Source organism: Echeneis naucrates, chromosome 8, assembly GCF_900963305.1.
Source record: "Echeneis naucrates chromosome 8, fEcheNa1.1, whole genome shotgun sequence".
Lineage (NCBI taxonomy): Eukaryota > Metazoa > Chordata > Actinopteri > Carangiformes > Echeneidae > Echeneis > Echeneis naucrates.
Window position 1 is genome coordinate 15,200,271 of NC_042518.1, and position 119,742 is coordinate 15,320,012.

General features: G+C 40.7%; 6 protein-coding genes across 11 annotated transcripts; 1 reads left to right on the forward strand and 5 right to left on the reverse strand.

Moving 5' to 3' along the window:
• Positions 1–1,568: 1,568 nt before the first annotated feature.
• Positions 1,569–17,138, reverse strand: LOC115047391 (ral guanine nucleotide dissociation stimulator-like 1). The gene is made up of 17 exons (XM_029508291.1): positions 16,773–17,138; positions 14,232–14,521; positions 13,477–13,521; positions 13,143–13,342; positions 12,867–12,988; positions 12,515–12,763; positions 12,249–12,352; positions 11,783–11,867; positions 9,951–10,022; positions 9,232–9,318; positions 8,394–8,426; positions 7,861–7,982; positions 5,081–5,170; positions 4,707–4,836; positions 3,887–4,174; positions 3,422–3,536; positions 1,569–3,336 (listed from the first exon to the last, which is right to left on the reverse strand). Exons 1-17 carry the CDS (start codon positions 16,794–16,796, stop codon positions 3,197–3,199), a joined length of 2,196 nt encoding a protein of 731 aa, XP_029364151.1. The 5' UTR covers positions 16,797–17,138; the 3' UTR covers positions 1,569–3,196.
• Positions 17,139–23,706: 6,568 nt separating this feature from the next.
• Positions 23,707–43,973, reverse strand: LOC115047392 (choline transporter-like protein 2). Of its 5 annotated transcripts, none has more exons than XM_029508296.1 (22): positions 43,812–43,973; positions 34,669–34,717; positions 34,506–34,579; positions 34,335–34,419; positions 33,671–33,755; positions 33,125–33,223; positions 32,936–32,996; positions 32,661–32,784; positions 32,459–32,542; positions 32,243–32,355; positions 30,683–30,814; positions 30,483–30,582; positions 30,205–30,297; positions 29,168–29,252; positions 28,806–29,068; positions 28,588–28,682; positions 28,168–28,271; positions 27,969–28,042; positions 27,789–27,859; positions 27,428–27,516; positions 27,212–27,296; positions 23,707–24,384 (listed from the first exon to the last, which is right to left on the reverse strand). In XM_029508296.1, the coding sequence occupies exons 1-22, from the start codon at positions 43,837–43,839 to the stop codon at positions 24,278–24,280; spliced, it is 2,100 nt and encodes a 699-aa protein (XP_029364156.1). In that variant the 5' UTR covers positions 43,840–43,973; the 3' UTR covers positions 23,707–24,277. The 5 variants fall into 5 exon arrangements, with proteins under 5 accessions (XP_029364156.1, XP_029364155.1, XP_029364154.1 ...); XM_029508295.1 differs by having other exon boundaries at positions 33,110–33,223; positions 43,812–43,972; XM_029508294.1 differs by lacking the exon at positions 43,812–43,973 and adding an exon at positions 36,253–36,643 and having other exon boundaries at positions 33,110–33,223.
• Positions 43,974–46,023: 2,050 nt separating this feature from the next.
• gcdhb (glutaryl-CoA dehydrogenase b) lies at positions 46,024–51,139 on the forward strand. The gene is made up of 12 exons (XM_029508317.1): positions 46,024–46,168; positions 46,721–46,836; positions 47,000–47,032; positions 47,160–47,300; positions 47,519–47,581; positions 47,814–47,984; positions 48,089–48,218; positions 49,031–49,247; positions 49,478–49,581; positions 49,715–49,840; positions 50,106–50,266; positions 50,462–51,139. The coding sequence occupies exons 2-12, from the start codon at positions 46,734–46,736 to the stop codon at positions 50,533–50,535; spliced, it is 1,323 nt and encodes a 440-aa protein (XP_029364177.1). The 5' UTR covers positions 46,024–46,168; positions 46,721–46,733; the 3' UTR covers positions 50,536–51,139.
• Positions 51,140–56,658: 5,519 nt separating this feature from the next.
• Positions 56,659–64,312, reverse strand: farsa (phenylalanyl-tRNA synthetase subunit alpha). The gene is made up of 13 exons (XM_029508315.1): positions 64,124–64,312; positions 63,813–63,950; positions 62,515–62,613; positions 62,309–62,427; positions 60,188–60,280; positions 59,253–59,381; positions 59,051–59,166; positions 58,891–58,975; positions 58,432–58,531; positions 58,003–58,171; positions 57,805–57,882; positions 57,562–57,676; positions 56,659–57,063 (listed from the first exon to the last, which is right to left on the reverse strand). Exons 1-13 carry the CDS (start codon positions 64,268–64,270, stop codon positions 56,958–56,960), a joined length of 1,494 nt encoding a protein of 497 aa, XP_029364175.1. The 5' UTR covers positions 64,271–64,312; the 3' UTR covers positions 56,659–56,957.
• A 406-nt stretch (positions 64,313–64,718) lies between these two features.
• ilf3b (interleukin enhancer binding factor 3b) lies at positions 64,719–78,901 on the reverse strand. The gene is made up of 16 exons (XM_029508085.1): positions 78,687–78,901; positions 78,394–78,568; positions 76,246–76,343; positions 74,733–74,823; positions 73,387–73,482; positions 71,372–71,483; positions 71,162–71,259; positions 70,958–71,069; positions 70,751–70,864; positions 70,160–70,365; positions 69,850–70,026; positions 69,492–69,773; positions 68,407–68,539; positions 68,282–68,329; positions 66,252–66,671; positions 64,719–65,531 (listed from the first exon to the last, which is right to left on the reverse strand). The coding sequence occupies exons 1-16, from the start codon at positions 78,899–78,901 to the stop codon at positions 65,398–65,400; spliced, it is 2,511 nt and encodes an 836-aa protein (XP_029363945.1). The 3' UTR covers positions 64,719–65,397.
• Positions 78,902–92,001: 13,100 nt separating this feature from the next.
• LOC115048146 (prostaglandin E2 receptor EP1 subtype-like) lies at positions 92,002–96,424 on the reverse strand. 2 transcript variants are annotated; one of them, XM_029509457.1, is made up of 4 exons: positions 96,245–96,424; positions 95,164–95,236; positions 94,204–95,087; positions 92,002–93,609 (listed from the first exon to the last, which is right to left on the reverse strand). In XM_029509457.1, exons 3-4 carry the CDS (start codon positions 95,056–95,058, stop codon positions 93,334–93,336), a joined length of 1,131 nt encoding a protein of 376 aa, XP_029365317.1. In that variant the 5' UTR covers positions 95,059–95,087; positions 95,164–95,236; positions 96,245–96,424; the 3' UTR covers positions 92,002–93,333. The 2 variants fall into 2 exon arrangements, with proteins under 2 accessions (XP_029365317.1, XP_029365318.1); XM_029509458.1 differs by lacking the exons at positions 95,164–95,236; positions 96,245–96,424 and having other exon boundaries at positions 94,204–95,136.
• Positions 96,425–119,742: the final 23,318 nt, after the last annotated feature.

Genomic DNA, 119,742 nt, shown 5'->3' on the forward strand with positions numbered 1-119,742 from the left:
CATAATACATGAGAAAGCATAAGATGAGAGGCAGTGTCCTGTTTCTCCTCCAAAACTGCTGACCTACGCATCTCCTCCAGCACACGTACACACACATCGTCAGGCAAGTCCGCATCTAATGAATCCAAACCCTGTGCTGAGTGTGCGTCTACTGCAGCCAAGTGCATTGAGTGGGCCAGCAGCACTCAATAGAGGACTGACTCTTGTTTTTTTGGTCTGTCCTGACAGAAATCCTCTACTGCTCCGATCCTCTGATCCGGTGAATCACTGAGACAATATAGTATTTCCTATTTTGAAGTGATGGGGCTCTAAGGTCACCTCCATTACATGCAGGTTCAATGGGATAAAGAGGTGGGGGGGGCGGGGGGGGGGGGGGATCTGAGGATTCCAAGTCATGGTATATTTTGGGTTGTTCACTATTGCAACAACAAACAAAAAATACAATGTTCTGCCACAGTTAGTGCAGTGCCCTTCTGTCTCAAACACATGTGCTCACTCAGGCCCAGTTTGCTGACACCGGAGTGCAGCCCAGTGGTGCCTGGATGTCTGTACAGTCTGTGGAGAGGAGCCCACGGCTCTCTGCCGCCATCTTGAGACGGCATTCCGCGGGCTTTCATTGTGCCGGCTTTTGTCAACGTAAGGTGAACTGTTTCTGCCGGTTCCTGTCACCTCCTACTGACTTGGGTCAGCTAACTGAGCTGTGGTCTTCTGCTTGGTGTCTGGCTGCAGGACGATGTCTCATCCAAGAGGCAAATTCAGCCAATCAGAATAAAACTGACTTCAGTTTGTTGTTGCTGTTGTTTTGTTTGTTTGGAGCAGGTAAACAAACAGACCCACTCAGGTGTGCCGGTAGGTGTCAGTGACATCACGTAAGGCGGGAAACTAAGACAACATCTTTAAAAAAAATTTTGATTTTTTTTTTTAACCAAGAAACAAATAATGTGATGACATTAATGTATCGATATCATATTATATACAACAGCAGTCAAAGGTTTGGACACACTTTCCTATTCATTTGAATGAGAAAGTGTGTCCAAACCTTTGACTGGTAGTGTAAGAGCTATTAAAAAATGACATAAAAGTGGAAATGTTGATTCTCTAAAAGACTCATCCCTTGGTGGACTATCCAAAAAAACAGGCCATCTTTTCTTTGTCACTTCTTATGTGGCTTGTGGAAAGGTGAAGTTGATACTGAAACAAGTTTTTTTTTAATTATTTTTTGTATCAGCTGATATTTGTGTGCTCATTTTCAAAGAAATTCATTAATTTTTACATTTTTCAATTACATTATAGAATATATTTTTTTCTTTTAAAGTATTTTCAGGGCAATTTACATGATGTTGGCTTTAATTTGGAATAAACTTAAACTTTTATGAGAAAAAAAGAAAGAAGGTAACACTGGCAACGCTTACACTGTTTTACACTGTGAACCATAAACAGCTTCATAAGATAAACAGGAACTTGGAAAATGTGTTTATTAGAAAGTCATCAATACAGGGTAGAAATGCATGTTAAAAAAAATTTGATTTTCTTTTTTAAGCAGTTTAAACATTCCTGTTTCAGAACTGTGACTTTATTGTCATTAAAAAGACTCAACAGTACAATATATATATATTTTTTCTTCTTTTTTTTTTTTCATAAGGCCAAAAATATTATCCACTCAAGTTTCAGTTGCCAAGAGGGAAGATATTGCACAGTATCAGGAAACGGAAACTGTTGTTTAAGTGTTTGCAATTTACAGAAAGACTGTGGTTGTAAGAGTTCAACAAGGCACCTTTTCTTGACAGCGTCATATGCCCCTGGGCAAGGCTCTTGGCTCACAGATGTTTCGTGGAATTTTCTGTGTGAAAACTTTGTGTCTCGTCTTTGTAGAAGTATTCCTCTTGCAAATACACCCTCAAGCTTTAACTGTCAGAAAATGTGATCATTATCAACAATATAATTACAGCTTAGCTTTCAAATAATCTCAGTGAAATGATCAGATCTCGACTCCCCATGACGCCTTAGGTTACCAGATTCATCTAGGCCTATTCGTCTGAGGCAACTTGTCATATTTAGTAAAAAACAATAAAAAATTAAAAAATTAACATCTCAGATGATCTTAGTATTTATCAGAAGATAAGACATCTCTAAAATTAGTACCACATTCATTAAATATGTTGCACAATAAAAGTATCTCAAAGGCATTTCACCCCCACCCCCCCAAGTCAGAAAACAAGTTAAAGCCTCCAAGTGAGTTATCACAATGTTCGATCAAGTAAAGGTGCACAGTGGAACAAAAGTGAAAATACAAAACACAAAATCTGACTTCGAAGTCAAACTAACATATTCATTACACAAAGACAAAGCCAAAACAACAGGTCACCCTTATCGCTGTCTAATCTTGTCACAGGAGCCATTTGCCATTTACACGTCTAGCCATCAAAATACTGGCTGCCATGGTTACGGTTTAGGAATGCCATCTTTCCAGTTGAGGCTGCAAGCCACAGACAATCAGTACCACAGGAGTCCAACTCAAACTCTCAGGGAGCACAGCAAATCCTGGCGAGAGTGCCCCCACCCACTTCTCGCATGGCACAGGCAGAGTGACACATTCAGACACCGGGGTGCTTCGTCTCAAATGGCTGACAACCTGCAGGAAGGCCACAGGCGTTCATTACCAGCACCCTTAATACAGCATCTGACCCACATTCCCCCTCCGAAGTGCGGGTTATTAATGGCAGCCAGCCGTGATGGGAAACGGCCGGTCATTCCTCAATGTACGTGTATAAATAGGTCACTGATGTTGACACATGTTGCTCCCTGAAGGAGCATGATTGTGTGTGGCTCCTCATACTGGAAGTGACATCTAGCAGCAGACTCGGAGATAAAGTCTACTAACAACACACCTCAGGGAAAAAGTTTCAAAAGTTTTCCTTTTTCTTGGGTTCAAGGATAATATCCAGTTTCTTCCAATAGGAAATAAGGGCATGTTGAGTCCAAGTGATTTTTTTTAAGCTTCTTCTTCTTCCACTTTCGTCTTCAAAAAGTGCTTCTGCATCATTTCGTCAGTTACATAGAAAATTTCACCTCTGAGCAATAAATCAAAGCCCAATTCCGAGAAGGTACCTTTCTTAAAAAAGAATTATTAATAAAAACAAAGCCAACTCTCAAGCTCGTAAGCTCTTCCAGCTGTAGAATCTGTAGAATGGAGTCGCTACTTTGTGTATCGTCCAAGGCTGGATGTGGCTCTCAGTGGTTTCTTCTGGCCTTTGGGGAATTGCCGCAAAAGAAAGTCAAAGTTTGCTGTTGTGGACATGGCGTAGAAGACGTTTGCTTTGTCTGGTATTATCAACTCTGAAAAGAAAAAAAAAAACAAGAATGTCATGAGAGGCCTTTTCTTTTTTTCTGCACAAATTCTCATTCTCATTCAGTTTCTGACCTCTTTCCTGGGAGATGACCTGTGAAAGGGTGAACTCCTGCCAGTCCATGTGCTCAAGGTGATGCTTTTCCAGTGCCCTTTGAATCACCTGAGCAGTTTTGTCCTGGCTGGTTAACTATAAAATACAGAGCAAAGTTTGCACTTGAATAAAAAACAAACTGTTAATATTGTGGTCCACTGATGTGGACTGACTGGCTGATTCTTTTAAATGTTGAAAAAGTAGCATAGTAGTAGAGAAATTTTTATATTCTTATGTTAAAGTCTGCTCTATATTAACTCTGAGTCTGCAGTCAAAGATGGATTTTTCTTATTAATGATTCTGAAGTTTATTGGTGTAAATGTCTTAACAGATAAAAACAGAAATATAAACTTGTAATTAAGCAGTGCACCGATGTACTACATTTTCTGATTTACACAGTGGTTGGTACGAAACGTTTTGGAATTGTGACTTAAGAATAAACTCACCATGATGCTTTTGTACATGTTGCCGTTGTCCTGAGGCAGGTCCACACTCACTCTGACTATGCAGGAGTCAGCCCCCTGACGGTTGTACACAGGCAGGGAGGTCATGGACACGGAGCGTTTGTGGTGAGAGGCCTGAGCCGACCTCGGCAGAGCACTGCTGCACGACGAGGCAGGGGATCTGCAAGGAGTGGGAGAGTCTGGAGAGGAAGCCGTGGAGGAGCAGGGAGAGGGTGAGGAGGAGGAGGAAGAGAAGGCCTCAGACACATTATTGCATGAGCTGTGAAAGGACTGCAGAGAAGAAGAGAGGGAGAAAGAGACAAGAAATAGAATATTAATGAGGCAACATGCTTTTTTAGCGTTTTAGAAAACTGGTTGTTGTTGAAGCAACTTATTGTGAGTCACTGTGCAGTTGTGAGAATTGAACACTAAAACAAACCCGATTCTGGTTCAGCCAAGGAGCAACTAAATTTAAATTCCACTTATTCAGGGCTCATGCTAGTTTCAACAACTCTTGAAAGGTTTTTTTTTCTGAAGAGAGCTTGTGTAAGTTTACCACGTTTAAAAACCATTCTCCTCCCATTAGAAATGCCTATGGGTTCTTTTTTTTTTTTTTCAACATTTGAAACAGGGTGCTTGTTTGTGTAGTGCAAATGGTGGATGCTGTGCTGAATACAGAGTCCCATTAGATGAAGGTCAGAGTATGACAAAGCTATAAACAAAGACGCCACTGTTTGTGCCATAAAGGACAAAGGATGGACAGAAAAAAAAAAAAAAACGTTGAGAGACAATGAGGCAGATACAAACAGACACAGCTGTTTACCTGCAGTCTGATGGAACAGGCCGAGTTTGGAGAGGAGAGATCTTCCATCTCAGATCCACTCGATCCAGAAGATGAAACACTGATCTGGTCAGCAGGCACTTTCTTGGATCCATCAGTTACCGCCAGGAGACTGAACAAAGAGATTTAACTTGAGTCGATTTTCCCTTTCTTCCTCGACCAGAATGTAATAGAGCACAATAGACTCACATATAATAACCCTCACATATAGATGCACTAAAAGTGGTGTGCTGTTCATTGTACTGTACAATTGTGAGTTCAGCGTTTAAGTGTTAAAACGCAGGTCTTTTTGCTTAGTAAAATGTGCATACTTTGTGTGTTTGAATATTCAAATCGGACCAGAGTGTGATACTAACCTGGAGAGTTTCTTTGTGAGAGTGCGGTGGCTCCAGAGGATTGGTGAACAGAGATCCACTGGGGGCTCCAGCTGCCTCGACAGTTCATAGCTGTAATATATTGAACATCAGCACTGACAATCAAAAACTGGTGCTCTAGATATATTTAAAGTGACAATGCACACAAGTCTTTTTGCAGCCGCTGCCATCTCAGCTGGTCAAATATGTTGATGCCAACTATAGATTTTTTCTGTTAGTTCCCATTTCTTGTATACATTTTTTGGTATTTTACCCAACAGACACCTCCCCTAATGTGTTTAATATTCAATAGATTCGATTCAAGGCTGGCAAGCACTAATGTTGAGAGTGAACCTGTCGTTGTCATAAAAGGTGACTTTTTAAAGTAAAAAGTAACATGAATATCATTCTAAAATCACAAGGGGATATTTGTTTGTCCGATGTTGTTTCTTGCTTGAGGAAGGAGCTGGTGATACTCTCTCTGAGCAAAGGTTCATCTTCAGAGCATGACTAAATAAAAATGTGCCATAAATAATGCTGGCTGGATAAATAAGGAATGCCGACTTCATTAGCAACATTTTCTTTTACTTCCACAGAAGTAAGTTACTTCCTCAACATGTCTTACAGACTAATATCTAAACAGCCATTAATGCTCAATACAGTTGTGGTCAGAAGTTTACATACACTCATCATAGGCATAACTGTCATAAGTACATATTGAATTATTTTTAAAAATGAGAAATGGGGCTCACAAGTTCAAATTTGTTTTGGATTTTCCTAAATTCACACATGGTCAAAATTATACATACGGGCTCAAATATTTACATACACACCCAATAAACTTGGTTAAATGCAAGTTTCACTGTGATCAGATGCTTTTTGCAGCTATCAATACGCTTCTGGCATAATACTGGCTGGATGTTTGACCACTCTTCTTGGTTAAAAAAAAAATAAAAAAATAAAATAAAATAATTCATTCATCTCCTACCACTTATCCGTTTCCAGGTGGTGGGGGTGCTGGAGCCAATCCCAGCTCACTCTGGGTGAGGGTGGGGTCACCAGTCCATCACACAGAGACCAACAACCACTCCCACTCACACAATTTAGAGTCACCAGTTAACCACCACTAAACATGATGTCTTAACGGTGGGGGGAAACCTGCACAGGCATGGGGAGAACATGCAAAAGGCCCCAGGCTGGGAACCGAACCTGCAACCTTCTTTTTCTGGTGCAACAATGCTAACCATTACCTTCTTGCTAGAATTGGTTGAGTTCATTTAAATTGTTTGATTTCCTAACACATACCCGACTTTAAAGCATAGTCCAAAAATGTTCAATAGGGTTGAGGTCAGGGATTTGCTAAGGCCATTCCAGGAATTCAATGGTAGCCTGCTTTGTCCATTCCAAAACCAGTGTTAATGTGTGTTTGGGATCATTGTCCTATTGGAACACCCAATTGTGTATACGTTTTAGCCATCCAGCTGTTGATTTGTGAATTATTATAACTACTTTGTGTAGTTGGAATAAATAGCTCAATCTTTCTCACATCGGAGCATAAAACCTTTCTCCAGAAGGCATTTGCTTTGTCCATGTGGGCAGGTACAAATTTCAGTCGAGCTTTAACCTGTTGATTTGGGAGCAGGGGCTTCTTTCTTGGTCGGCACCCTCTCAGTCCATGGAAATGTACTGTATATCGCTCTCTTTACTGTGGACACTGACACTGTTTCCAGTTCATGGCAGGCTTGAGCCTTGTTGGTTCCTGGGGTGTTCCTGAACATCATAACCAATTTCCTTTCATCTAGGGGTGACCGTTTGGGTCTTCTTCCAGAACAAAGTGGTAATGCATCCAAATAACTTGTACTTACATGCAATTGTTTGAACTGAGCAATTGTTTAAAAAAATGGCTCCAAAAGAGTTTCCAACTACAATCTACAATTCTCCTTCTTAGCTCTTAACTGAGCTGCATAGACTTTCCCATTGTTCTGCGTAGTGGTCAATCCAATGAGTGCTGTCAAACAAATCCTTTTTATGCTGCCGAAGATAGACTATCAGCTATCATGATCACCAATAAGAAGTCAAAAGGGCTTGGCCTTGTCAAGTTAAAAAAAAAACAAAAAACAACATTCTACAACCTTCAGCACCAGTTATTTAACGATTTAGGTGAATATATGTGTATATTTGAGCCTGTATGCATAATTTTGACCCAGTGTTAGACCCTGGAAAAAGAGCAGTTCAAAGAAATCATTAAAAAGCCATTCTGGCATTCATGCCCATCTTGAGTACATATAAACTTCTGACCACAACTGTATATGCCTAAAACATCAAACAATTTTGTTATCACAAAAATAGGACAGGTCAAATTGTGCTGACAAATTGTGTTGACATTGATACACATTTATTGTTCTTTTTTAATTATTTCAGAAATGTAAAAAAAAAAAAAAAGCCACAAAGTTATCATTGGACCCTGAGTCCATAATACCCAGAATCTGGTGTTCAAAATGTACAACAAAGCTATCATGAGCTTCTTGGATCAAAAGCTGCATCTCTACCAGAGTCTAGTCATGCGGATGGATGTATTCTAAATGTCAAACCAGAGCTTTTTTTTTTTATGACAGCACTCCAACTGTGTCACCATTAGAGCCATGCCTCAACTGATAACAGCTTATTAGATGCCATATAACATTTAAGCATGACACACTTACAGTGTAACCACCACATTATATGACTACCCTATTTTTATTCTTCTCTTATCAGGCTTTCCTGAAGCGCATTTTCTATCCTACCTTTCCTGGTCAGTGAGCAGCTCGGAACCCTGCAGCCAGGCAGCAATTCTGGGATGATGGGGCAGATTGTACTGGGAACAGGACGCCTGCAGCAAACGGATCTGTGAGAGAACCTCAAACTCCTGTTGGGGGAGAAAAAGTCTGTTGATAAACAGATCGACTGAGGCTTCTAGGTGTCCTGCTTCGTGTCATTTGTGCGGTTGCACATCCTGCTTGGAGCAACAAGGCAACGCAGCACTATGCTTTGAAAAGACACAAAGTTGTGGTGAAGCCTTTGATTAATATATATTTAAATGTTTAAAAAGCATAACCAAAGATCTCCAGCTTCCAATCAGTAAAAGACAAGTGACAGTAAACAGTCACCTGCTCTGTTTACTCTTAAATACACTGCACACACCCAAGACCACAAGATTGTAGCTCTGACATAATGCTGTGCCATAATACACATTTGCTACTTTGTTTTTGATTACTGTGAAAAAAATAAAATAACAAGGAAAAATGCATAAAAGATGAGACAAAAATGAACAACCTACCCTCCTCCTCTTCTCAAGGTTTATGAGCCCACCCTGTCAAAATAGTAGATTACACAGTATTTATTGATTGCATGTATACAATATTAATTGAATCAAACATTGAATTTTAATGAAATTTGACAGTTTAGCAAAAGCAAGGCTTCATATTTTTATTCTTGGGACAAAGTTGTTATTTTTTGTATTTAATTTTTTGTTATGCATAAGTGTTATTTCAAAGCTTTGAAAAAAAAACTTCATGTGAAATTAAACACAAAAAAAGTGACAGGACGACCATACAGCTTCTCAAAACTAGCAAACTTCACCCTTCAACAAAGCTGAACCTGAAATTATAATTACGGATTGTTCCTCATACATCTGAAAATAAAAATGATCAAATTTGGTAATTGTTAAATTGCTAAATGAGCTGACAGCAAAACAATGATGGAGAAAAGAATGACCATTCTGTGAATTACCCAAAAAATTGATCACAGGTATTTCTAGCTGTTTTTATGTTTATCAATGTGCCGGGCTGCCAAGCTTTCAACTTGTTGCTTCTTTAAATTCTGCTACTGGCTTCGTGTGTGTTTATATACTGATTGTGAAACCTGAATAGGGGAATGAATCTTGGGCTAATGAAGTTACTTTTACCAGCCATGATAGCTCCGCCCTAATTAAGATTAGGCGACAGTTAAATTAGTTTATTTATTTTCAGTAGAATCATAATTTTGTCATTTAAATGTAATACAGCATAAATTGTGATAGTATTACTGTATTGCAAGAGATCAACAGCAGCGAGGGCAAGTTTTGGGGGAGTGGAGGGAAGAATCATGACATTCCTATCCACTAATGCCTCATTTACCTCCAAAGTGTCTGGCAGGGCTGTGTCGAGCATGGTGAGGACTGTCAGATAGGTGCCCAGGTAAGGAACCACTCCACTAGAGGAACTCTGCGAAGAACAGACATGTCAGGACACTGCCCATTAGGCTTCCAGCAGCAGTTTCAAATGTCGTTTGTATCTGCTCGGTTGTGTCTTTCAAATACAGTCATTTTCTTTTTCCATTTTTAATGTATTGAATGGGTTGAGTTTGGACAACATTCACCCAGAGGATGTCCTAGTTTGTAGCACTATGGCTTCGTGTTACAGCCCTGGAGAATGTGCATATGACTTATAAAAGACCCCAGTTAAGTCTATTATTACTATCCTATAATCCTTGTGATCTGAGGCCATTTGAAACTTGCTCAGCACCAAGCATGGCTAAAGATAGGCTTGGGCCTCAGCCATGCCAGAGATACTCCACCCACACTGTGGGAAAGAGGCTCTTGTGTCTTTTAGAGTTTTATAATATGAGGGATTCTGCATGTGTCTTTTTAAAAAGCTCAAATTAACCCTGCTTCAGGTAAAATAACCACAAGACAAAAGCACACGATAAAAGGATCATATTTTGAAACATTATAACTATAAAGTAGCGCATTTACTGTGGCACGAAAGGAAAGTCTGCTGCTGGAACAGTTTCAGCTGAAGTAGACCTCAGTGATATGTGGCACTCAGCTTCATATCCTCTCTTCAAAAGCGCTTACCATCTGTCTGGAGACCGGGCACTGCTTGGTTATCTTTGGAGAAATGTTATCCACCGTCGCTTGGCCTCCGTCCTGTGAGACAGGGTCAGACACAGCTATATTCAGTTGAAGGTTATTGGCACATACAGAGACTCACTGCAAGTGATTAAAATAATAAAAAAGTTATTTTCCTTCCATCTGCGTGAATGTTTATGTAGAGATATTATATGACAGCACATAATCGCTTACAGGAGGAATTGAAATGAATCGCATAAGCAAAATGTAAATTGGCTTACGACGCATATTCTTCAATGCATGAAAAGGTTTTATTACACATTAACTTGAACATCCTGTTCAACAGTTTTGCTGTGAAGGGGAGGGAGGCCACTTGCAAGTCTTTGCATGTACTTGTCTGCCTTTCAAAACAGCAAATACACTGAAGTGTATGTATAACTGATTGTGTTTACATAGATAAAAGTTTCCTTCATAAAAGGCAGTGCCTGAAAACAGCTACAATGGAAAGTGAAAAAAGGAAACACCAGGATTAGAATTATTTCTTTCTTTCTTTTTTTTTTTTAATGAAGCAAGTCTTGTGTACATTGCTTAGTTGTCGTACACAAAGAAAACTGATAATCATTTCACTTTAGTGTCCTTTCACTGCAACTAGACACAGGATACTTCTGACGCAATTGCCTGAGGGAGAGTACTTTAAAAGAATTAAAAAAAAAAATTAAAAAAAAAAAAAAGGAACACAGTGTGCCTGGCACATCCAGTTTTCCCATTAACACACTGTAAATATTAACAGAAAATGTAATCTTTTTAATAAGTAAAAGAAAAAACAAACCCATGTACAGGACATTCTTTTTGCTAGCTTGTACATACCATAGTCTCTTTACAGTCAACTGAATTTTGGATATTAATAATAAAGACCTATTACACATTTTTAACTTCAGCTGAAATAGACTAGTGCCATAACCCAGATACTGATTGTGTGAATAATTTAATATGCTGAGACTGCAGCTGATGCAGCAGATGGAATTGTGGCCACTGGTAAACATTAACTCTTCCATACACAGATGGGTCAAACATAAACCAAATGCCTTTCCAATGGAAATTTATAGGAATATTTTCTCCTGTCACTTTGTATACTGTGCATAAAAGTGACAGAATTTAAATATTTAAATGTTGAAGTATTTAAATATTTATCTTGTCTTTATCAACATTTAACATTCATTTATACCATTTACAAAGAATGACATGAGCTGACTTGTTAGTTGATTTTGTACGAACTGTTCCCATAACCAAGCACAATTTACAGAGAGACTCTACAATTATATTTTATTCTGAAAATCGGATTACTTCCTATGCAACAAACATTATCTTACTTACTAACTAACAGTGTTGCAGTTGTGGATGGATTATTTGCATCAGTGCAACTTAGCAGAGCAACTTCACTTTTAAACTCTTACTAAGACTAGTATTTACAGGTTTTCTAATATGCAGAGGAAAACTCTAAATAAATATCACCAGTGTTTAATTATATTTCAAGATATATTTTGAAGATATTATAAATTTACTAGCTCAAAAACAGAGTCCAATGAAGATAATGTTGCAGTCTCTTATATAAGAGTATTATAATATAAATAATATAAAAATCTACTAGTAAATCAATCACATTTATTTACGTAGCACCAAATAATAAAGTTACATCAATGCACTTTACACATAGAGGAGGTCAAGACCAAACTTTTTAGGGAAGAGTAAAGGTTCAAGACTTGTGCAACTCAGGTTTTAACACTAAACGATAAAGTAAATATAGGATGTTTTTTCTCAACTAGCAGTTTTCATCTCACCTCCCCCAGGAGCTCTCTGCTGGTTAGAACACAGTTCTCATCAGGGAAGGTTTCACACAGGTTGTTAAACATGGCCATGCTATCTCTAAAAAAAAAACAACAACAACAACAACAACAAAACAGAAACCAGAGTTAGTTAGTTCAATTACATATCACACACTTTAATCCATAAATAACTGGTATTTTACATTCCACTTCTTGGTCAATGGCCAGTGGTTTAAACCATAACTGAGGGCAAGCATGTCAACTGTTCTTGAAATTATAGTATATAAACATTGTTCACGGCCTCACACAGAATATGGGTCATCCAAAAGCAAGACATTTGCTGAATTGCTCTGTTGAAGACATTGAATTGCACTGGTGAACTGGTTCAATCTCTCCCCCAAAAAGCAATTATGTAAAACACAATATAAATGCAATGACAGACAAACCCTTGACCTCAGATATGGGAGTAAGCCAACTTTACCTGCTAACTGCAGCCCAGGTCTTTCTCAGCCTGTAAACAGCATTAGACTGAAGGGCTGACAGAATCGCCTTGAGAGAGGAGAAGTTCTTCAACTGACGACAGTCCTGTGCAGAAAAAAATGCTTTCAGTGTTTCACTTGATTTGACCTTAATTGGCCCAATGATTTTGTTTGTGTGGTAAATGTAGTTCTTGAATAAAAGCTGAGTTAATGAGGTGCTTATGAAATCATGGACTTGTAACATGAGGTCAGATTCTGTATGACTGACCTGTGCTACTCTGATCCACTTCTCTATGATGCGGGCCCTTTGAACTGGAGAAGAGGGAGGCTGGCAGGAGGAAGTGGGACTAGAGGTGGGCTTTGTAGGTTGACACAGCAAGGATGTAATGACCTGGTTGGTGACAGTATTAAACTGTGCAATGGTGGCCCTGATGGTGGGGGACATGTTTTCCTTCTTGTCTCTTTGAGACCACACACAGCCCAGACACTGGTAAGGCACCACTTTGACAAATAGGGCCTGAAATGCCATGACAAAAACAATTATCAGGCTTTAATCTTCTATAAAACAACTTAAATATGGAAATATGGAAGATGTGGAAGGAACACATTTTCTCACGCACAGAATCCATTTGGGTGAGCTGTTCAGCAACAGCTGAAGTCAAAAAATCCACGATACCAACTTGATCCACAGAGTTTTCACACCCTGAATCCTCATCACCAGATCCCTCCCCTTGTTCCAGACCTGCCACATAAGAACCGACATTTTGAATCAGATTCTGAATAAATATAGAGAGCAGGAATTAAGAAAAAGGAAGAGTTGGATTATCACACTGTTGAACGCTATTATAGCATGTGAACAAAAGCCTTATCAGGTATATTGTGTGAGGGAGGATCACCTTCTCTCTGGAACCTCTTGAGCAATGCCTCAGCTTGCCCAGCCAACGAGCAGAAATTGGGTTGGCTGCGCATACTATCATGCACAGCAGAGCTGATCCTCAGGTGATCCAACAACTGCCTGAGTGCCGGGTGCACAGGAGGATCCCTGAAGTCCTCGCTGTACTCATCCAACCATGTCTGGACAAAGGCCAACAGAGGGCTGGGGAGGCAGCGTGAGTCATTACATTTTAACTATTCCACAACCATTTTTAATCAGAGAGTCACCGCAGAAATGAATTGAATGGAATTTTTAGGTCTATTAGATGATCTAAATAAAGGTGAACATCCACTTACCTCCTATGGCATTCACTGTTGTCCAGGTCTGAGACAGCATTCTCTCTAAAAGAATGAAAGCAGGGTCAAAAACATGCAAGGAAAGGATAACAGAACTCACAGTGACCGTTTTTAATGATTTGCACCTGCACTGCAGCTATCTTTACCCTGACCTTAAGTCAGGCCAACCACAGTCTAAAACCACTCTGCGCACAATAGTTGTTGTTGGCCTCTAGATAATAAGCACCTGCCAGGTACTCATTATATTGAACCTGAGAGAAGAGGTTGCTTTGTCAGGGACCAGTCTGACACACCATGGTGACTTTGCATGCACGGCACGCTCAGATTCAAGCACATTTACATGACAGACTATTTCTTGGCCAAGCAGTAATAACGTTACAGAACTGAGAGTAAAACCATATGACATGGCTACATCCAGAGGACTTGTTACCTCAACTTGGCGTAAACACTGGAGATGTGGAAATGTGGCTGCTAGCCGTTTACACATTTCCACAGATAAATAAATGTCATCTAAGGCATTTGTAAAGAGAGCCTTCGAGGTGTAAGAAGGCAGATTTGTTACCTTTGGATAGAGCTGCTGAAACAGGACGAGCTGTTTAGCTCAGTCCACCTCAGCAGACTTATACTATTGCACTGTATTCACTGTACAGACATAAAGATGTGTCAATCTTCCCACATAACTCAAAAAGCAAGTGAATGTTGTTTTTTTTTTGTTGTTTTTTAAGTAAGTGTTACTTTAAAAAACAAAGTGGTACCTCTGGAAGAGCAGCTCTATAAGCTTTGAGCTACTGGTAAAGGTTCTGTATGTGGAGAGGAAGATCCTGCTGTAGTCCTGCTCCTGGCAGCCGGGATCCAGGAGATGATTCACAAGCAGCTGCAAGGTCGCGGCCTTCAGGCGCCGCACTTTGAAGGTCCGGTACTGGACAAAAGCGCAACATGGATTTGTGTCACTGGGGTTTGGGGCCGAAGGGACAGGTTCCCGACGCAGAGTGACCCCATAAACGGCGCCGTCCTCAAACTCCTCACCCCACTCCTGGACTGGTTTCTGGTGAGGGTAGGAGTGGATAAACATAATTTAGTTATACATCGGCACTGGAAGCAAGACACTAGCTGCCATTCAAATCCCCTGCAGATGTCTTAAAATATACAGATGGGGGTCAGATACAAAAATACATATCTGCTAGTGTTACTGCTCACAACACTAGGGTCAGAGGATGAGCCACAAGGAGGTAAAGATAGCTCCAAACCTCCTTTAGTAAACTGCTGGATGACCACACAAACGATGACACAATACTACTGAGAAACACACTCAACCCACATATTTGTTAACACACATAGCCATCATTCCATACGCTGACAGTACAAGCATGTTAGCGTGCAGTGACAGTAATTATCAGATGTTCATTCTCTTTGCATGCTGGTGTATAGCCAGTGCTGAGTTTTAATTTTCATAAGTTTCCTGCAAGCCTAAGCTGAAATTTCCAAGAATTCTAGACATACAAAATATTGTTTATGGACAAATAGCGCATTATCAAAAGGTTGGTGCATCAAAGAATGAACACAAAATGTCAGATGTTCCCTTCACCATAACTGATCCTCTAATAACCAATGAGAAGGGCCCTGTCCAGCACAAAGAGTCATGATTTAAAACATTCGAGTTCCATTACATACGCAGACAAGTCCTTGTTTGAGCTAAGTGTTTGAGCTGCAGCTGCTCCAGAGTACTCCACAGCACTTGATGCAATGCACCCAGAGGAACAGGGTTTATCCACTGTGAATACTGAGCTCCTTGTTCAGGATTTTCCATATGAGAAGAAGATAGTTATGCTAGCATAATGAGGCAGTAGCTGCACAAAAACAAAAATTTAAAACAACCGATCAAAGGGAACCACTGGACAACATGTGGTCTGTGATTTTAACAATATGCAGTGATCCTAAGGAGCCTGTGCCCACTGAAACTTATTCCACTATCAGTATCACTGACTGCAAAGAGCAGTCAGTGATATGGATATTGGAATGTTTTGAGTACGCATGACCCCAGTTCGTAATACAGGCTGTTAATTTGCTTTATTGTCAGCAGCCCAGCTGCGATAACCCTGATAACGTCACAATGGCATTACTCTTAGACTTCACAAAAGGTCCTTAAGAGTTACACAAGACATTACACTTTTTTTCCTACACACCGAGTACAATCAAAGACAAGCAAACCAAACCCAATGCTGAAAATCAGACATTAATACGTTACATAACTCTGCAGTCTGTAACAGCTTTTGCATGACTAACGTCTAATCCATTTGGTTGATATACAAATGCTTTTCCAAATCTAAATAGCTTTCATGTCACTGGAGCAAGTAGATGATCAATATCTGCCTCCAAGCTCCGTTCAGCACAGACAATAATGCATGCCAACGAACTTTTAGATTTGAGTCATTCTGAACAAGTACATGTTCTTGCATCTGAAAAATTAAAAGGTGAGTCTTAATCAACCAGAGAGCAGCTACTGTGCACACTGCAGAAGACGATGAAAGAAACTGTGTGAGCTCAACACAATTGTTGAAAATCAATTAGAATACTTGCATCCTCTTATGCAAATGTCGCTGTCTAAAGACTCCAGTGTTAACCAGTATCACACAGGCCCTACTGTCCCACACAGAAACTAGAACCGTCTGGTGGCTCCACATATTGGAAACTCCTCCTTGTGTCAGAGATGTGTTCATTGTTCTGAACACACCTGAATATAAAATAAATAAAAAAATAAAAATGAATTTGCCTGGCGGGTACTGCGCTAACATGCCTTTACAGGATCAACTATGACTCAAGAAGCAGGTGATGAGAACTCATCAACAAAGGGAAGCAAACAAGTGTCTTAGTGTTGACCTTTTAAAGAACCAGTTCGGGACTCTCATGTATTAAAAGTACAGATCGGTCGAAAACTAAGCACTATATTTTCTGAAAAAAAGAAGAAGAAGAAGAAGAAGAAGAAGAAGAAGAAGAAGAAAAATACTTGTGAGCAGGCTTGGAAGTGGCTCCTCTTCCAAGACAAAACAGCTGGAAATGATATGGACACAACTGGGACCAAATTAAACTCATTTAAAATCAATACAAGTGACTGATGTTCCTTCCTTTTTGTTTTCTTTTTTCATATAAAGCAGCATATCAGAAATGAAAGCTAAGGCATGATGTAGTATTCCAGAGGGTGAGTTATTTTGCTCAGCTGTGTGACCTGACTGAGGGCTGTCAGAGCTGACTTCAGACCGGCTCAGGGGGTGAATGTGTGTTTCTGGATGTCAACTTACCATTGCTAGCTCCCATTTTCCCATCTCGTCCTCTCGGCTAAGGAGCGCTGCTCTCCATCTGCGCTGCCGGGCTGAAAGTCAACTTCCACCGCTTAAGGCTGCATGTTCGTTTAGGAAAACGCCGCTTTGGTGATCCTCTGAGCAACTACATCAACGCGCTGTGTTACGATTAGAAAGAGGCTTTTTAAAGCCGGGGACTCGCTACATTTTAAGCCCGTATAGGAAAGCGTTGTGTGACGGTGAGGAGCGGAGCTGTGGCAGCCGGTTTCTGGTCTCTGTGAGCGGGGACGCGGATCCACCGACTGCCGCTGCTGGTCCGCCCTCCGGAGCTTTATGGTGGGAGGAGTTCACCGAGGGAGGGGTTCTCTGCCTGCCGTCCACCGTGGTGCTTGTCTTACTCTTTAAAGGATTTATTCGTCCTTTTGGGAAATATAAGTATTTAGGAGTGTATTTTCTCACGGCCGGAGACAAAAGAGACGAAATGTAGTGATTAGCTTAGCATAGCTTAGCGTAAAAGACTGGAAACTGCTAGCCTTGCACTATCTCAAGGAACTTAAATCTGCCCGCCAGCAGCCGAAATGCCCAACAACTTTTACCAAATTGTTTGTGCTGTGAATATAAAAACTAAAATGTACAAGCAACTGACCCGCTGGAGATTAGCCTCATGCTAAACTAAGCTAACCAGCCGCTACCTGTTCCAACAAGTACTCCTGAAGCTTGACAGTGACATTGAAAGCCTGGAAGTGCGTTTCTCTGGAGTGATAAGTTGAACCTTTGGCCCGTCAGAATCATTTTAAGACTGGATCAGCTTGTTGTGTGATACCTGCTCTGTAGGCTTTCAGACAGCCAAGCGTACACCCCAGTCCCCAGATGTGGACCACGGAAAGCATGATTTCAAGATGCTACCTCCGCATCTGGACAGGAAATCTGGCAGCCATCAATGAATACCTGAGGATAACAGCTGGACTCATCCCAGATGCGGAAATATATGGAGCAGACTGGGGCCGAAGATCCAGGCAGGAATCTGGGGCCACAACTTCACTTTTGCTTTCTTGGGCTGTTCACAAAATATCACGCACTGTTACAGTTCAAACTACCCCAAAATATCTGTAGATGTTAAAATGGCTCCATCTAAGTAAAATACAACATCACAACTTTGGAGTTGGTGTAACAGTCCACAATAATGATCCACGAGTTTTCCTTTTCCTGGTGTAAGTAGCTGTTGCCTATGTCGAAGTAAACATCTATGAAATGAATGATTTACTGAATGGAGCATTTTACTCTGTTGACCATTATCCTCAAATAAAGATGTTTTCTATTTCACTTAAAATAAAATTTCAAAAAAAGTCACAAAATAATGATGCAAACTCGTCTTTACAGGCTGTAAATTCAGATTTGAGATGAGCTCAGAGAAATGTTCACCCTTTCTGAGGAACACTCACAGTCTGATAATGTTAAGTTGTTTTTAAATTCAGGTTAACCCTCAGTCTTCCCTCACCTGTTCAGCCTTGGTTGGTTGTTCGGCTCCTTGAAACAGATAGGAAGAGTTATTCGTCATGAGCTGCACCATCACACGGTGTACTGATCTGTGACTGATAAAATATGACAAGTTTGTGGGTGAGGTCATGGCAAATGCAGATTTCAATCCATCAGAAGCTGAGTTGCATAAATAAATATTGCTGATGCAGTATTTGTATTTTGGTAAATGTTATTGTGTATTAAGTATGTGAAACATTCAAAGAAAAGTGTCAGTGTTTAAATGTTCTCAGCAAGTGTACCAAAGTGTTTTAGCTTTGTGGATTTGTCCATGATGCACAATGCATTAATAATAAATTTAAAGTGTGCTCAATGATATTTTAATATGAGGAGGAAGATCGGTTCCTTCTGTTTCACTGAGAATGGAAACTGATTATTATGGTTATGGTCATTAATGTTATTACACATCTCTTCGTTTTGGTGCCTATCTATTCTTCTGTCGTTTGAATGTGTAGCTTTTTGAGGACCTAAAGATTCTAAGAGCCTGTGTGTGACTGTGCATGTTTATATGTCAGGTCAGGACTGTCCCAATCTGCCCTTCATGCTGCTGGCTTTTCCCAGAATGCTAAAACGTGCTTAGCTTTTCTATGGAAGATTACAGTTCATTCCTGTGTGTGACATTCTGCTCGGCATCATTCACAGTGTAGTCCTCCTCTTCCCTTCAACATGTAACAGACAACCAAAACAAACATTACTCTTATTGTGCCCTGGTTTACAAGTAATGTATTAAATATCCATGCATCATCCATCATGGGGTCATATTTCCATATTTTTTACACACAATGGCACCTAAACAACCGGCACACCCACCTTTTTCTCTTCATCTAAAACCTCGGCACAGGTACATTTACAGTTTTCCATCCAGGACGGTTCCCCCTGTGCTGGGTGTGGTTTTTCCCCTGAGTGCTTTTTCATTGTTGGAAGTGAAGGCCTCAAATTTTACCATATCAAACATAAATCTGATCCCCACCTACGCCTGCTATCGACATGTCATCTGTTTTTATTTATTGTACAAGTTAAAATGGAGAAGGTTTGAGCAGATATTGCCATTCAATCATTCTCATTTAAATTCTTAAGATATTTTTCTGTTGTCTAGCTCTAAACAAAATGGTAAAAGAATGACTCACACAGAACTTGCAATCATACATTTTACCTGTATGTATTTAAAGCAGAGAATATATGCTAAAACATAAATACAAATTCTAAATGCTTTGATGGGAATAACTTATTGATTTGAACGTTTCTCTTTATATCTTGGGAAAATGGCCTCAGTCCAGTGAACTCTTCTATTTATAATACCAACGAATATTGGCAGACTTTGGGATGTACATTCAGTAATATATCTACAATGTATTTGTTCAAACATAAATGTACATGTTTGCATAACTCACATATATGATAGAGTTGAAGTCACTCCAATTGCAATGGTTTGATACATAGTCTGTACTTGTTTACAGTTCAATACATTCTTATATTCACTATAGTCCAGATACATAATGCATTTTATGTACAAATTATATTTGTTGTCATGCAGGTATAATGTTTGACATGTTTACCATCTTAGATTAGCATGCTATCATGCTAACATTTCCCAATTAGCATGAAGCTCAAGGAACAACTGAGACTGATTGGAATGTTTTTAGATTTGGGGGGTCATAAATTGGATATATTTTGATTTTGACGTTTTGGCAGCTCTAGAGTTAAAGTGAAGTGCGCATATTTCAAATTTCTTTGGGGCTCACAAGTCACACACACCTGATTCAAATGATCAGCTCGTCATCAAGCTCTGCTGAAGTCTGATCGGGAGTCACTCATTTGAATCAGGCGTGTTGGAGCAGGAAAGATCTAAAACATGCAGGACAGTGGCCCTCCAGGACCGGATTTGGACACCTCTGCTGTAGGCCAAAGTATTGGACTGCACTCATAACATTAACTTGATGACAAAGCAGGCTTCGCTCAAAGTAGGTATGAACGCACTCAGCTTTCTTTCGAGGGCTCTTTGAGTCGTGCAAGACTCTTGAGCAGCAAACCAGTGAACACTGAAATGTCTGCTTTCAGCCTGTCAGGGAATACAATCTCCTCCTTTGATGTTTGCAGTGATTTGGCCACTGAGAATCCTGTATTACCTAGGAAGCCCAGATTTGACCCACAATAAAGACTAACAAACTCCTGATGTCTAATGTGGACAGAAGTGCTGGCCAACGTGTCCCTGAAAGCATTTTAAAGAACTACACACTACAAATCTCTCACCGTACATCAGATGTTTGGCGTTTGGATTCAGGAATTCAAAGACTCTAAAGAAGTGCTGACGCACAATAGCAGTAATGAGGAATGCAGACGGACGTTTCTTTATCATGAGAGACACATGAGACAAATACCTTTCAAAAGTCTCACATTCTTCTGTGAGACAGTCAATGATAAAGACACGGTCATTATCATTGACTGGATGTCGATCACCTCAGCACTTTTGAGTTTGCTCTAAACAGCAATGTATGATGAGTCTCAAGAGACCAAACGCAGAGCTAAAAGGAGATTTGAATGCTGGATGAATATTCAGAAACTCTCCTGGAAAAAAAAAAAAAAAAGAAAAAAGCCCCGCTTTAAATGGCTGCTCATGTTGTTCCATTCCTGCTGGATGATATGATCAACTTCTCAATCAATCAAAAACTACAAAGGCCCTCCGAAATAGCAGATACAGCTGAAATCATCACCTATAGCATCTTCATAACAGTCTGAATCCTTTCAGGCAACTGTCATACTGGATAAAACAAAGGTCAACAGAAATTTTAGGTTGTCATCATCCATGAAAGAGAAAGTTGGCAAAACTATTCATGTTTGACTTTAACTTTCTTTTTATCGAACACAAAAATTCTGAAAATGGAAACATACTGAGGTGATACTGGGAAGACTGGGATTTTTGGAGGGTTTGCAAAGGCCACTGTGACACATATCAAGTGCATACCAGTCACTCTCAAGGACTCCAACACTCAGCCTATTCAGGTGTTGTCCATGGAGACTGGAATAAATGAAAACACTCTTTGGACAAGCCCTGTTAAGCACCCAGGACCTCTGACGCAAACCTGCGAAAGAAAACGGCATCTTTTGTACTCCACTCCTCACTCACTGTGAGACTGCAAACAAAACGAAATGAAATCATATTCCCTGGGCACTGTGATGAGGCTAATGTGCTGTGCAGTGAGACTGAGAGAAACTGCTGTGATAACTGAGTTAAATGAGAATCGCAGACCAGTTAATCCAGGCAAAAATGTTCCATATGTTAAACAGAAATAATCTCAGAAAGACAGAAAGACAACAAAATGCCCACTTCAAGGAAACATTGAGTCAGCTCATAACACGTCTAGCACGTCAGTGATGGTAGACATAGCGCTTCTGCTCTGCTGCCGGGAGAGGACTCACGTGATATGCTGTTTTTGACACTTGTAAGACTTTTCCACTTCTCATGCCTTTGTGTTCTTGTAAAGTTTTTAAGTTATTAAACGGTATCACCAAAGGCTCCACACACAATAAGCACAACCTCAGATAATTATATGCAGCTCCATTAAGATTAAAGCTGATAGTTCATACAAGAAAGAAAAAAAATGAATTTTTCCTTATTTTCTGGATAAAAACACTGCAACCAAAAACAAACACACATATATATATATATATATATATAAAAACTTCAATACAGCTGTTTTCCAACTTGAACTCAATCTGTAGTGTATGTTTATCTGATCTGGTCTTCTCATTCTTTTGAGCAGTAATGATGAAAAAATCAGCTCCAAAGCCTCTAATGCTCTAAATATCTCATTGTACACACCTGTCTGTCTTCAATCTGTCAACACAGTAAAGTCAGACCACTCTGACAGTAGAAAAATACAGGATTGACCCTGTTGACTTACATATAAGCAGCTGACAGCGAGGCCTCTGAATGACAAAGTGGTTGGCTGTGACATCACCCACTGGAGCCAGTAGGAGCATCTGTGGATTAACACAAATGAAGCAGCAAAACAGTCAAAGGCTCAGACTGATCCACATCTTACTTGGCTCCATGTATCAGTAAATGAATTTTAATGCCATAATGTAAACCACATCATACAGGGATCCACACAGCTACTATTTAACACAACTTTGTTAATCTCTCAAGTGAGATTTTGCTGAATATTCGCAGCAAGAACAGAAAAGCCAGCATTGACGAATTTGGTGTCTCCAGTCGGCCTGGCTGATTTGCTGGCACACAGTCACAGTGAGCGGAGGCTTCATGAACCGGTGGCCTCTGTGCTCCTGGACATGACGCTGACATGCTCCTTGGAAACATGATTGTAATCTGAGCGTGACAAAACGTCCCTGTCAGGAGTTTAGAGCCACAGCTGAGATAAGAGTTTCTCCTGCTGAGCTGACTCCACCTCATGGTCAAAAGCAGAACAGTTCACAGAACGTTCTGGTTGAACGGTGGATGGAGGGGCAACAGGTTAAATGCGTGTCTGTGCGTTGTAACTAAAACATAATTTAGGTTTTTACTGTTTCACTCAATCATAAAACAGAGTTGGAACATCTATTCCAGGATGTTTGTAAACAGAAAACTCAAAGCAAAAAAAGAATCAAGAAAGAAAAGTTCAATGTAAAAGTTAGAGCCTCTTTGAATTTGAAGAGTTCTAATCTTTTCCTCTGAAATTAGACAATAAAAGTTGACTAGTAGAAGTTCTGTCAGTCACTACTGCAAGCTCTTCGATCCTGCACCCATCACAGGCTGAAAGCTTACTTATTTGGAGTAATGCTTAATTACAAAAGACTCACTCATCAATTTGATTTTCAGAGCAGACTCAAACTAGGCACACTGACATCTGTGGGGCACCTTAAAAAAAAAAAAAAAAAAAAAAAGTTGTATATGAACTCACATCTTGTGGCCTACCTTGCTATGTATCCAAAATGGATATTTAAATTCACTTCAATTTAATTTTATCTCCATTTGCTCAGGTCTCTCTTGCAAACGGGAGCTCAAGCTCACCAGAGCTTCCTTGTTAAAAGCTTACAGTCAACAGGAAAGAGTTGGCTTGTGTGCTTTTAATACAGACTGTCTGATGACATTTAGTGTCATCTCTCAAGCAGTCAGGGATGTGGATGACTGCGTTTTTGGGCGACAGTGCAGGGTAACATCAACACTAGGCATTAAACGAGGAAAAGCCCAAAGACCTTCGCAAATATGTACAAAACTATGATTTATTTCAGAGACAATCTCAACTCCACACATGATATAACCACTGAAGGATAATCAAGTACTGTACACAAATAACAATATAAACTTTGTATATGTATCTCTCCATATCATTGTTGATATGGAGCTGCACCACAGGATATTTATGGAGTTTAGCAGGTAAAAAAGGCCTTGACCAGAATATGCCTTACCAGCAGTTTAATATCTTTGGTAACATAAGATTAATTATAAATTCAAACATTACATAAGAGCACACATTGAAAAAAAAAAATAAAAATAATAAAAATAAAAATCTGTGATTAAAGGACATTTAAAACTTTGACAGATTCACCTTACTGTACTTGTGTCCACCTTCATGTAAAACTCAAAGAATAAAACCATGCGGATTAAATGACTTTAAATAATTTACAACATTCTTCAAAATATTTTGACTAAAAAAAAAAAAAAAAAAAAAAAACTCAAAAATAGTAAAATTAATGAAGAACTGGAACTGAAGCGGAGAATTGTGAACATGAAAAACCAGAGTTTCTCAATCCGAAGAAACAGATGTGAGGGAATGTGAACCTTTTCTTAGTCCTTGAGGGAAAGACACATGTTGGACTGAAGTCACTGACACACTTGGCAGAAATAAAAGTCGTTGGCTGAACCTTCTGATTGTCACCTGTAGTCCAGACCAGTTTCTCCTGCTGGTCCAACCAGAGTCAGTCTGAGTCCACAGTCTGGCATCACAAAGGCCCCCCTTAGAAAATGTGCTTCACTGAGCCGGCTCGGACTTGTTCTTCTTATTTAGGACTTTGCGGAGGTTCTCAGGCATCAAGTAGGGCCTCTCTGGACTGCCATCATTTCTCTCAAGATCCTCCACTGGAAGAAGATTAAATAAAAATAGCATTAAGGGCAACTTCATTTTTTGAAACCAACTACTCTTAAATAAGGCTCAAACTCAACAAGCAGTATTCAATATACACCAGTGACAAATTCAACTTCTGTAGAAAATGGCAAATACCTTTAATTTTTCAATTAACAACATGCATCTATTTAAAGAGTTCCAATTCTGTTTTACAGTGAAAACTTGTCACTTCAAATACTGTTTATTGTAGCAACCGCTCTACCAGGAACATATCGCTTTGAAAAAAATTTATCGAACGCAAAGAGAATAGCAAAACACAACGGTTTTACAGTAAAAACTTCAACTTAAGAAACTACAAAAACAACTATCTAAATGAAAACCACCAGTATTCATTCATACAAATACAAATCTGCTATGGCTTTGTGCTGACAGAAATTAAAGTGCATCAATAGTACAGCATAGTAAAGAAGCAGTATTGATGATCATGTGGTTCTGATCATTAACTGTAAACAGTTTGGGAACCCTTAACATTTTAAGTCATAGGTGCAAACAGACCAACATCAACACTAAATTAGGCACATAAATGGCTTCAAGTTTCAACTGGCCAGTGGCAGTGAGAGGAACAGCTAAAATGAAATGTCAGTTTACCTCAGAGTAATCCATCAGAGTAAGGTCAAGATATTAGGTGAAGCAGATTTTCCATGACATTGAAGATTACCATAAACCAACTACAGTCATCGCAAGCACCGTGTAATTCAAAGATGAACTAACACCTGGCTGTCAACAGGAGAAAGATATTCATATTCATCATGCAGCAAATTACATGTAGTATTTCTGTGCACATTTTAAAGTGCTCAGTCCTGGGAACAATCTTGTTCAACTGACCACTCACTAGGCCCCGATACAGGCTTTCCATCCAAGCACAGCACCATTGGCAGCTCATTACTATAGCTGGGATTGTATTTATCTCTAAAACCTCCTGTGCAGTTTTCAAACTGGAAGCCCACTTCACTTTGGACACAGGTAGACAAAAGCAACTTAGGTCAAACAACAAAAACAGTTGAAAGGCAATTTTCTCAACTATACCTCACTATTGAGGCTAATATTAGCACATTGAGTCTGTTAAAAATCTCCCTCCTGGTTAGTTTAATATTTCCATCTGTCCTGTTTTCAAACTGAAAACCCAATAAAACAATGTTAAATATGCACACTATGGTTTTCCTGAAATATTTGTTCGGCTGCTTTGCTCACCTACCTTCTATGTGTTACAATTATACAATGTTATATGCGAGTCATGACTGGTGATTTTTGTTCAGAGAAAAATGTTTTACATGTAGTGCAACATGGGAAGGCAGAGGACAAGAACGAGGCTACACTATAAACCTTCCTAAATCTAATAAAGAGCAGGGCAGAGCTGCTAACCTTAGTCCTAAACTCTGACAGCATCCAGTCAGCTTCCTTATGGGGAGGAGAATACGTCAAGCAATGTGCTTATCACTAACACAAGTTCACAAAATGAAGTGTCAATATAGCTTGGCTTTGGAAGTAATGCTGGGTTACTACTCTAGGTATTAAGCTAGTTAGTGGGACTTGCTAATCATCTTGTAGAGAAAACTCATAGCTAAGCCCATCACTGCAACTTCTGTTCATATGTTTTGTAAATTTTGGCAGCTTCCACAAAGTAAATCACAGTCCAAATTCTCAGGAGACCCAGTTTGGATACTGTTACAGTGTCAAGATATGATTGGTAAGCTATTAATGGATAATAGCTGTATGAAAGTGGGATTTAGTGAATGGTCAGTTAACAAAATAAATCCCTAACAATTTACTTCCCACATTTCCCTCAGCAGTGAACAAAGGGGGAGGTCTGTAGCCCAGAGCTTTTAAGTGAAGCTGAACACTAAATCCCGGCCACTTTAAGGCATTGTGTCCTACAGTGGCACCACAATCTGCCTCAGTGAGACGGGTGGATTAAGTGCAAAAGAGAATTTTCCAATGGGCAACAACAAAGTACCAGCTCCTTACTATTATGTTTCAAGACAGTCTTGAACTACAGCAGTTAAGTGCTCATAACTCGTTGATAAATCTTGAGTGTCTTTCCTACGGAACACTTCCTCTCTAGCATGCGTCTTCCTCTTTAGTCTCGTGTTGATTCATTTGGGGGTCTTCATCGTCTTGTTGTAGAGTAGCAGAAGCCGGATCCTCAGCCTTGTTTTTCCACAGAATCTCATGAAGACTCGAAGACATGTAATAAGGCCTTGAGGCGGAACCATCATTGCGCTCCAGGTCTTCACCTTTTTGTATTTGTGTGTGTGTGTGTGTGTGTGTGTGTGTGTGTGTGTGCGTGCGGGTATTTGTTAATGTATGGAACAGAAAATTAGTAAAGAAAGAGCCAGGAGGTAGGGGAGATAGTGAATTGTGGTAAATGAGAAAAGGAAGATAGAGAAAAAAAAAAAAGAAAGAAAGAAAAAAAAAAAGTCAAATAGCAAGCAAGCATAGGCACCCACAAGCATTTCAGATTGTAAAAATTAAAGTTTAACACCAAGAAGCAGGAATTTTTGTTAACATACTGTTATTTTGAAATGGTGAAGTAATTTTAGCACGCAATTTTCATGCAATTTAGAATTAGTAAGAGCCCAACACCAGAAAAAAAACAAAAAACAAATCATGAGGTGAGGAAAGCTTTGATTCAGCTGATTAAACTTAACACTTTGCCACATCCTTTTTCTTGAAGCAATATTAGCAATGCTTGTTTCTTATGTGTGAAGCCCATCTGTTTCTCAAATAGACAGTATTTAAGTCTTAGATTGATGTCAAAACAGCAAAGAAGGTGCTACTCACAGAAACAGAGGAACAATGTGTCCACACACATCGCATACACACTGAAGAATCCATGGGCAATGAGGTACGAGCCAATCACCACGGTCTGGAGAAGTTACCAGAAACATATTAAAACATATATATGCTGAATATTTCACTGAATGACAAAAGAGACAAGGAAAGCAGAATTAAACTCCAGTTTTGGCATGCTCTGAACAAAAAGGCTGTCAGACTCACCAGGATGGGTACCCAGTAGTAGTGGAGATGGGGAGCTGTATTCTCAAAGGCCTTCACTCTCCCAGAGAAGAAGAAGAAGGCAAAGACCCCTGATGAAGTGAGACCAGAGAAAACTCAAACAATGCATACATTTAGTGGTAAATAGCTGCCAGGACCTTTATCACTTGTAACTCCTGTGTAATTGCCTATAATAGTTATTTTGAGTTGAGCACTACTGAGTTGCTATAAGAAAGTGAGGAAATGGACCGGGGTTAGCTACTTGGCATGTTATCTTCGGTGGAAGAAAAAGACACAATAGAGGTTTGTAGAATGAGGTTTTGAAGTAGTGGAGATAAGGCTAGGTTATAATAAACAGACTCACCCACTAAACCAACTATGAGCAGCTTTCCCAAAAACAAGAGGAAATCTGTCACTTTATCCAAAACAGCCACCCTGGGGGATGAAAAACATCAATTATCCAACCATAAACGACCATTTTAAATATTCCAATAAATAAATCTTCAAAGCAGTTTTGTGCAAAAATCACAGCATTAACCCTCACCTGATCATGTTCCTCATGAGGAGGAAGAAGGCATCTCTGGCTGAGGTGCAAAAGTTTTTGCCATAAATTGCCACCTAGAGGCCAAATTCATTCATTACAACCAGACATTCAAACGCAGTCTGCCTGAAATGATGCCAGGACTGTGTTCACAGAAAACAAACAAAAAAAAATAAAAAAACAACAACAACCATGCACGCACCATGATGTAGGCATTCCTGTTGAGGAACTTGATGAACTTCTCCAGACACCAGAAGCAGCACTTCAGACAGCACAGCAGGAACTTTGCAAACTTATTCTTAGCTCCTGTTGATGAGTCCATGACGGACAGATCAGTGAGCATTCAACAAAAACCAAAGTGAGGTGTTCCAGGTTCTCCAAAACACGCAATAGAAACAGTAAAATAGAGATGAAAACTGAGCAATCATACTAGTATTCTTTCCACCGCTGACATCTTTATCTGCATTATTTGTAATGTCCACATAAGCATAAACCATACACACATGCAGAGCTGCCTTGACCAAAGGTTATTGTATGATTCTGGTCTGTGAACTTTACAAACTAAGGATAGTGCTTTTGTGTAGACATCTGTGGAATAGTGTAATCAACTAAAGTAACAAACCTTTCAGCTTGTGGTCCAGATACTCGAGCAGAACCCTGATGATCTGAATTATGGAGAGAATGAGGGACCCAAATGCCAGACTTCCTGTATGATACCTGAACCAAGGGTCAGAGGGAGTTGAAACATTATCTCCCTCTCTCACACATGAAAATAAATCACAATGAGACGACTTCTCAAAATCAAATGGTCAAATTTAACAAAATGTCATCCAGACACACCTGAGAGATCTCCCTAGAGAAGAAAACACTGGGAAGGCAGGCATGTCATCTGGCTTGACAAAGGCCCAGTAGTATGAGGCGAAGGCTCCAGCCAGAGTCATCTGTCCCAGACCAATGACAAAGTTGGCACACCAGAAGAAGAGGAAGACATTGTAGAACTGCAGCCCGATCAGGTATTTGTGATAAACTGTCTCTCCTCCGTAGAAGGCAAAAAGGCACTCGGAGTCCGGGCACTGCGCTTTCATTAGACTGGTCGTATAGTTCTGAGCATGGATACAGGTGATACAGAGAGAACTTTGATGGCAGAAACACACATTTGAGGATGAGTGATTAAGATGTAAAATGTTTAAATATCAACTCACAGCTGGGTCACAAAGCTTCCTTGAGTGTTCACACAATGTCTCATTAAAAACCTTGTAGACAGGCTCATTCGAGGTAGACAAGAAACTAATTGGTTCCGTCAAGGATTGTAATCTTTAGGAGTCCATTCAATATAATCTACACACTCACATTACCTTTGTGATGCTTTTCAAACAAGCTTACATGTGCTATGTAGTATGCACTATTGATGGGTGACCTGTTCTGTAATCAGAGCTTCAGCCGATGTTTATGACTGCTTTTAAAGCAAATTCTCACCATAAAAACTTAAACATCTGGAATTCACTGTACTTGCAAACCCAAAAAGCCTGTTCAGTACAGGCCATATGTATTTAGGCCTGTCCAAATCAAAACTCATCAAGTCCACACAGTCCATTTGGACTGTCTACATGGGTTTCAGAATTCAGCTATTGATTGGAGGATTACAGAACAGTTAAACACAGCCTCACAATGCTCTTGCACATTAACTATTAATAAGTATTTGTACCATTAAGACAGAAAGTCAGGTCTGAGTCATCAATAGGATTTAACCCTTTTCTCCACAGTTCATTTTATCAACCTATCTGACTGCAATTTAAAATGAACTGGATGATTTCTTCATTTTTAAATTCAGAGAGAGCTGTCAGTTGTTTTTAATAATTCTGTTACAAAATAAAATAATATAATTATGTTACAAAATGTATTTGCAAATTCTGTCAAACTATGGAAAATTTGCAGAAACCCTCAGATTCAAAGTAGGGGAAAAAAATTAAATGTATATATTCTCTATAGGTCTGAGTGTGAGTGGTTGTTGGTCTCTGTGTGTTGGCCCTATGATGGACTGGTGACCTGTCCAGGTTGTACCCCGTCTTTGCCCAATGTGAGCTGGGATTGGCGCCAGCAACCCCCACAACCCAGAAACAGATAAGCGGTAGATGATGAATGAACGAACGCATGAATGATGATTTATCTGTAACTGCTGGGTTTTTGACTACAGTTCACATGAAGTCATGATATTGACAGAGTAAAGTTGAAAGGATACACAGCAGTCACTGCCCAGTAGGCAATAACTATAGCCAGGAGGACAAACGTGAACAGTGGGAAGAAAAGGGAACACATCACATGCCCAATGGCTCTGTAAAACACAACAGCATCACTGGCCATTAAACAAGGTCAAAAAGAGATAAACCGTCTTCACTTTGGGTTATATTTCCATTACTTCACCTGTGTCTGTATCATTAACCCAACACTTCAGTCGGAACAAGTTAGCATCTCAACTACATTGATCTGTTTTCACATCTCTTTAATGTGACGTCTGACCTGCTGGCTTCTTTGATGAGAGCAACAGCAATGAGAATCCTTTTCCTGAGGAAGATGAGCAGTAGGATGATGACAACATCCACAATGGCTAGGATGATCACTAAAGGAGAAAGGCAGTTGAGGGAGAGGTCACAAGGGTTGTTGTCCTACAGCGACATGTTGCCGTATATAATCATATGGACAATGTGCTGTTTACTGACTGAAGGCCAGCCAGGTCTGTCTGATCTGCAGGTAGACAGAGAGGTCTGTCTGGAAGCCCAGCTGCTGTATGGTCACATTAGCACCTGGCTCTCCCTTTAGGGCAGCATACTCCATGTAGCAGTGGAAAATACCTGACATCACATGAGAAGGAATTGTCCTTTTAATTTTGGTTTTTGTTAGAGAGAAAACTCAATCAGTGAACAACAAAGCAGAAACAAAGAAGGGAATGCAAAACATACATTTAAATTTGATGACAAAAAAAACAAAAACAAACACACACACATTCACATCCCTAAACTTGTCAAGAATGTAAATTGGCAAGAAATTTCAGGAATATAGCATCAAGATAGGAAAAGAAACGAGGCATCTGTCCCAGGAAACAGCGTCTGTGCAGTTTAACCTGCTCACTGGCTGCTTTTTCAAGATTAATTTCTTTGTTGATAACTATCATCAGATGGTGGATTTCAGTAAACAGAAGTTCTCATCATAAGACTGCGCTCACAGATAAACCGGCTCTCAACTTGTATTGTTGTCCTGCACCAAGCATTTGTTTCACATGTCTTGATGTCTGCTGACTCGATGAATACTCTAAGACCTGAGCAGACACTGATGAAACATTGTTATTATAGAGGTTGGAGATTAGATGTGGTTAGATATTACTGGGTAAGTGAGATAAGTACATCTGCAGATGTAAAACCAGACTAAACGCAGCAAAAACTGTTTTCATGATAATGTATAAGAATAGTTACAACTTTCACTGTTAAACTAAGACAATGTTAAAGCAGATGTCCAAAAAAAAAAAAAATTACAGTTCTAATCAAACATCTATTCAAAATGAGTAAAGTTCATTACTACTGGCTCTGTGTATGATAACATGGGTTATCATGCACTTGGAGTACTTTATCGACTGCAAAGAATATTGTCTAAATACACTGGCTCTTTAGCAGCTTGTTGATATATAAATGACAGATGCAAATAGTCCACATATCTCCACTAGATTACAATGGAGTCCCTGTCCTTTGTTTATCATTTACCATGGTGAATCATAGGATCTTCGCTTTCACAACACATTGAAGGTGCCTCCTGAATTCAAAGCTAAAAACAAAGCTGAGAAGGCTTTAACGATGCTGTGTGTTCTCTCTTTTACTAAATACTTCCAAAAACCCTGTGCCACCATCTTTGTAGTTCAAGTACAAGTATTGTATCAGCATGTTCATTTCACTTAACTATACTTTAGGCAGTTGATATAGTCAAGGGAATTCAGCAGCGACTTCTGTTTTTGATATGCATCCTAAATGCTGCGCCACAGGGAAGCCCCTATAAAACATCTGTATTCTGTTTTCTACACAATTGTTATTTTATGGCAATACTGCATACTAACTCTGAAAGAACAGGCACAGATTTTATTGAAATAATAGTTATCACTTTTTCTAAAACGGACAACCCATCTCATATATCGTCACTTCAGAGTTCATGTTGTGTTAAACCTGTTTTCAGGTAGAGGCACGTCAAGTATTCAACTAATTTGAAGTGAGAATGACAAAGACAATGACGCTTACCATATCCTATAACCAGTATCACCAAGACGATCATGACCCAGACCATGATCCCTGCTAGGTAGCGCAGGAGAATGATAAACAGCAGGCTGGTGACCATGGCAATAACCAATCCTCTGCAGGGAGAGCAAAGAGTGAGAGTGAGCAGTGAAAACAATTGATGCCCATACTATGACACACACAAGATCAAAGTGAAAAAGGAACAGATTAGTGTCTCACATGAGAATCCAGTACCAGGACTGGGTGTAATCCTCAAAGATTTTCATGACCACTTGCCGAGCCTCAATAACCACAGTGGCATTCCTGTGGGGAGATGTCTATGTGTTTATCCAAATATGTGTACAATTTAATGTGGCAGGCCGGGACAGGACAAGCTATGACAAATATTAAATATTGACAATATTTTCAGCAGTGTACTAACTTGACTCCATCCACGAGATCCTTGGCATCCCTCATGTTTCCGTACCCATCATCAAAGCTAGAGATGTTTCCCACAGTTATCACCTTCCCTTTTTGGCCCAAAGCTGGGAAACACCTGCGAGTGACTGCACAAGAACACAAGAAATTAAGAGTAAAGTCTTTTTATGTGCCAGAATGTTCTCTCTGCACAGGTGCTCTGGATGCAGGCAAAATGAGATACACTATCCTGTATTAGTAAGGTATTTTAAGTGATTCATACTGCAAAATTCAACATACAGGGTTTGCTGGGTGTCAGCATGGCAGGACAGAGACCTAACCGAAGGATCTCTGGTGCACCCTGAAATACAGTATGTTCAAAACAGGTATGAAAAGCTTTGGACAATCAGAATAACTGGTGAAATGCAGACTGACATTAGAAAAAAGCACCAAAGCATGCGTCTTAAAACTCACCATTGTATTAGTCACGCCTTCCTTGCAAAATTTCTTGTAGTACTCAAAGTCATTTTTGTTGGTATATGCTTTGAGTAATGTCATGAACTTTTCAGGGCACTTCTCCACACACATCTAAAAGGAAAGCAACATTTACAGGAAGATACAGTTACAAACGCAGGAGAAGGAGAACTCAGTGGTGCTAATTTTAGATACAAAAAGCAGCAGAGAAAATGGCCAACAATATGGTCATGGTGAAAGAGGAAGCAAACAAAAGCAATTGCAGTGACCTAATTTCATACTGCAGAATGAGCATGTTGTGTATGCAAATAAGGATACTCAAAACAGCCCGCATGTGACTGTTGATGGACACCATTTTCCCCACAGTGCAATGTACACATAAAATGGAGCTGTTCACTGCTGCCAAAAATTACAACTAGCTGTAAATGTGTCCCACTTTTATACTGGTATGCAGACTGGAGTTAGTTGATGAGTTACATAAATGCACAGACTGTGGACAGTTGCTCCATGGCATCAAGGTGGGCCACAGTGTACATGATGGCAGATGGGTGGAATTCACACCTGTGTGGTCGGACACTGAAACTCCAGCAGCACCATGGGGCTGGCACACTTCATGATGTTGAAGTAGAACAACAGTGGCTTCTTCCTGTTCAAAGTGTATAAGTTTGGGGGAAAAAAGAAAAATTACAGAAAAAGTTAATTTGTTATTACTTTTTGACCACCCTAAAAGGAGATGGGGGGAGAGAGATAGATATATATTTATATTTATAATGTAATGTTGTAATGTATAATGTAATATAATGTCAGGATGAAGTTTAGCTATTGTTAATGGATATGCTGAGGATATCCACAGGCTGATGATGACATTTGGTTATAATTGAATATACAGACATGGAAGATTGTCTTAACCTTAACATGGGCTGATATCAGAGATTGTATTTGATAGCAAATTTTTAGAAAAGATAGTTGGTAAATTGTATTCTATCTTAAGATAACTGCTATTTTAAACAGTTTCTTGAGTAGGATGATGATGTCTTACACTTTCCATCTGCTCTGACAGGGTCAGGATGGCTGAAATACTGGGTGACTGTAAGATGGTGAAGAACATATTAATGTTTGGATGCACTTACACTGAAGCTCAAACTATGTGTGTGCTTTCAATGTATAAAATAAAATCCAGCTGGCTGACTGGAATAATTACATTTATACTTGGAAAACAACTCACTCAAGTTCAGTGCCCGCCTGCCCACAGAACTGGCCTCGGCTGTCTGTGGGATAGATCACCTTTCTGGGGTCACCCTGAGACCAGGCTGGTAGCAGAGAAAGTAAATGTTACAAAGTTGTTCTTAGGCAGGTTTAAGCTTGTGTTGTACAAAGCACAGTGCTGCTTTCTTACCAAGTATTCCCACTGCAATATAACCCAGTAAGGCAAGAACGAAGAGGATGCAGCACACAATGTCTGTACAGCCCCTAAAAATGGCAGCATAAAGGGGCTGAAATTAACTCTGTAGTCATTTGCACACTATAAAAGCCAGGGCTTAAAAAAAAGCCTATCTCACCTGTTCTGGATTGGGCCCTTGAAGGTTGGGTCATACTTCCTTGGCTCTCCTATTTTAAATAAAGAAGTACATTTATCACTCAGTGAGCAGTGTGACTACTGAAAATTGGCTTGGTGAGAGGTCCTATGAACTGCAAACAAAACATTATGCTATGAAAGCAGAGATGCACCTTGAAAACAGACAGTTCTTAAAACTTAAGAGTGGATTTGAGGTTAATAAGCGATACGACCCCACACCAGACCCCACCCAATCCCTTTTCCTCTCATTCTTCTGTCAGATTACTTTCCCCTCCAGAAAGACACGCCTGGTGACTAATTCCTCCCTGGTGACTAAGAAGGGAAAATGCATTTGAAATGATGAACTAACTGTACTTACACAGCCGCTAGAGGGGGTGTAAAGCTCTGAAGTTAACAGTACATTTACTTTTAACAAACCAATAATGCTATATTGAAAATTCAGGAAATATTCAAATGTTTCAAGAGATTAAAAGTTGAAATTTAAGCAAAAAACATAATAGTTTCTGTTGGTTAAATTGTATTCATTGCTCTAGGTTGGTACTATCACTCCTGAGCATTAATTACTTTTTTGATAAATTAGAGTCAATGTCTGGTCCTGTTACCACATGTTCTGCCAGTCCAGATCAGTAATGCAGACTCAGGTGTACAGTTAAGTTTGCTGCAGGTCATCTGAGGTCAGTATGTCAGAAGCATAAAACTGACTGACTGTTATCCAAGCAAATTCATCTTGCAAATTTGAAAGGCATATTAAAGTAGAAGGGCAAACAGAAACCCCCAAATCAGAAGTCAAAGATTAGCAGGCTGCCCATCTACAACTTCAACACAAAGGGAATGTTTTGATATTCAAAAGAACAAACATTTTGACTACAGGGCTGATTCTTAACATCAGTAACCTCAGCATGTACATGTGCATGTATACCATGTAGCACTGACACTTATACAGGAGCATGATATTCTCTGTGGCATCTCTGCATATTAATTATGTATGTGGTCATGGAGGATAATGCTGCAGCAGGCATTTACCAGAGGAGCTCTGGGGTCACAGCTTTCTGTTTTACAGTAAAGAGCATTGGCATTGTGTTTCAAACATATAATGTGATGCCACTATTGTCAATAAGAAGTGCTACTTTTGACAAGTAAGTAACATCAGTGTGGCTGTAGCTTAGCACAGAGAGGCTTAATTGAGGACATGTTCAGTTTTGAAAGAAATAATGTGCTTGCAAAGTGATTTTCTACACACAGCGCAGTAATATTTGGACAAGGAAAATACTGATAAATAACCTCGGCATGCTAACACACCTGTACAATCAGAACAAATGCTACCGGCAGCAGCAGGTTCCACACAAACACACACACCCTTTCCCTCCCTGCAGTGCTGACATGCTGATACCACTGCTCCAGTTTCACTCACTATTTACACACTCAATCACACAGAAACACTTTTAAGCACTAAAAATCACAATTAAGATTAACCAAGAACTGTTGAAGCATTTAAAAAGCCCTCGGGTGTACACAGAATGAAATAAGAGGCAAATGAATGATGAATTAAAACAAAAAGAGCAGTTACCATGCTTTCCATAATACTCTCCATCCTCAGCCATCTTCAAATTCCGCCAAGTCAAATTCTGAAACGTACAGAGAACCCTTTTCCAGTTCCCACAGTCCTTGTTTCTATTCACGTCTTCCTCCCTCTCACTGCTGGTTTAAATGAGCAAGAGTGGCAGAGACAAAGGTATTGTGGAGGAGAAACCAGTCCAACCTGTCCCTGAATAGCTGTGAGCGCCAGGAAGCCACCACTGCTCCACCTCACCTCAGACTTCTCCTTTTCTGGCTTTATCTGGAAAGAACTACCTGTTTTGCCAATCTGCGCTCCACCTGTGTATCTCCCTCTATTCCCTCCCACTTTCAAAACACCTCTTTCTGCCAGAATTTCCACTTTGTTTCTGTCTCAGATCAGACATCAGACCAAAACAGCCAAGAACTCATCTGGAGGAGTTAAAGAGAAGTGGTCTGGGAAAGAGAGGGCGGGGCCTGTTATTGGGGATGAGGAGGAAAAGCTGTTTAAATGTTATTGAAAACATGTGTTTGTAGAAAACAAGCAGGAATTCTGCCTCCAGTGGTGTTTCATGTCACTGCTGTGGAGGTATGATTACATTCAGCTGTGCAGGATATTTTTGGCTACAAATACAAACATCTAGATTAAATTAAAGTACGGTTCAAGATAAAAAACAAAACAAAACAAAACCAGAATTTCATGATGGTGGATAAGATAAAACTTCATAGAGCCGCTCATTCGGGATCCAGTCAAATCTCTTCCTCTCAGTGTTTTCTCCCACCTTGTGGGTACAAGGCAGAATTGCACTGACACAGTAAACGAATAAAAAAATCTTTCCAGTCTCTGTTTTCCACTCACTCACTATTCTGTCCTGAACAGCCAAAGGCAATCAGAGTATGTTCACAGTCCCAACAAAGAGTCCACAGATTGAGGAAATGCCAAAAATTGGGTTCCACAGATGCTGACAGAAACACAAAATTCATCTGGAATGAGTCAATGTTTCCATTCCTCTTATTCTTGTCTCCAGACCAATGTTCCTGCATACTGGGAATCCCATTAAGAGCGCTGGTGTTATTGCGAATTTTATATACAAGAGGCTTTTTCACTGAGAGTGACACTGACTCAGAGGCTGGAATTTCAGTTTTAATTGTTGACAGTAACATGACACACAACCGATAAAGAATCACCACAATAATTCTTACTTCCTTGTCCTTTCACAGACACTACTAGTTAAAAACAATCCAGTGGAATTAAACTGTAATTAGATTTTCCTCATACTGGCAGATAGCTAATTAAACAAGGTGAAACTTTTAAACTAAAGGTCAAATGATTTATTAAACAATTATTTTTCTTTGGTGGCAGTCAGCAACACTTGTATGCTGTTAAACCCTTTCCATGTGATCTTATCTAATTTAATGAACCGCCATTGTGCAACCACACAGCCATTGAGCTTTCACTAAAATCATTGCAAATACAAATGACATTTGCTAGATGTGTAAGTGCTTTGATTTAATTATGAAATGCCATTCTATCTCTCTAACAGGGGGTTTACATCGGGACTCATTTCAGACATCTGCATTTGTTTTGTGCATTTCTATAATGGTAAGTAGACCATTAATGCATCTACAGTTAGGCCCAGAAATATTTGGACAGTGACACAAGTTTTTTTTTGTTTTTTTTTTTACCTGCTTCCCAAAACATATTCAAGATGCAGTTATATAATCAATATGGGCCTAAAGTGCAGACTCCCACCTTTAATTTGAGGGCATTCACATCAAAATTGGAGCTCTCAATGGAACTGAAACACACCATTCTTAGGCTTTGAAAAGAAGAAATCCATAAGAGAGATAGCGGAAATGTTAGGAGTGGCCAAATCAACAGTTTGGTACATTCTGAGGAAAAACAAAGAGTGTACTGGTAAGCTTGGGAACTCAAAGGCCTGGATGTTCACGGGAGACAACAGTGGTGGATGATCGCAGGATCCTTTCCATGGTGAAGAAAAACCCCTTCACAACATCCAGCCAAGTGAAGAATGCTCTCCAGGAAGTAGGTGCATCAGAGAAGAGAAGGTGCAAAGAGAAGACTTTGTGAGACCAAATACAGAGGGCCCACCACAAGGTGCAAACCATTAATCCGCCTCAAAATTAGAAAGGTTAGATTAGACTTGGCCAAAAAACATCTGAAGAAATCCAATGGAACTAAGATCAACCTGTACCAGAATGATGGAAAGAAGAAAACATGGAGAAGGCTTGGAACGGCTCATGATCCAAAGCACACCACATGTTCTGTAAAACATGGTGGAGGCAGTGTGTCGGCATGGGCGTGCATGGCTTCCAGTGGCACTGGGTCACTAGTGTTTATTGAGGATGTGACAGAAGACAGGAGCTTTTTTTAAACAAAGAAGTGGAATATTCTACAATGGCCGAGTCAATCACCAGAATTCAAACTGGTTGAGCGTGCATTTCACTTGCTTAAGACAAAACTTGAGGCAAAAAGACCCACAAGCAACAAGTGAAGACAGCTGCAGTAAAGGCCTGGCAAAGCATCACAAAGGAGGAAACCCAGCGCTTGGTGGGTCCCAGATTTCAGGCAGTCATTGCCTGCAAAGGATTCTCAACAAAGAATTAAAAATACATTTTATTCTAGTCATGTTAGTGTGTCCAATTACTTTTGAGCCCCTGAAAAGAGGAGCCTTTGTATAAAAATGGTTGCAATTCCTAAATGTTTCATAGGATATCTTTGTTCAAACCCTTGACTTAAACCTGAAGGTCTGCACTTCAATCACATTTCAGTAGTTTCATTTCAAATCTAATGTCGTGGCATGCAGAGCCCAATCATGAAAATTGTGCCACTGTCCAAATATTTCTGGGCCTAACTGTATTTATTGTCATTTAAAAACTGCTGGAAAAGGGAATGATGGTAAATGAAAACACAAAAACATCACACTATCACCACTCTCTACTTCTAGAGTAACAAAATCTGATCCATCCATTTTGTTTTGTATTCGTGGGGATTGCTACTTTGGTAGCAGGCAAACCGAGGAGATTAAAGACATCCCTCATGGACAGCAGCGCTTTCTAGTTCTTCCTGAAGGACCCCAAAACGTTTCCACGCTAGAATGGATATATGGTTCCTCGAGCAAGGTCTGGATCTCTTCCCAGTTGGATCTGTCCGGAAAGCCTCCAAAGGAAGGCGCCCAGAAGGCGGAGCAGACTCCGTACTCTGTCTGCACTTCCACGGGAAGCTTTGTCAGACATTTGTTTTGAGAACCTATAAGAATTGTAAGTTTTGCTCACTCGCCCGCTGACTGTTCATGTGGTCATTTGTGTGTGAGTCCATTCATGAAAGCATATTAAATCTCAAGAAAGACAGCTGACATCTGAAGACTTTCTTTTTAAGACCACTTTAAGACCACAACTCTAAGTCCCACTTCCCAGAGCTCATGACCATAGAGGATCTAAGGGGACACATTTGTATGCGCTCTCCAAGTCTACAAAGCACATGCAGGCTGGTCAAACTTCAGTGATACCACCATTTCTCTTGCAGAAAGTCCCCGCCTTTTTCTGCTACCCAGTCTACATTGTGCCTGACCCCTATGACATTCCAACACATTAACGTGTCTGCAAATTAGCAGCTCAAGTCAACTCTTTTGGGCTACAAGGAAGAAAACTATTCACTTTTGTACGTCATCTTCTGTGTCTAGACTTTTCTGAGTCTTCTATTTTCTCACGCTACTGCCCTTTCTATTGTTTATCAAAAAAAAACAAACAAACTATGTTATATGTATTCAGTGACATGTACTTTTTTTTCAAACTTTAATTCTATCTTTTACACAAGTTGTAGTTGTGCACTCTGATTACCTTGTGCTGTATGTTTAACCTTCACATTGACAATTACATTACATTAAAAAAGTAAAAAATACAGGCACCAGGTTGACCTTTTTCACAGAATGCATATTATGGCAAATATAAGCACAGGTGTGAATAATAAAGTGCAGGATCACTAAATTTCAATTAATGGCTTCTTTTTCAGGATGTTGGTATTGTTGATACTAGCTCACTGTCACACTGCCATGGCTTATTGAGACTTCTCAATAGAGGAGAGCCCTTGTTAATATTATTAGTAACATCAGTGCTTAGAGGGAAAGCAGTGCTTAGAAATTTAAAAAGGAAATCTCAGGAAGCCCAGTGCCTCCCAAACTTCTTACTTTCTCTGTCATATCATCCTTGATAAGCTGAAATATTTATACACATGTCCCTAAATGCATACTAGCAACAGCACTAGACAGCTAAAGTGAATTACACTGAAATAATGTTTTATTTTAAGCTTTTTCAGAGGGCACAAATATTAGATGTGGGAAACAGTCACTTCAAGTTTCACACGATATTTCTGCTTTTCACAAACTGGTACTGTGAAGCACTTTGTCCTGCTTGGCTACTTCAGCAAACCAGCTGTTACTGTCATGTAGTCTAAAGACAACAGTTTTTTTTTCTGTGGGTGTGTGTGTTTGTGGTTAATTATTTGGGCTTTTGAAATCCTGTAATGCATTATGGGTATGAAATTGAATGACTACAAGGGCCAGTTCTGTCTTGAAATTCCTGATCATTAAAAAATATAATAAAATATGCTACAGCAAAACAGCAGTAAGAAAATGCAGTTTAAGTAAAAAATCCCAAACATCAGAAGAAGGTGCCCTCCATGTCTTTCATTAGAGTAAGAGGGTGTGGACTGTTTAAGGCCAAGTTGTTATCTATTTACAACGCTAGATGAAGCATATAAAACAGAGCAGTTCTTCAGCATCCACATTTAAATGTTGAAAAAAAAAATTGTGTACAAAATTTGTGGTATTGGTCCTTTAATATCTGCCAGCCGTTCTTTGTTCCTTCCTAGCGTATAAGAATATTGGACATCTAACAACGTCACAATATAATTTTAAGACACATTTTATCTGAGAAAAAAGGATCTTCCTAAATTTGATCAGTTACTGTGTTTCCTTCACAATATCAATCAGAAATCTATATGATCTTATCATAAACCAGTGACCTCACAATAGTGTAATTTCTGCTTCCACTGATGATGAGCTTCTCATATCCTTATCTCTCGTAGTACAGCCAGTTTATTTCTGGAGCTTACACACAGATGAAACCAAGATCTAATTCTAACTGGAATTGGACAGATTTAGAAAAGACTATTCGTGGACAATGGCAAAACAGGATGCAAGCACAGTGATATCTGCTTGATTAGATATTCTGCTACTCTGTTTATATACCCTCAGCTCGCAAACATAAACAACAACAATTTAGGAAACTAAGCATTTTGGAAACTAATGGCAAAATAATGTGCTGCTTTCCTGTTACTGTTTGAGAAACTTTCTTCATTAAAAAACTCAAATCAACCAAGATAAATTTATTACTAAATAGATTACTGACTACTCGAGGACAATCATGGTCACAATAGATAACAAGGTAACAAGACATTAGGGATGGTCCTGTTTCATGAGCCAAATCACTCTGCATTTGTATCTCTTCTCCAAACCTGTTTTCCCTGACCTTAATAACCAGAGGGAACCAACCAGTCTGGGACCACTCTGAACATGCCTTTGTATTTCAGACAGACCTGTTGGCAGGGGCGCTAGACAGTTAACAGAGTCACATGATCGTGCTTGGGTATAATCAGGCGCATTTATGTGGAAACGAGTAGCTGTAGGGATAGATACGTTTACTCGTAGTAGAGAGGAAAAACTGTCCATTACTGTAACTTCACTAAATCTGCAAAAGTAAATCTGTGAATGTAACTTCAACATACTTAAACATACATGAAAGAGCAGTCAGAGAGGCTCAGGATCAGGTTTCAACCCTCACTCCTAAATTTGGCTTATAATTACACCTAATCTCCACCAGGCACCAAGGCTAGGTTGCATGGGTGCATGGCGGCTGCAGATCCTTTCATTGAGGTTACTTTGTATATCTTAGTCTGAAATGACTCCAACATGTGAAATTGGGCTGATCCTGTATTTTACTCTGAAATGCTCTCCCCATGGCATAATAACACGTGTCCTTGTCTCCCTTTTTTTAGCTGATCTGCCTAGAGTCTTGGCATACACTGAGAAATATTAACATGTTTGTGGCACAGTGTGTTTCCAGAGGCTCTTGGATCAGACCACTGTGATTTCTTAAGTGAATTTGAAGCCATTCACCATCATTATGTCTGAATCCGAGGCAATTATCTCTCTCCTCTGATTCTACCTATTTGTTGTTTTCCTTTGTATCAAACTGTCTGAATCCTCTATGTGTTTTGGTTATTACAAACAAGCACAGACCCAGACTGTTGCAGCCTTTTGTGAAAGGTTCGTAATGGTAGCCAATTAGCCATCATGTGGCAGGCAGACTGGAAAAAGGTGTGTGCAGAGAAGAAGAGGAAAGCACTCTCTTATAGCCTGATCAGGAGAGTCAGCACAAAGAGGAAGAGTTGTTTTTCATTTCTACTTGTGCAAAAACATCATAGAACCACAATACACTGACTCCTGTCCAAGATGTACACATCTCAAGCTTTAATGCCAGCTGAGATCATTTCCAGCACCCCACCATCCTAAATAGATAAGCAATTCAGCTGATGTCAACATCCTACAAAAAGCTAAAAATGTTCCTCATATGGCTGTAGAACAGTATGAATAATAAAAATCCTCTAACTTACGATTGTATTCAAAAGATAACGTTATTAATTCAAAGCAAATCCTTTCAGGAGTGAGCATGCTGCCCAAACATGCTGTGTCTATTATGTGAATCATTTATGGCTTGGATTGAAAGGAAAAGATGGCTTAGGAAAAAGCAGTATATCTCAACCTGCATACAACAGGGTGTGCCTCTATAGCACATTTATAAGGGGTACTGGAAGAAGGCAGCAATTACAACCACAAAGATTCAACACCAGAGCTGAAGATAAAGCACAGGGAACACACACAGTGTACTGAGGCTGGACTTTGAACAAAATGTAGAGTGTGCATGAAACATTGCATAGCTCTCATTAAACACTACCAGGAGACATCTCAAGAGCCCCCCCCCCTCACATGTTTGAGGTGTTTTCCAATAAGCTAAGCTCTATACATAGCTGGACGTCAGCTCAGCTCCTGTTGCCTGAGGAATGTGGCAGCAACTGGACAAGCAGCAGACAAACTGGGGCATTAAACTCCCTGACAATACACAAGGCAGCGTGGACACCTGCCTGACTCACTTCAGCCCGGGCCATCCAGACATGACAAGATCAGACATACCCCCAAAACTTCCCATTTCTCTCCGTAAGTGCGGGGGGGGGGGGAGACAATTAATAATGAAAATCTGAAGTGCAGGAAACCGAGAAAGTGGTTCGCTGGCGGCAGCTAACGTGAGACAGCAGCAGGCGAAAAAAAAAAAAGAAACAACACACATCAGAAAAGCTGCCATCAACCGGAGAGACCATGTTTTTTTTTCTCTCCTTTTTTGAAACAAAACAAAACTAGCTAACAGTAACTTGACTGCTGGCTATCCCGGGACAAATCAAGTCAAACATGCCCGTTTGGGGCTGTAAGTAATTACCGTATTTCTGTTTCTCCTCCAGTTCCATGACTGCGGGGTGTTTCTTCTGGACCAGAGCTGCTCACCGGAGTCCGCTACAGCATAGTTTGAGCCTTGACGGAGGAGGTCGAGCGGAGCTTCAGTCAATTTGGGACACTTTCGAGCAAGTCCCCTCCAAAATGTTCACTGCCCAGCTAACGTTTAAAGGGGGGACTCCTCAGAAGGAGGAGCGGACCAATGAAAACGCGGGATTCTATGATTGACTGGTCGTTCAACCAGTCATCGAGTGAGGGCGGCAGCTTATATTTCTGGAGACTGTGGTCGCTTCAAATAACGTTAACTGAAAGTGCCCCCCCTCCCCAACTACCTCCAATCTAACAGTAATCACCCCAACACGACAATGAGCCCGACACAATCACAGCAATCCATCAAAAATACCAACACCATGTGTGTTCCCCCTCATTAGGCATTTGCAGTGGGAATCCGTCTTTTTCAGCTCCGAGAGCAGCAATACAAAGGCATGGCAGATTTGTTTTTTTTATCGGCCTGATGAAATGCAAGACAGCATTAATTATAAACGCAATCTATTCATTCATAATTCAACTTAGAGACCAAACATTGCCTGATCCGACTCTGCACTCCGAGTCACGACAGCTGCAAGTTGGCTGCAGAGGAGGTGTAACATCTCATTTCACTTAAGGAAAAGTAAAATACAGACCCCGATTTAAAGATGCACCATTAATAGTTAAGACCCAGTGTTCATGATATGCACGAGGGGGAAGGAATTATAATTGTTATTAATAAGACATTTTATTTCTGTTAGTTATACTCAATAAATCTGAGTCTTACTAAAACAACAATAATATGTCTTCACTGGCCGTGGAGGGACTTTTCCAACTGCAGAAAAAAATTATCCTGAGGGTTTCCGAGGGTTTTCCCCTTCCCGCAGGAACACAGTTTTAGCCTGAGAATCTAAAAATTTGATTTTCAAGGTTTGACCCATATTTGAGAGTGAAAATTCGGTTACTGCAGGCTTCTCTACTTAAATTATAATCTTTTTTAAGACTGTCCACCAATGATATGGGAGCAGAGTGCAGGAATAACCAAATTGTCACGATGCCCCTTGATTATCCAAACAATATGCTGTAGCGGTATAGAAGGATTTCATTTTAGTGATTTAGTCATAGTGCTGTTTAAGAAATGTAGGCTAGTGGAGATAAAACAATAATTTGCGTCCATTGGGCATTGACATTCTTACCCTGAATTGTTATATCTATATATATTTGTTTGTGTGTGTGTGTGTCGGTGTGTTTGTGTGTAAGCTGAAACTTTGCCAATATAATACAATACAATACATCCAGTAAAAACAGTATGTATAGTGAAATTGCACATGTCAAATTGTAAAATTGATATTGCGTTGGAATTATGACATACTAATATAATATAATAGTATATATAGTAAGAAAACATGTACATTTTGTTATCTTTGTGAAATGTGTAGGTGCACCTGAATTTGAAGGCTTAGGTATGCTGCTTGTGTGTATTTTCATAAAATGGTTCGTAAGATGAAAAAAGAAAATTTCCAGGGTATAAATTGTGAATTGTCAGCAAGAGAAGTACATAAAACCAACCAGTAATGGAAGTGTCCAGGTCCTTTATTTAAGAATTATATCATACCACCACCACCAAAAGTCTGAAGTTAATGTATACACATTTCCTCTAAAAAATATAAAGTACAAAACTGTGTACTTTAAAAACTGTGTGCAGGTGGAAAGGTGGAATAAGTTAATGTGTACCTGGTAAAATAGCTGTTGGAAACATACTCCTGTAAAATGCCTCGGTATTTACTATACAGAACGTGTACCTTTACCCCCCCCCCCCCAAAAAAAAAAAAAAAAAAAAATAAAAAAAAAACATCCCCAGTTCACTTAGTTAATTTAGCCCCTGGTAGGTATATGATTAATTTAACATCAATATGAAACCAACTCAAAAGGGGCTGTCAGCTTACCCAGTGGCATTGGCACTCGTACGCGGAGACGGCCGCTCCTCCGGCATCACGCCCACTCTAACGAGCCAATCAGGGCCCTTCCCACTGACCGTGTCCGCAAACGGCAGCCATCTTCAGTGTTGAGGAGCGGCCAAAAACAAGGAGTTCATCCACATCTCAATCTCACATTTTACAGTTGCTGTCCCCATACTGATAAGAGTATCAAGTTGTTTCAAGGATCGATGGTCCACCGTTCAAACACTGGTTTAATGATACTGCCACTCTCAATATGGCTCTGACGTAATGACGTCAGCCTGTGTTTTGACGTTGCGTGTCACTGCGGTGTCAGAAGGGAAACCAGGACAAGGGTTGTTGTCCCACATCTAGACAGGTAAATGCTCCTTGCTGATACACCATGGCTCTTTTCGACACAGAGCTTTCGTTAAACATCTCTATTATAATTATTCTGGAACTGTGTTTTTCAGTTATTAGCTTTATGTTGCTGGCTAGCGCTGTTAGCTTGTAGCTACAGTGACTTTACGCAACGCCACAGTTGAGCTGACCTAGCCTAGCATGGCTGGATACCTGCTCTTCGAACTGTGGGATAAAACTTGTCTGCTGTGACATGTTGAATCATTAGATATCGAAGGGAGAGTTTGACACGGGTCTGCGAGGATTAAACCAATTTATGAACGCTTGACAGCAGTATTGTTACGTTTCTGAAAGGCATTAAAGTTAGCATCAGCGTTTTCCAATTCGGAATCAAAAACTCACACGACAAACTCTGCATGTTGACTTTGTTTGTATCGATCATCAGGCCGGACACCGGAATAACAAGATTTGTTTATGGTATCAGTTTTACTCACCTTTAGGGTGAGTGAAGTGAGGACTTTTACTGCAAGCTTCTACCTAACCGGCTGTCTGCAATGTTTGCATTTAATAGGCAAATTTGCACCATGGCATGGAGAGGCGCTGTGTGCCGTCTCTTGGTCAACCCTCAGAGATGTGCCATCATCTCGGCTTCCAGAGCACAGGGAACTGCAGCACATGCCAGATGGGGTGAGTGGATCCTTCATCCACAAACATTCAGTGTTTTATACTTCTACTCCCATCACTGTTGCATGTATTCGATCACATTTATCACACAGAAAGTCAGTGGCAACTTAATGCCTTACAGTTCTTTTATAAAATGTAAATTTTTTTCTGCTTTGTGTTTCCACAGATGCAGAGAAAGCTGAGCAGAAGCCTAAAGCATGTTGGTGTTGAAAAACCTAATAAAAATAAAAGTTTAGAATGGCAAAATAAATTGAGCTCTTTCTGGAACATAGAACAAGAATCTGCTTTTAAGGTTTCAAATTGTTGCTATTTTAAATGTTTGACAGCAAAGGTCCAGTTCGACTGGCGTGACGCCCTGGACCTAGAGCGCCAGCTGACAGAGGATGAGATCATGATCAGGGACTCTTTCAGGACCTACTGCCAGGAGAAACTCATGCCACGCATACTGCTGGCTAATAGGAATGAAGGTGAGAAACTCAGTGCCTTTAATTCACTCCTGGTTTATTTATTTTAGTTTTTTTTTTTGTTCACGTCTATGACTGTTTATTCAAATTACTATTACTGAGATCAGTCATTGTTCCAATACGTCAGTTTGTTAGTTTGGCAGCATGCCGTTGGCTGAAATAAAGAAATGCATATCCTGTATCTGCCCCACATGTGACATTTCTCTTTCATTTTCACTCAGTCTTTCACAGAGAAATTGTGTCAGAGATGGGAGAGATGGGTGTTTTGGGCCCAACCATTAAAGGTTAGTCAGAATCCATCTAATGTGCTTTGCACACCGGTACGTATTCACTGCCTATACGTTACAGTGGCTATATTTACACATATATGTTTGTGTACCTATGTATACCATATATTTCTGCCATACATATTTAATATAAACTACACTACAATCACACAATGGATCTGGTAATGTTTTTTTTCCAGATCAGTCTCTAACTCTTCTTTTTCCTTTTGACTCCATTGTGTATGTATAGGTTATGGTTGTGCTGGGACCAGCTACGTTGCCTATGGCCTGATTGCCAGAGAAGTAGAGCGAGTGGACAGTGGTTATCGCTCGGTTATGAGTGTGCAGTCGTCATTGGTAATGCACCCCATTAATGCCTATGGCACAGAAGAACAGAAACAGAAGTACCTCCCTAAACTGGGTGAGATGAGAACATCCATATTTATCTAGCAACATTTTACTATCAGTCAGCAATTGATAGCTGTTAACACTCAGCTTTTGTGGTTTATAATGTGTCTTTCTCAGCTCGTGGGGAGATCCTGGGTTGCTTTGGATTAACAGAGCCTAACCATGGTAGCGACCCTGGCAGCATGGAAACCAGAGCCAAATACAATCCGTCCAGTCGCACCTACAGTCTCACTGGCTCAAAGACCTGGTGAGTCATTTGTTGTATATGTAGAAAATGACTCAGTAAATAGATTATATTTGGAACAGAAAATGATGTAAAAATGAAATTTCAGTGATCCAGCTCTGATAATCACTGTATATTTTCCCAACCTGGAATAGCTTTTTGAGAAAAGACAATAAGAATTATAAATTTGTTTTTTTATTACATATTACTATAAAAGCAGAGATGTGTACAGATTACCACAGCATCAACAAAAGAGAACAGAAAGGAGATTAACAGTGAGAGTCCATTTCAATCATAATCTGGCAGAATCAAGTATCAGTGTGTTGTAATCACCTGAAAAATAATAAACTGGTTACATAAAGTGTCTCGTTGTGAGGTCAGGTTTGTTTTGAATAACTGATAACAATAATATTTGAAGAGTACATAGTGCAACAACCATTAGTACCCTCTTGCTTTATGACATGTTATGTCTCTTTCGATGACATGATTTTTCCTTTAAGAATTTCGTTACAGCTACAGCTACTAAGTAGCTGTCCACAAGGCGGGGTTTTTCACGGTTATGTATAAACCTCACATGCAGTTATTTGAGCTGTGTACTTTTTTATAATTTTATTTAAAAAAAACCCAAAAGAATCCTCTAAAATGAAAGTTGTCATAATTTACTTCCTGATATATTTTTGTATGACAGGATATATGACATTGGATTTCACTACATAGGGTTAGGGTCTGATGGATTCTGCCTGGTGTGAGCAAATTCCCACCATTATACTGAGACACATTATATTGATGGTGTCGGCTGTCCGTGCAATAAGTTATCCTTTGACTTCCATCTGCAGGATCACCAACTCTCCAGTGGCAGACATTGCTGTGGTTTGGGCCAAGTGCGATGATGGGAAGGTGCGTGGCTTCATCCTGGAGCGTGGCATGAAGGGCCTGTCCACACCTAAAATCGAAGGAAAGTTTTCCCTGAGAGCCTCTGCCACTGGTATGATCCTCATGGACGAAGTGGAGGTTCCTGAAGAGAACCTACTGCCTAATGTCTCTGGTCTCGGGGTGAGTGAAGTGAAGCAGTTAATATTACTGATGCAGTAAAGTGTTTATTGCACATCTTTTTTTCTTGCATATTGCCAATGTTTCAATGAAAGGGAGCTGTACAATTGGTCCAATGGGTTTTAGCATAATGTGAAACAACAGAAATAACTTAAAACTGTAGCCCCCACCCCCCCCAAAAAAAAGAAACCCACAGGAGGAGTTGCTCATCTCATCCCTTTTGTTGTCTTCAGGGTCCCTTTGGCTGTCTGAACAACGCTCGTTACGGTATTGCGTGGGGAGCTCTGGGCGCGGCAGAGTTCTGTTTCCACGCAGCTCGTCAGTACACGCTCGACAGGTCAGATCTCTTGCATCATTAATAAATAAATAAAACTATTTACTTTACCAAACATGTTACAGTACAATCCATTGATTGCTGATTGTTTGGATCATCAATATGAACATAACATAATGTTGCTTTTCAAAATCAGAATCCAATTTGGTGTGCCACTAGCAAGGAATCAGCTGATGCAGAAGAAAATGGCCGACATGCTAACAGAGATCACCATCGGCTTACAGTCGTGTCTGCAGCTCGGACGCCTCATCGATGAGAAAAAGTAACTTCATCCTCAAGTGTATTAAATGGGAGGTCACATGATAATGGGGCCCATCCATCTAAGCATTAGGAAAAGCTGAGCTCTTTCTGTCAGCTCAAAGGAAAAACAGTGTACTTTGAGAATTATTATAATAATCACGAGTATGTCAATAATAGTCAGCTCTTCTGACAAAAATCTGAATCCCATCAGCCAGTAATCTACCACAGCACACAAAAACTGACAGCCCTAATGGAAAACTGAAACAAATATTGTGCTTCTTCAACAGAGCAGCGCCAGAGATGATATCTATGCTGAAAAGGAACAGCTGTGGTAAAGCTTTGGACATTGCCAGGCAGGCCAGAGACATGCTGGGTGGAAATGGGATCGCCGATGAGTACCACATCATCCGCCACGTCATGAATCTGGAAGCTGTTAACACCTACGAAGGTGAGGAGCAGTAAAGCCCCTGGGTTAACTTAGGCTTTAGCTCCACATCAGACTTGGACATATAATGATTTAATAAGATTATATGTAATAATCTAATCATTTCTAATATTTCTAATTTCATTATATATATTTTTTTTTTTTTTTTCTTGTATTCAAGCTGTCCAGCCTGTTTGATCTTTAATGTCTCCTCTGCAGGTACTCATGACATCCACGCACTGATCCTGGGCAGAGCCATCACAGGACTGCAGTCCTTCACTGTGGGCAAATAGAGCAGACGTCTACAGCCAACTGTAATGAGGCACAAGTGCTTTTCAGCTAATGAATGAATGAATGAAGTGCCATCTGCATAATGGTGATGTTTGTTTTCTCTCAGGTTTGTAGAATATATAGAGTGCTTCATATTGAGAGAAGCAAATCAAGTCTGTCAATGAACTTGCAAAATGTTATTAATTCAGACATGAATTTTGAACTTAAAAAGGGTTTCTATTTTTCTACTCTCAGTAACAGGCAGAGTTTTTTTTTTTTTTTTTTCACCCTCTGTTTTCCCACTTAAAGTCAAATTACTTGGATGGAATTTCATTGTTGGAAAGAACAAACCGATTAATCTGGGTCAAGATCCAGATCCAGATTGGCTGCTCGTTACTGATGTTTCTAAAGTCAATACAAAGCAGCAGAAGGACAGATCACCCCCTACAGCTGTTTTTGAAAACCCCTGTGGAGGTTTTTGTTTTTAATTTAATCCACATGTGCAAATGTTGACACTGTATAATCGGTGCATGTTACAGTTGCTGTTGTTAGGAGTTTACCTGTTAGTTCTTTACTGGCTTAACACTAAGATCTAGAAAATAATAATAATAATAAATATAAAATGTTTAAGTGTCTGTCTGAAGAATTAAGTGCAAGTTAGATACAGTCTTCCACACTTTCAATGAAGCCATTATTTGATCCTAAAAATAATGAAAGACAGTAGAACAAGGTCTGGAGATATTCTATAAACGCTCTGACTATGAGTGAACAGATGAGATTTCAGTGGGTCAGCTCAGTGAATACTCTTAATTACTGTCAAGACCAGGATACACATTATGTAGAATACTGGACACAATAAGGTCATAGATATTTAAAAAAAAAAAAATAAAAAAAAGCTGAGGTGGCTCTGGTCGTTGAGGCCTTATAAAATTCAGATAAAGTACATTTGCAGACACATGAGACGGTTAAAATGATCTCAGTGGGTCAGAATGTGAGGATGATTTGAGTCGAGTATGGGGCAGATGGCTGCACTTAAATTTCATGCAAATTTGCATCTGTGCTGGGATGTTCAGGTTCACAGCGTCCTGCCCTTCAGGTGGATCAAGAGTACAGAAACGCAACACACGGAGGTGGCAGCTTCAAGGGTAAGTGGAAAGAATCTTTCACCTGGGATTTTTACAGTGTTTGGAAAGAAACTCGCCATGATGTTGGTGCTCCCTGTCTTTGCTGCAGTGTCAGGGTCACACCAGTGTGAGAGCTGTCCAGACAAACAAAACACACCGGCATGATAAACAGTGTGGAGGAAATGATTTCGTTATGTGTGTATATCCCATCTCTCCGTGAGCAGAGAATGAGGCTTTTATAGCTACACAGGGAGCGGTTCCTCCGACGTGCTGCAGTTCTCAACCTCGCCACTAGATGTCACTGAATCCTTCGCATTGTCCTTTTAAAGCTCACACGTTAACACATCCTGCATGTTGTCCAGTCTGTACAAAAAGACAGGCTTGGTTTAAGGGGAAGTCATAACAGAGGCACCTGAGAGTGGCATCGCTCCTCTGATGGGAGGTATTGATCAGTTAGGAATATTCTTTCATTCATCGTGTACCACTTAGCCAGGTCGCAGGGGGTGCTGGAGCCAATCGCAGCTCACTTGGGTTGAGGGCGGAGTACACCCTGGACAGGCCGCTCATCCATTGCAGGGGCAACACACAGAGACAGACAGAGACCAACAGCCACTCACACTCACAGTCAGACCTACAGACCATTTAGAGTCACCAGTTAACTGTGGGAGGAAGCCCGTGCAAACTTGGCACAGTGAGGCCCCAGGCCTGGGAACTGAACCTGCAACCTTCTTGTTGTGAGGCAGCAGAGCTGACCACTATGGCGCTGTGCTGCTTACAGTCAGGAATGCTGCACGTAAACAGAAATCTAGATGTACTCTGCCCTTTCATTGGTCTTAAAGGCACTCTTCCACCCTATCAACCTCACTTCAAGTCTGTAATAGTGAAGAAGAAGTGAACCCCATAAAATGTTCTCTCTCCTGAGCAGATAGTCTCTGCCCCCCCCCCCCCCCATTATCTTTAAATCCATCAGGGGCTGAGGGAGGTGGGGTGGGCAGATAAAGAGCTGCATCCTCTCCAGCTTCATTGCGTGTCTGCCTCTGCCTCTTTGAAGTGGAGGGAATTAAAGAACTGAAATCCGTGGCTGTACACGATGCCCAGACATGTTCTGCATGGTGCTTACATAAGGAAATAGCTTTTTCATCTTTTTTTTTTTGACCAATGGCCTTTCATCGTTTGGGGCGTGTGTAGATGTGCGTTCTGTGTCCCTTCTGTCAGAGAGGCTGGCATGGTGGTTCCCTGTGATGTGAGATGGCATGAACTGCTGAAAGGACGAGGATTCACTCACTTCCTCATGTCCTGTCCACACACTGGACTAATGCTTCGATAATTGGGATGCTTTTCAATTATGGTTAATCATCTGGATTATAAACCTCACTGAGTAAGAGGTGACTTAATGGATGAACGGTTGAAACAGGGACAAACATTGTGATCCTCTGACTGTACCAAAATACAAGATTATGATTTAGTCTGGCCTCGGTGGTGCAGCCTGTGTTGGTTATGGGTTAAATGCAAAACTTTCATTTGAAGTGAAAGTTTAGACGATGACACAGTCCAGAAATGTGAGGTTTAGCGAGGCCGCAGCTTAAATGTTGCCATTTTCTGACAATTTTAAACGAATTTTCTCCGGTCTAACCTTGATTTATGTCTCAAACTACGCTGTGCTTTGTCTTTGGATTTTAGAGATTCGGGACTGGACTATGAATTTCACTAATCTGTCTTTAGTGGACCCTAACCCTAATCTCACAACAGGTGTCCGACACTGGATTTGACAGTACGGTACGGATAAATATGCATCCAGAGGTGATCACAGGCCATTAGCGTGCTCTGACAGGCTCTTTAACCCAATGTGTGTGACATTCGCTCTCAGGTAAACTGAGTGCATTTTGCAGGAATTACACCGAGCCCATATTTCTGTTTATTGTGTTCTACCTGAGGCTGTGAGGCCACACTGCGCTGTGCTGGACCGACCCTCCTCCTCCTCCTCTCCTGGACACGCCTTTTTATAGGAAAACTCGTGATCTTGGATCAGCACAAATAGCTCTTGGTTGCTTTCCTATGGGGAGACTTATCGGTAAGTGGGAGGAATTAAGGGCAGAGCGGCAGCTGCATGTAAGCCTGTGCAGCAGGGGCGTGTCAGGGGGATGAGGAGGGGTGCTGTGCTCAGAGGGTGGCCCTGCAGGCTGCTGCTGCACCCTGAGGACTCACTCAGTCAGGAAGAGACAGCAACCAAAACACTTGGATGCATCTGGAGCTTTTTAATGAGGTTGGAAGTGCAATGCAAGGTAACCTAAATTCTTTTCTCTTGTTTGCCTTACTCCACGTGTGACACGTTTTTCTTGTTCCTTTTGCAGAATGAATCCGATGTCCCACAGCAGTGAGTCGGATTGTGGACGAACACTCCTGGTATTTAAAGGATGGTCCGGTTCTGACTGAGAGTTTTTCCTCATTTGGAGTAATAAGCATCCTTCAACATGAGTAATCTCACCGGGCTGAACTTCACTGATGAAGCACAAGCGTTCCTGTACTCGGCCTCCATGGACGACCCCCTGTACATGCAGTACAAGCCCCCGGTAAAGGACCTGATCCCTTTGCCAAAGGCAGTGGTCTACCTGCTCATGGCTGCCCTGGTGGTAGTTGGAGTTGCCTATGCTATAGTTGGACATCTCATCAAGGATCTGGCCATTGACATAGTAGGTATGAATTCATCAGAAGTTTTCCCTCCGGATGCAGTTCATGCACATGTATCACACACAGCGTGTCTAGGTGCGTGGTGGTGATGCAACCGGGCAGTCACCAGTCAGGGCGATGCATTAGTTATACACACTGACAGTTCTTTCCAGGTGCATCCCGCAGCTCTGTTGCATGAAATCAAATATCCGCAGTGGTCATCTTCTAGCTGTGCTCGTATTTCAACTGAATGTTTGACATTCTGAAGTTGCCATAGTTGCAGCTTTTCACCCAAATTAAATGTTTGCAGACAGTTTCACGTCTTTTGGCTGGTCAGTTTGATTCCCCTCAACGTTTGTCTTCACATTTGTCTCACCTGTTCGCTCCATCTGGTTTAAGTAACTGCTGCCAGTTTTCACTCAGTCCTAATATATATGATTTTTGAACGAGTTGCTGCGGTCAAATGCCCTCTAAGGCTATATGTGCCTGATAGGGACTCGCTGTAGGCATTGTGCCGTCACCTCACATCCTCGTTATTGGCCATTGGAATAAATGTCTAACCAATGTCTCCCCTGTTCAGATTGCGTGTTGGGCCCAGCTGGTGATGAAGATATAGACAAAGAAAACAACTTGCATATGACCTCCAGCCATCCTCCCTCAGCGCATCCATTTGCCCACAATGCTTTCCACGTGTGGGACCAGGATGACGTGGTAATCCCTCTGTCCCACGATGAGGGACCCCAAACCAGCCCGCTGCTGCTGGCTGCCATCCCCTACATTCCCTCTTTCTTCCCACACTCACACAGCCCAACCAGTCACAGCCCAATGGCCTTCTCTGGCAGCCCGGGACCAACCGTGGGGAACAGGATCCCAATGGAGTTCTGATTTGAACAAGGACTGAGACGGTGGACGGCCTCTGACCCCCAGTGACAGTGTGTGAAACCCCAGACAGATAGAACTGTGAAGTACAGTCATTGGGATAAGAGGTGGTGAGGAGATTGTTGTCATGTGCGGTGTGTAGAAAACCCCTATGATGTTCCCCCTCCTCTGCCAGCAGGCACACAGGAATACTGGGAGGTCAACATTTACGTCCTATGACAAAGTGTCTCATCTACGTCTCGTCAACAGAAAAGTCAGAGCCATGAAGGACATCCCATGGACAAATGGGATTAACGAAGTTGGCCAGACTTTGTCTCTGCGTGCCTGAGCTTCACTGAGAAGCTGTTCGTCATGTTGACTGAATTTCAGCAGACATTACATGTCCTTAGTATAGTATAGCAAAGTATAATGCACTGTAGGTCAGAGAAGGAGAGCTGCCGTGTTTTCAGTTTGAGTAATTCATGTTTGTACTGGCGGGACAAGATGGAAAAATTTGATACTTTAAATTGTAAACAATAAGGTGGAGGAGCTCATTGTGTGTAGGTGCCACACCCACAAAAGCTACTTCCAGCCTGTGAACCAGCCAACCAGCTGGCTGTCTCACATACTTCAGTAAAGTGTTATTTCAAGGCACGGAGGGATTAGTTTAAGAGGAAGACTTAACGGAGTTCCAGCAAAACAGCATGTACACAACACAATTTAATCCTGCAGCTTTCACCGTAGGTGTCACACACACTCGTGGCTTCCCCCATCTGGTACTGTGAGCCTGTCAGGAAGAGTTTATAGAAGTGTATGTGGCCTGCTAGAAAAGGTGAGCTGATGTCTTATTCATAACGATCTACAAAGGGACATGAAGAGGACAGAAGAGTGCTAACAGTGCCTCTGTTTGCAGCTGTGGGGTGGCTGCAAACCGAGGGGAACATTTATGCAGTGAGTGGTCTGGTGGCCCTCCCGTCTTGGGTTATTTTTTTCCCTCACTCATCAATTCCAGACAGGGCTGATTCAAGAAACAGTGTTAAATCAAGCTCTGCACTTTGAACTTTAATCTGGAGATGTGAAATGAAGAGTGTCATTGCGTTTTTTTTTTGTTTTTTTTTTAAATGGAGGATGGATTCATAAAATGCAAGTTTAAAATGTACTCTGTAAGCAAATTGTTACTAAATTAAATATTGATGGGAAAAAATAGATGTATTTATTTTAACTAATCAGGTTGTTTATTTAAAATGCACTTAAATGTTTCTTTGAATTGCTGTCTTAAGGTTTTAAAGTGTTTGAGGTCACACTGATCTTTGACCTCCAAAATCTAATCAGCTCATCCTTTAGTTCCAGGGAATGTTTGAGCCAAATTTAAATCAATTCTGCAGGAGTGACTGAGCTATCACATCCATGAGAATTACTTGGACAGCTAATCATAAAATGCCTCGGGCTGGTGCAGAGTCATCATGATTAGGGCAAGAAACTAAAGTCAGGCTTTATTAGTATTTGGAAAAAGTTTATTTTGCATTTGTCACTTTCCCAGAGTTTTCAGTTTTCCCTCTGTACATGTGGGTTGGGTCTGTAGGAAAACAATCTATAAAAAGAAACAGTATTCCTGGTATGTAACAAAGTCAGGACTCACTGAGCAACAGAGTTCATACACACTGATCCTACATGAATGAAGAAAAGCTGAGGCTGTCTGTCTGCGTGGGCTCAGGTGAACTGGCAGGTGAGGTCAGCCGTTACATCCGAAAGGTAAAGTCTGTCCATCCACATTCTGAATCATAACTGGGTGGAACTCAGGAGTCCAGTCGACAGATGGGGCTGTCGTAGACCATCTGCAGGTTCACCTTGTGTCCCACCAGCTCTCTGATGTTGTTGATGCCGTATTTAATCATGGTGGGCCTGCAGGACAGAGGAGCAATCAGCAACAGTTTGTTGTACTAGTGCAGCCATAACAGTGATTGTGTTGAGTCGGTTCCAGTCTGACAATGGATTAGTCAGCATGGATTATAGCATTTTCCCAGTTCACTCCAGTCATCCTCAAAGCCACATATCTAAATGAAAATTATTCAAAATACAGTGACCAACAAATTACCCGTAGTCATGTTGATATTTATAAAGAGGGGGTGAACACATTTCAAAAGAGTAGTTAAGTAAAAATTTTAACTTGCAAAAAACAAACCATTTATAATCCAATGAGAAACTGTTAGAACTGTAAATAATCATGTATACACTGCAGATGAATGTAAATATCTGATATATAGGTCAGATTTGTTCCCATTTTCAACTCATATTGTCCTCAAGTGAAGATAACAGGAAATAAAAGTAGGTCAGCTCTAATCCCCTGCAGACAATTTGTGTTGTCTCTATACACAACTGATCCATATCCATTGCACTCACCTCTCCAAAGACAAGCCCCAGGCAATGACGGACACGTCCTCAGGGAGCCCCATGGGAAGCAGCATCTCTGGTCTGAAGATCCCAGAGTTTCCCACCTCCACCCACTTCTTCAGTCCTGTATGAAATAAGAGTCGCTGCATTAAGCAAACTCACAAATATATATATTTTTTAAATCAAGTTAGCTACTGATTTGTCAGCAGCCAGTTAAAGTGACCAAGGTGGTGCATTATGTACATCTCATACCTTCATGGTAGCTGAACACCTCCATGCTGGGCTCTGTGTAAGGGTTGTAAGCAGGCTTGAAGCGTAGTTTGGTAATTCCTTGGTCAAAAGAAAGATTCATTCAGCAAAACATGATTATCCCTGTTGTCAATTTTTTTAAGGAAACAGTGTAGATCCAGCAGTGTGCAGGGATGCACAACAGTCTATATAGACACTGACCTAGTTTGGTGAAGAACTGATGCAGGACGCCCATGAGGTCTCCCAGCGTGAGTCCGTAGTCCGCCACCACACCCTCTATCTGATGGAACTCAGCCAGATGTGTGGCATCTAATGTCTCGTTCCTGAACACCCGGTCGATGGAGAAATACTTGACGGGGGTGAACTTCTCCTGGCAGAGAAGAGCATCATGGTTGTTGACAACACTCGTGGCCAAAAGTAGGTAGACATTCGCACCGCCAATTACTAGAAGCATTTCTAATTCTAGGAAAGTTTCCTGTAATCTGGATGTCATCCAAATAAGCATTAGTGAGGTCTGACATTTAGACCTCAGCCACTGGTTCCAACTCCAAAGGTCACTTGATTTATTGCAGAGCCTCACTGGCCCCCACCAGCCTAACTTCACCATGTGCACAGGAGTGTGTAACTCACCTGCTGTGCAAGTTTATATAACATGCGTGCGCTCACTGCTGTGGTGTGAGTACGGAGGATGTTCTTCTTTGCCTCTTCTATCTTCCAGTCATATTTGTACCTAAAAAAGCAGCAGACTTTAGTTGATCCTGCTGTGAGATGGAGAGACTAACATTACTCAGTGGCACCGGCAGCTTTAATCCTGGAGACACGCTACATATTTTGTTTATTTAGCCAAATGATGGAATCTGTTTATAACTGCAAAGGACCATTTCTGAGCTATTCAATGACAGTAATTGTAGCCCATTGTTGCGCTAGCTGTTTTAGGTTAATCGGGGAGATAGTGTGTCATAAATAAATGCATCTTTGTGTGAAACAGATGCAGCTTTCAAACAGGTAGGCGTTTTTTGTGCATCCTATGATATACAATCCTGCTGGCACCATTGATGTTGCCTGTTATGTGAGTGGGTTATGCGTCACCCTTGTGAACCGAAGCCCCCCTCTGAATGGACCTTCTTCACTCGCTCCAAATAGTCCTGGGGGAAGTCGTGCGCAAGTGCAGGATCTGAAAAATGATGTTCATGGGAAATAATCAGCATGACTCATTTGGATCAGACTCAGAGCTGTGCCACTCACACACCTGAAAGGAAGAAGGTGTCGTGCTGGTCTCTGGCCGGGTGCTGCTGGGGCTGAAAGAGGGAGTCGAAGTTCCAGAAAGAGCTTTCTATGAAGTTGTTGGTCGGCATCTCAGTGAAGCTACAAAACAGCAGTTCAGTTAGTGTGTGTTTTTCAAGGGTGTGTGAGTGTGTGGCTTTTTTCCCCTGCTATTTACAGTTCCTCACCCCATTTCCAGAAAGATCTGTCTGAACTGTGTTCGAACCTTCATCAGCGGGTGGAGGTGGCCGCAGTCCGGGGCTACACCCATCGCCTCAAAGTTGTAAGGCTTAAATTTCTTTTCCTTCCAGCTGCCACTGCAGAGAACAAAGAAGCAGCGTTAGAGAACGACTGTTTGCAGCGTTCGCTCCAGCCGTAACAGACTACTGCATCCTCACTTCTTTTAAATAACTTTTCCCACCATCTGTTTCCAAATACACAACAATTCTCCCAAAATACATTCAACCCTTCATTTTCAGTAGCCATGAAAGCGTCGGTGCATAGAAGTTAAAGCGCCATCAATTTGAATTTGGGCAACATCTGGATAAAGCTTTTAACTAAATCCCCCCCGATTTCATGCAAACCTGAGAGCAAAGCTTATTTCATTCTGCTGATGTTAATGCCGCAGCATGAATAGAGTCCAGGCTGCATGAGCTTAAGTTATTTATCTACAGTCTGATAGATACATTGCTGAGATACAATAACTTCTGGAGCAGTTTAGATAAGCAGCCATTTGCCGCTGGTGACATGTTTTCATTAGAAAAGCAACAAACACCAATTGGCTGAAGACCATTTAAAAAAAAAAAAAAAAAAAAAAAAAAAAAGAGACCATGAATTTCTTAAACATTTTCATGATACAACGTGCACAAGTTGACTTTGCACACCAGTCTAAGTGAATCATGTCACAGCATTTATCTCAGCTCATCTTGTCCTGCCCTGCCTTTAAGACAAAGTCCTCATCTTTGGACTTGTCTCCTTTTATGGGCAGGTGTTTCTCTGTGTCCTTTGTTTGATACCCTGCATACCGTCACTGACAGTCGGATGAGGCCAAACAGGACACAATTTCCAGCAGAGATAGTAAAAACAATTAAAGCTACAGTAGATAAGTAGAGCGGGGACTCACTTAGTGATCATCTCAGCCGTGAGCTCGGTCTCTTGTTTGGTAACAGTGGTGCTGAAGGAGTTTCCCTTCATGATCCAGTAAGTCTTCACTGTCCTGAAGACAAATAAAAGTTACTCTAAACTTCCAAAAAGACACTGAGTGACTCAGTATGCCATAACAAGACAGACATGATGCAGGCCAAAGATGCACAGTTCAATCCCGGTTCCTGTGTTCATCAGGGCAGAGAATCCTGTTCCTCATGGTCTGTTCTTTCTTTTTTTTGGTAATGGCTTAGGTCTGAGCCTTCCACCATGAAGCAGAGACTGGTGGAGCACTGCTGTGATTGCTCTCCTTCTGGACATTTCTACCATTTCCGCACAGGGTCTCTGGAGCTCAGCGTGACCATCAGGTTCTTGGTGACCTCTGGTGCTAACGCCTGACTGCAGATTTAATCCAGAAATCCAGCTCTAAGTGGAGTCCTTGCTATCCCATGCCGAGCTCCAGAGAACCTGTGGCAGCAGCTCTTTCTTTTGCATTCATCTGCAGATCAGAGCCTGGACACAATCCTGTCCCTGAGCTCAGCACAGTTCTTCAGTCTGAGCTGTGAGACCAGGTGTGTCCTTGCCAATCAAGTCCAATCAACTCAGTGACCCACAGGTGGACTCCAGTCAAGGCTCTGACTGATGAGAGTAAAAACACATGAAAGAACAGTGTCTCTATGTTGCCTGAGCTGGGCACAAACTTTGGGATGAATTCAGTCTAATAAACAACTAAAGAAAAGTATCAACAAATTTTTAAGACTTATTTCAACTACAATATCAAACTTTTTTCCTGGTCTTTAAATTAAGTATGTGATGAAAATTAGACCATTTGAAATAATTTTATTTTATTATTTTTATTACTTTGTTTAAATCAAACAAGGTGTTAGACCCTGCACCTTTTATTTAATGTCCATCCATGAGGAAGATTTAAACAGTGCCAAAGAAAATGACTGTACAAAGCTCACTGTTTAATGGTTTCTTGGTAAGATCCTCTAAGGAGAAAGAATCTCAGCCAAGTACACCTGAGAGATTGTTTTCTGAGAAAGAAGGACGTTGCACCTTGGTCTGAATCCAGAGAAAATGTCAGTCGAAATGTAGTCATCTCAATTTTAGGTTCGAGATTCATTCATTCTGCATCTATGTAATGACCAACTGTAGTACAGAAGAAGTAATATTCAAGTATATTGGGTACTTCGATATATTTGACAAATGTAAACTTAATACATAAATAAGTCTTATTTTGGCTACATTTATATACCATATGCTAAAACCACAAAACAAAAAAACAATGTTTCACTAAAGATGAAACACCAGGGAAACTAAATTATTTACCTAAGCTTATTGAAAAAGGCAAAAATATCAAAACAAGGCAAATGACGGTGGAAGATTTGACTCTAAAAAAAGTGCACTTTTGTAGAAGATCAGTTCACCTGCAAATTATTTTATCCATTACGTGACTGTTTTGACTAAAATATCATTAAATAGTAAGAAGTTATAGTATTTATCAAAACCTTCTGCAGCCAAGTCTGAGATCCTCATACTATGAAAGTTTTTATCATATATGAAAAAAAAGTCTAATCACATTTTTAAGGATGTAATCAGATGATGAGTCTGTAGCGTCCCCTCACAGTGACAGACTGAGAACGCACACACCCCCATAACTACTCAAACACAGACTCACATTTTAAACAGCATCCACATTTGCTCACTTTCATACCTAATGAAGCCTCTAAAATGGAAGCTTTAATTATCAGCAGTGCAATAAGGCCTGATACTGGCTGCTTGCTGCCGGTATTTAACTTTAAACTGTTCCAAAGACTGTTCCAGGGGGAGGACATAGTAGAAAACAACTAAAAGTTTTACTTAGTGTATTTGAACAGTTTAACTGGTTGAGTAGAATCAATGACTGTGACATAAAATAGGGCTGAGTTTATATGAACACATATAATCATCTCTCAACTAACTTTCTATAACTGAGCCTCGATCTGCTACAAATATGATCCCTTCCTCCTGCTGACGACTAACCACTGGACCACAACAAACCCTCTACTGCCACCTCCTGGCAGACAGAGGTGTGCTTTCTGCTGGTCGTTGGACTCACACTTCAGAGAGAAGCTTCCTTTTCTTCAGCTCATTTTTCTCTTTCTCTTCCAGTTGAGAGGCGTTGCCTTTCTGTAGCAGAAGCAGCTTCTCTCTGACCTGATCCTCAATGCTCTCCACCTGAACACAACAAGCACGCCAACAACTCATTTACGAGCCCTCTGATCAGGAAAAGTCACAACAGCTGGCCAGTAAAGAGAAACATACAGTCCTGAATATCCTCGGGCCACCCTCGTGTGCCTTGTCCAACCTGATCCACTTGTTGGACATGGCCTTGCTGAAGCCGATCTTCCCAAAGGACAGTTTCTACACAGGGACAAATGAAAAGGTTCAGCAAAGTCATAGAGAGCACAACTTACAACATAATATGTAAACATACTATAAATGTTCATCTTCATCCTACAGCATACACTTCTTTTCTGACTATAAAATTTAAGTAAAGTTATGATGGCAACATGGCTTTTCTCCCTGACTTTCATGCCCTATTCTTATCCAGATTTTAAGAGAAGTTGGCTCAACTTAAATAAAAAAAAAAAAACAAAAGAAAAACTATATTTTAAATTATTTGCTTTTCTTAGCTTCTACATTTTAATGCATATAGTAAACACAAAACATGGACCTGCTGCACCCCAATACCAAACATTTACATCAAAGTCAGTTAAATTCGTTCATCTGGAAATTTTTATGTCCAAAACGATTATGTCATGTTACTGATGTACAGTTCATATATAAAAAACTTATAAACAGAATATCCAAACCAACAACACTTAATCACCAGTCTCATGGTCTGAATCAGCAGCTGGCAGCTTATGGGAGAGCAGTGAAAGCCACAAAGACAGTCGTGACATAATAACCCTAGCAGGTTATTATTAGGTTAATATTAGCAGACTTTATAGCAATAAAATGATGTTTGATGGCTTCCATCTGCTGAGAGAAATTTGACCTCCTGTCACTACAGCAGTAGATCCTATCTATGGAGCACTCTAACAGTTTGCTATCTGTTGTTTTGTTTTTTGCAAACACTAAACTTATTTTCAGTATGTTGAGAAAAGTTCAAATTTTTGAATTTTTGTTTTGTGCACCCAGGTCAGAAGACCTAACTAATACCAGGGAATAACTATCAGGGCTGCCATCCTTCTCCTTTGAGTCTCCACCTAAACCCAGATCAGTCTGAATGTGGTCTGCTTCTAAGTCTCAGTCCTGAGCTGAAGGGTCACCCCTAGTTGGACAGAGCCAGTCTGTCCACACTCAGTGGGTCTACCCTCAGTGGGACGGAGCCGGCCTTCCACACTCAGTGGGTCCACCCTCAGTGGGACGGAGCCGGCCTGTCCACCCTCAGTGGGATGGAGCCGGCCTGTCCACCCTCAGTGGGATGGAGCCGGCCTGTCCACCCTCAGCGGGATGGAGCCGGCCTGTCCACACTCAGTGGGACAGAGCCGGCCTGTCCACCCCCAGTGGATCTACCCTCAGTGGTCGGAGCCGGCCTGTCCACCTGCAGCACTCACCATGAGCTCGCTCTGGGGCAGACCCTCCACCGGGATGGAGCCGAAGACTCGGGCTTCATGGCTGCCGTGCTCGGCTATCTCCCTGCCTTCATCCGTCAGCTCCCAGTGCTTGGAGGAGCGCAGCTCGGCGGAGATGACCTGTAGAGCAGACAGCTCGGTGTCATTTCACACAGCAAAGACTGGCTGGTTCAGCTCTGACTGACGGCTCTCCGCTCGTAAAACTTGACGTCCTTATTGCATCAGTCGCACCGAATGAACAGTGTTGACGGTGACAGTCGGACTTCCGCCGCCACTCGTGCCGGGAAACTCACGTCGCCGACAGCCTGCAGACTCTTCACGGCTCCGACGATGACCTGGTGGTCCAGTTCGAGGCTGGTCGCTACTTCCAGGCTGTCCACGCCGTCATCCACTTTCTCAACGCGCCGAAGGAGCGCCTCCACCACACCGGTGTCCGCCATGCTGGAGCCCTGCGAAGGAGAGAAGAGACCGGAAGTGACGTCACTTTCCCCCAAAGCCCGGATTTACTGAAGTAGCAACACGTGACACCGAGGACACAGATTTCCGTAAATACTGTTGGTTTTTAACTCCACTGCTCATTAAAAAAAAAAAAAAACAAAATTATTATCCTAGAATATAAATGTTGAAAAACTAAATGAAAAGGGCAGAAACCTAATGATATGAAGTACATATAGTAGGCTAAACATTACTATAACTTAATTTGTGTGATTTGAGATGCTGAGAAAAATCTATCTAAAAAAAGAAAATCCTGTTTTTGCTGTATTGCGTCACAAACATATGAACAAGAGAAAGGTAATATCTGTTAATCTCACAAAAATGCCATAGTCCAGGACTGTTTGGGTAACACTGTACCTTTCTACTTTGACACCTTTTCTCATCAACAGGACATGGTTTTTCCACTTTTTATTAATAGTATCAGTCGTACAAATACTTTATATTTTGAGTCGAAACTGATTTAGACCTATATTCAAAATAAAAATTTATCAATACAAACACACTTTGTTATACATTACCAAGAACAAATCCCACCCAATCAAAAAGCTACATTGAGCGGAAATATGGTTTCAACATCAGAATGTTTTCCAGTAATCTCCAAAAGGATTTATTAAAATAACTACATCACAGTTAAAAAAGAAAAGAATAAAAGCAAAAATTACAGGCGATGAAGAAAAGACCACACTACTTGGGTCTATTGAATTGTTAAAAAAATACAACTTTTGTAGTTTCAAACTACAAGATTTTACTAAATGATGTCCACACAATTCTTTATAGGACTATAACTTGTAACATCAGCCTTCATATTGAGTGATGAGGAGCATATACTAAAGAAAACCAAAAACACAAGACTAAGCACTGACCAGACCACTAAATTCAGCCATAACTGAGTTCCAACACTTAAGGTCCAGACAACTTAATTTGTGTCCCGTGTGCTATGTAGAAACCAAAAAGCACATAAGAAGCAAACATGGAAAAGAGCACAGGCAAGGCGTCAATCACTTTCTTTGGAGAAGGCTTCAGACACTGTTGCAGGTGCTAGGTGCCTGTGATTCACAGATGGAGTGACAGTCTATCTGTACTGGTAATTCATGCTGCCATCTCCTCGGCCATATCCCACTGGGTTGTGGTACTGAGAGTGGTTGTTCCCAAAGCCCTGGCTGCCACCTCCACCTTGTGAATTGTAACTGGACTGGTTGTTGAAACCTATAAGGAAAGAGACAGTGAAATGTGTTATGTGCCCTCTGAGTCAGACTTTTTACGAATTCCAGACACTCAGGTTCCTTTCCTTAAACACCAAAACCCAACTCTATTCCTTTCTGAATGATCAGTCAGGATTGCATTACTGTTCCACATCATATACTGGACCTCACTGAGGCCATAGGCTACTTATTATACTTACAGTAAAGTTATCAAGTGATCAAGCACAAAGTGGTAATTTCCTGACCCCAGACACTGAACAACATTTGGGCTAGTCTATCCATTTAGATAAAGGAAGAAAAAAAAAAAAGGTAATTTCAACCATCATCTAAAGGCATGCAACAAAGCAAATGTAGGAGAGGATGTCCTCTGTTCAGGCACTGACGGGATCACTTGTGCTTTAACAAAGTTTTTGTTTTATCACATATTACCTCATAAACTCCAAATATATAGATATATTTTAGACAAGTCTGGTTAGTGGAACAACTGAATAATTTGGTATGAATTAAAAATGTGAACATATCACAACAACATTACAACTTATAAGAAATAACTGGAAAAGTGAGCTGTGCCAGCCTAAGCAACATCAATGAATAAACTAAAACATAAATGACATAAATCAATCAGTGTCTGATGTTGGCGTAAGGAAGCTTCTTGTTTTAAACAGGCCCAAATGATTTCACGTGAAAACCTTGAACATCATCTAAGAAAAATTCCTTTCCTGACCTTCATAACTGTAATCCTGGCTTCCTGCAGCACCCCCCGTTACTTGGCTTGGATAGGCAGTGCTGTACGAGTATCCACCTGCTCCCCCCTGGTTCTGATTGAAACTCTTCTTTCCCTGCCCATAACCCTGGCCATACTGGTTATAGGAGCCCTGCCCTGAGGGGCTGCTGGACTGGTAGCCCCCTGCAGATCCACTGTTTGCCCCTGGGGGACCTGAAAAGGGCAATTTCCCTCCTTTGTGCATAGGTGGTTTCTTTTTGGGGGCCTTGGTGGCAGAGGTGGCAGCGTAGGACCCGTCATTCTGGTAATATGAACCATAGGAGCCTTGTGCTGATCCTGGTGCTGTGCTGGATGGAGGGCCTCCTGATGTGCTGCTTGATGCCCCGGCTCCGCCATTTGTGCCACCATTGTTGTAGTAATCTGGGAAATAACAGCATGGCACACATCTTAAAATGGGCATAATTTATCATTTCTGATATAATTAACCAGTTCTTTCTAATATAATGACTGTATAAGATACAGATTTAATCAATTCAGACCCTGGAGTAAGACAGTAGTGAAGGATGACATTTATTTAAAAAAAGACAAACATATAAAAACAACAAGAGCAAGACGTCTTCTCTTCCCAAACACACGAGTTTCCGTCTCAACCAGTCTGAGTGCAAACCTCATGCCAAAAGCCTCAGTTCATCAGTGCCTAATACTGTTACAGACGGATACTGCAGCTACCAGACACTGCCAGGGTTAGGGTTAACCATCATGCATTCAGTGTACGTGTGACTAATCAGTCTTGCCGATATGACACAGAAACAGTAGGTTTTACATTAACAGTGGAGTTTTTCTTCCCAAAGCAGGACAGAAAATACAAAGTCAGCCTGATAAATGTAAGTGACAAAAGGCATCAAAATATTAATAAAAGAAAAAACCCAAACCAAAACAAACAAAACAATCCATGATCTTCTCAGCTTTCTCATTAATTAAATAGTATAGACACAGATGGAGACCAGGCTGTTGTGGATTTAAGAGTAATCCAAAAAAGGCAGTATGTTGTCCAGCTCCTGCAGGCTTTCACTCATTCATGATCCAGAAACAAAAGCCCTGTCCATCTCTGACACAGAGACCACCTACAAAATAACTCAGCCCTGCGCTTTAGGGAGGTCCAGGTGTTTGGATACATCCATGGCAAGTTGACAGAACAGAAGGTGACTAATGGCCACATGCATGCAGTGGCAGATCGTCTCCCGAGGTACCAGGATATGACAAGAGGGTTGGCAAGATGGGGCGGAGGTTGTCACTTTATTCCCAGGGTTGTGGACTTGGTGGTGAGGGGAGATCATGATGCTGCTGGAACACTAGTGTGTATTTTGTCCATTTTTATCCTCTCTAGAGGATTGTTTTTGATTTTCTAAGATTGGGGAAGATCTATGTCGCAAACTCGTGGTAGCCATAGCAGTCTGAGACAAAGTCACCTAAAGAGTGAGACAGGGCAGAGAAGGGAAGAAAATATCAAAATTAGATGTTTATTTTTTTTCCTGCCATAAAAGTGGCAGTATGAATGACTCATTTGGTCAGATTGCTTTTGTTGGGTTATTATTTTTTTAGATTTCTCTGCTCCTGTCACGCTCAAGTAGGTCAGTCCTCAGAACAGGCTGCCAGAAGGAAGAGAAAAAAAGGGGGTTCTCATAAGAGGGGGCTTGTGAGGAAAAAAAGATTCAATCCTGTGGCTTAAAGCAGAGAAATGTAAAATAATTGAACTGGGAACATCCCAACATGTTTTAGTATTACTATATGCTCCTGTTTTATGAAGTCTGCAAGCAAGGTTTTCTACATTAGGCTACATTCTCTGTTCAGTTTGTTAGAAAACAGGTGAGAAAGGATAGAGGCCACTTTTTTCCCAATGCCCTGGGCAGATGCACCATCATTAATGCTGACACAGCGACTCAAACATTTGTTTTGATTTCATTCTCTCAGTAAATAGAAACAACATGTCCAGTCAGACCAGAATTATAAAACACTAAATGAACACTCACTGTATCCAGAGTTAGCGTTGTTCCCGTAACCATATGTTCCAAAGCCACCTGGAACAAGACACAAATATGCTAATAACATCCTAACTTTAATTAGTGGATACAATGTCTGGAACAAGTGTTTTTACCTCCTTGGCCATAACCTCCTCCGTTATTGAAACCCCTGCCTCTTCCACGGCCTCGTCCTCCTCTTCCTCTACCTCTGGGCACAGCTACGTCTCCACCTCCAGAGGCTCCCATCATGCCAAAACCTTGGGTGTGCTAAAAGAGAGAAAAAAAAAAAAACACTGTGCTATACATAATGTCCGGCGTTTTTTCCTTTTGCGATGATCACATTTATTGTTGAGTGGTTAAAGCACATGCCATGCTAACACATGTCCTGGGTTCAACTGACCCAGGACCTGTGCTGCAGGTCTCACTCATGCATCCTGCCGGTCTCTCTACCACTTAATATATATAATAAAAAGGCATAAAAGGCCCAAAAAAGACTTAAAACAAATAAACAACAATAAAAAAAAAAATATTCATTTAGTTTTTGGGACATTTTTCATTTTGTCTTGTTCTTTTACAACAACAAGACAAAATGATGGCTGTTCCCAAAAGTTGATAATGTGTTATCCAAGTAAGCTGTATAACAAGTTTGCAATGGACCTTTGTGATGAAACAAAGTTTGCTACACAAGCTTACTAACTTTCACATCAAATCCCAACAAGCATGTTATTTGTTTTATCTCTGAATCGCTGGAAGCTCTTGCACACTAAAGCGCTACATTCATCACATAGTATACAAAGGAGGGTCAAACTTTGATTAGTTGTCTCTTTTATGGGCCCAGTTTATGGCAGCATGTTATCCTGTTACAAATCAACACAAAGAAACTTGTATAAAATTATCAGGGATTCTGAAAGAACAGCTGGCACAAAGCAGCAGCTAGCCATGTTGCCTCTAGCTGAAAATTTGTGAAGCCATTGGAATATATATATATATATGTGTGTGTGTGTGTGTCCACCTACACATGTATTGGACCAATCAAATCAAAACATCAGCACCTGGAGTGTGTCCACATAGGAGGTGCCATCACCACAGGGGGCAATTTTTTTTGTATCTAAGGACCTTTGGAAAATTCATTTCACCAAAGTTTTACTTTAAATGGCAAACAAGCATTGGAACCTGGATATAAAAAAAAATTAAATTGCAAGTCTGGCTGGCTGCTTACCATGGGTGGTCCCTTTTTCTTTTTAGCTGCCTCAGCTACAGAGCCTTCAGGGAAAAGCCGCTCCAAAGCAGCCAGGGCAGCATAAGCTTTGGCCACCTTCTTGTTGGATCCTGTCCCTTGAAACTTCTGGCCATCGATCTCCACCTCCATGACAAAGCGCTTATCATGGCTGCCACCAGTCTCTGAAATGAGCTCATACTTGAGGCCACGGCGTTTCTCATTCAGCTCCATTACAGGGTTCTTGCCATGTTTAGTCAGAATTGGTCCCTGTTGACGAGCGGTCTGAGCAGAGTTGGAGATGATCAATTAAATAACATTGACAGAACAAGAAAAAGAAGGCAAAGGGGCAGCTTAATACCTCTACAGCATCAGTTGTGTCTGCACTGGCTGCTCCTGTGGCAGCTGTGTTTGTTTCAACTGGTGTTACTACTGGCTTCAATTCCTCCACAGTGGTGGCTGTTGCTGTCTCCTCTGATTTTACCGTCTCAGCAGTCTTTAGTTCTACTCCTGTGGGCAGACCCATGTCCTGCAGGACCTAAAATTGTCCACATAACATTGACAATTCTGTAAATATCAGGGTGCATTAAGTGAAAACCATACACACTATGGAAAACGGAGTTGGAGGCTATAAATCTAAGTATTCATTTAATGAACAATGTCTCACTTACTTTTACAGCTACATGTAGTTTGGCAGTTCGCTTGGATGGACCAGAAGCCTCAAAGTTCTTGCCATCAACTTCCACAGCCATGGTGAAGACAGGAACATGAACTGGGCCTGTCTGGGAAATCAGTTTGTACTGGAGACCTGGCTTCAGCTGATTGAGCCTCATCAGAGCGTTCATGGCTTGGGGAGGCTCAGCCTTCTCCTCTGGAGCTGTTGAAGAGGACAGAGGACAACACAATAGCATACAGTATGAAATGGAGTACATTTAAAGGCCTAAATCTCATTTTCTCTCTCCACTGCTGTTGTTATGATGAATCAATCAACAGCAACTTTACATATCAGGACCTTGTGCAATACAGATGAGTGGGTGGTGAAAAATTAAAGTTCCAATGTTAACCCAAAAAAGTTTGTCAAAGCAAATTATTTATAAACATATGACTGCACATAGCTGAAACACTGTCGCACTACAGACAGTGGCATTAGTTCCTTATCTATCATGATGTCAGCTCACATTTGGCCTGTGGTCTGCTGGTTTGCGAATGTGGTATGGATCTGTGGATTTAATTAAGTGTCAGCAAAAGGTAAGAGTGCTTACATTTCTTCTGTAGCTTTTTCTTCTTTTTATTGGGGCTCTTGTCATCAGTTCCCTCCTCTTCTTCAATAGGCCTCTTCATTGGTGGGGCATATGCTGTACTAGGTGGAATTTGTACTAAATAACAAACAAGAAAATGTGTTGTAAGAATGTAGAACTTTACTCAGACTATCAGGGATTAAACCTCACAGGTAAGCTTGCCGTGTTTACCTGTGTAGTCAATAGGGGTTTCGCTACGAGGTTTCTTGGGCATCTTGGAAGGGAGGGGGTCCATTCCAAGCACTTTGTGAAGCTGTCCAAAAGCTGACAGCCTTAAGGCATGCTGGGAAAAAAACAAACAAAAAAAAAAAACAGATGGTGTTTTTTCCATTTACTCTATACTGAATAGTGAACCATGCAATTTTATCTACTCACTTGTGCACTTGCTGTGATGTCTTCTCTCTGCTGATGGTCCAAGTGACCAATAGCATCTGTGGGCTCCTTCTCACATGGATCAGAGATTCCTGCACCATCTACAGAAGGAAAATTGTAGTTTTGGATTACGTTTAAAAAAATACTTAATAATGCAATTAAAACAAAAGTATTTATAGTATGTAATTTAGAGAAGAGACTCGACACACATACCTGCCATGAGGATTCCTGAAGCCAGACACTCTAATACTCTCCTAAGAGCTTCCCCTGCCCCCATGGGCCGGTTCCCTGTCCCAATTGCCTTTTCACAGATCAGTTCCAAGGGCTGCAGAGCAAGGGATAGGAGGAGGCTGTGTTCAAGGATGCTATTTTTAAACTTGGCTACAAACGCATAGAGATTCGAGGTCACTGTGTTATAAAGTATGGCTGCAATTCAACAGCTGTGATGGTGGTAACTTGCTTTTAATTTTTTTTTTTTAAGACACACATCTGACAAAAAGATTTGTTTAGGTTAACCTACTTTATCTACTTTGGGGTCAAACTGACCCCATCCAATGTTTATCATTCAAAAAAATGTATAGCTGATTTTAGTTTTTATGGTTTCATATTTCATGACTTCTAATTTGAAGGGGAACGACCGATTAAGCATAAAATGATCATGATGATACTTTTTCAATTAGTTGTACACATTTTGAACACATCAATGTTCCTCTGGGGTTAATATGACCCTAGCTGTTTTAGCTAAGTAAAACGTCTGTCTGTGTGTGTGTTTGTGACCTCACATCCTTACACCTGCAGGTGAAGAATTAATACATGACAAGCAGGGAGGGAAAGCATAATTCCCATGAGAACTTTGATATTTACCTTGGTGACATTTGATGAATGCTTGGTTGCATTTCATGGGCCATGAAGCCCATGAAGGCTGTGTCCATTCTGACAGTTTATGCCAGGGGTCGTGGCCTTCAATATTAAAAGAGCCATTTGAGCGTAGTTTCCGCCAAATAAAACCCATGTGGAGCCACAAAACTTACCTTAGCTAACCGGGGATCGAGAGCTCAAAATAAGTCACCAGCCGATTGGCAACAGGTGACGAAAAAAGGTGGGATGCATATTTCGATTGACAAAAAAAAAAAACATTTATTTTCGATGTTGCAAGATCACCTAAATCTCAAGAATCCTAACTATTACACTGAAAAAAATAATTACATTTATTTAAATCAAACATTTTCTGAAAGCCACAGGGGGCCACAGCAGAGGGATGAAAGAGCCTCGAATTACTGATCGCTGGTGCTTACTGAGCAAACCTTCCAAGTACAGCACAAAGTTTGGGCAGCATGTGATGCAATACGCAGGTTTGCACAGGAAAATCCCCATGTGAAAGACCCTGAACAAATCAGGGTACAAGGCTGTGCTTGATATGGCTGAAGTGCATCATTGGCATAATAACGTGATCATTCTTTCACATCTTATGCCCTGTTGAGGAACCCCAACATCTTGAATGGTGCAAACCACTGACAGATGTCAGGTTGTAAGAAATATGTCTGCAAGGAAGCGAGGTGGCATAACAGTTATGCCTGGTTTATGGTCCTCCGTTAAAATCAACATCGTACCTACGCCGTCATGAACTCTTCAAACTTCTCCGTCACTCCATTTTGTCACAGTGCAATTCACTGCCACAACATTAGGGGGCTGCACTCCTTTCCTGAATGGTTATCATCATCTCTAGTTGATTCTTTGTTTAGCTTCCAGCTTGAGTTGTAAATTTGCTCATGTTTTCTGACTTCCTCAATGAATCGCTCCTCGACTTGATCCATGCTCCGTCCGTAAACAAGATGTTTAAAAATGGCGGGATGGCGCAATCTGGAAATAGGGAACTGGAAATGCATTGCTACTAAGCAAACCAATCACAACCCTCTCGGTCCACATAGCCTCAATGTGTAGTAAAATTTTTTGGGAGGTGCACGTCAGGCTACAGTGAGTTTCCCTACCCTACGACGTTGATTTAACGTAGGACCATAAACCAGGCTTTAGACTGTTGCAGGTTTGATTCCCGGCCTGGGGCCTTTCTGTGTGAAGTTTGCATGTTCTCCCCATGCCTGATTGGGTTTCCTCCAGGTACTCCGGTACACAGTCCAAAGACATACATATAGTTTAGAGAAGAGACTAAGCACACATACATGAAGAGATTTGAAAGGGCTTTGGCATGTTGAGGGAAGGCTTTCACTTACCCAGCCACGAAGTGGGGCCCATGTGGGGACGCGGGCGCATAGGTCCCTTAGTATCCGGATAACAATTACACATGAGCGGAGTCCATTGGCCCTGGCCTGGAGACACAAGCAGGGGAGGGGGGAGGGAGGGCACGAGGGGACAAGCAACCTTAGTCAACAAGGTAGACCAAGAGGTGTATAAAACAATATAAACATCCAAATTAATGGACATTAATAAAAAAAAAAAAAAAGCCACACCAACTAGCATTTAGCTTTGTCATTATGGAAATGTCCAGAGACAACAGAAGTGAGAATGATTATTGATTACTTTGTTGGAAAACCCTACTCATAGCCTTTCACAATTATGGCTTTAAGTCAATAGCCAACATGATTGATGGAGAAGTTATTAGACATAATTTGAAAAAAATTCCAGACAAAAATTCTAAAAAAAGAAATCCACATTTCTAAGAAAAAAGAAAAACCAACAAAAAAAAAACAAACAAACAAAAAAAAACAAACAAACATGAGTATCACTTAAAATCAAGAGCAAAAGAGTGAACAAAGCTACCTCAAACTTTACACCAGCTTTAACGTGAGGACCGGGTGAATTATTCAAAAAGAGGAAGTGCTGATTTGTGCTGTCATTGAAAAGGGTAATAAGTTAGTAACAGTCAAACTAGGTGCAATATTCCTGTTGATTTTGTGGCACACAGAATAACAAAAACAGGCAGAGAGCGGAAAAGTTGAGGCCACATACTCTACAAAAACAAGCTGCAGAGATGGAGCACTGATTGTTATAGTGTGAAAGCCAAAGATGACACAGGCCACAAAACTATGATGAGTTATTATCAACATGGTTCACTACAAAAACTTCTCTCTCCAAAACTACAGAATGGGGCAGCAGAAAGTGCTCTACAAGGAGCTTGCATTAAATGTGAAAATAACAACAACTCACTCACAACAACGCTGACGGTTTAGAAATATTGCACCTGGACACATGCTGTATTAGTCCCAGATTTTTTTTGCTCTACAAGTTAAACATCTTGGGGGAAGACTAATTAACTCAGGGACTAAAAACAGCAATATACATCTTTGAAAATGACACTGTAGTAGAACCTGTTAAGTGAGCAAAGCAACTCTACAACAGTGTAATGACAAAGGTTTCCTAAGAAACAAACATCCAGATCAAGTATTACTACAGGAAGTACACTTCAAAAGAGTAAAAGAAGAAAAAAGAAAAAAGAAAAAAAAAAACAAAAACAAAAAAACACAGAACGCCCAAATAAATGACAAAAAAGTAACATACAGCATAGAACCAAACTCAAAACTACTTCTGTTTTAGAGACAAATAAAGACAAGATCCAAACCTGGAACCACTTAGCGTGGCGGAGAGACGCCAAGGCAGTTAGGCATTTCTGCCTGTCCAGAACATCCGGGGATCGTTGACTGAAAGCGTTTCTATTGGCAGGTGGAATAAGAAGACAAGGTACAGTTTGACCAAGGGGAGTTCTGTCAGCCGGCCAGGGGGAACACAGGCAGCCTTCCCAAACCACAGGCAGGAGGGGGAAGGGGAGGGGGACCCCTCCACTGGAGAACGCTGTCAACCTCCCAGTTCATATGGTTTTTGCACGGCCCAGCAAACTTAAACCCCACCGAAATTATAGCAATGTAAAGTGGGTTATATCTCAACTTAGTAAAAACACAAATTATTAAAAAAAAAAAAAACCTCAGAATTAAAAGAGAATTGGTTAAAATTGGTTGTATCAAATGGGAGGTTGCCTCTCCATGGTTGCTTCAATTCAAATGGATGCTTCTCTGGTTTAAAAAGGTCTGCTTTTCTTTTCTTGTGCTAATGGGAGGTAGAGCCCCTCCCCTTCGCCCCTATACTGGGTACACTGCACTTTGCCCCTTCCGAGACAGAGAGCGGCCAGTTGGTCAAAGGTCCAGCGTCCCTAAAAATTGACAAACTAGAAGGCTTGACAGAGAGAATCAGAATTGGAACCACAGGCAGAACTTATCAGATGCACAAAGTGGGTATCAAAACAAGTCCACACTGCAGCAAAACTGATGGCTTTAAAAAAAAAAAAAAAAAAAAAAAAAAGCCCAAACAGGGCATCAATTTTAACACAGGGCAACAGATAAGGTCAAGATTCAACACCTGCGAAAATAGAGAGCCTCACGACTGAGATCTCTCAAAATTCTATCAGCTAATGGAAATTTTACAGGTATGGTTACAATTAAACTTAATTGTTATATCCATGATATATTACTAGCTACCTACTTAGGCTCACTTTTGAGAGCAACTGTACATAAACGCAGAACCAGAGTGTCCCTTGTCGTTATCTGCAACCCTGAACCTTCCTGCTAAGGAACATCAGAGAAAGTCAATAGCCCACTGCTGGGTCTTACAACCAAGGACAGTTTCACCTCATATTTTGCAACTCATTTTTGCTGCAATGCAAACCGTTCATCATGAATGATAAAAACACATGCAAACAAAGTGGTCTCTCTTTTTTTTTGTATTTGGTTAAATTCTCAGTAAGCCTTCATTTCGTTGGTGTCCTTGATCATTAAGGGGAAGAAAAGCCATGTCCTCAGCAGTCAATTAAGTTACCTGCCCTATACTGTATATTGGGCCATCAAAAATGTACAATAACATTACATGGAACTACGAGAGTGGCTAGAGAGCTATAAGCATAGCACAGTTTTATTATGTGACTGCATTTCTTTCCCCTAGCTCCATTGAAGGCCCAATAAACAATATCTGTCTAGCCTGGCTGCCTGCCTAGCCTCCCTAGCCTCCCTACTGGAGACAGAGCGCCAATCTAGAGAAAAAATTAAAAATAAAAAATAACCCTAGGGCCTGGTGTATGGCCTTACCTCCAGCAGCAGCCTTCTCCATTTCTTCTCGGACCAAAGGGGATGTCAGGTGAATGGTGAGGGTGAGAGGGGGTTCCTTGGTGTTCTTGATGACAATACTGGCCTCACGGATGTGCTGGGTCACCACATATTTATCTTCTGTGATTGGCTGTGAATGAACAAAGTGTTATGTTGTATAAATTATAAATCTCAACTAAGGCCAAACCCCCAATAAGTCATTAATTCTGTTGTTCTAAATCAAAGAGATAGGTGATTGTAATAGTTAATTGATACATTAACCTCTTCTCAGATCTAGAGCCAATGCTTTCTGGACTGTCACACTATTAAATTAGTCACATTTAGCAACCATCTTCAATAAATATTCCAATATTAAGTCTGAAGAGCTACAAAGGCAGATTCTTGTTTCAAAATGTGCAGTGTGTAATGGCAATTAGCCTATCGCAGATACATTGCACGTGGTTTGATATGAAAAGAAATTTCACAAAAATATGGCATATGTTTGAGGATGTCTCATCTCAATGTCATGATGATTAATTTTAAACAAGTTTTGCATGCCCTTAGTGGTGATATCCAGTTGTAGTTATGTGAGCGGTAGATTTCCTAAGCAACTGATCTATTTTTCTGGGAGAGGCACACATGAATTTAGCCATTTTGTGTTGAAGACAGAAAGGAATTAAATGTCAATGTATAATTATTCATTTGGTACAAGAAGGTGTAGCTTGACTTTTACCAGATAAAGTCTACAGACGGAACTGTACTTGTGGTATTGTATCTTGTCTGTATTCCTTCTACTGCACGATACGCTAACTCAAAAGACATCAAGGCTCTCTGTGTATTATTTTGATCTTTTATCCACCAACAGCCTCATTCAGAAAAATCTTTTTATGGAATCTTGGCCAAGACTGCTGAACTCTGTCACATCAGGGGGAATTTCTTTGTGCACTACGCAGTCATTAGAACTGAGGCAACCTCAGGCCAAAATAACTCGAAAGCTCTGGAGATGTTGTGGAAATGTCCCTACTGCTAGATGATTAGGAATGACCTCTAAATGAACCTGCCATCATAATGAATACATTGCGGAACAAATTCAAGTTGTAGTGATGTTGAAGTGAAATGAATGACACACAACAGGAAAACAATTATATTTTGTTCATGGCTTCAGAGGTTAAAAAAAAAAAAAAAATCCAATCCAACTGTTCTTCTCCACTACAATATAGGGTAACAAGCTCCCCTTCCTGAGCTACAGGAGACAATCATTGCTCAAAGCATTTTTGCAGTACATTACATATCAGTGAAGTTAACCTTGCACCTTTTGATTAAACATCAGAGGGGTAGGAATCGTTGACTATCTCACAATTCAATTCGATTCAGAACAATTCATAATGATTTCTGCTTCAATCTATAGGTGTGCAAAGGATCCTCATGATACTACTACTACTCCAGTCTGCTTTGCAAGACAGAATGACAAATGGAGACATTAAAGTGTCTTTTTCACAGCATTCAGTAACAACCAAAATTAGTCTTCAACAAGGATGGGGCCAGTTGAATCTCTCTATTCTCCATTATTGTAGTTTCCACCTTGTTTTGGTGCTTACCACACATCTGCATAATCCAGAACCGGCTGTGTGGTTACATCAGAACATTCAGCATAGAAAAATGGAGGAAGACAGCCTGTGGATGTCTTATTTTTTCAAATAGATTTTGACATTTTAAATCGATTCTGAATCGTAGTAAATGAGAATCACAATTCTTATTTGAATAGATTTTTTGGCCCACCCCTAATAATTAGCACACGTATTCTTGTGTTTTGGCCAAAGAGGTGTTTCACAAGGCTACGGTAACAATGGCATTTGACAACCAAGTTTTAAACCGAGGAGACAGCGTAATATCTAATATTTTGAAATGCCTTTTATTTTTTGACATATAGATAATTCCTTCTCTCTTGCATCTCTCTTCATAAACTACAAATTTCCCTTCCTTTTCCTCTCTTTCTGCTTCAGAAGTAGCTCTGGCTGATACCTAGTAATATTCAAAGATAACTATTTGCTCTGCAAATGACACTGGTCAGATTGTTGGGCTTTCCATATGCAGTTTCTAGGTATTTTGTTTTGATTATACCTCAGACAGTCAATGGACCTTTACACTTACCTTGAGCTGTGAAACAAGATTCTCAGACACTTTCTTCAACAGACTGATAGTAGGCTTGTCCTTGCAGAGGAGCACCAGCTCCAGATCCAGGTCCCCCTTCAGTAGTAGCCCCTTGGCAACCAGTCCCACTCTCATTACACCTCGCAGAGAACGGGTGGCCTGATCTTTGTGCTCGCTTTAAAAAATTAGACATGTGGCAAAATAAAATGAGGCATGTGATCAGAAAAGATGAATTTTACCATTTAGTTCCAACTGGCTGTGTCTTTTCAAACTGAGCATGAGAAATAACTCACCTTTCCTTATCAGTATCAGTGCCATCAGATTCTGATTTAGAATTTCCCTTTTCCTGCTTATCCAGCCAGTCAGATACAGCCTTGAGGGCCCGCTCTGTGTAAGAAACCATGTTCTGTACACTTTCTAGCTCCTCCTGGGTTGGGTAGATGGCAGAGTGTTTGGCCATGACATGGCGGTCATCATTCATGAAGACGCGCATGGAGCGGTGACGCATTGGGGGAGGCTAGTGATAAAAAGAAACATTATCTCTGTCACGGTACATAACAAAATCTGGCATCGGCCTTTTATATTGCATCAATGCCTTGACATGCTGTGAGTATTAAGCAAAAGATCATTAATAAATATACAACAGAGCCTTGACTAACAAAACAGGCTTACTGAGATATCTGGATAACTGGACAAAATAAAAACCCAGGGCCAGCACTTTCAACTTAAATCCATTTTGTAGATTTGAAAATGCTCCAGGTTTTATTGAGAGCAGTTATTCATATAACTTCTAACCCTAACCCTTCAGCACGAGGAAGTTACAAAAAATAATAATAATAATAATAAAAATAATAATTAACAGGATGAACCTTGTTATAATAAGAGCCCAACTTTCGGTCTCCTACTTGTCTTTCATTAATTAAAACACTGAACAAGGCCCCATGTCTAGGCCAAGCTTCTAACACCAGTGATTACACAAGGCAAGTGCATGGAACAGGCAGCCAAAGCCTATTTAGAGAAGAGCTGTGATGTGGAAGCTGCAGCATGTGTTCCTAAAGCCCTGGGCAGACAGGAATGACAAAACACTGGCAACAGTTCTGTGAATAATATTAGATATGATGCATTCAGTTTTATTGTTAATGTGACTATATAACAAAAAGGCCAGTGTACCTGGTGGTTTGTCTGTCTGTGTGTAATATGTGTCAACTCCAAATAAAAATACAACTAAAATGAAATCATTACCATTGTTGCTCTAGAAATCCGTCGTTTCTGATGGTAGTGTTAAAAAAAACTCAGCAGCAGACGCAGTCCGTTTCTACAAGGCGAAAACAGACATACAGAAAAGATTTGTGGATGCTTCTTATGTATAAAAAATTCTTTAGATATACAATCTTTAGTAGCTATTCCCCAGATATTTAGCACTGTGCAAGTTAAAGCACTTCTCACTCAGTCACTTGCAACTGTCTTTTTGTCTCAGTGGTCACAAGCTGGAGCAATGCGAGAAGGTCATTGGCACAGCCCAACGTGCCTCAGGGACAAAGGCAGCCCTACTTTCAGAGGCAGATATGTAGTTTGCTGTATCAAAACAAACTTTAGGCACACAGAATATTTCATCCGCACAATGCTCTGACACCAATACAGTGGCACGAAAGTTACGATCTTTACATATATCTTCTAACTCAACTTAGTAAAGGAGATACGCAAGCGCTCTGTCACTAAAATCGAATCAAACTTAAAATTTAGGTCAGACAAATTACCTTCATTGCTGACTGTATAGTTTGACTTAATTAGACCGAAATGTTTAATGTGTCAGAGGAAAGATGTGATCAGTGAGGGAGGCCGGACACATACACTGTTGTGACACACCCACAGCAAGCAGGTATTCTGTTACAAGTTCAGATACCTGCCTGTAACACAACGAGGACTGTTTCCAGTCAAAGCGAAGGAAAACTAGGATGAATCTGTTGAGATCGTGTGCATCAGCCCTGTTGAGCTTCAGTAAACAAGTTAGTGACGCATGGGACCAAAACAACCGACCTGCAGGCTAGTGATTCACCTGTTAATCCCGGCGTGACACAACTTTCAAGGCCGGGGAGAGTGAGTTGGAGAGAAGCAGTCTGGCAGTTTTACGGACCCAGACCCCCTTCTGGGGAATTTTAAAAACAGACGCCATTTTAGTTCTGTGGCGACGAAAGCTAGCTAACAACCCCCACAAAAAACGAGTGAACCATCAATGAAAGCTGCGCCTTGGCAACATTTCTGACAAATAGCAAAACGCAGAAAATAAATAAATAAATAAAACCCCCAAAACATAACCCATCTGCCACATCTATCACTCACAATAACTATCACAGACAGATCCAAAAATGAAATTGGGTCTAAAGTTACATATTGCTCTGTGTTCGCCCAGACACCAAAATGGTTGAGATGAGACCGAGACCCTCTTGAATGCCCAGCAACAGTTAGCACTTAGCAGTTAGCTTAGCCAAACAAAGCCAGATAGAGCCGTTAGCGAAGCCCACACAAACGCACACTAGACATAACAAAGAGGTCGGCTGGAGCTGCGCGGCTGCAGCGACCGCACAGTACCTGACCCCATGCACGCCAGGGACTGACAGCACACATTTCTCCACACTCACCGCGGTGTCTCCCCGGCTAACGGACGGTGCTGCTCGGTAGCTCCGGGGACCAGCAGCTCCTCGGGGATGGTCAGCCTGGCAGCAAATGGAAACGCCTGAGAAGGACGATGCTGATTGGACGGAAGCTGCATGTGACTGTTCCCCCATTGGCCCCAACCGAGCCAGGGGCGTGGCTCAGACAGCCGAGGCCGGCGTAAGCAGGGCAGCGGGGGCAGGAACGGTGCTGGTATCCAGGCGGACGATGCTGGGATGCTTCGTAGTTGGTACCGCTGCCTGTCAACACAAAATAAACATCGACCAGAGGGGGCAAGGATAAATCCCACGTGTTTACTTACTTTGATCTATGCAGGATTTTAAAGTTTTAGAAATAATGCCATTCTCTGCATTAATCCTCAAGTCTCACCTCATCCCTGGATCATTCTGGGTCCCTGCAACAGGCACACTGATTACTTACTGGTTTAGTTGTGGCACGTTCACCAGCAGTCATTTTCTTTCCTTATGGACAACTGAAATGCAGCCTTTGCACAATCATCCAGCAGGTTAAAGAAAATAAAGTAAGTAAATATGATGATTGTGGTAGTGTTTAAACATGCTACGTAAAGAGAAGATTGGTGTTCAGTTTCTCAAAGTGCTGAATAATAAAGTGGGAAGCAACACAAAAAGCCAGAAAAATCCAGTGAGCTGACCTTCACACAACCTCATCTAAAAGTATATCCATGTTGGACTGATAAAAGTCCCACACTTTGGAGATCTTTGGAGACTTTGTGGATATTACCATAAATTAATTAGAACCAATGTAGGCATAGAAGCAAACATAAATGAGGAATGAGAATTTGGCAAACTGCACAAAAGACATACTATTGTCATGGAAATATAAAGTTGAAATGCCTTATGAAACACATTATATATGCATATACTAAGGAAACTAATGAACCCAATAAACGATTTAGAGATACATCACCTTTTAAAGTAAATGATGAACTTAAAAAAAAAAAAAAAGAATACTGTGGTTATTTGAAGTAATTACATTTAAATGAAAACAGAAGAGATAAAGAATATATAAATAGTTTTTAAATACATATTCTGTTTTATTTTTATCATGAATTCACAATGTGCCCTACTATTGAAGTACATATTTGTTACAGAGATAGAGTGGAGTTTAGCAACTTCGTTTGCTTTTCCGCTGAATGACCACCAAAACTCTTCTTACACAGAGCACGCAGGTAAGTTCGACTATGCCGAAAACTGAAAATATGTGTATTATTTACATTCTGCTAAAAAGAACACAGTTTTATTTTTTTCAAGGACACTACAATGCTTTGAATTACTTCCTCCTTTATATGAACCTCCAGGCAGACACAACAACATGTCTCCCTTGTGCCTTTCACTTCAGCCTGCCCTGCCCTGGAGAAACCTAGACTGAAAATGCCCTGTAATAATGTGGTGTGCCCTCTGGAAATCCTGTCTGTTAGTGTACTCCATGACCACCCTGAGCATCCAGGCATTCTTGTCATCCACCTCTACTTCCCATCCAGGGGGGTATTTGAGGCCGGGTGGCATAGCTGTCCACCGCAAACACAGAGGGATGGTCCTCCTTGGTCATTCCTGCTGTGTTCTGTCAGCAACTGCAATTGTTCAGTGTGTGAATTTGTTCCAGAAGTTGTGAGAAGCTGCGCCGTGAAAGACGCCCCTGGACACTCAAGACCTGAGCTAGATGAAGTGTGGAGAAAAAAAAGCTAAATTGTGGGCTCGCGTGTAGTTAGATGAACTAGAGCTTCACACTTTGACAGACTCAGATCTGGAAAAAACAAGCACTGTGTCACACATTTGGAGGCTGTCAGAGATTATTTGTCTGCACTCAGCAAATGCAAAAGCCAAAGTTAGCGTAGTTAATTCTGTATTTTCAATGTAGAATCTGCCCAGCAATCAGTCACAACGCCCCAAAGTAGATAGAAATTATTGTTAAGTGAGAGACACTGCAAAATGGCACTTTACTGTGAAGCAATGTCGGAACACCTCCATTCACACTTCCTCTCTTACTATTTATTTCATCGTCTGATGGCTACAACTATAAACCAAAATTGCATGTGAGACTCTGTTTAACTTTCTGCTTTGGTGGAAGGGAGAGTGCAGAGCTAAGAGACATGTGCTGGTTTAAGATTGGTGAATTTAACCTTTATGATGTCTTCACATTCTGCATCCACCCCTTGTTCACTAGGACCAAAAGGACCCCCCTCCACTAAACTTCTAAAATAAACAAGGTTCACTGGACTTTAAATCTTTTTTTCTTAAGAAACAACCTGTCATTAATCACACACTTTGTCAGGGTTTTCCCTTTTCAACAGTGAAACAGTGAGTCTATTCGTGGACACTACTCATATTTATGCAGCACCCCCCTGTGGCTGGGCGATTTTTCACAATGAGAACAACACAAGGGTTAAATTGGGAAGCATTTTCGAGTTTACAGGTTTTATTGGTGACTTCCTAAAATTATTGTTTTGGTGGGAGAGAAAATAACAAAAATTATTGCCACAGGTTTGTGTTTGTTGTAAATTGTCTCTGCTGTCGGAGCAGCTGTCTGCTGTTCAATAATAAAATACGACTGATCATTTTGGTTGAGAGAAGAAAGAGGAAATTCAGCTTCCACATAGAAGTCAGTCTTTTTACTCTCTCTCTTTTTAACTGCCTCTGTCTGCTATTTTTTTGTGTCCTCCTCCAGACAAAGATGGACTAAGTTAAACAGCACCTGGAGAGGAGCCGCCAGGTATGGGCCCTGCTGTTGGCCTTTGGGGCGAGGGGCCGCTGCCTTCTGGAAGACAACCTGTGGAGGGTGACCTTTTGGTCCTGCGTCAACCTGCTTGTCACACCCTACATTGCCTCTTTGATGGCACCAAGTGGACCCGCACATAGTCACAACAGATAGCCTCCAACCAGCAGGACGCTCTGCTCTAAATCTTCCCTGTGAACTGATGTTGTGAATACTGATTCACCAAAAAACTGGGAAGTCTTTAGTTGTAGGCCCAGTCGAATATTTTCCCAGTTAAAATAGCAAAAAAACTATTCGCACACTGTTTCAAAGGAAATGCACACACACACACACACATCAAAATACTTAAAAAGTATTTTTTGTTAGCTAGAAAACTAAAGCTGTTCTCACTGGAGTGTTGGCTTTTTGCATTTCAACATGTATATTTATTCAAACCAGGAGCTATAACAAAATTAATATCAGAAACCTCACCTCTACATTAAAAGAACAAAAAACAATTCTTTTAGCTAATCGTTTGGAAATTGAATCTGATTAAAATGATTACAATTTGTCTTGTACAATATGTTAGACCTCTGTTCAATTCACATAAGGAAAGTAAACATATTTAACAAAAATGTAATATGTGAAAAGAGTACAAAAAATCATGTGAGCATAACATATGCAGTTCCTCAAACATGCACATGGTTTTTGTTATGTTGTCCAAACATAACTTTATTTATTGGAACCACTTTCAATAATTTTATTATGTTAGTTCAAAATAAAAAAAAATAAAAAATCTCAGTTTTTTTGGCAAATAACTTCAAAGATATAATTTCCTCAAAGGAAGTACAAATAATAATATGTAGAGCAAGATTTCAGAAAACTATTTTGTTATTACCTACTAAATAATTTAGCATTTTTCTGTTTGGTTCATTCAGTTTGTTCAGACTTTACCACGTCATAATTTTTTGTCTCATTGTCAACAAATTTATGTGACAACCAACCAACTACAATGCCTAATGAAGATGATGTGCTGTGGAAAGAAGTTCTTTGCCACAGCCAAGATGAACAACTTTCTCTTAACAGAAAGGAATGGCACTTTTCTTTTTTTTTTTTTGATTTATTGATTTTATTTTTTAGTTCAGAGAAATTTTGTGGGATAGATAGATAGATAGGTAGTTAGACAGACAGAGAAACACAGAGACAACCATTCACACTCACACTCACACTGCACGTCTTAGGAGGGTGGGAGGAAACTGGAGCGCCCAGAGTAAACCCACACAGGCATGGGGTGAACATGCAAACTCTGCAAGAAAAGGCCATGGGAATCGAACCCAGAACCTTCTTGATCTGAGGCAACAGTGTTAACCAATCATGTTATCATGCCGCCCTTGCTTTTTACAAACAACCAAACAAAGCAAAACACAGAAAAACAGAAAAACACAATAAATTCAAATTTTACCTCCATGATACGTTAGAGGTAAATGGAGGATATATTCCTGTTTGGGGGGGGTTCCCTGGTCTGCAGCTGAACATCTCATTTCTCCTTTGAGAGGCGCTGTGAGGTGTAACAAGCTCATGGTATTTTGACTGTGCCCCATATTGTTGCTGAAGGTAGGACAAGCTGGTCTCAGCTTTCTGGAGGGCCACTGCCAGTTTCTGTCGGTCGTCCAGTGCTTCAATCTGATTGTTCAAAACTTCTTTCATTTCCATACAGCACTTTTCATATGTCATCTTTGCCTGTTCCAGTGCGGCAGCAGTTTGAATGGCTTTCTGCTCGAAGGCCAAACTTTGCGTCTTCTCCTCCTTCAGAGCCTTTTCAAGTTCAGCCTCTTTTATCTCGCTCTCTGACTGCCATGCTCTGAGTTCATCCACCATTTGCTCAAGCTTAGCAATTGTTTTTTCCTTCTCTGAGATTTCTTTTTGATGATGGTTTGACTCGGTGACCTGTTGTTCTGAAAGTTTGGACAATCTGTCCTCAGTTTTCTGAAGAGCAAAAACCAGCGTAGAGGCAGATTGATTGGCTGTCTGAGCCAAGTGTTGTTTCTCTTTTAGAGCCTTTTCATTTTCAGCTTGTCTTGCCTTGGCCCGCTTCAGCCTCCTCTTGCTCTGTTCTAAGGCCAAAGTGGTTTCAGATATCTCCTTCTCTTGCCTCTCAATGATCTTTTCTGCTCTCATGAACAAGACTCTCTCATTCTCAACCGCCTTCTCAAGTCTGCTATAAGAGTTCTTGTTTTCTCTGAGTTGTTTTTTAGCCTGCGCTGTCTCATTCAGCGCATTGGCAAGTTCACCTTGCAGCCTCTTGCACTCAGAATCCTGTAGCCGGTTTTGTTGACTCAAACTGCTCAGTTTATCTGCTTCCTCCTGCAGCTTGGTGGCAGTGGCCTCATACTGCCTTTTGAGTTGGTTGATTTTCATTTGTTCTTCTTCAAGGGTTGCAGATAACTGGTTAACTTGCTCCTGCAGTGATAAAACAGTATCGTCTTTGGCCTCATTTGCACTTTGAAGACTCCGAATATCCATGCGTAAGCATTGAATTTCATTGTCTTTTTCAAGACTTTCCTGCTGTTGCTTGATGATTAGTTCTTGGAGTGCTCGGGTTTTGACACAACTGGCCTCATAAAACTGTGTAAATTCAGTTTTCTGGGAGCACAGATCATTTTTTAATTTCTCATTCAGCTGCTGTGCCTCCTGCTTTTCAGCTGTCATTTGGCTTGCAAGTGTTTCATAGTTGAGTCTCAGCTCTTTGAGGAACAGCTGAAGATTATCAATTTGTGTCTTCATCTGCTCCAATTCAAAATGAAGCATGGTTTTCTCTTTTTGTTCCTTCTCCAAGGCCTTTTCAATATCAGCTTTTTTTTCTTGCTCCTGTTTCAGAACATTTTCCTGAAGAGCTTGATCTCTTTTGGTAGTCTCAAAGTCTTCCTGAAGAGCAGAATTTTCCTTTTGCTTCTTCTCCAGAGCTTTTTGTAGATCTTTTATCTGCTGACTTTGATCCCTTTTTGTTGTCTTAAGGTCTTCCTGAAGAGCAGAATTTTCCCTTCGCTTCTTCTCCAGAGCTTTTTGTAGATCTTTTATCTGCTGACTTTGATCCCTTTTTGTTGTCTTAAGGTCTTCCTGAAGAGCAGAATTTTCCCTTCGCTTCTTCTCCAGAGCTTTTTGTAGATCTTTTATCTGCTGACTTTGATCCCTTTTTGTTGTCTTAAGGTCTTCCTGAAGAGCAGAATTTTCCTTTTGCTTCTTCTCCAGAGCTTTTTGTAGATCTTTTATCTGCTGACTTTGATCCCTTTTTGTTGTCTTAAGGTCTTCCTGAAGAGCAGAATTTTCCCTTCGCTTCTTCTCCAGAGCTTTTTGTAGATCTTTTATCTGCTGACTTTGATCCCTTTTTGTTGTCTGAAGGTCTTCCTGAAGAGCAGAATTTTCCCTTCGCTTCTTCTCCAGAGCTTTTTGTAGATCTTTTATCTGCTGACTTTGATCCCTTTTTGTTGTCTGAAGGTCTTCCTGAAGAGCAGAATTTTCCTTTTGCTTCTTCTCCAGAGCTTTTTGTAGATCTTTTATCTGCTGACTTTGATCCCTTTTTGTTGTCTTAAAGTCTTCTCCAAGAGCAGTATTTTCTTTTATGAACATATTCTTCTCCGTAAGTTCAGCTTTTTCTTTTAAAACCCTCTCCAGAGCTTCTTCCTGTTGACTTTGATCTTTTTTGATTGTCTCCTTGTCCTTGCTGAAAGCATCTTCTTCCTGTGCAAATTTTTCCAGGACACATTTGTGCTTTTGCTTTTTGTTGATTTTGTTCAAATCCTCCTCAAGAGCAGCTTTTTCGCTTCTGTCCTGGGAGTCCTTAAGAGCAGCATCTTCTTTTCTTCTCTGGTGCAGCTCTCTCTCCTTGCGCTCCTCACAATCAGCTTTTTGGCTTCTCTCCTGGAACTCCTTAAGAGCAGCATCTTCTTTTCTTCTCCGATGCTTATCTCCTTGAGAAGTGGAGCTACCAGCCAAAAACTCTTTGTTGATATTGTGGTCTGTATTGAAATGGATCTCTGGAGTCCCTAGAGAGTCCAAGACATGCATATAATTGCCTCGTTTCCTGGGTTCTCCCATTGTGTTTATTGCAGAAAATGACTTTGCTTAACCAGCTTTTTGTCAAGCCAGGTGCTTGATATAAAGTCTACTACCAGTTTTTGTAGCAATCTGATTATCCATCAATATGTAAATCCTTGGTGGCTTTGATGTCCACGATGATGATGATGATGATGTCACATCTGTGATATTTGATGATGTCACACCTGTGAATTCTGTGGTAGATGGAAAAATGAATAGGTGTCCACTAGGCATAAGTAGTAGGGCTTTTACTTCTACTTATGCACATTTTAGGCTAAAGACTCCATTCAAATGTTAAAACATGTACGAAAGTATTGCCTATCAATTGTTCTATTCAACAATTTGATTTCTTTTATATAATTTTATCAGTATTTTGAAATTTTTCAGTTTGTTATGGGCATGTATGGCACGGAATGTTCAGAGTCAGAGCGGTGATGTCATCAGCTAGAGTGGAGAGCTGAAGTGAAAATTTTCTGGGAAAAAAAATATTTGTAAGTCATCCCAATTGGCACATAGTTTGAGCTAGACACACAATTTTTTCAAAGTGTAGAGGTTCTTGTCCTGTTTGAGACAATGTGTCTCCTTAAACAGTGACACAAACAGAATTTGATCGGTGAGCCTTTAAAGGACATGGCCACCATCTCTATGTCCCATTCACTCCATTAAAATTTCTCAGGAGAAAAGTAGAACTGCTTTTTTTTTTTATATCGCTGTCTTGCCCAGATTTTAGGCCCTAGAAACACCTAAAGACATATACAGCTTTAGGAGCTTCTTGTGGTGATAAGCAACTGGTAATTTTTCTGATAGAAGTTACTTTATTCTAAAAAAAAAAATCGTTGTAGTTTGGGAGCTCCACGGAACAAAAAATTGTCTCGCTTTCTGCTCATCTCCCTTTGATTATTACCTCATGAACAGATCATGACAAGTGGGAATGTTTGTGGGCGTGACTTCACATCACATTCATGCCCTCCACACCTTCATGAACTGAGACCTAATGCTGATTCCGAGATCTGTGTTTACAAATGGTTTTACTGCAGACAGTTGGTTAGTGGCATGGAACAAAAAACACTGTTTTGTGTAGCCGTACTTACTCTATTCTTATGGTAAATAGCAGAATTTGGTCTGTCAGCAAAACTCTATTTCTCGCATCAGTTTGCCGCCAGATCACAGACTGTGTACACAGTCAGTCATAATCTAGACATTCACCTTTCTAAACATTCAACCTTCAAATCGATTTATCTTCTCCAGAACGCACTCTTTCAAGCAATCATCCTCTCTGGTGGTCACAGTTAGATTTGGACAGTACTTTAATTTGTCTCACTCTTTAAGAAACTGCCGTTTTCTATCTGCTGAATGGCTCCTTTCAAATGATTATAATCGATGCCTTAAATAAAAACATTCAAAAATAAGGTTAAGAATTTTGAGTGTATATAAAAGGTAAGGTTAAGCTAAATGGAGGGGTAAAACTTGGCAGTATTGTCTTAGAAGTCCATTTTGTTTTGCTTTTGTTCTCAGCAAATGTCAAGTAAAGAAAAAGCAGAAAATGATAGCGGAAGGATATTGTCGATGTGATCCAGGTTGTATTCCTGTGATGATGACGGTTTGAATGTGTGAAAGAGAATTTAAAAACAAAAACTCATAAATTATCTACAACCACCAGCTGCATCTAGATCCCAATAGACCTGAGTGTTGTCCATACTTGCTAAAAACACGATGACTCTGTTGTCACCAACTATCACATCAAAATTCACTGTCCATTCATCATGAGAATGCTACAGTTTGACATCCCAGAGTCTGTTCTACTGAACATTTGAAATCTTTCATTTCGAGTTGTTGCAACACTCACTAAGCCGTACTGAAAAAAAAAAAAATTGTGGTGTAGTAATATTTATTAGGTTATCTGTCACAATATTTACTTTCTGATTGTAAGTACCAGTGAGAACTGGAATTATTCAAGTGAAACTATATATGTTATTCATTTAATAAACTGTGTAGGTAGAATACATTTTACTAGGTATTTTTACATAATATTCAAAGGTTTCATAGTTATTGCACTTCTCTGAGTCTGTATTTAAGCACTGCACTGAACATAGTAAGTAGAGGAGAAGCAACCAGATGAAGAGTGTGGCTGACACTGCAGAATGCAAATATCCCTCTCTGGCTACGTTGCTGGTGGTGGTTTAGATGGTGCTGTTATTCAATGTACACATACTAGCATTAATAAACAGCATGATTAATTACCACTCTTACCTAGATGATCATGGTTAAATGCTCAATGCTTTTCTTTTCCACTGAATGACTAAGGTAATGCATAAAACAATATAATTGAATCTCTTGACTCCTTAGTCAGGTCACAAATGTCGTACTTACTAGATCTAAATGCAATTCTGGCCCTCTTTGGGGCCTTGGCAAAGTGGAACCTTGGCACCCCAGAGAGATCTTTGTATTTAACATATTAATATATATTACATTGAATACTGGTATAACTGGGGTAAAGGTGAGAGATGATGTTTGTGAAGTTTTTACTGGCACCCAAATTATCCGGAGGTGTCCTCCCCTTCATAATAAATATAGAAGTTTTTATAAACAAGAAAACATTGAATTAAAGTTGCTTCACCTTCCAAATGGTTCACAGGACACCCCAAAGTGGAGAGGAGCTGCCTGACATTTGCTTGGATTTCCCGTTGATTTGAGATCCAGACATCTGAAGAGTAAAATCGTTTATCTGGTTAAAATATGTAGTTGAAAACAACCAAGGCCTAATCAGTGTTGCCTAAAAATGTGAATTATATTTGGACAAAAGTCAGCTGTGAGCTCGTGAGAAGCAACGGCAGAAAAATGGCTTGAGGACTGCAGCAAAACAAACTTGTAATTGCACACAAATATACGCCCTGTTGTTTTAAACATTTTAATGTGGAAAGGTGAGGTATCACTTTTCAGCTAAAACTCACTGTATGTCCATCTTAATCAATTGTGAATTCTTGAAATATCCTAATTTCGAATCATTCCATGGCAGCTTCACTGATTCGCTGTTGATTGCCACCTGAGTATTGCGCATTACACGGCACAGAAGAGAATACCACACAGGCCTCTGAATACCACAGGAATTTACCACAGGAGCACGTGGTACCACAGGTACATGATTACGACAGAAATTGTTGGATTTTTCAGCAGTAAGTATTTGTCTGGCCAATATGTTAACAACTGCGTTTGCATAATCTTGTTGTTCCTGCTTCACCCACAAATGCTGGCATACGTGCCCTGTGGGGCGGGCGCTGGTCCACTCAGTTCAGACAGAGACAGGTATTTCGTATGTGCTGAAACCTGTTCAAACGTGTGCAATGACGCCGTCAGGCTTTTCTCCACTCTTATAACGGCCACATATGCAACCTGCAGCTGAATTTGAATTACAGCAGATGTTATCCCAACTTCTGTCTGCCTGCCATGACCTGCACACAGAAGCTACATGGCCTTTCAATGACTTTTGTAAATTATTTAGAAAATGATAAGTTATTTGAAGTCTATATCTGGTGAATATTTAGTTATAGATAGACTTTATTTTGCATTTTTGCTTTTCTGTTCTTTTTCAGTGTATGTTTAGAAACATACACATAACATACACAACATACACCGTTGGCTTGGTGCCACAGTTTTACTTGATGTGTCCTGTGTCTTTAAATGCCTGGTATGTTGGCAGCCAATTTAATGGAATTGCTAACCAAGGAGGATGAGAAAGGGCAGTCTATGTGCTCCTGCCTCTCTCACTTGAGCTGTGTCAATCTGATAGGTGGGCCATTCTTTCGTTTATTTTCTGTGTTAACATGATGACACTGTAGGTTGATTTGACTCTATATAAATTTGATTTGATTTGTTTTAGGTCAAAAAAAACAATGCCATGAGTGAAAAGCACAGGGTGTGAGTTGTGGTGCGGTCACTGCCTGCTGATTGGACCGTTTGAGAGGAGAGTACACAGACCAACGAAGGCGATCGAGAGGGTGGCACCACAGCGTCTTTGGGAGCTGAGCTCATGTGAATTGTTCCAGGTAAGGTTAGGAACCCAGCAGATCTGATCACATTAAAATCAAACCATCTTGGACAGGTTTATGCAGATTTGACCAAAACAAAAGAAATAATAATAATATTTAGTTACCTCATTAGTATTTATAGGCTATCTCACATATTAAATCCATATAAAAACTGAATCAACAACAACAATAATAACAATAATAATAATAATAATTAAGACATATTTATATACACAACTTGCATGTCATGAATCTCCAACTTGAACTTTGGCACTATGGTTTTTGGACTGAATAAAAATAATGTTTAACTGGTAAGCTTTAAAAGTGCAGGTCTGTGGCTCTCAATATACAGCTGTATATTGTACATAGCTGTACATTTTTTTCACTTGCACAGGCTACTCAGAAAAAGGGGATTAGCAATGCGACATCCCTTCAGTCTTAGAGGAGCGCTTGGTCAAGGTAATTTAATATACTGACCTTAGATCAGAAAAATCATTGTTTTGTTTTTTTTTTTACAGAAATGAAATTTTCCCCTATTAAGGGCTGTAACACTCACAGTAATATTGCAGGATCTTTGTATTCACTGTACATCTATGGCCTTGGGCGAATAGGAGAAATATTATCTGTGTCACTGATTTAACAATGGAATGACATGAAACATTAAAAGATAACTTTTTATTATGTGATTCCCCTTTCTTGGTAATATCACATTAAAATAGCTTCTGCAAGGCAAAACTTCACCTTCACCCCCAAACAGTTGGGGAAAAAAATGTAGATACATTCACAATCACATATTAGAGATACACATTCAGTCACAGCATTGCATTGCACACACATTTTTTTTTCTTCACATCTTTAAGCTGAGGTAAAAGCACAGCATTTTCTATTGCTCTCTGACATGAGCATTTACACAAGTCATAGACTTGACAAGACAAATGGCATATTTACAGAGATGAGATGTTTGCTTCAAGAACATATACTGTCTTCCCTTCAGCAAATAATCATAAGACATCGTATTCCTGCATATAAAACCATTTATATTTACATCTCCTCTCACAGAGGGCAGACGGCAATGCAAACATGTCCAGTATGCAGGCCAAGTTGCATTCTAATATACTCTCTTAGCAGTTACTATTAATTGTAGCTTTTTTACTTTGTCCCACTGGCTAAGTCATGCAATAACCTTAGCAGTTATCATTAGCCAGGCAGGGGTATTCCAAAACACGTTGGAGCATGTCTTCCATTATTAGCCACTTCATGCATACAGTTAAACCTGGGTCTGTTCGCACTTTCTTCTGAATAAGTCTTTTTGTATCTGGACACTTTTAACTCTGGATTTTGATCAGGACTGATCAGGAAAAGCTGCCAGGCTCAGCACTGTTGCTGTGTGCAAGGGAGAGAGCTTCCCTTAAAAGCAGATACGTGCCATTCGCCCTTAAATCTTGTTAACACTGTGTTTCTCTGAGTTCTGAAAGGAGCTGACCTCCCAGCGGATTGTGTGAAATCTGCTTCCATTGAAACTGGCCTGCCTTTTGGTGATGTGGTAGATCCTTCTGAGGATGGCACGCCGCAGCAGGATGTAGACCCAGGGGTCCAGGATCTGGTTACATGTTGCCATCCTGACAGCGGTAACCATCAGCCCCCTGTAAGTGTCCTGGTCACTGCCTAGAGAGCCACTGTAGGACTGTATGGCTGACATCAGTCCAAATACCTGAAAAAGGAAACCGTTTTAGGTTTTTGTTGTAATAATAATAATAATAAATAACTTGTTGCCTTTATTGCATTATCTTTTGAATAAGATGATTTTCCATCCTTAAGGGCAAGTGAGGAAAGGGAAACATTTATTTTCTAGACAATATACTCTTTGCTTTTAAAGAAAATTGGACTTTTAGGTAACTGGTGTAAATCTAAAGTTGTTGTGATATTCATAACCTTCGGTTCTTGTGGTTCATAACAGCTTACAGTAATGCAAAGCCACTTTCCACTATACTGTGGATAGAGTTACCAATTTCAGTGTCTCTCATTAGTTTCCAATAGTTTTTGCACTTTCATATTTTTCCATTAAAAATTAAGTTACAGCTAATAACATAAAGTACTGGCCAGTTAAATGATGGCATAGGGGATGTTTTAGCTACGTAACAGCAAATCACTTCATCTGCTTTGAGTTAGATTTAATTAATAATCTCAAACAAAACCAGCACACAGTGCCGTATCAGGAGCGGGCAGAGGATTAATGTCAAGCATGTCAATGAAGTACATTCATTCCTGGATAACTGATTAAGTATTCTCAGCACCAGTAACTCACCAGCAGAGGGCTCCAGCAGATGCAGGAGGTGACCATGATCCCAACCAGCTGAACCACCATCTCTGTGTCGTGAGACCTGGCAGAGCAGCGGTGGGAGTAGGTCCTCTTCTTTAGTCGGGCTTTTAGTAATGTGATTCCACTGATGGTGTTACACACAAAGGCCAAGGCCAGGGAGCTCAAAGCCAGTCCAGAAAACATTATCATGAAAGCCAGATCTATTCCTTTAACATCCCCTATCACCCTGATGAAGCACCACGTCCATGGGTACTGAGAGGTGTAGGCACCGAGTCCAAAGAAGGGCAGGAGGGCTACGAATAAAGCCAGCAGCCAGACAAGAGTCAGTGCCACCTTTGTCCGCGCTGTGGTCACCAGACGTGCATGTAGCAAAGGCTTTGTCACACCCAGACAGCGCTCAGCAGCCATGGCACATCCCAGGAAAAGGGGACACAGGCCAAAAAACACCATGCAACTTCCCAAAAAAAGACAAGAGGAGTCTGGATCCGCATAACCACTTTTGGAGCCGGAGGCAGTATCAGGTGTCGAATACCTTCTCAGCACAAGGGCCCCGTTGATGACATGTCCAGCTAGATCTGTGGCCACAAGGGAGCTGGCAAAGAGCAGGAAAGTGGCTTTTGACCGCCGTCGGAACCGGTTGTAGGCCTTGGCGAGAATGAAGAGGGCCACCACATTGAACAGGATGCCCAGAGTCATGGTGAGGCCAGCAGCTGTGGGGTTGCTCAGGGTGGTATTATTTGCCACAGCCTCCACCTCAGGCACCTGCACCATGATGGTGTGGTTAGACGGTGGAGAGGAGGCAGTGATTCCAGAGGAGTTGCTGTGCTGCATAGCCAGCATCACTGCTCAGCGCTGGGTCTGATGTGGCTCTTTTGGTTGAGAAAATGATAGTGTAAAGAGACTGGATAGGTGTTTACTTAAAAAAAAAAAAAAAAAAAAACTTACTCCAATTCCCAGTTTCCATCTGTTTCATCTGGTGGATCTTGTTTGGTCATACCAGCTCCAATGTCATAGAAAACTGAAATTGGAAATCAATGGAAAATGTATGAAAACAAAAGAAGAAGAGAAATAGCAAAGGAATAGTTTGTCCTAAGTGTAACTGAATGACTGGCAGCTCAATGTACACGCTTTTTATTTTACACCACCTTGGATTTAAAATAAAAAGTAAATGTCAGTGAAAGTACTGCACAAAGTTTAGCCAAAGAAAGTTTTAAATGCTGTTTTTCTCCTCCCTATTAGTTTACAAACAGTTCCAAAGCACATTTTTATGACATATTATATTAACATCACAGCGGGGGATAACTGGGAAAAAAAGACTTGTTTTTTATTATTGTTGTATCTACTGACAAACAGAGCTCCTTAGCATGGAGTGAATCATCTTTCAAATCACAACAATTTAGTTGCCAGTACTCGCTGAGGTTTTAGGTACAAAGAGCTCCACGTTTCCCTCTGCACCAAGCAGCAGGGGAAGTCGGAACAAGTTCTGACAGTGTCTCAGAAAAAAAATGTTTCTGCACAAAGTCCCATAACACACGCACACAAACATGGCACCACGAGCCTGTAAGAACACGTTTCTTGTTTCTTCATATAAATGACAATTTAATTGTGTTTAGATATGATAATGCATAACAACCATGTTTAATGTTTCTTGTCCATTGTATGGCAAACTTTACTTATATTTTTCCCTTTAGTGAAGAACTTTAATTTTTATTTGTGTTGTATTGAATAAAACTACTGTTTTAGTGACATTTTTTCTTATAACTACAGTTACTGCAAAAGTAATGTTTATATTTGGTACATATACACTCTATGCCTCCTATTAAAGTGCAAAAATCCTAATAAAATATCATATTGATAACAATAAAGAAACATACATTTCCCACAGTCATATTTTTATGCTTTAAAGTGGTTGTTCTTTAACACAAAAACAAAGACAGAAGGTGACACCATCAGGCTAAGATAAGAACATGAGTTTTTTGAATGCCCCGTTGCCCTTTCACATTTAGTTCAAGGATATTTTACTTACCTTTGGAATGGGAAATCCATGGAGACATTCGGGATTGCTTATGTTTTGGCAATTACTCATAACTGAGATTATTAGAAAAAAAAAAAATCCAAGTTCTTGTTCTTGATATATTTTTTCTAAGGCGAGCAAAATTCTTCACCGGGAGTGTTCCATCATTATGAGCCCACAGGAACTCCTTCTCTGTTAGACAGTACAAGCCTCTGTTAGTTTTACTGCTGCTCGCTGCTTTTATAGTCTGGAGCTGCACCATGCTCACATCCCCACTGGGCGTCTTGGTAAGTGAGAACCACTCATTTCCTGGCAGCAGAGCAAAGGATAAGCACCACTCAGAGAAATTCCAGTGATGAATATGAATATTTTAAATCCTGCTGCCATGTTCCTGACTCCACAGTTACAAGCTGAAATATTAAGTCTGAAACAACAGCAACCCTTGTTATGTTAAATCTGAGGCAGACCCACCTGAGGCCACAGGAAAACCCGCTTTAAAGTTTTATGAACAGCGACTTAGTTCAGTCTGAGATGATTCGTGAATTCAAGTGAATGGGAAAATTGGTATAGGACTTGTGGACTTCACTGTACATATCTGACTTCATTGCGGCCTGAGATTTGGTCCAGTCAATTCCAGATTAGTTATTTGGTTAGTTACTTTACATACTTGCAGGTTCTCACTGCTTTGAAGACTCATATATTCTCTGCGTATTGTTTTGTGAAAGTGAGGGAAGTGAAAACATCCCCTCTGCTCTCCCAAGCCTTGCCTGAGAACCTCTGACACCCTGTGGTCAGCTCTCATCAATGGGAAGCAGCTGTGCTCGTGCTTCTACAAACATCTCTCTAACAGTCTCCAAATACAGCTGTGAATATTTATGATTTTAGTATTTGTGCTGCTGCTGCTGGGGACATACAGATTTAATGCTTCTTGCCTTAGGGGAGAAGCATTTGAGGAGGGAAAAGCAAATTGCTCCTTTTAAAACTCAAATTTTGCGATGAGCACACAGATTGAAAAAAGGCATTAGCCATGTGATTGTGGTGCTGTGTTAAGTGACGAAAGGGGAGAACCAGGAGCTTCTCATCTCCTCATCTTCACTGCTCAGGGCACATTCATCTGAAATTCGCCTGTCACACTGTCACTGTGTCACTGTCACAAAGGAATGTGCTGAAAAGTTGCGTGCTAATGTTTTCAATACAGCTCTTTGTTCATGCACTCGCAATTCAGGATATACAGGTGTGTGTGTGTGTGTGTGTCTGTGTTTGTGCCAGTACATTTAAATAAAACTAGAATGTAAAATGTTCTAAAATGTGTCAAGAAGCCCCACACTCAGGTTTAAATTGTGAATGTCCTGTGTTGGCCTGCCAAATAAATCCTGAATATACGGCTCCCAATTGTTATCCGCATTAGGATGAGAAGTCAGTCTGTGAAAAAAATATCTTGTTATGTGCGAATTTTTAATTTTTTTTTTTTGCAATCTAGCCAAAGCAGCAGGAGCCGAAAAGGTGAGACACGTTGTTTCTTTGGGAGTGACACAAAGAGCTTGCCAAGGTGGGTGTTAGCAGATGTGTCCTTGCTGCCTTCTTGTCAGGGGGATGTTTATTTTCTTTCTTGAGTAGTTCAGATTACAAGTAAAAACATATTTTATACTATTTTCAGACACAGACAGCTTCCATAAAAATGTTAACTTGTTGCAATCAAAGTAAAAATGACTTCTGCCACAGTGTCTGATTATCTTGGCTTTGAAGAAGATTTTCCACCTCTGTGTGCCATTGTGTGTCTTCAGACATAAACCTGGAAAGGCAATCACCACACAAAGGCAGGAGAACGTGCCTCTGATTCTTACCTCCACATGGATTCTATTTATTTGTGTTGTTTGCAGATTATAATTTGCACCAAAGGGGCAGAGCCTAAAACAGAAAACACTGCAAAACAGCTGTAAATAAATCCTGCAGGTTTTCTTGCTGCACATCAGGAAAACAGAGTGCGCTATGTGAATTTACGAAAGCCTTTCTCACAAGTATCCTCAGATTACTGACACACTTCAAACATGGAAAGCGCAACCTGATCTAGAGTTGTGTTGGTACAATCATGACTCAAATTCAACAGTTCAACAGTAACAGCCTTTGTGGACAAAGCCTCATGTTCCTGCAGTGTCATCATCTTCCAACATTTTCACTTTTCGGGTGTCCTTTCAAAAGCCTGTGTGCTCGGCCGGTGTCTTTTTGTGGCCGTGTCAGTTTCAAAAAGTAATCTTCTGGTAATCTTATTTCGATAACGTGAGGCTATTACCAAAAATGGAATGAAATGGCAGTAATTTCATTTCACTGGTCTGTTGGATGTCTGAAGTGACCAGTCTTAGTGTGCTTAGTGGGATAGTTGCTGTTACATTCTAAATATGCGAGTGTCTTCATTTGCAGGGGGATACATATAATAATGCATTCAAATACTCCTCCTTTCAATCTATCTCTTATCTACACCAAATGACCATGGGCACATCTCCATGTAGAGAGCTTTATGTTGATTTTTCCAATGAAGAACCATGATCTCAGTCTGCAGCATTGAAGTCAAAGGGCAGTTTCTGCAGAATCAGGAGGCCAGGCTTGGCTATTTGGAAGAAATTGGAAAATTCCTGGTAGCTGGTAATTATGTTTTGGCTCCAGCTAATATCATCACAAGAGGTACAGTACAGGCCAAAATTTTGGACACACCTTCTCATTCAAGTTATGTGATGTGGGGTTGTTATAAACACAGTTTATAAATCAGAAAACCATGATCCAGCTAAAAATAGGAAATTGCTTTCCAGAGAAGTCCATCCAACATAAGGCCACACCAATGAATCATCATCTCACAGGCTTCTGGGGTCAACCTGCTCAGGGAGCAGGGGACTTACAGTCTCACACACATGCACATGATGTGGAAGTGCACACACGCACATGATGTGGAAGCGCACACACATTATTTGTTGTTATTAATGGCTGTTAGAAAGATACCTTGTCCTGTGTTAGGGATTGAGTTTTGTTTGTGTTCACATCCTGTTTTATTTTGTAAATCTGTTTCCCTCGTGTTGATTGCCTTCTCTGCCCTAATGTGATTCACCTGTGTCTTGTCTCGTCACTGTGTATTTAAGTCCTGTTTTCTGTTTAGTCCGGGTCAGATCCTTGTCTCTCCGCTTATCTCTCTGCCCGGCTCTCTGGGTTTCTTGTTCACTTGTTGATGTCGTCTCACTTTTGTTATTGTTTGGTCTGCCTGCCTGGGTTCCTGTCTCTGCTTGTCTACCTGTTGCCCCACCGTCTCAGTTATTTTGTAGATTTGGTTTTGTTCATTGTCCCTTTACCTGAGTTATTTTGTAATTTTTTTTTGGTTTCTTTGCTATTGAAGTATTTATTTTCACACCTACCTGGTTCTCGTGGCTCCTGCATTTGGGTCCTCATTCCCACATCACCCCCTAAACAACTGTGACAAAAGGATCTAACCAGTTATGGGCCCAGCAGAGTCTGCTCTTTCTGGGGAACCCGTCTGGCCCGGGGAGGTCCTTGCTCGCTGCAGCGAGCCTTCAAGGCCATGCGGCCATCCTGTGCTCCTGTTCCGGCTGGGCCACAGCAGTTATCCCATGTTCTTGTCTCGGCTTGGCCGCAGCCGCAGCCATTTCCTGTTCTAGCTGGGCCGATGTCGCCTCCAGAACCCTGCCTGGGTTCCTGTCTCTGCCTGTTTAGCTGTTGTCGCTTTATCTGAGTTATTTTGTAGTTGGGTTTTGTTGTGTGTTTTGTTTTTTTTTTTGGTTTCTTTGCTATTAAAGTATTTATTTTCACACCTACATTGTTCTCATGGCTCCTGCATTTGGGTCCTCAGTCCACCACCAACCACAACACTGACAACCTGATTTCGAAACAAAATTTTAACATGACTTGATTCCCAGCATAAGCAGTGAAGTCTAGGCAAATCTAGATATTCGAAGATATAATTTTAAATATTGTCCACAATCGGGCAAAAAAAACCCAAATCACAACAATATAACTGCTTTGAGGCATGTGCATTGTCATTACCCATTTTTATTATCATTGGATTCCATATAACCAAACAGTAAAATCATCAGTAACAAAATATGATAAAAGCAATAGAATAGAAATATATATGTATATATAAAATAAATCTTTTACCACTTATCCATTTCCAGGTCATGGGGCTGCTGGAGCCAATGCTAGCTCACATTGGACGAGGGGTGGGGTCACCATGGACAGGTCACCATGGACAGGGTCAACACACAGAGACCAACAACCACGCACAATCACACTCAGACCTACGGAGAATTTAGAGACACCAGTTGGCTCAAACATGCATGGCACCTTAGGGATGCTCCCGACTCGGGCCCTTAACGGAGAGCAGAACAGAAACGGCCACGTTAAAGACAACACAGAGAGAGCCAAAACATCAGTGACACCCAGGGAGTGGTGGCTGGTAAAGAAAACATTTTAAAAAATTAACCCAGGCAACCAAAATAAATACACTTTATGGAAAACGAGACCAGAACCACTTTGCAGCTGCAGAGAAGGCTAGAGAGCGATGGCATTATGCGGCTATGGCTCACCTGCAGTGCAGGAGAGAGCACACAGCCACAATCAGCTGGGAGCCAGGTAGGTGACAGCATGATGGCGAGAAAACGCCAATTCACCACCCGGACACAAGAACAGACACAGAAGAGCCCCCAGAGGAGCCGACCGCCGGCCAGCAGTGCTACAATGAGCAGATGCTGTCACTAGGCGCACGTTACGCATGGAATAAAGAGAGGAGAAACAGACAGGGTGCGTTACCCTCACAAGCTGTGTGTGCCGCGATGGACGCCACACATCACCACACACACAGCAAGGGAGAGGGCGAAGGATGGGCACACACACTAATTAGTGAGTCAGGGGAACAGGTGTTAAACTGAAAATTTGTCAGAATCGAGCATGATACTTGAACATTTGCTGGCCAAAAAGTGTAAAAGATATGAGATAGATGAAAAGTGTGATGAAGTGTTGTTCACTTTTGTCAACATTTAAAAACTTGGCCTGCAACTGTAAGTATGGGGAAGCAGGTTTGAAGAAGGCTGACAATTTGAGATTCGAACTACACACAAATACACAAATGTAATAGACACCCATCAATTTTTTGGCAGCTTTTCCAGAAGAGAGAGTACTTAGCACACCCCGTATCCCTGGCTAGAGAGATCCATTGCCTCTGTGCAGGGCCCTGGGGCACTGGTATGTGTTCTGTTCCGAAAAGGATGGAAAACAAATAGCTAAATATTTAGTAGTTTATGGCTCTCCACTGCAAGTCCTCTGATTATACTGGCACTTTTCACAGGGTTTAGCCTACCATCACCACTAAAAAGAGACCTTAAGGAAATCTTGAGAAGATTTTCAATTAAGTGTGAAGTCCAAATGGTCCGTCTTGTCCATTTCTAATTGTTTTTTCACCCTCAGTTTTTCCACACGCTACGAGAGTCGCTTGCTGTAATCCCGGGGCGCAGAGCCTTAAAACACAGTAACACCAACTCAACAGCAGAGCCAAGACTGAAAACCAAAAAAGGTTATAGTAATCACGACTTACTGGAGTAGCTTTTACAATATGTGCTGCCCAAATATCTGATGACACCAATCAGGATCAGCTGTGAACTCAACTTCGTTTTGTGTCATGTGTCATTATTTTCACAAAATGTACAACACTCCTGATATTTATGGCCTCCAGACGTTGTTGCTAATGACTTGATCCTCTTTGCACTTATTCTTAATGTGTGTGGTAAAGCTGCTCTATTCCAGCCACCTATTTTGTCTGCCCATATTGTAATTCAAAAGGTAAACTTTCCATGTTGCTTTTGTATAATTATTACTTATTTATTAAGCAAAAGTGGTTGTAAAAAATAGTTAGAAGTATGCATGATAGGAGAATCTTCCTCTCATCATTTTGATGGACCAACTGGAATTATATCTACGAGGACCCAACACCAACCTGTGCACGTGCAAAAAGGGGTACAAGCTTCCCTGCCTGGGTGAGTCCTGTTTGAGGACAACAGTTCATCAGCCTCCCTGCATACTATATTTCAGGTGTTTCGTAGGGACAGCAAACAAATAACGTAATAACGTGGAATTTTTTTAATGACTGTGAACTAGATAATTACACAGAACTGGCATCATTAACTTGATTTATAGTACAGTTGCTCCAAATTAAGAGGCTTAATTTGGAGCAAGTTTATAGTGACTGCGGTTTTTTTTTTGGTTATTTGTACAGCAACAGAGGATCTTAACTCTGCCTCCAGAGTCTGGTGCTGAATAAGAAACAAACCTAACTGAGCTTTAGTTTACAATCTCATCAAAACCACCCCGAGTCCTAGAGATCCCTCACCTGCCTCTCCTTGCAGTTTCCCAGTTCTCCCAGGTCACATTTATTTTGTCTGACGGAGCTGGACATGAAATGGACTAAAATAGTAAAAAAGTCTTAGTGGAGAAATGTATTTTTATTGTAAAAAATCTTGCATGAACATTCGGAAATGTTTCTGTTTGTTGTCCCGCACAATGCTGCACAGCTCTGAAGATTAATCCTGCTGCGCAGTTGCAATAAAAATGAACTTCACAAGTTGGCTTTGATCGCCAACTGATTTAATAGAGCATAAACCTACCTGGGAGGCACAGCAGGAACGTGTTCAGAAATCTAAGACAGTGATGTTAAGGTAATGGTTGCCATGGCTGTTGTGCATGTGATTTGCAAGGATTGTCCTATAAATATGGCTAAACTTCATTCTTTTTTATCAAATTCAATTAAATTGTGCATTTTTTAAAAACCCAGTCACACAGCAAGCATCCTTTTGTGACTTGGTAGTATAAAGTCAGAGAATTAATAAGAGGAAGGCTGTATGTGTTATTGTGGAAGGACTCTATAAGATCATTCCATGTAATGATATGGTTCACAGTGGAGACAGCAATGTTTATTCAAAACAAACAATTTTACAGTAGATAAGCAAAATCTGCTGTTTGGCTCTGTGCTGTATGTATCGGTGTGCCCTTCACTGGATGGGCCTGCTAAGGGTGTTTCCATCAAACATGAAAGAATGAACTGATCTCAAGGCCAGATTCAGACTGACCACAGAGAACCAGCTGAACAAGGTGAAAAGTAACAGGCAGCTGTGTTGATGTGTTTCATCCTATTTCTTTGACCATTTGTAATATTCCTGGCAGAGAGGAAATGGTCTCTCGGAAAAGTTAACATTTAGCAAGAACTCTGGGAAAGTTGAACACAAAACAGGAATACAACCAGGTTTCATTCGGGGGGGGGGGGGGGTTAGGGTTAGGGTTAGGGTTAGGGTTAGGGGGGTTGCAGAGCAAATCTTCTGAACACCAACACTTTTTATACCAAGTATTACAGAAAAAATAAACGCGCCCAGGTTCATTTTGTAGTATTTCTGGGGCAAGAAGAGCTGGTTATTTTCACCGAATGTTTGTGTATGTGTGGCAGCATGACATACAGCCAAAAACACATTTAAATGTCAGATTGTGGCTTGAACAGACTGTTTTTGGTTCACAGACAAATGTCCAAACTTCATAAAGGCCCCATTCATTAAGTGCCAGCCTGAGAGTCTCTCCTGCCTGTGGCCTCTTCAATTGAGACCAGATGCTGCAGATTCTTCCCTCTGCAGCGCATCATCCTGACACGCCCTCCATCTGTTCTATCACTTCCTGTTACAGTCAAACACTTCAAATTTTAAGTGGACATTTGTGCATCAGCTTTCATGCGTTATTTAAGGAAATCAGATTAAACTCAGTGCAGACTGAAATGAAAATGTCCGAGCCTCAGCTTTTTAGATTCAGTCCTAAACATTGAACGCAATGCTAACACTGAGGACTTTATGTGTTTGATCAACTAGTTGCTTTGCTTATCTTACTTTGCCTAATGTATGTGCAAATATAATAAATGGTCTTAATTGAATCCCAATATTTATATAAAATAAAAACAAATGTAAGGGTGAGAGTGAGAAATTTCAGATACTGTCATACAGTACAGGGAGAGAGATGTGTATTTAAGAAATGCTGAGTCAAGTCAGGCCAGAATGCACATTCTATCTTGAGATGTGCAGAGACAACAGAAGCTTTCCACGTTAAAGTGGAAACTTGAAACTGAGCCAAAGGGAAACAATTACAGGATCTATCAGCAGCTACACAGCAGTTATCCATCCTCTTTGCCATACGTTAGCAAGGTAATGAATTAACTCCGCGGATGCCAACCGTGCGGCTCTGTTCTGTCATTCTCATCTGTGCCTCGAGGTTTGGAAATGTAAAATGTCAGGAGTGACAAATCAAATCCCTGCAGCTCCTGACAGCCTTGTTTTTGTCAGCTTCCTAAACCGGAGCAACAAACAGTCAGTGAAGAATTTGAGCTTCAGGATACGCTGATGCTGCCTGATACATCAGCAGACACTGACACATGAGCCGAACTGGTCTTTCTGCCACGTTGGTTGTTACACATGTTTTCTATTTGGACTTGCTCTTTTCAATGAGCTCTTGGCCTTCGTAAAATAAATCAAATTCATATAATCCATGCAGGAAGTATATCCACATTGTGTGAGGCCTTTGGACATAAGGGCCCCTTGAGGAGGAGCCATTATATTTGGAGGTCAAGAGGAAATTTCAGCAGGTTATTAGATGAATGATAGAGGAATGGGAATGACTGCAGGTCAAACTGTTTGACATTTCAAGGCAAGTGTTGGGAACAAAGAGCAATAGGATCTGGCGTTATTGTTGTGGTCTGTGTCATCAGGGAATTGGTGCCAGATATGGACAGGCAATGACCTCATGTCACAGGAGACTGCAGCTCTTTGTCATATGAGTTTCTATTGCAAACTGACTTTCACGTCACCCAGTAAAGGCATTAACTATGTGTGACAATTATTCTCCCAATGCTTAGAGTACATCAGTGGCCGTGTGTTTATGCATATGCATAAAGGCTTTTATCAATGCAATCATTTGTGACTGGATGTCTGTGTTGGTTTATTCACAGGGTACTTTGTTGTTTGTTGTGGTTTCTGATGCGTAGCCAAATTTTGCTGAATGACTAAGGATTTGTTTTTATGTAATTCAAACCCTGTCTGGGGGAAAAAAAATGACAAAAAATTAAAATACATTTTGAATGAATTAAGCGATTTTGGAATTTTGGCCCATACACAGATTTTGTTTTATTTTTTTACTTTGGCTTTTGGTAGTTTTCCTCTGAGCAGCTGTGACAAGCCTGTCAACCTTCATATGTCTTCTCATGTGTTTATTAGCCTTCCCAAAACAAAAACTACAAAACCAAAAGTCCAGGTTTTTTGTGATAAACAAGTAAACAAGATCAAACAATAATACCAAGAGAGGTTAGTCCTGAAAGTAGCAATGAGCCGGCACACTGTGTGAATCTCATAAAGATGTATTTTTAATAAATAGCTGAGAAAAGGTGAGTGTGGCATGGGAACCATACCGACATTTCACAGAAAAATCAAGCCTGTCATTGTGCTGATCTGGAGCCCAGTAGTACAGGGGTTGTAATATTTCAGGTGGGTGGGTCGACGGAAATGCTGCCCGTGTGGCTAAAGACATGCTACCGCTTCTAAAATCAAGTGTGCATATCTCTAAGTGATTTTTACAGGGTACATGTTCAGCTTCTAATTCTGAACATCTTTATTTCAAACGTAAACAGATGAATAAATAAACAACCAACGAGACAATGTGATTTCCTGCAGTTGCCGGTGAAGCAGGCTTCCTCAGTAAAAACACATTATGCGTGTTGTGATTTAACTTTCAACTGCACATGTGGACTTTCCATGAACCGTGACAGCCTTAACCTAAAAAACACATGTTGTGGTGTTAGCTGGCTTCAATCCATGAAGCAAATTAGATGTAGTCTCCAGATGCTTCGTGGCTGATAAAAATATCCACTCATGTACCAACTGGCAAAGGGGCAATCATTGTGTGAATGAGCGCATTTGCCCCATCCCTTTTAGATGAGGTAAGACTTACAGTATTACTTCAGTCTGCCACATCACCACACACCAGGGGAAGTTGCCGTCATGATCAGTAATGATAAGTAAATGGTTTAAAAGAGATGCTCTGTTAACATTATATGAAAGACTCGAAGAAGAAAATCAGAGATGAAAATATCAGATAATAATTTTTACACAACATTGGGGTTTTTGCAAAACATTGCCCCCCAACCCATACAGAGCAGAGTCTTTCACTTGGAGGAGAAAAACCACATAAGAAAGTTTAAATCACAGTGTGAACTGAAGGCATAAACATGACCTGACTTGACAGCGACTCTCAGTCAGGGGTTGTGGAGGAGAGCTTTCCATCAATGTTGACCTTAACACATTGGAATCTAAACAAAGTGGAACGCCGAGCTTTTCCTTGCAGGATTAAGTCCAGGCAGATGTCTGAAATAAAGAGTTGTTATGTATTTTGTTGTACCAGTCCCTTTTTCAGCTAGACATCTTGTTCCCTCATGATTTTGGAAAGTGAGGGCGTCTTACTGCTTTGGTTACTTTGTGTTATTAGATTTACTTTCAAAATTTCAATTAAGTTTTTATCATTATTATTATCATTATTATTATTATTATTAAGGCTTTTCTTGCCATGATTCTCAGATGCAAATCTAATATTCCCAAGTTTCATAAAAGACAACATGAAGCGCACAGGTGAACGCTGTAGCCTGGTTTTGCTCGGGAAGCAGATAAGAGACGTACTGTTGGCTGCCCACAATAGTTAATATGTGAGGACAATAAACACTTGAGATACAGACAGAAGTCTATAGTGTCCCTGTGTTTCTATTACACTTCATGCGTCTTGTTCTTTGTGCAGCACAATAACTCAGGAATACCAACAAAAGCATGAACGGAGACAAACAAGGGTGGGACTGGACCTCTGTTTCAATGCCTCTTTTCTTTGGCGACTGCGGCGATTGAAAAGGGACACATTTTCAGCCCGAAATTCCAAAGCCTTGGGCCAAACATCACAATAAGTTTAGGTGTGTCTCAAGAGAAAGTGAAACGTATGAAGTAAAAACATAGAAGCAGATTCAGGTAAAAAAAAAACAAACAAATAAATAAAAAATAGAATAGGTTTTATTACATTTGATAGTATGTTTTGATGTTATTTGATATGGTTACTTTAGGGCCAACTAAGTGTGTTTGCTGTTTGTTTTGTTGAGCAGGTAATGTATAATGGGTTTATCAATGCTTTCTCAGTCTACAGTCCATGTCTGAAATCAGAAACAGTGAGGACATCATCAAGAAGGGGAGACAGTGAGTGATTTAGTTAAAACATAGCAGCATAAAATAAGACACATTAACAGTCTCCTTGAAGACATTCATGGTGTTGCTCCCATGAAAAGAGCTCTAACTCACGTTCAGACTGGCTCCTGTAGCTCCTTTCTCTCTTCCACACTGGCGGCATGGATACCGGTGGTAGCATTGTTGGTTTCAACAGCAGACAAAAGCCCCACTCCTCGATCTGAAGATAGAAAACTGTTGTGGTAAGGGTTTATGGAAGTAATGTGGCCACCCAACAAGCAGTTCTGAAGAAGTGCACTAACAGATTAAAGCTGATGGATGATCGAACAAACAGTGTCTGAATCCACTGCAAGCCAAATTTGCGCTCTCCTCTATTTTTTCCCAGTTTTCCTAGAACATCTATATTATCTTCGACTGGCAAAACACCAGTCTCCAATCTAACCGTTTAGCAGTTGAGTTGCATTGTGGGTAACATAGCCACCAACCTTTGACAGAACAATGTAAAATGGTCTCTGAAGCCGACGGCGTGCTCCTTCAGTAATCACTGGGTGCGGGGTTTGTATCTTAACATTGCTGTGTTGTTGTGAAATTTAAACTCATAACAAAAATGAAGCAATCATCTCAGAGATAGTTAATAATGCTGATTACTGTGGTTTGAACTCCCACAAGGATCAAAATCCAGTGGCTAGATGTCTCATTCCTCTATAATGATACCAATTATCGCCTTAATATTTCTTTGACAGCGTTTATGGGAAGACAGAGGTTAGATAAATGGGGTAAATAGTTCTTAAACTGTTGATTGCATTTCAAGATGCTGATCAACACATGTTGTTGTTGTACAGAGTGCATAAACATGTTATGGAGTTGATCACAGACTGTTGGTACAGATTACATGTAGATACATGGCTCATTACACCAGTCTGACTTCACTCTGCCGTGATAATCTCCCCTCTAACTCTCTTAAATTTTCCGTGTGACTGTATGACTCCCAACTGTATTTTTCCTTTTGTGGACAAGCTGCATGCCCCCAGTTAATCCAGACAGCTGTGGAGCCTCACCATAGACCGCCTCCCCTGCTCCTCCAGAACATTAAAACCGTCATGAAGTAAAGGACAAAGGGCTCTGCATTCCACATATCTCACACATACCACCATAACACTTCTAGTCTGGAAGACCACCAGACAATTATATATTTCCCATTCTGCTATTTTTGTAGTAGGACAGAGTCTGGATCAGGACGGCCGAGATAATGGCAAACATGTTAATCTGCTTTAATCTCCAAAGTCAAAAGCATTAAGGTACCTTATATGTGTGCAACAAAAAATAACAGTGGCATGAGTGCAAGAGTGGACAGAGGTTGAGGAAATTTCCACTGATGAGGAGTTGGTCAACACATAAGCAACTGATGTCGGCCAACATCTAAGGTTGGATCCCTTCAGGAGGCAGAGGTTTCTGCTCTATATGTAAAGTGCCTTGATGTAACTTTGTTATTATTTGACGCTATATAAACAAATCTGATTTGATGTGATTTGATTCTATTCTATTATGAGCTAAAATACACAGCTTGAAGTCCAGACTGAAATCTTAGCAGGTAAAAACAAAAGAATTCAATTATTCTCTTATCCTTACTGTTATTATTATCATTATACCCTTTATTGATTGAAATGCAAATGAATAAATTACAATAACCAACATATTTAAAAAGACATTCTTAGTCACTAGATGATTCACATTTATTCACTCATGCATTATTTTTAAGCATATCTTAACTCATGTTGTATTTACTTTGTTGCTGTCCTGGAGTCCTTGAAAGGTGCATATAAATAAAAGTTATTATTATTAGTAGTAGTTATAATCATTTCATGATCCACTGTGTTTCACTCATCCAGTAAAATATCTCAACAGCTCCCACACAGATGGCACAAGCATTCACAGCCTGGAAATGCTGAATCCTGCTGCATCTCTGTGCTTAAGCACAGACCTGCTACAGTGTCGCAGGCCTGTCGACCTCTCAATGTCAATTTTATCTGTCTTTAGCAGCTCCTTCAGGACTATGCAACAGTCTGCACGCCCCTGGCCTCCTGTTATCTGGTCCCTTCAGTATTTCAGGATACTAATGAACTGTTGTGGTTGTGGAGTCATTTAGTAATCCCAGTGGGACATGCTGTCTTCAGCTTCAGCTCATACTGCCATGTCTGTTGGGACGTAAACATTTGGGTGGAGCTTTTTTCTGGTGTAATGAATGAAGGGCAACATTATGGCCATCATTTATTAGGGGCCTTAAATGTAGATGTTAATGAAGACTGAATGCTTTGGCTATGCCTTTTAAATTTTGAAAAACGTGACCACTTATGACCAAGTTAGTCTCCCATGCAGTATCAAGAGAGCTGGTAAAGATCATTGTTGTTTTTTTTATTTGTTTTAGATGAAATGGTGCGGGGCAATACTTGTTATATTAAAATTGCATTTGAAAGTGGGTTTCGTTGTTATCAAGTATGTGAATACCCCTAATGAGTGCTTTGTACATGATTAACTGCTTTCCTCATGCAAAGCCTTCCGTCACTGACTCACTCATATTTACTTTAGGTTCTTATCAGTTGCAACAGCCTCTAGAGTTCCCAGGCTTATCTCACATATTAAATGCACAATAATTTCAACGGAAGATGTTTTAAAACTGCTACAAAAGCCAGATTACTTGTAAGTTCTATGACAACATTGGCAGCGTTACTAAGGACACAGCATGGTTGTGATGGACATATGTGGCATTTTAGAGCTGCAAATAAAATAAACAACCCTAAAATGTACACTAACACTTGCAACGTCAAAGCTCTGCTGGTGCTATTTTTATTCTTTCCTTCCCTGCGTGTTTAAAATTGAACTGACCTGTTCAAAGTCACATCTATGGCATTCACTATGCCTCTCAGAGCGACATAGACGGGATCCATTATTGAGCCATTAGTTTATGTAATTTGTTATTCCCAGCAATCCTCACAGTCTTGCCTCTGTTCAGCCCTTCCGCTCTGAGAGAGGACACCGCAGGGCAACTAAGGATAGCCAGGGTGTTCAACACTGCGTGTGCTGAAAATGACGCTGATATTATATTTAATAAATTATTTTTATTTTTATTTTATTGCTATTTTTATTATTATTTAATTTTTTTATTTTTTTTTTAATCAGGAATATGTCTTTGTTAATCTGACAAAGGATGTTTAATTTCCTTCACATGACAGGATAAGTCAAAGATGCCCCAAAACTATGTTTGGGATTCAAATTAAACATCCTTTTGTCTAAGGGCACACTGATTATATCCTTCCTTCCTACCTCCACTGAGGTGTTAGAGGTGCACAGAACAGCCTTAACAGGCTAACAGTTTGTCAATAGTTGAAGGGGTCTGGAGGCAGTGGCAGTACGGGAAGGGGAGGTAAGAGCATGACTCACAACTCTCACTGGCAAAACACACAAACATCTGGAGGCTGGACCCACATCTAAATAAAGTTCACTCAAACAGCTTTAAATCAGCCAGACATTATGTCAACTCCTTGATAAGGTCTTGCGAACGATGATGATGAGGAATGGTATACTCAAAATGTTTCATTTGGAGTTTGGCACAGAAAGCAATCACGCACACAAATGATTGCAGCACGAGAACAAAACAATCCAGCACACCTCAAAATTACTCACAACGCTTTTGCTGATCGGATACACAGAGGCCTTAACCATCAAGAAGTGAAAAACATGTGTTGCTTATCGCACAAGAGATTTGTGGTTATTTAAAGTTTAACCTAATGTGGATGCTGATAAAACCAGCATCCACATCCACATTATTTCCACTGCTGCTATGCAACACCTGTGCTTTTATTTGGCACAGAAAAATAACTGGACCTGTGAAAAATATGTTCGGCTGCATTTGAAAACAAACTGTTTTTACCTGAGGCACAATGGTGATGAGCCCCCACCCAAAAAAAAACAAAAAAACAACTTTCTGTGTAAAAACAAATGTGCAGTAAAATAAGTGTTCTATGAATGAGGAGAGATACACACAAAGGGAAATTTATTAGGATAATATTTCTTTAATTTTCAGACATTTTCAAACATTTGATTAGAAGCACATTTTCCCCGGTGCATTCACTTTACACTGGGATGGATATGCACAGAACGAACTGTAAGAACAGGTGGTGCAGTTCTATTGAGGCTGTGAAGAAGAAAATCCCAAAATTGCACCTGAAAGGAGTGATAAAATCCTATCAAGAGTGCAAGAGAGAGGAGGTCGTCTATAAATTTGTTTAAAACTAATTCTCAATTTAAGTTAAATTACAATCCTCCAGCTGACCCCTTATCAGACGGAAAAAAATCTCATGGGTGAAAATAGGGTAAACAGGAAAGCACTGAAGGAGCACACAAAACTGGGCAAATAATCAAACTCAGTCCGCCCCGGACATTCCCAAAATAAGACGCCAATAGGCCACACAGCTATTCGCATCTTTCTGTTGAATAAATTTTTCCATGTTTGGTGTCTGACTACAGATTCACGTACAGGATAATATCTCTCGTCTCGCTCTACTTGTAACTGAGATAAACTATTTTACTTATGTTCAAGTGCACAAAAGAGATTCATCTGAAACTCCCCGTGTGCTCACCTTTATGCAGTGAGTCAGGGAGGCAGGCAAAGAGTCTAAGAGCTAGCTGCACAACACAACCTAAGCTAAACTAGAAGATGTTTGAGCTGTTCACATAACGGATATCACCATGAAAATTGCGAGAGCCCAAGCAATCGTGGCTTCGGCATACGGTCTCCTCCCTCCCCTGCACACTGTTACATACTGATGCAGTGATTTAAGTTTGCACATTGAAATGTCCCAGACCACAAAAAGCTGGTTCTCAACAGCTGATGAGTGAAAAAGTGAAAGTGAATATCAGGATTGTGAAGATTTTTCTCTGCTGTGTGATAATCTGCTCCGTCTCTCCTGCTATGGCCGGGTGACACACCACCAGCGTCAAAACTTTTCCTTGCTGCTCCAGCGCTTGATTTACCTGAAACCCTCAGCCTCTCCCGACTGCTACGCAGATAGATACCTCAATCCAACCTAACTAAGTGTGCCTGCATTGTGGGTCCTGCCTTTGTTTGTTCCATTTTGTTGCTCCCAGATTTCAGAAACTACAAGTCTAACTTCGAACCATTGCTTGGCATACTTGTGCCAGTAAGTTACTGTTTCCATGAAATGACGCAATAAACACTTAAATATTTAACATTCATTTGTCTTATTACCTCATCTAAACATGTGATCAACAAGAAAATTCACACCACAAGATTCATAATCAAACCAGTGTGAGTGTATCAGCACTTATTCCATCATGCACTCAATTCATCGTTCTGCTTCCTTACCATCTAATCTAACCCTCTTTTTAATGACTTCAGAGAGCATCCAAACAGATCAATACTGGCTGGAAGAGCTGAAGACATGCTGTTCGATGTAGGTCTGTAAATGACACGGAAGTAGCTGTCATCCCGGCTAGGTGTGTTCCAGTTTGTTCAAGGCTCTGTACGCCCTGTAAGAATCTTTCTCTACTGTTTTGTTGAAAATAACTGTCTGCGTCCAACAGTCCGCCAGCGACGAGTGAGGAGTAACAGATGAGATGCTTTTGCTATTTTTAGGAGATGAGCAAGAAATCACCGACACTGATGTGGTCCAATAACCCCTGTTCTTATGCACACTGTCAGAGCTTTCCATCGGAAAATGAACAGTAGTGTTGTCATCAAGTTCCAACTCATGGCCCACTTGTAAAGCTCAAAATTGTTGCCACATCCAACATCCAACTTCATAAAAAGGCCAAGCAATGTAACGCAACGGCCACCCTCAACACTGCATCAATGTGACAACACACGCACACATATATATTAGGGCTTCATATGTTTTTATTTATGTTTATTTTGTTAAATGACAGGAAATGGATATGTATGTGTGTTTGATTTTTACCAAGAGGTCGATGGGTACCGTAATACCCGATTTCTATGTTACCAGGGAAAAGTTGACAGTTGTGTCCTAATATAAATAAAAAACATGTATTCAAATCTCCCGTTTAAAAAACAAATTCAATCAGTAGTAAACACAGCAAAGTTTCACTTATCAAATTTCCATCACATCAGAAACTCACTGTCCAACAAAAGCAGCAGTACTGTATTTTAATGCCGTTATCATATCACATCTGGCGTACGGTGGCGTAGTCTGTCATCAGGCCGTGACACCACTGGACGGGAAGACAAACAGCATTACAAACCACAACTCACTGTGCTGGGAAAATTTGCTGAAATTCAAAGATACCTGCCTTACTTATAAGATCCTGCGTGGCTTGCCCCCCCCCCCCCCCCCCGCTTGTGCTTTTATAACACTGAAAACATCTACTGACAGGCATACCAGGTCTATCAGTGGAGAGGACTGTGTACTTCCAAACAGAAGGGCTGCTTTTGGTCAGGCAACCTTTTCGGTGAGAGCTACTCACACCTGGAATATTCTCCCAGCGCAGCTCAGGGAGCGTGACGCTTACCTTTCTTTTCAAAGAAATGTAAAAATATGGTTGAGAGATGGTCAAGTGTGTGACCATCTGCTCTGGAACTGTAATGCATTTGTATTTTATTGTATGTACTGTAATGCACGGTATTGTAATGTATAGTATGCATGTATTTTATGTTTGCACAGTACTGTTTTTTAATGCATTTTAATTATTATAGTGCTCAAGTCAACTGCCCCAGAGACTGCGGTTGAATATTTCCAGAAATGTTTATTCATGTGCACTGTCTCTGTATATTTTAAACCAACAAACTAAACTAAAGTAAAAATTTTAATTTCACATAGCTCATCACTGAAATTTTCTACCATTCCCTCTCCAGAGCCAATCCCAGCCAACGTTACAGGCGAGGGGCGGGGTCTCCCTGGACAGCTCGCCAGTCCATCACAGGGCCAACCACTCACACTCACCCTCAGACCTACAGATAATTTAGAGTCACTAATTAACCCAAACACGATGTCTTTGGACGGTGGGAGGAAACTGGAGTACCCGCAGGAAACCCACACAGGCACAGGGAGAACATGCAAACGCCACACAGAAAGACTCCAGGGCCAGTAATTGAACCCGCAACCTTTGCTGTGGTTTGCTAACCATTATTCACCCCGTAATGCTGTGCGTATCATATTTAATGCATACATTTATGAGACTTAAAAACAAAGATGCAGATGTTAAAGATGGCCAGAAAAGTTCTTGTTATTGTATATTTGACTTGCCTAACAAGCTAAAGCCGCTCATTAGGCACACACACACACACACACGCCTAATCCAACTAAGCAAAGATGCAGCCAGAGACATCATTAGAAAATTTTCCAATCTGGAATTCATAGAGTCGTTTATGGAACATTTCAGAAAAATCTCAACCTCAGTGGACTGCAGGGTCAGATTTTTGAGAAAGCCTTTTCTGTGGAATAAGAGGCATTAGCGGAGCCTTTTGAAAGCAGGTGATGAGATGCTAATGTGTTTCCTCATCATGCTGCTCCATAAGCTTTCCATTTTTATGGGCTGCACTCAATCACCAGCTACCTCTTCATTTGGAAGGTATTACCTCAGAGAGCTGGTGGAAACAAAATGAACTTCAGAGGACGCTGGGGCCTGACAGAGGCCATGAGGGTGGCAGCTGTTTCTACATCACATACTAACAGATATATTTTGGGAAATAATTAAGGCTACATCCACAATTTTTGGATCATTACTATCTCTTGATAGTATATATATATATATATATATATATATATATATATATATGTGGGGGAATCTGAATCCACTGCAGGAATGGTGGACTGTGCAGTTCATTTCCTTCCAGCTAAAAGTCAAACACTACACTTGTTTTCTCAGTTAATTCTCAAAAACTAATTACTAGTTTTGACAATGACATTTTTCTCAGAGACAGTTTTTCACTTTTTCAAAAAAGTTAATTTCCTCCATAATTCTCCTGGGAGGCTATGACCAAATCTCAAATCTCAAGAAAGCAAAAAAAAAAAAAAAAAAAAAGGCTAGGCACCTGCACCCTGAGACTCATCCCGTACTGCTGAACAAACCGCTCTCTGTTCTGTTTACATGAGAATCTGGACAAAGTAAGGAAGCTGTGTGCGTAATTTTAGGGTTATGTTTAAGACCAAAAAAATATCCAATATAAACAGATCTACTCCTCAGGGACGCAAAAGACAAACATTTCATAGTTGAGTGCTTCTCTGTGAACAAAATGGTGTTTTCAGCTGCAGTCACAGATGAAGCATGGAGCCAAAATAAACAAGGCCCCCAACACCAAACACAGAGACACAGAAGAGACGGTCTATCATATTTTTGCGGACAGGAAATAGCAGCTTCTTTATGACTGAGGTGTTTCACCTTTTCTTGTGTGGCTTAATAAGAAGACAAATTTTTTGTGTATGCTTGAAAAGGAATTGTGCCTGTAGTGGTCATCTAAATGGGGTCGAGGGACTGGAAGCATCCCCATTGAGGGAAAACAGGGTTTTCACTTCAGGAGGCTATCAGTCTCCAGATATTATCACTGGACAGATAAAAAGGCTGTGGCTTACATCTTGATGTGTGCGGGCCAGAACACTAACTCACTAAGGTGCTGAAGGTGTCTTGAGAATGATCAAAGCCAGACTGTTGAGCCTTCTACTCTGTTTTTCATTGTATTTTGAGGGAAATGACTATAAATATCATCCCTGGCTCTTCCTGCATCATAGTTTATCCGAAATGAATTCAGTGATGGGGAGACTTAGGGGAAACTGTTTGCATCCTCTGGCTTTTTGCTCCAGAAACGCTCACATCCTGATAAAGAAATAGACCGGCGGTTTTTGTAAGACGAGCGACAGTTTTACAGGTCCGGGAATTTGGATTCTATTGCTTTTGGACAGAGCCAAGCTTTTTCTTTCCCCCCTCTTCGAGTGTTTGTGCTTCGCATTTGTTGTACAGTCACAGTGGTATTAGTCCCTTTAGTTAACTCTCTGTACTCTCTCATAGTCCAAATGTGCTGGTGAGAGAATCAGGCTTATTTTTACTAAATAATAATAAATACATTATAAAATGCTAACTGTGACAGTGCTAACACAAAAGATGTTTACCATGTTTTCCATCTTAGTTTAGTGTGATAGCATAGTTACTAAGCACTTAGCTGAGGCTACAAGAATGCCATCACAGAAGATTTACAAGAATTGAGTCATTAAACAAATTTGCAATTGACTAATGCTGTCAAATAACATGGAATGTGATGTACTCATGAGGCTAATACAGCATATATTACATCCACAGCATGTATTCTTCACACACCATTCATTCATATGCTACCACTTATCTGTTTCCGGGTCGCAGAAGGCCTCTTCCTCGTCATCCACCTCCCAGTGGTCCTCTTCTTTGGCTGTAAGCTTGGTACGACCACCAAACTGTGAGGTCAGCCAGGGCTCTTCCAAGATCAAAGAGGGTGAAGCCGGTACCAACCTACAGGCCACCTCCATCAGGCCCAGCCACAGTAGTCCCAGCCCCTCGCGGCTCACTGACGGCCTCCCACTTCAAGCGCAGGTGGCACGAAGTGAGCTGAATGTCCGCCTGCCAAGAAGTACATGAGGATGCAGCATATGTTCTGGCTCTCATTCACTCAGTTAGTTTTATATGCCTGTGTGAGTCTTACACAAACTTCTGTAGACCTTTTCCATCTAATTATTCATTCATCTTCTACCGCTTATCCGTTTCCGGGTCGCGGGTGGTTCTGGAGCCAACCTCAGCTCACACTGGGTGAGGGGTGGGGTCACCCTGACAGGTCACCAATCCAGACCAGGGCCAACACACAGAGACAGACAGAGACCAACAACCACTCACACTCACACTCAGACCAGACAGACAGTTTGGAGACACCTGGTAACCCAAACATGATGTCTTTGGATGGTGGGAGGAAACCCACGCCGGCACAGGGAGAACATATAAACTCTGCACAGAAAGGCACCTATGAAGATCACATTTTGGGTTACTTGCACTAAACCTTCACACTGTTGATTCACAGAAAGATGAGTCTGGGTACAAACTTGTCAAGGTCTTTCTGTGTGGAGTCGGCATGTTCCAGCTGTGCCTTTGGCCCCACTTACCAGAGACATAATTAGCTAAATTATGCATGAAGGGGTGTTTGTGTCTCCCTGTGATGGACTGGTGACCAGTCCACGCTTCTCTGCCTCACTCAATGTCAGCTGGGTTTGTCTCCAGCAGCCTTCGACCCTGTAAGGATAAGTGGAAAGAATAATGAATAATGAATAATGAATAGTAGGAAGTAGCCTTTGTGTTGCAGGGTAAAGGAAATAATTCTATGGTACATTAGTCAAATGTGATTTTCAATATCGAAGGAATAAGCAGAAAAAAAAAGTTAATGTTTCTTTTTCCTCATGCACAACATCCTCCAAACGCTTATATCGGGGTTCTCCTGATTCAGAATAACATGCAAACACAAAACCAAAAATTTCTATTCATCATCACTTGGACTGTTTTGTTGCTGTGTAAAGCTGATTTTGGACGAGGAAAACACACTGAACATCTCTGACCACACAACCTTTTTTTGCAAAGTAAAATAAAAGTCAGTAAAATAAATAAAAAAAGACCCTTAAAAACAAGCTATTCAAGCTATGCTGAAACATTTTTCTTAAAAGCACAAACATCAGTCTGATGGTTACACCAAAGTCAAGCGATCATCGTAGACTTGAGCATTCGTCTTCTGGCAACCATGAATGCCTGTATAAGCAGCATGCCAATGCATTTTAGTCTGGAATAAAAGGAGTTGAAAGAAACCGTCTTTCCTCGAGCCGTGCCACTAGCATGGCTAAAAAATGAATAAATAAAAAAGATCAGCATCAGTCAACTTCAGACTGAGTTTTGTTCCAAAGATCGTGTCACTAAATTCCAAAAATTCAGAGAGACAAGATTTTTGGTGAGAATGATCAATTTCAGCCAATGTTGGATTCCTGGCTGTGAGTCAACGGGCCCCTCTTAGTTCTGTAGAGGAGCCCTCAGCTGACACATCACACGTCCTATCCAAGTATGGATTTATGTCTTTCGTCTCTTTCATAGAAACATGAATCCGCTGAGAGCTTGTAGATGCTTTCTCAACTGTATTTCTTTGCCCTGCCAAGAAATACCCTGCCAAGAAACTATGTTTGTTCTGCTATTTAATTTGTTTGCCTTTAACCACAATTTTAAAAACACTGAAGTTCCCTGCCCTTTCTTTAACTTTGCGTGGTATGTCGGTATTTTGGGGCTGTTGTGTGTAACTTTGTGATCTATCAGTAGATGGGACATTCATGTATCACCTAAAAGGTCCAAGGAGCTGATCTCCCTACAGAGATATGTAGCTCCCCTGTTTTTGTTTCCAGTCCCCCCTGAATTAGCTCCTCTGGAGATTCAAAACAAATGTCAAGAATAAAAATGTTTAAGTATCAAGATGCAGGAGCCCCCAAAAGGGTTATCCATACACAGAAAACAGTTTATAGGTTGGATTAACTCTGACTCTTGCACCAAAAATGGTTGTGAAAGGGAAAGAGAGCTCTAATCATCACAGTGGGTTGACTTGTGGAGATGTCACTTTTCTTTTTTTGACATTCCATATGACTTTCATCTAGTTTGACCAGCAGAATTACTCTCAGAGCACTGCAGGTTTCATGTCACCATTACTATGTTGTGATTTAAGAACTATTAAATTACTGTGGTTCAAATCTGATTATATTTAGAATAACACACTTCAGGAAAACTTCATCCACATAGTGTTAAACATAACATTTGGTTCATGTTCATAATTTCCATCTTTCTTTTTTGGCCGGTTCCTAGATAATAAAGTAACTCTGACACATGGGTACAAGCAACAAGGCCACTGTGCTGAGCCTGAGGCATTTTAAACAGGAGACATTTTCACTCTCCAGAGAAGGACTAACCAATGCAAGCGTGCCAGAACAGTCTTGGGCCTCTGGAACAATCGCTCCTCTTTTTGCCTATGACACGCCATGTACTGAAAAGTCTATTCTTACACTAAGAATATTTGTCTTTTGCTTAGAACTCTTACATTAACCATCTCAACTGTCTTGTTTCTTTTTGGACTGACCACAAACAGCAAAACTACAGCACGAACATCACTGGTGTGAGTAATCACCAGTAATCATCACACACACACGCACA

Coding starts and splice junctions, on each gene's coding strand:
- LOC115047391 (XM_029508291.1), bottom strand. CDS start 16,796: ATGGGAAAATGGGAGCTAGCAATG. Junction 7,983..8,393: donor ACCTTGAGAAGAGGAGGAGG/GTAGGTTGTTCA, acceptor CTCCCCCAACAG/GAGTTTGAGGTTCTCTCACA. Junction 5,171..7,860: donor CTGCTCACTGACCAGGAAAG/GTAGGATAGAAA, acceptor AATATATTACAG/CTATGAACTGTCGAGGCAGC.
- LOC115047392 (XM_029508292.1), bottom strand. CDS start 36,286: ATGGCTGAGGATGGAGAGTATTATGGAAAGCATG. Junction 34,580..34,668: donor AAGGGCCCAATCCAGAACAG/GTGAGATAGGCT, acceptor TGCCATTTTTAG/GGGCTGTACAGACATTGTGT. Junction 33,756..34,334: donor CAGGCGGGCACTGAACTTGA/GTGAGTTGTTTT, acceptor CACTTTGAACAG/GAAGAAGCCACTGTTGTTCT.
- gcdhb (XM_029508317.1), top strand. CDS start 46,734: ATGGCATGGAGAGGCGCTGTGTGCCGTCTCTTGGTCAACCCTCAGAGA. Junction 47,582..47,813: donor TTTGGGCCCAACCATTAAAG/GTTAGTCAGAAT, acceptor GTGTATGTATAG/GTTATGGTTGTGCTGGGACC. Junction 49,582..49,714: donor CGTCAGTACACGCTCGACAG/GTCAGATCTCTT, acceptor TTTCAAAATCAG/AATCCAATTTGGTGTGCCAC.
- farsa (XM_029508315.1), bottom strand. CDS start 64,270: ATGGCGGACACCGGTGTGGTGGAGGCGCTCCTTCGGCGCGTTGAGAAA. Junction 58,976..59,050: donor CGACACCTTCTTCCTTTCAG/GTGTGTGAGTGG, acceptor ATCATTTTTCAG/ATCCTGCACTTGCGCACGAC. Junction 58,172..58,431: donor TATATAAACTTGCACAGCAG/GTGAGTTACACA, acceptor CTTCTCTGCCAG/GAGAAGTTCACCCCCGTCAA.
- ilf3b (XM_029508085.1), bottom strand. CDS start 78,901: ATGCGTCACCGCTCCATGCGCGTCTTCATGAATGATGACCGCCATGTC. Junction 74,824..76,245: donor GGAGAAGGCTGCTGCTGGAG/GTAAGGCCATAC, acceptor ACCTGCCAATAG/AAACGCTTTCAGTCAACGAT. Junction 68,540..69,491: donor AGAAAAAGGGACCACCCATG/GTAAGCAGCCAG, acceptor TCTCTCTTTTAG/CACACCCAAGGTTTTGGCAT.
- LOC115048146 (XM_029509457.1), bottom strand. CDS start 95,058: ATGCTGGCTATGCAGCACAGCAACTCCTCTGGAATCACTGCCTCCTCT. Junction 93,610..94,203: donor TCTGCTGGAGCCCTCTGCTG/GTGAGTTACTGG, acceptor TTCCTTTTTCAG/GTATTTGGACTGATGTCAGC.